The 116,505-nt window shown below is 43.0% G+C and overlaps 2 protein-coding genes across 5 annotated transcripts; both read left to right on the forward strand.

The window, feature by feature from the left end:
- The first annotated feature begins 14,187 nt into the window (after window positions 1-14,187).
- RIOK1 (RIO kinase 1) lies at window positions 14,188-33,048 on the forward strand. Its single transcript, XM_064443566.1, has 17 exons — window positions 14,188-14,364; window positions 15,606-15,810; window positions 16,978-17,068; window positions 18,208-18,277; window positions 18,997-19,039; window positions 19,755-19,847; window positions 20,825-20,937; window positions 21,064-21,144; window positions 21,703-21,789; window positions 22,323-22,460; window positions 23,037-23,140; window positions 24,816-24,922; window positions 27,879-27,944; window positions 29,661-29,780; window positions 30,083-30,136; window positions 31,181-31,330; window positions 32,834-33,048. Exons 1-17 carry the CDS (start codon window positions 14,294-14,296, stop codon window positions 32,942-32,944), a joined length of 1,704 nt encoding a protein of 567 aa, XP_064299636.1. The 5' UTR covers window positions 14,188-14,293; the 3' UTR covers window positions 32,945-33,048.
- A 22,864-nt stretch (window positions 33,049-55,912) lies between these two features.
- DSP (desmoplakin) lies at window positions 55,913-110,793 on the forward strand. 4 transcript variants are annotated; one of them, XM_064443567.1, is made up of 24 exons: window positions 55,913-56,002; window positions 80,663-80,765; window positions 82,467-82,615; window positions 82,954-83,128; window positions 85,785-85,913; window positions 87,086-87,136; window positions 88,155-88,316; window positions 89,262-89,366; window positions 90,628-90,723; window positions 90,972-91,097; window positions 91,904-92,056; window positions 93,615-93,769; window positions 94,175-94,301; window positions 94,835-95,039; window positions 95,547-95,764; window positions 96,557-96,723; window positions 97,041-97,179; window positions 98,568-98,761; window positions 99,642-99,804; window positions 100,400-100,483; window positions 101,357-101,464; window positions 102,092-102,190; window positions 103,025-105,316; window positions 106,866-110,793. In XM_064443567.1, the coding sequence occupies exons 1-24, from the start codon at window positions 55,929-55,931 to the stop codon at window positions 110,058-110,060; spliced, it is 8,469 nt and encodes a 2,822-aa protein (XP_064299637.1). In that variant the 5' UTR covers window positions 55,913-55,928; the 3' UTR covers window positions 110,061-110,793. The 4 variants fall into 4 exon arrangements, with proteins under 4 accessions (XP_064299637.1, XP_064299638.1, XP_064299639.1 ...); XM_064443568.1 differs by lacking the exon at window positions 55,913-56,002 and adding an exon at window positions 70,800-71,385; XM_064443569.1 differs by lacking the exon at window positions 55,913-56,002 and adding an exon at window positions 71,097-71,385 and having other exon boundaries at window positions 103,025-103,990.
- The last annotated feature ends 5,712 nt before the right edge of the window (window positions 110,794-116,505 follow it).

Consider the following 116,505-nt stretch of genomic DNA (forward strand, 5'->3'; position numbering starts at 1 on the left):
ATTAGGCTGCAGTTCTTTTGGGCTAAGTACTTTACTCATATTAAACAATTTATAATCTGAAATAAAAGACTGTATGAATAACTGAAGCAAGTTGCAGAGATATTTTTTTTTTTGCACAGACTGCTCTGTATGTGTATCCACAGACATAACAAAATAAGTGTTGGCAATAATTGCCATTATTGTAACTTTCGGATTTGACATACCTTACATCAGATGCGGATTCTGAGAAGACTGGTGTTCACACTGTCCATGGGAATTCTGCATGTGGTCACAGTTATGTACAAGCATTGTATCCTTGCATTTAAGAAAAGCTTTTCAGTTAGACATTACAGGTAAAACTCTTTCTAGGAAAAATGCCTTCAGTTTCATAAGCATTAAAATTTGTGGACTAAAATAAAGTTCACCTCTTGTTTCCAGTTTCCGTTTTGAACTTCTTAAATGATTCTCCCAGATGTGTGTTTCATTTTCTAAGATACCAGCCAAAGGCAAATAGTTTAGGTACATATAGAGAGACTTATTATTTCTGCATTGATACTTGCTTTTGACATGGCAAAGTGTTTAAGAATCGATTGGACTGCCTCTTCAGCATTTACTCAGCAGCTTCTGTGAGAGATAGATTCAGCAAAGCACTTCTGGGAGCACTGTCACACATACGGCCCTAACCTCTTGTCTGCTTCCTGTTTCTCAGTTGTGGAAGGTGTGTTGGGACGTCTCAGAAAAAAGCCAGCTGAAACATAATCTGGCTAGGACAGGGATCTTGTTTGTAATGTAGAGGGAAATTTTGTTGGTAAAATCAGGAGGTTCACTTTTTCACATGGTCCCTGAGTTTTCTTGGAATTTTACGTACTAGCAAGAAGTATTTTTTTTTCTCAGTTATTTTTCTCAGGACTTTGCTACAGCTGTCCGTACCTTGCAGTGCCACCGTATGCTAAGACCTGCGCTACTTCCCCATTCTCTTCAGGTTCAGGTCATTACAATAGTTTTGATGAGTAACCGCCCTAATCCAGTGTGCACCGAAGAGGTAGCTCATTGTTTTTGCTGAGACTTTTCACGGGCTCACAGATAAGACCAATTTTTCTGCTTTTCAGAAAGTGTCAGAAGCTGTAAAATTTTGTTATAATAGTTAGTAATTTCATAAACTTCTATATTTTGTAGTGACTGCTGAAATCAGAAGAGATAATACTATACTTCCAAGATAATTGTATCAAGGATTATCTCTTCATTACTCTTTGTAGTTTAGAGAAGTAATTCTATGGATATGGAATTCTAAGAATTTTTCCTATTAATTTCTGTAGTACTTTTCAAAATGCCAAACAGTTACTATATTTGGCAGTTATTAATGATTCCAGTGAGAATCTCCCGCTTGGACCTATCAAGGTATTGTTATTCTCTCTTATCACTCATTATAACTCTGAGGGATCAACTTGAAATTGATGCAGGCAGACAGTACTCACATCGCAGGCTTCAGCCCTGCGAGTCCTTTCGGCTGCTTCTGATTGTGTGGTGCTACAGGAGACAAACCAGTGTTCACAAGAGCTCTTAATGAGATCTGCTAGATTTTTGCATGAATTGTGGGGCTTCTTTGAAGGTCATTGCTTTCCCAGTTTGTGGGGGTTTTTTTTGTATTTTTGTTGTTGTTTTTGTTTTTGTTTTTTTCCAGGAAGGAGTTTTAATTACACTATTGCAGCAAAATTCTCTCAAAAGGCACACAGATTCCTTATTTTATCTGAAAAAAATGTACCTGATACAAATATATGGAGAAACTCTGTGTTCCACGAGCTTGACTAATTAGATGTGTTTCTGAGAAACAGAAAGAATCAGCTGAAAAATCCAGTAATGTAGCTAAATTTGTTGTCACCAACCATGATTGCATAATCGGATTTATGAATTCCATATGCTTCCTATGATGGCAACAGGAAAGGAACTTCAGAGCTCCCTTTGGCCTAGTTCAAGGTTGCCCAGCTTAAGACTCTTTGTAACGCTTCAGTTGGGGTGATGGTTTTGCAGTATATGCAGATTATTTTAGCCAGGGGATTTTTGTTCCTCACTCTGCAAGAAGAGCAGAACCAAAGTTGGTGACACCAAAAGATAAAAGGCTATTTTTATTCTATAGTTAAGTTAATTTTTGCTACTAATTCCCTATAGTCTGGCTACTTGGCAGATTTCTATGTCATTGTGGACATGGAAATCACAAGTCTAGTCTGTTACAACAAAGAGAAGGGTTCTACACTTTAAAATTAGGAAAGCACAAAGTTGGAGAGTCCTGACTTCTGTTTGCTTTAGTTGTGAGACACTAGTAAAGACAGAACCATAAGAGATATCCTAAGTCTATCTTACAATCTTTACATAAAAGGTAAAATATTTTGTTAAGCATTTAAATTACTGTATATAAAGAATAAAGAGTATCTACAACATTTTTAAATTCTGCAAGAAAGTTCAGACTGAATGTCAAATGCCTGAGCGCTTGTGGTTTTGGTGGTACTAGACTAAAGATTTGTCATGTGCATTTATGTTTATCTACTAATCCTTGTATGTTGGTTGAAACCTAGCTGGAAATGCCAGAGAGGTCAACTTCAAGATTACAAATTAAATTCACATTTCTGAACACAAATAAAACAAATAGGTAGGTGTGAGAGTTTGCTTGCATTAGAGCCTAGGTGGCATAGCGGCTGAAGGTACCAGCATTCCCTTTTACGTAGTTTGGACTCGTACTGTGGATGAGTTCAGGAGTGGCAATGAATCTGATGGCATGGTTCCGCATAGCTAACTGGTTCAGAACTGCTGACAGTTTGATCTGGAGGGGCTCAGGGCTTGCACAGGCATGGATGTTGTTCACTAGTGGCAAGCGCCGAGGTGAAAGGCTGCAAACCACCTTCCCACAGTTCACCAAGAGATCCCATAAGTTTTTCACATATCAGAAGTAAAATGGGACAAATGTCCACTGGTTGGGGTTTTTTTTTTGGGCTAGTCTTCCAATTTCCTTGATGCACACTTTCTTTGGCTGTATTACACTACAGACCTGAAAGACAGCAGTATGTCTGGTTGCTGCGAAGAAAACTGGTCCAGTTCTGAACACTATCAGTCTATACAGTTTGTCTTCTCCAGAAGGTCTATATAATAATAGAAATAGGTGTGGTATTGGTGAGGCATAATCCTCTGAAGTGGATGAGGAAGAGGGGATGAGGACATCTCTGAACTAGAGAAGTTACCAGGCTAATGAGATTTTAAGTGCTGCTAGCAGTGTTCAGCCATCCTGTAGCGCTTCAGTGCAACCCTGTCATTCTGCTGTGTTTGTATAATAAGGTGTAGGGCAACAAGCACACATTTTACTGATCATGTGTACTCATGCATCCCTCCCAAAGGAGCTCAAGTAGCTGTCTAGCCAGGAGCTAGTAGCAAGTGCTCAAAAAGCAAGCTGAGGAGGCGTGCACTTCTTGTATTCCACATTTATTGCCAGGACGTTAATGCACTGCAGGGCCCCAATCAGCTTCCAGACTCCATTGTATAAACTCTATATGAACACAGTAGCACAGAGCAAGATGGGAAAGGGGCACAGTACACAGTAATATTTGTTATCAGTGCTCAGTATATGCAAACCACCTCTGATTTTTATCATTGTGAATAGCAAACTCGCCTCAGTAATTTGGTCTTGGAAAGTTTTCATTTCATTCATTGACTCTCTTGTGATTGCTACATTTTTCATGTACTTTGTAACTAAACATTCATGGTAATAAAGTTTGGGACTCTATGTACATATACCTTGTCTTATAAAAAATATTAACTGCAATAGCAGTTTTTAAAAACAGGCTGTCAGTGATAAACCCCAAGCTGGAAATAATGCTTTATACATTCTATGTGGAGCCTCTTTCTAGTATGTGTTTTTAAACATTCTTTTAGCTATAGAATCACAGCTATCAAATGTAACCAGCTGTTCAGATCTTTGTATCATGCCCTTCAGTCTGTACATTCAGTTATCTTCAACTAGCTTGGGCTTGTCTCCATTAAATTTTACCTAGTTGGCCTGAGAGATAAGCCTATAGAATAAGTTACAAAGCAACTAAACCTTTTTATTAGATGCTCTCTCTCTTTGTGAGAGGTAAGGAACATCAGCTCCCGGGCTTGCCTGGGGAAGTTAAGGCCTGCAGAGTAAAGGAGCTGTAGGTTCAGTTCACATAATTACTCTCTGTCCCCTCTTTGGGTGGAAGTATCTCCTAAAGGATTGGTATACACTCTGTGACATTGCACATGGAGAACTCAGGCATGTGGTTCTATTCATTAGAATCACTGAAAGCATTTCTTGACTCCATTCTTGATGATCTTCCCAATTAATTGTATGTTACTGAGTAAACAGTGCAAATCATTTGACTGGTTTTGGCTTATGCTGTAATGGAAACCTTTAGTGTTTTTTTAGAAATGACTTATTTAACAGAAGGACATAACACCTAGTGTTATAGGTGAAAGGTCCTTATTTCTGGGTCATTTCCAAAGTCACCTAGAAATCTGATCATTAAATCTCAATATGCATTATAATGAAAGAAAACTAATATAGTGTAATTATGTATATATATAATTTATAATTATGTGTGTGTGTATATATATGTGGCCATAATTATGTGCTTACTGAACATAACCAAAATCAAATGAGCAATAATTTGAAGAGTAAACTTCCTTTACTGGGAGGCACATGGAAAGTGCGATAAAAACACCGTGAATCAAACAGCTTCCATACTCAGTCCAGCAAAAAAGGATTACTAAGGTTTCTGTGTTCTTGTACTACAGAACCTTTCTTAATCAGCTGAACAGACCCATTTGTACATTCCTCATGCATTCAGGAAAGATCTACCTTTTTCTTCAAGGTTTTCTTTTCAAGGGTAAGGTTCTTTTTCTTGCAGTTCAATAATAGTTTCTTTCTTCATGTTATGTTCAGCGGTAGAAGGATGATCTGTCTCCTAGTGAGCGTAACAGTGGAGGAAGTCTGACAGTGTTTGAACAGACAGAGAACCAAAATTTAGCACAGGGTTCATCACTGGCTTTCCTTAGAGGTAAGTGAAGGGTAACTGTGCTATCTTGACCAAGACCAGCTATAACAAATGGCAAAGAGAATTACTAGGAAAATACTCAGCACATAAGCTACTGAGAGGTAATTAAGATTGTATTTATTTCATAGTTTTGCTTTTTTGAGTATTAAAACACAGAATATATTACAAAACCTAACATAGTGTGTGTGTTTGAGGCCTTCTGAGCCTCTATTAACATGTGTTTAGTAACGTTACTACTGGAAAAGAATCTAAGAGCAGGCCAGTGTCATTTGTTATACATGGTGAAAGAAAAATTATATTCTAAGCCTGAAGTCTATAGAACAGGGAAATAAAATATAACCAGTATGAGAACATGTACATGTAATTGCATATGGAGTAATCAATAAATAAAAAAGCCACCTATGGCTATGGTAGGGTTGTCAATGTTCAAGAAAAAAAAGGAAACTGAAGATTCAGTTAATTTCTAGACATGCTTTATGCTATAGGAATTGAACAAAGTAGATCTGTTTTCTTTGTTGGATGGTTTTGTGTATTGTTATTGGTACCTTCAAATTTGAACAACACATTCTGGGTTTGATCACCATCTTTCTCTGCTCAGTTGAAAAGGAGCAAAGCTCTTCCAACAAGAAAAAAAAATTTCTTTTACTGGTAAGAATCAAGCACTTTTAAAATTACCTATCCAGTTTTGCAACTGAACCCAACCATGTTGCATTTCATTCTGGTCTTTATTTTGTCATGGGTCTATTTTTCACACAATTTATATAAAAATTTAGCATATCAAATCAACAAAGGATCTAGTAAATGAAGTGGTAAAATAACACATCTAACCCTTGTCAGAGGCACCAGGAGTGTTATAAAACATTATGAAACAATGATACAAGGATCATCAGCTGGAGGAGATACTGACTTTTCAGAGGTCGAGATCTTTCAGAGTCCTGGCAGAACCTGTTGCTGTCACCACCTCACCCAGGTACTGCGGTTCTCTGCCATGGCTGGTGGGAAGCTGCCTGTGCTGGGTCACCCTCAGCTTCTGGCCCATTTTTAATTGTGGATTGGTCCTGTTCCTGCTGCAGGCTTCCTGACAGTTAGCTTGGGCTTTCTTGAGCCCTGAACTGAGAGTACCATGAGACCTTGCCCCCAGGGTGCCCTGATAGTTCCTGGTAAATCTCCAGATCCTTGCTGACGACTGCAGCCAGGCTGCAAAAGCAGATCACAGCCCTACAGGCTTCTACGTGCTAAGTGACCCCTGCCACCAGGCCCCTGAGTGTATTAATGGGGAATAGGAGATGGTATGGGGGTTTATTAATCAGATGTGGCTAACCTTTTTTGTCTAGCCAACAGTCATTATGAGCACAGCAGTAATCTGGCTCTCGAGAGCCTTATATTCTACCTGGATGCCCGTAACAAGGGGAATACTGCAGAGGACTGTCACAGGACCTGCCCAATTTAATTTTTTTATCAATGATTTTGAGGGAGCAAAGCGCATAAAAGGTTTGCAGATGGTGCCAAACCAGGTGGTGGTGTGGTGGTAGGGGCCTAGCAGATATGCTTGAGTGCAGGGCTGCCACCCAGAGGGACCTAGGGATGCTGCAGGAATGAGCCAACGGGAACCCTATGACATTCAACAGGGACAAAGAGCCCTGCCCCAGGAAAGGAACAGTCTGTCAACAGAACAGGCTGGGGATGACTGGCTGGGGAGAAGCTTCTGCTGAGAAGGCTCTTGGGGCGTCCTTGTAGATGCTAAGCTGCCATGAGCCAGGGGTGTACCCTGGCAGCAAGAAAGGCCAAGAGCATCCTGGGCTACATCAGGAGAAGCACAGCCAGCAGATCAAGGTGAGTGACTGTCACCTCTCTCATCAGTGTTAGAGTTTAGAATATTGTGTCCAGTCTTGACCTTCCCCAACTTGGGGAAGATAGAGACAAAACTAGATCATCTTTAAAGGTCCCTTTCAACCCAAACTATTCCGTGATTTTTGTGAAAACTATTTAGAGGCTTCTGCAAAGTTGAAGGCAGACATATGGTGTTAAACTTTGGAACATTTACATTCCAATCCTTTCATTCCTTTTTCCCTTGAATAAGTGAAAAAAAGACTATTATCATAACTTTTTATTTCCTCAATTTTTTCAATAATAAATTGCAAAGCACTCAATCACTACCTGAAATTAGGTGATTGCAAAAATATTTGGATAAGACAAAATTCCACACTGGGACTTGAGTCCATAAAAGGATTTAAGAGAAGGAGTGCTATCTGAACTTTAATGTTCTTAAAGAGAAACATAAGTTTACTGGTTCTCAACTTCTTGGTCAGAACCATCAGCTTGAGTCAGTGGAAGTTTGTCCTGAGAAGGGAAGGGGAACTGCTGCACATGGGAACTAGGAACTCTATCTGTTACGGGTACTTATGATGCTTACAGTGTTGTATCGGTCTGAATTATACGTTAGCTGCCTGTGATTCTCTGACTTTATCATATCTCTTTTTCCATCTGGCAGTTTCAAGCAGCAGGATGCGGTTTTGTTCTTGAGGTCTTTCATCCTCTTTTCATCCTCTTTTCATCCTCTGTTGCTGCAGCTTTTGCTTCTGTCTTCTGGACTCAAATCTGCTGTTGCGTTTTCATCATCTCAGCTTGTTCGTTTTCAAATTCTGCTTGCAGGATTCAAATCTGAGCAGTCGGCTTGTTATATTTGGATTACAGCTGTTGACTTTCTGCCAACCTGCCATCCTTTTCTCCCTGGAATTTTGTTTGCAAGGGTGGGAGCCATTTCTGTGTATTCTCCTTTTCCTCCTCTAGCACATGCAGGGCTGAAGTTACTGTCTTGGCCACATGTTTCTGCTTTTTTCGGAGATGCTGCAGTTCCCGTGTCTGTCTTTCTTGTGTATGGTATGATCTGCCTCTAAGCACTGTCTCCCTAAACCTGGTCTTCACTTCTGCCTCATGCTTTATTTGAAGGAGATAATATGCAGATTTAGGTTCTTCCACATGCTTCAGAAGGTTGTTTTTTTTCAGTCTCAGCATACTCAAGACATTTGATAGCACTGAATAAAGTTTCCTGCATGACTATCAGCCAACTCCTAGCCTTACTTTTCTCCTTTGTGAATTTGCCTTTTGTTTCACTTCAATCTTCAGTGCCCTTCTTTAACTTGTTTGCAGTTTTTTCCCAAATGCTGTTGCTGGATGATTTTTTCTTTTGACTCTAAAATTGGTCTTCAGAGAAATGGCTTCGTAGTAAGAATCAATAATCTGCATTGGCTGTTTCTTCTGATTCCACTTTATACTTCTAATCACATAATCTAGGTGTAAATTCCCTTCATTAACCAGTAGTTTCCCCCTTCTCCAAAACCTTCTCCAAACCTTCTCCAAAACCATATCATCACGCTGAAGATCCATGATTTGGGTTTGTTCTTGCTGCGCCTGCTCCAGCTCCTTGATGACTCCTCTAAAGTTCGTAACTATCTCCCAAATGACAATTTTTCCAAACGGCAGTTGGAATATTTTGTTCCACACATGTCTGAGGATGGTTCATAAGGACTTGGACAAGGGGCTCCCTGTTCTACAAGTGAAGAGAATCCCTTTATTGCTTCTATTTCATTGCTTGTATTCTTCCTTGGGAGCAAGTGATATCTCAGAATGCTGAAGTAAAAAGTCCTCATCAGCTTTAGGTGTTTCCTAGGAGAACAACCACATTCTGTCATCAACTAATTAGAAAAATGAGAGGTCACATGGCTTGGCAGTAATCTATTCAGAGAAGGCAGAAAGGCAACTGAGGATAAATTTGAGTAAGCTTCACCCACAGCGTTGCAGTACTAGTAGAGTTGTGTCATTCTTCTATTGCAAAACAAGAGGCGACACCCTCTGCTCACCTTATGGAAACTATTTTTTCACAAACTTCAGTGGAAATTTTCCATCTGTGAAGATAAGTCAATGTGGGCCAGCATAATGAAATGACAAAACTGAAGGAGCCCACCCTTCTACAATGCCTACAGTCCTTGCACCTGCATCTAGCTCTGGTGGAGTGAAAAGTCTAGAGCGTCATCAGATTTTGGCCTAACTTACAATAATCTTTGACCTTAAAGCAAGAAATTAAACAACCAAGAAAACTAAATTAAACTTGGCCAAGCAACTTGGTTGTAAAAAATGGAGACAAAGTAATGTTTACATTAAAGCAGTCTGCCAATGCTCTATGCATTTCTCTATTTACTGAATTTTGGGAAGACTGATAAAAGGGAGATTTTATTCACTGAAGACAGAGGTAGAAGGCAAAAAATATGCTTGAAATGCTATAGAATTAGTCTGTTGAAGGAAGTGGGACAGTCTGAATATCCTGAAGTACCTTACATAATTGGCCATGCAATTTTTTACTGTATTTCCTAGATACTATAAAAAACCCTAATAATAAACAGGAGTAGAGTTTGAGCAGCCTTTTTAAAATGTTTGTTTTAAATTTTCTTCTTACATTGTCTTTAACTGAAAAAAATAGAAAACTATAAATAGGAAAAAGCATCTCTCAGATTCTGCTGGAAACTCTCAGTACTTCCTCTTTTATGTACAGTATTACGCTGTTCGTTATACCTCTTTTCACTTCTCTGTTTGACTGTATCAGACCTGGTATAGATGCTATGTTCTCATGCAGAGAATCAGATGATATACTGTTGTCGAGTGTAATTTGTAACCTTTTATAATTTGTAATTTGTAATAATTATAATTAATCATAATGTAATTTAAAAATTAATAAAAATTAAAAATTTTAGTAATCTGTAACCTGAATGGGAACTTCAGTGAAAGTGCGCTGCCCCCTCCATTCAGAACTCTGTTAATTCAAGGCACAATTCCAGCACCTGCATTTGGTATTCTTGCCACTTCTCTTTTATATTATACATCTGGGAGGCCCAGCAGTCACATATAAAATACTGCAATATATATGTTTTTTAAAGCACTACTACTAGCTTTGTCAGAGAAAGGTATTTTTATCATTCAAGCCTTCGTTCAAGCATAATGAAATCTTACCATGACTTCTTCTGGACTGGGAGTTTTGCTAGTGAAGTTCAGATTATCCTCTCCAGAAAACTGTTTCTCAGTACCAAAACCTGGATATATCTTGAATAGAGTGATATGGGGTTTAGTGAGAAAATCAGACACATTTTTATGGGAGATTCTTTGATAATGCAATCCAGTAGTGACTCCCCCATTTCTACAAATGGCTCTTCATGAGGAACAAGTGGCTTAACTGATAATTGATCTGGCAGTGAAACATCTTCTCTCCTAGGTTCCTGCAATTCTTTTATGATAGTGTCTTTTCCATCTATGTTTTCTTTTCACCAGCCCAGCATTCTCCTTTGATGTGCTGGTTCTTCTTTGACTATGGATTCCTCCTCCGAGAGTGTTGTGTCCACACTCAAAGACTCCTTCCAGTTGGCTATGCAGAAGGGTGTGCTGCCTCTACAGCAATAGTTTCTATGACTTAGTGACTCTGTTGTTTTCTGAGAGGTGTCTTGATAATTTATGTAGAATAAAAAAAATAATTAAGTTTCTTTCTTACAACGGTTTCAAAGAATTCTCATGGAAGTAATATAGCTATGGAGAAGAGGTGCTTTGCTTGGAACTTAACATGAATCATTTGCCCCTCAGCATATATAATTTTTGATCCGGAGCCACCTAGCCAAAATGCGATGCAACTACATGAATTTTCACAGCAGCACTGAAGTACCATTGTTACCTAATTTCTCTTTCCTGTATATGTGTGCCTCTGCCATTTAAGCCATTGCACGTATAAAGTCAGCATATAACCTGCAATATTGGAATATCAAGTATACTGCATGAGACGGAGGATATCTTGGCCTGCTGCTGTACAAAGAGAGTCAAAGTAAAGGGACTGCAAAAAGCAGAGCAGGATTTCTCTTAATGTCGGAGACAGATTGAACAGGTTTTTCTGACAGTCACATGAACTTTCTTGCTATCAGTCTTTGATGCAAGTCATTGCAGTTGCAGTGAAGAGCCTGAGCTCAGCTGAAGCAGCTGAGGCCATATCTCAAGAAAAGGCCATCTGCCCTGATGGGTGCGTGTAGCTCCTCACAACTATTCGTGCTGTGTATTGTGACAGCTTACTGCGATCGTGGGTGAGAAAGTGGGACTCACAGCTTGGAAGAAGGTGGAAGGACTCAGGTGCTAGGGAAGTGCTTCAGTCTTCATCACTCTGGCAGAGTAAAAGGGGAATGTATCATCAGAAGCTTACTTCTAAAGCTACTTGTACAGGAACTGAATGCTGACCTTACGTTTCTTCTCTGTATGATCACTGTCAGGATGTAGATGCTGTTTTCTATTTTCAGATAGCTTTTTATGTGAATCATCTAATTTTAACAGTTCCTTGATCATATGATTTCTTCTTCCCCCTCCCATGTCTCTCCATGCCCTGTACAGTCCCTATTGTTTCTGTCCATTACTCATGCCACACCAGTAAGGTACAAGCAGCTGACCTCAAAATCTAATGAAGTCTCTTGATTTCAGCAGGCTTTGTACCAGCGCAAGATCTGTGAGACAGCACTGCCTGTGAGCTACAAAGTACTGCCCTGGCGTATTTTGAAGGGGAGGGGCATGTGATCGATAAAATATCATTATAACTCATCCTAGCACATGGCAGTTGGGGTCCCTCTCATGTTTAACGTCACCAACAAGAACATACCGCATGTCAAATTTTCCAAGACAGGCTCAGAAACACAGGTTCCTTCACAAAGCTGGCAGTCAGTGTCTTTTCTTCCCTTTGGGTTCTACATTTCGTCCTGCAAATGTAAAGGGAATTGTTAGTGGTCCTCTCCAGTTGCTTTTCCCAGGAAGCAGCAAGACTCCCAGAGATTCTGAGTGCACTCTCCGTACCCAGTTTCCCAGCTTCAACGTGAACCAGAATATTCCCTGCCTTATATCACACACAGTGTTAGGTACAGGCTTGGTGCATCTCCAAGTGTGAGCAAACATTGTGACTCTTGATTTTAAGGAAAGATAACAATGTAGTCATAGGCAGAGTAAGGGAATCAATAGTTTTCCAAGGACAGTCTTATGTGAGGAAGAGCATGGAGCTGTGGTTGTCCAAGCTGAGTACACAGGCTGACAGAGGTCTGTACTCCCAGGGATTAGGGATGCTGACTGGTAAATCTCTGTCATCCCTTTTCACATGCCCTATCACATGGTGGCTGGCACATGGAACTGTAATGCTGCTTCTCCCCTCCCCTCCTGCTAACTTGTGCAGTGGTCAGTGAGGAGTAGAGAGCCCAAAGCCCCTATTTTCCTTCAGTGTGAACCTGCAGGAGAGCGCTAAAAATAAGTTACCTCTTCAGAGAGACTGAAGGTGGAGGGCAGTATCCTCCTACTTTGTGTCCCATTGAGGAGGAATAACTGCAGGCTGTGATTGCCTGGCTCCATACTTCCAATCGGCTCATTATATTTGCCTGATGCAGCCTACCTACATAATTATATAAGCCTCCTCTCCTCTCTAAATGCCTTCTAAATGCTAAAGCATTTATCTTCATGTCCGGTTGTGTGAAGACAGGAAACATTGCTATTTCCATTTCAGAAATTAGAAACTACAACCCTGAGAGTTGCATGAAGGGAGTCACCAAAGGCCACACTGCAGTTCAGCCGGCGATCGATCTGGACCAAGAGTCAAAGCGAGCCTAGCCCTTCGTAACACAGGAGATCCTCCTTCTGAAGGTACCGCTATCACCTAGTGGCCTGTTTTGCCTAACCCTGTTGCAGGTGAATCATTGGTAGAACAGTTTGTGCCCATTTCCGAATGAGTGCTTAAAGCCTGGGGAAAAAAACAAAGCATGCTGCAGTCTATGGCTGTAGAGGAAGTTATGTGGAAGCCTGGGGCAAAGAAGGAATAAAAATGAATGTGGGAATCCTCTGGCAGAGTTAAGTTTCAAACGATTGCTTGTCATTGCAATAAATGGGTATTTTAACTTAAGAGCACTGAACAGTTTATTAGACAGAGGAGTAAACCTGTAGGATAGTGCATTTTCTGCAGCTTCACCCACATGAATTAAGGATCCTCCAACAACTGGTTCTAGGAAAAAGATCAGTAAACAGGTGACCTTAATCCAGTTTCTGTTGCATTGTGTTGACTGGGGGAATGCGTGGCATTCTGTTGCATTACAAATGGCTGTGCATTGGGAAAAAGAGCTCAGAGCGTGCCTGCGCAAAGACAGGTCTCACCCCCCGAAACTGGAGGCTACCCAGATCAGGTGATGGCAAGGCGTGCTGGCAGGGCAGCAGCTGGAGCTAAGCTAGATGACTGGGCGTCTTGGTGCGTGGTGGGGCTGCTCGCTCAAGTCCTGCCAGTCCCCAGACCATAGGTGAACCCTGCGCTGCTTCTCCTGCATTCAGTTTGCAGCTAAATAAAGGATGCCATACGTAGCGCTGCATCCGCTTTCAGAGAGGACACTTGGCAGTGGGTTCCTTAGTGCCCAGGCTCCCATTTTTCTTCCGCGTTTGTAGAATGCCTGGCATGAAGAAGCATGATGGAAATTTCCAGGTAATAGAATATAGTAAGAAATAACAGGGCAGTTTGTTTTCATGTGGAATCTACCTTTCCCCTTTCCAGACCTCCCTAGTGACACGTCAGGGGATTGACTCGGGTTTCGTAGCAACCGAGTAGCGCGAGGGCCCTCGGTAACGCTCCCTCCCGCCTCTGGCCGGTGTCCAAGCAGAGCAGCGTCACCGTCTCGCGCAGCCAGGCCCTGCAGGTTAGAGAGCTCCTTGGAAAGCAGGTGTTGCACTGCTTCCTCAGACCGGCACTGTGTTCTTCTCCGTCTCAGCAGCTGACACTTCATTACGGAGAGAGAGTATGTGACGTGATATTCCCTCTGTTATACAAAAGGAGGAGAAAGGGGGGGGTTCCCGTTCCAGGGGCTCTATGTCAGATGCTTAAGCGGCAGAACTTGAGGACAGCCTGAAGTAAAGCTGTAGCTTTAGAGACGTCAAGCACCCGCGTCCTGCCTTCGCCATTTCCACGCCCCTCCGTCACACCAGCTGCTCGTGGCTGGGCCAACCCCGACGGTAAGATTGACGTCAGGGTGTTCGCAGCCAATCCCCGCGCCAGGACCTGCGAAGCGGGCGGGGGCGGGGGCGGGGGCAGTGCCTGAGCCGTGGGACCGCGCTCGCCCGCGACGCTTTTGGTCCCTCTGCAGGCGCCGTAGGGGCCGGCCTGGTGCCCGCAGCCCCGCGTGCCCGCAGCCCCGCGTGCCGGCCGGTTGCCCGCCGCCGCCATGGATTACCGGGCGGTGGCGATGAGCCAGGCCGTGCCCGGGCAGTTTGACGATGCGGAGTGCTCCGACGGGTGGGTGGCCAGGGGGGCCGGGCCGGGCCGCTCGCGGTAGTGCCCTGGGCCGGCGTGAGGCGAGGCCAGGGGGCGCGGGGGAGGGCTGGCCGAGGTTCCCGAGGGGATCCCGCGGGGATCCCGCGGGAGCCGCCCGTGGGGGGTGGTTCCCCTCTGTCCCGAGCGGGGAGGGGAGCAGTCCTGGAAGGGGCCCAGCGGGGGGCTGCCCGCCTGAAGACTGCCGAGGGAGGGGGGGGTGTGCTGCCCGAGCTAGGGCAGGGCATGCGAGGAAGGGCCCTGTGCGATCCCTCAGCTTTTGTTTTCTTTTGTTTGTGATTTCTGCGTCACCACGTAAATGGGCTGATCCACCTGCACACTCGGGGCGTTGGAGGCGATTTGGTTTAGGAGGTGTGGTAGTGTTGGGTTGGCGGTTGGACTTGATCGTCCTAGAGGTCTTTCCAACCTTAATGATTCTATGATGTCACCTTGCTGTTATTTGAGTGTAACTGAAGAGGTGAAACTATATAAGAGAATGGTGGGTTGCCCAGGACAGCAGATAAGTTTGATTCGTTTTGGAATTAAAGCATGTTTTCTGTTGGACTGAAAGCCTAGAGGTTTTTAGATTTAGTGGGGCGTGAGTAAGGAATGGTCTTGTGTATTCAAGCTGTTTTCTTTCTAGTTTAACGTTTATTTAGTTAAATGTCAAATTCCGGCAGAGAATCTGCTTTGGGACGTATTTGTTCAGGCAGAAAAATGTGATGTACTACAGACATTAAGACAAGAGTAAGTCAGAAGGGTTAATTTCTCCCACAGATTCTTTTTCAGGTCTAACTTTTTCCACATAGGTTGTGCTGGTGCCCTGAGTTACCAGCAGGTTGGCTCTCTGTCTCCAGTGAGGTTTTGTGTGGTACCTTGTCAGGTGGAAATCTGCTGTGGCAGCAAGCAGAGTGGTTCATCTCTGGTGAAGTAGACAGCTGGCCTGATCTGATATGTTCGTCTGATTGGAGTCAGAGGGATTCAAATACATGTGACTGCAGAACACATTAGAAGGCAGCACTGATGTGGTGAAAAAGATAGTTTAAGAGTAGTCCATCCTTTAAAGGCAGTGACATCCTCATATATGCTTGCTTAAAGACGGGTGAAGTGAGAAACGTCTGATGGAGAGCTGACATTGTGAAATCATTTGTTAGGATAGATGTATTGAATTTTTGATGACTGTAACAATCATTTGTAGTTATGTAAATGTCTTTGTGTGTTTGAAGTGAATTTACGCAAGATACAGAAACAGTTAAGGAAGGTGAGGTCAATGAGAACTGCCAGCCATGCGTGTGTGAAGCAGTTAATGCTGAGGAAGAAGATGGTGATGATGACAACGATGATGATGATGATGGTGAAGACTGGGACTGGGATGATGAGGTGGGAAGACTCATGAAGCACCACAGTGCTGCTGGTGGATGCAATCCACAGGTATGTTGAAGACTATTTTGTGAATATCAAGGGTGCCCAGGAGCAAAGGCAACTAACCTGCAGGCTTTGTTCTCTGTTAGTGTTATGTTAAGCATAAATGCAACAGAAATTTTTCCTTGAGAGAATACTGTTCCTTGAGTCAGTTCCTCTGCCGTGCCACGTGTGTGTGTACGTTGTAGCCAGAGTTCCTCTTGATTTCCTTGTCTCTATTGCTGGGTTGTCTTTGTCACTGCAATTTTCCTTCTGTTTCTTAGCTTTCTCAACCTTTCTTTGCCCACTTGGATCTCTACTGATGTTGCTTACTTTTTGGTATTTTTCCTCTGTGTTTTTGAGCATCTTCCCCATCTTTTCTATTTAATTTTGAGACCGTACCTGCTTGTCACACCCAGAGTGAAACAGGTTGTATTTTGGACTAGTAGTGAAGGAGGCAAAAGAAAGCATAGGGAATTGAGGGAGGTATTAGAAGTGGATTAATTCACCTTGTCTGCTGTTGGTGTAGAAACTCTGGTGTTGTGCAGAATGAAAAGCACGCATGATGTGAGAACTAGCATCCTTCTTTCCCTCAGCTTGGACACTGGAGGTTCAAAACGTCTTTTTTCCTATTGATACCAACATAACATAGTTAAGATAAATCAGAGTAGTGCTGATCATGACATGTCATGTCTGACTCACATCACTTGTTCTGGGTGATTTATTCTTGCATTTAGTTAGAGGTTTATGCTGTTCAGTGTTGGTGAAATTGTGTTCAGATATTAGTTGTGTTTGGAGAAGACTACCTATAAGAAAAGAAGGCAGCTTGGAAAGTTTTCTCTTTTTGTTATCTTCTCATTTTCCCTCTCATTTTCTCCTTGCTTCTGTCTGCTATTACCCCTCCTTTTACAGGTAGAAAAACTGTTAATATGAGAGACTTGCAGCTCGATTCCCAGTCTAAAAATATCCCTGAGTTGGGGCACTTTTTGGAATTTTAGCTGATGCGTCACTTGTATTTTCTTTTCTTGAATTAAGTAAAATTTGTTGTTAATCCATATCCATTTCCTTACCCTTTCTGGTTTTCTATTTATAAAGCTCTAGGCATAGGCATTTGAGCTGACTTTTCCAACGATATTGTCTGTATTTCAAAGGGCTGTCTAGAGAAGGCAACTTATATTAACAAATCCTTTGTTTCAGGCAAATAGACAGAACCCTAGTTGCTATTCAGCAAAAATGTCTACCCCTACAGACAAGGCTTTAAGGAAGTTTGAACATAAAATTAATTTAGGTGAGTATAATTGCATTGTTGTCTTTTATGAAAACAGATACCACTCTGTGGTGTTCTCAGAGTAATTCTGCTTACTTTAAGCCAGAACTCACTGGAATGGCAGTTAACCATTGCCAGACAGATTAAAAAGTGGCTTTTGCGTACTTGACGTTGACTTTAGTCTCCCGTTAACCAGCTGTCATACCCCTTTCTCTCCTCCTTCAGAGCCACAGGGCGGTTTTGGTTTGTTTTGGGTTTTTTGGTACTTTTTTTCTTCCCCTTGACTTCTCCAGACCACATAAAGTACTTGTTCTCTAGCCTTGCTGTAGGAGCAAGCTGTTTGGCTGGAGGGAGGGTATCAGCTCTTTGTTGTGGTGATGTGGTCATTCTCAAAGCTGCTACCACAGCTAAATTTTCTAGACTATTGCAGTCCCCTGTAGTATTACAGTGGTGCATTATGCAACAGTTATCTCACAGGGGAAGCGTTCCTGTGATAAGCAAAGAGGCTGCTCTCCTAGCCAGTGTAGTTTGATGTTTACCATGGAAGCGGCTGTTCAGCTTAGCCTGTTAAGGTTAGATGTAGCTGTGGTTGAGGCCTTTTGACAGGGTAGTAAACAGAGGTTGTGTTTTCCTTCATAACAGAATGGTTCTAAAATGAAGGTTTAAAAGAGTAATGCTGGTATGTGTAGCCAAATATACGTATGTACAACAGCTTTTATACATTTAGCAATTAATCAAACACCATTTTAAATACATAATGAGAAGAGAATCCTGGAGTCTGTTGCTTATTCTGTTCAGAAAAATGGCATTCAATTGTGCTAAGAGAACGGTGGGCATTTAATGGTGAGATGTTATCCAAAAGGCATTACTTCTGGGTGGCGTTACATCTCCAAGTCTGGGACTGCCTCACTCATCCATGTTGTTACTTTATAGTCCTTGAAATGTAGACAAGCGTGGAGCACTAGGTTAACTCTGGTATGTAGCTAAGCTTCTGGGTGTGTTATAAAGAGCTTCACCTGTCTTTGAACATTGTGGTGTATTGGCTGGCAGCAGAATTCTAGGGGAAATTCCGAACACAGGAAACATCTTTGATTTTGGAGGTTTGATTTTGTTTGTTTGTTTGTTTGTTTTTGGGTTTTTTTAACTTATGTGTTTTCCAGATAAGCTGAATTTTGATGACTCTGTTATAAACCGAGTCACAGAAAAGTCTAGACAGAAGGAAGCAGACATGTGAGTATTAGTCCTGGTTCTGTTTTCATTTAAATAATTTGAACCCAGAAGAATAGTTCTTATTTCCTAGTGTGATCCTGAGTTTTGAATAAATTTATTGAGAAAACCAACATTTGTAAATGGTCTGCATGCAGTTTGCTTTCTGGTCTTAAACTTTTTGTTTTCCAGATCAGTTGTTTAAATCATTCCAAAGTGTTGATGTTTCTTTCACTGCTCCTGGTAGCACATCTCATTTTATTGGTGTAGTAAGACAGAAGTGACGGGTGACATTCCACTAGCAAAAGACTACTTTGTCTCTGATACTCTTTTTCTAAACAGAGGAGCATTTGGGCTAGAAAAAAATACTGGAAGCCTTTTGAAGGTTCCATGTGATGGTTTGACGTGGAAAGATACCTTTTAAAAAAAATGGGGGTTTTTGAGCCTGTGGCTTATAACTCTTAAGTTGTTAAGACAGATATTTTTATGTCCTGAGTGACCATAAGTCAGTGGAGGCAAGAAGATGTCTGTAAAGGTGGAGGGCACTGATGTTTATGGGTTTGGGATTTTTTTGCCTTTTTTTTTCCCTCCTCTGCGTGCAGGAGAAACCTTTGCTTTTGTACAAACTGAAAGCCTTACTTCCTGAGGCTGTCATCTTCTTTGATACAGAATGTCATGTTTTACTCTGTCAAAGTGCTGAGTCCGTGTGTGGGATTGTATAATTTTATTTTCACTTCTGCTAGGTACCGTGTCAAAGATAAGTCAGATAGAGCAACAGTAGAACAGGTAAGTCCTTAATGCATCAAATTTGTCTTTTGATCAGAACAAATAATGTTGAATTTTGGAATCAATGACAAAATGGATATTGTAGGAACAGAGTTTTGCCTTGAATTCGGTTTCCTGTATTATCCTGAAGAGACCTATTGTTTCTTTATGTTTCTTTCTTGTATGAAGGTTGTACTTTCTTCCATGAACATTCTGGAGCTCATTTTTGTGCTTAGCATTGTTATTTGATTGTATATGCAATGCAGAATTCACAGAATCACAGAATGGTAGGGGTTCCATCTTAAGCTTTTATTAAATTCCAAAGAACAATTAAAAAATGCTGGGTTTGATTTTTTTCTTATTCTTTAGAAAGACTGAACCATTACTGGCCCAAAGCCACATAGCTGCTTTGTTTCAATTATAATAGCTATATCTTAAGAGAAACCTTATTCTAACGCATTTAATGTAACTGGGCAAGAAATCATTCTCTTAGGTCTTTTCTAGAGCTAGCTCAAGGACATATGCTTAGCTTAAAATAATCTTGAAAGAAGTAGTGAAGTGTCATTCTAGAATCATGGCAAAATTCTCAGTGGCTGCTGTTCGGATTATCATTTGATCCTTAAGAACAGTCTGATGTACTGGGTCCTTTGAAGATGACAAAACCTAATAATACACTCCGTTCTCAGGATCATATTAAAGAGAGCAATTCTGCTGACTTTTCTGTGTTAAATTTGAGGTGTTGGATCCAAGGACACGAATGATTCTGTTCAAGATGCTAACTAGAGGTGTCATATCAGAAATCAATGGCTGCATCAGCACAGGGAAGGAAGTAAGTTTTATTACAAGTATAGTCTTTTGCTCAGCAAGCTGAGTGAAAACTTGTGCTCAGATGATGTATTGAAATACTTGGGTTTAGTACTACTTTTTTGTGTTGCTTGATTGGTACAAAGTTATCTTAAGCTAAAATGCAATTTATGTTAAAGGAAACAAGTTTCCCCAAGTATGAAAGATTTCTTTGAATTATTAAATGTTTTCTTAAATTTGTAGATCTTGTTAATTGTATGTTACAACTGAAATCTTTAGAAAGGGTATGTCTACACACTATATTAAACAGTGTCTGAAAAACTTACAAACCCAGGTAATTCTTTCTTCATGCAAGACTCTTGCATGCAGATAAGACCAGCTCTACATGTCAGCAGATATGGGAGTATCTAAATGGTGTAACAAAATTCTGTTTAAAGTACTATTAAGCCTTCCCTGGTTTTAGAAAACTAGCATGTTTATGTTATGTTATTATCAAGTAATATTGCAGGTAATTAAAACCAGAACACAAATTTCCAAGTAAATTAATAAATCAGTTTTAGAGTGCCTAATACCTAGGCTGCTCTGGTTTTCTTCTAAGTCCTTGGATGCTGATTAAAGGTGTGCTTCCACTCTGTGTAGAGGTGTCAATGTGAACTATTTGGGCCATGCTTTAGGGCCTAAACAGTGCACAGCCTCAAATTAACCCTTCACACAAGGTCTTGTTTCAGTCTCAGAAATGTGGATGAGGTGGAGTTTTTTTGTGAATTGTTGTTTTTGTCCTATATGCGTTGTCATACCCCTACTCAGTCTTAGGTACTTCCTGTAAGCTGCCCCTGGCAGAAGAAGAAACTGCCGTTGTGTGCAGTCTCACTCAGCTGGGTGCCACTAGGGGCTGGGGTGAGATCAGATCTTTTGCAGGTGTCAGAAAGGGAAGAAGAGAGAAGGTTATGTTGGTTTAAAGACTTTTTTTAAATATTATTTCTTCCCTTCATAATCTGATAGGCTAATGTATATCATGCCAGTACTGCAAATGGAGAGAACAGAGCAATAAAGATTTACAAAACCTCTATTCTGATGTTTAAAGATCGGGATAAGTATGTGAGTGGTGAATTCAGGTGAGTTTGACTTCTGCCTGGTTTTACTGGGGAGGAGGTATTGTTTCAGTGGTGATAAAATCACCGGTGCTAATACTGCATTGATTGGCTAAGAGCCCCTGTTGGTTTTTGTTTTCTTATTTAAAGATTTCGTCATGGATATTGCAAAGGCAACCCAAGAAAAATGGTGAAGACATGGGCTGAAAAAGAAATGAGGAATTTAATAAGGTGATTCTTCCCATTTTTATTTCAGCATGCAAAGGTAACTGCAACTTTAAGTGTATAGGAAGTACTCTCCTATTGCTAGACTGTGGTTATCACTATCTTTTAGGGTTCCTGGAGTATTCAGGAAAGTGTCCTAAGCTTCCCTGTGGGAGGGAGAAGAAAGAGGAGGGAGGAATAAAGATCTTCTTTTGTCTTGCTGCTCATGCTCTAAGCTCTTGAATGTCTGAACACTCTGTCTGACATGACTGAGAAGTGAGGAAAAGCTAGAAGTAGCTGCTGCTGAGTAACAGCACACTGTGTGATATAGGTTAATCTAGGATTAACCTGAACTGTGTAAAGATTCGGTGTCCAACACAGGAATGCTTAGAGAAGGGTCAGAGCCAGAATGGTTGTGGCTTTCTGTATTCATTTCCTAGTTGCTCTTCACAAGTGAGAGTTTCCTGAGTAGAGGAGCTCATATTGTGTATTATGTTTAAAGCAACAGAGTTCCTGTAGGCACTAGTACAATGCAAATAGCAGAGTTTGGTTTTATTTTTATGTGGCTTTGTTCCTTTGTTACAGGTTGAATACAGCCCAGATACCTTGCCCAGAGCCAATTATGCTAAGAAGTCATGTGCTTGTCATGGGCTTTATTGGTAAAGGTGATAGGTAAGTATCCTTAGAAATTTTTTTTTAATTAGTAGCTTTCCAAAATATTTTATTAAAAACAAACCAACCCTCTGATTTTACCTACTATTACTTTAGGCCTGCAAAATTAACATGTTTCACTTATATGTACATGTGATCTGTAGAATACTTAGACATTTTCCAGCTACTGCTGCAGACAGCCTGCATGATTCTGAAGCCTCAGTTGTGTGCAAAATGAATCCGTAAAGTGGCTTAACCAGAGATTAAGGCTGGAAAGGCTTGCTAATCATACATGAAGATGGCTCATTGTAGTACAAACATTAATGCAGCATGGTCCAAATTAGCTCGTGTTGGAAACAGAGCCCCAGTATCTTTGGCAAGCACATACCAAGCTTTGCTGCCCGTCATGCTGGCTCTGTGCACTTAGCTGCTTATGCTGACTTGCTTGCCACACATGGTAAGCGGAAGAATCATGTACGACAGTTAAAGCATTTGCAGCTGGTGTGAAGAAGGAAAAAGTGTTCATTTTTAATTATTTGTGTTGTAATTTCAAGGCCTGCTCCTCTGTTGAAGAATGCTCAGTTATCTGACTCCAAAGTCCGGGAGCTGTATCTGCAAATCATCCAGTACATGAGGAGAATGTACCAAGATGCCAGACTTGTTCATGCAGATCTCAGTGAATTTAATATGCTGTAAGTTTTTAAACTTTGCTCTGAATTGTGACATCTAAAATGCATGCATTGGCAACCTGTATGTGAGAGTACTAATATACCTTTAAGGGAGGGTGGAGTCCTTCTTGTGACTGGGTTTTGTAACTTATGTAATTAATTATGTAGCTTTTAACCCAGATCTGAGCTTTCTCTGTTAAAAAAAAAAAAAAATCAAAAGAAAAAAACACAAAGGAAAAAACCGCACACACACACCCCCCAACAAAACCCCCACCCAAACAAAAAAAACCACCCCTCAACTAGAGAGAAAATTAGTAAGCTTATAATTTTTTTTCTTTTTCTCTCACCACCCATAACACTGCTTCTTGTGTTCACAAAAAGGCTATTTCTTTAAAATTTAGTAATAGAGCTTGTGTAGAGGAGGAAAAGGATTGACCCAAAAAAGCCACTCTGGCCCTAATATGTAGGGTGTATGGTAGAGAAATATGTTAAGATTGTTTGCTGGTTCTTAAATTTGAAGCACACTTTGTTCCTCGCCCCTCAGTAATCCCCCATATAACAGCGGTTGAGTTAGTGCATCTTTCTGTGCTGTGTTTGCAGGTACCACAGTGGGGACGTGTACATCATTGATGTGTCTCAGGCAGTGGAGCATGACCACCCGCATGCACTGGAGTTCCTGCGAAAAGATTGTGCCAACATTAATGGTGAGTGGGCTGCATTTCAACTCTTGTTCTGATAACTGGTTTATTTAGGAAGGTGAACTGTGTTCATGTATGTCCTTTCAGGTATAACTGACTGTAGAAGCTCTCAAACTTCTGTTAAAATGCTCCCTCTCCTAGGTTCTCACAGCTTCCTCAGGGAGCAGTGTACTGTGCCAACTTCAGAAGAGTGTAGCCTATTTTGCTAGAAATCATCTGGCCAAAATGATTTATGATAGATCTGAGATCAGTCCCAGACTGATTAGAGATCAGTCCCAGTCTGCAGCAATGCCCACCCCGGTCTTAACTTCCCTTACTTAAAGGACTGCACAGCCATAATGATGTGTCTCCTTCTGTGAATGGAATCTACATCTGGAATTCCGCAGCTGGCAAGACGTTACCATGTGTTATGAAGTTCCCTGCACTTATTGTCCAGGTCAGCTGAGAGGATCAAGGCATAGAGTAATTTATTAGAGGTAGTATCACTTTTCATAGTATTTTGATGAGCAAGGTACCTTTATGGTTTTTTTCTGCTTGAAAATTTGGTCTTCATGACATGTTGCGTAACAGGCGTCCACCTCCTGGTAGGGTGTGTTTCTCCCTGAGGACAGGAAATCTGTCACTGCGGGCTGCATTTGTTCCCCCTTTCTTTTCAGATTGACTATTTTTTTCTAATTTTACAGACTCTTGAAAGTCTGTGGGGGGAAAAAAACTGTATGCATTTTGATGCTAATTTTTCCTGATTCCTTTTCTGTTCATGGATTTCTAATGACTCCTTTATGGCTCAGATATTTGTACCCTTGCTCTTTTTTAATGTATTTTTGGCGTGCTCTCCCTAGATATTCTAGTGCCTTGGTGAGTTGCAGTGGTTTTGATGTGGTTTGTTTGTTTGTTTTGTGTGACTGCAGCTTTCTCTATGTAGTCCTTCTACAGAGACTCTGAGAAACACCTTGCTTTATGCTCTGCCCTAGCTGTTATCATTGTGAAGACTTGTGGTTCCATGGGCACAGAGAGCTGCCTCCAAATTAAATTTTTTTTGTTCTCTCTATGATTAGTGTCTCATGGTGAGAGATTTTTTTTGAGACCTTTAGTAGGAAATGCTTATTAAGCAGTCCTCAGTGTCTTTCACTGCTGTTTTTCCATACAGAAGTGCAACCTCCAAATTTGGTTACACTTGCCTCAAGAAACCAATTCTCAGTTTAGTACTGAGGAAAATTCTAATATGCTACTGTGTCTTCCCTTTTAAGGTGGATCATAATGAGGGTGTACTCTGTTTCATTCGATACTTCTGTTTCGCTTTGGCAAAAGTTTGAGGTCTCCATTCCTTACTCTTTGAAATACATTTATCATCTTAGTCATTGCAAATACCACACCTATCTTAAATTGTTTACTTCTTAGCCCCTACTCCATTAAGTCTGGCTCCTGCTGAAATTGATCTGGCTTTTATATTTATCCAGTTATTCTCTTTTCAGTATTTGTTGCATCTGGAAGATGAACAGTTTTATTTCAGATGTCCAAGAGTCATCTGATAACTAAACCCAGCATGATGCTGTACATGCTGCTGAGACTTTCCAAAGTCATCAGGGTCCTTGGCTCGCTGTAACTGTCACTTCAACATCACAGCGGCATCTGTTACACATAATTACTTATGGGTTTTGTCTCTGCCCTTGTTTCCTGGTAGACTTTTTCAAGAAGCACAATGTTGCAGTGATGACTGTGAGGGAGTTGTTTGAGTTCATTACTGATCCTTCTATCACAAGTGAGAACATTGATGACTATCTGTCTAAGGTAAGACCTCATCGCCTTGTTGCTTATGTTAGAAGACTTGAATAATAAAATCAGATCTAGGTCAAGCTCCTTCATCTCATTTACTCTACATCGTGCTGTTGAAGAAAGCTGGTACATGACATTGTTATGCTAGTGCTCCAAAAATGCATAGAGCTGTTTTCCAATTATAACATTACAGGATGACAACAGTTTCGTTCTGTGGTTTCTTAGAAAATCTAATTGTGGAAACTGCAATGTCTGTTTCAGGTGCTACTAAAACCAGGATGCTTTAAATTAGTTCTTTCTTTTTGGCAAGGAGAACTTTGCAGAAATATAACCATACTTATATAGCGAATGGAGTTAAGAATGCAGATTTGAGCAGGGTGGGCTGAGGGAGGAAGGGAATGACTCCAGGTGGTGTTACTCCAAGGTACATTGTCTTGCTAGCCAAATACAGCGGCTGTCAGAACACGTTGATTCTAGGAGGAGGTAAACTTACTCTGCTGCTCGCAGCACCCATGTATTTCATCTCTAGCTGCCAGTCCTCTGCTTCTGGTTAGATGTTTCCTTGAAAAGGGAGTGGGGAAAAAACCCAACTTTTTAAGTTAACACTTGAGAAATGGGGTCCGCATATGCCATGCTTACAATGGAGATTCAATGTGTCATTCCTGGCCAAGGTCATGTGAACGTGGCCCAAATACCAGTACAGCATGGGGGTTTCCAAATGTTGTGTACTTGTCATATTGGAGGTTGAATGAGACAGAGTTGTGCTATATGGTTCCCCTTACTTGTGCTCCTCTGGCTTGCTCAGTGTGTGTGAGAAGAGCCAAGTTCCAGGACTGAGCACTGCTCACTATGTTCTCCTTGCACTGTTGTGTCCAGTAGTCATGCTGGGCCTGCCATAATTTGGTCGGGGAGGAGCAGCAAGCATGTTTTCCATCTATTAATAAAGCAGAACTGCAGTTGTAAGTGTGCTCTGCAAAAAGGAAGGCTAACTGTCCTCTTCAGAGACCTGCATGGAGGAATCCCATGGGCGAGGGCTCTAGAAGGTAGGGAGTGTCCATGAGAGCTGGTCAATATTCAAGTACCACTTCCTCCAAGCTCAAGATCGGTACATCCCTGTGAGGAGGAAGTCAAGCAAAGGAGCCAGGAGACCCACATGGATGAGCAAAGAGCTTCTAGAAAAACTCAAATGGAAGAAGGAGGTTTACAGTATGTGGAAAAAGGGACTGGCCACTTGGGAGAAATATAGGAATGTTGTCAGGGTATGCAGAGATGCAATGAGGAAGGCCAAGGCCCACTTGGAACGAAATCTGGCAAGGGATGTCAAGGATAACTTGAAGGGCTTCTTCAAATATATCTGTAGTAAAAGAAAGACTGGGGAAACTGTGGGCCTGCTGCTGAATGAGGTGGGTGCCCTGGTGATGCAGGATGCAGAGGAGGCAGAGTTACTGAATGCCTTCTTTGCTTCAGTCTTCAGGCCCTCAGGCCTCCCAGCCCCCCAGAGGTGAGAGAGAAAATTTGGAGAAAGGAAGACTTCCCCTTGGTTGAGGAGGATTGAGTTAGAGATCATTTAGGCAAACTGGATCCTCATACATCCATAGGCCCCGATGGGATGCACCCACAAGTGCTGAGGGAGCTGGTGGACGCTGTCAGTAAGCCACTCTCCATCATCTTTGAAAGGTCATGGAGGACAGGAGAGGTGCTCGAGGACTGGAGGGTAGCCAATGTCACTCTAGTCTTCAGAAAGGGCAGAATGGAGGACCTGGGAAACTATAGGCCAGAACAGCAGAGCTCAGAAGGTTGTGATCAATGGGGCAGAGTCTGGATGGAGGCCCGTAACTAGTGGTGTTCCCAGGGGTCTGTGCTGGGTCCAGTCCTGTTCAATGTATCAATGACCTGGACGAAGGGACAGAGTGTACCCTCAGCAAGTTCGCTGATGATACAAAACTGAGAGGAGTGGCTGATACACCAGAAGGCTGTGCTGCCGTTCAGTGAGACCTGGACAGGCTGGCGAGCTGGGCCAAGGGGAACCTCATGAAATTCAACAAGAGCAAGTGCAAGGTCCTGCACCTGGGAGGAACAACCCCCATGCACCAGTACAGGTTGGGGGCTGAACTACTGGAAGGCAGCTCTGCTGAGAAGGACCTGGGAGTGCTGATGGACAGCAAGCTGACCCTGAGCCAGCACTGAGCCCTTGTGGCCAAGAAGGCCAATGCTATCCTGGGGTGCATTAAAAGGACTGTGGCCAGCAGGTCGAGGGAGGTTATCTTCCCCCTCTACCCTGCCCTAATGAGGCCACATCTGGAGTACTGTGTCTAGTTCTGGGCTCCCAGTTCAAGACAGACAGGGAGCTACTGGCGAGAGTCTAGCAGAGAGCTACGAAGATGATCAGGGGACTGGAGCATCTCTCTTATGAGGAAAGGCTGAGAGACCTGGGTTAGTTTAGCCTGGAGAAGACTGAGGGGGGATCTTATCAATCCTTATAAATATCTAAAGGGTGGATGTCAAAAGGATGGGTCCAGACTCTTTTCAGTGGTGCGCAGCAACAGGACAAGGGGCAATGGGCACAAACTGGAACACAAGAAGTTCTGCCTGAATATGAGGGAAAAAATATTTACTGTGCGGGTGACAGAGCAGTGGAACAGGCTGCCCAGAGAGGGTGTGGAGTCTCCTTTTCTGGAGACATTCAACACCCACCTGGATGCAGTCCTGTGCCCCCTGCTCTGGGTGTGCCTGCTCAGTCAGGGCAGTTGGATGAGATGATCTCCAGAGGTCCCTTCCAACCCCTACCAGTCTGTGATTCTGTGAAATGTTGGTTACCATTAGGTGTCGCTCAAGGCATTACCATAGAGAAAGGCACAGAATTTGTGAGTGACTGGAGCACAGGGAGAGAGACACAGATGGGAATGGTTAGTTGGATTAAGTGATGTGATTCTAGAGAGTGATAACTTTGTATTGTTTAATGTTTCTTTAGGCAATGGAAATAGCATCGAAAAGAACAGAGGAGGAAAGATCCAGTCAAGATAAAGTGGATGAGGAAGTAAGTAAGGATTTTTGTTCCTACTATGAAATTAGTATTAACCTTGCCTCTTCTAAATAATGAAAAATGTTCTGGTTTATTTGCCAAAATGTACAGTTGATAAGAAAAACATTGTTTGTGATACTGAGATGTCTTGAACTAGTTGAGATGTGAAGTATTAATGGATGCCATGTGTAAATGCTGACAGTGGTAAGGTATTAGAAGGCAAACACTCCATTTCCTAAACCAATATATTTGCTTGTAGCTAGGTTCTTTGATGTATCTTCCAGTTCAGGTTCAGTTAACAAAAAAACTGAGTGGAGAGATCTGATTATGCCAGTATTTTTTGGACCAGTGGTACAGAAGCAGAATATTTAGATATGTACATTGACCAAATTGCCTGTCTACCTCCAGCCCCAGTCTATTTCAGTTCCATGTCCTGTTTCTCTCCCTTGCTTTGACATTAAGTGAAGCCATTTCAAGACCATTACAGAAAACTGCTAATGTTCTGGAAAGGCTTGATGTAAAGATAAAACAATTTCTATATCAGTCTTATCTATCTGTTCTAGAAGAGTTAAAAAAAAAACAAAAACAAAACCCCAAACCCCCAAACAACAATTAAAAACAAACAAACCAACAAAAAAACAACTCTGTGTTGAGCTGAATTTGTATCAGTGAGAACCTATTTGTACTGGTACACATGGTGTTTATCTCTGGAGTCAATACTACTCGATTTATCAAAGACTTTTTTTGGCTACGAAAGGATTTTTTGTTTGGTTTTTTTGTTTGTTTGTTTTTTCTTAATCCTCAGGATACAACTTCTGAACTATAGGGTCAGATGCAAGTGTTTTGTTGCAAGCCCATCTTTCGCAAACCAATTTTTCCTTTGCTTATACAAAGTTGCTGACCTGTAAGAAAGGCCACCTGTAAGAGAGATGGTTTAGTAGCATCTAAGTTCAGTTTCTTTCTCTTAGACTTTTCATGTGGTCATGGCTAGCTTGTCTCACTTCCTTCACAAACAAGCAGAGCGGATTAAGGGCAAGCTGTGTGGAGCTGAGGGCATCTGCTCTTTGCACAGCCTTTAGTCTAGCAGTTATGATCGTAGTGTACTGAATTTGTGCTGGGATTGAATGATACCATGAAAAAGAGAAGGAAAATACTTCTCTCTGATCTGGTAGTCACTTAAATTTGCTGGAGGACTGTTTCAAAAAGACTGCATGACAGATTTTAAGCATGTTGTTGTTGCTACTGTGGTTAGGTTTTACTGTACTATATTGCTGCAGGAACCGTGAGTTGGGCTGTAGGTTGAAGCAGGTATTTTATGTAAAGATATTAAGTTCTAACTGCATTTTAATAGAGTTGCCTCCTGAAGGCATTGTAAACATCACGATAACACCAGAAAAAATTATTAGAATACAAAACCTTAGAACTCAAATAGGTTAAGAGGAAGTTGGAAGGACTAGAGAAGTTTCTAAGTGGCCTGGTGGTAGTCATGCTAAGGAAGGAGCCTTATCAGTCATGATCTGTCATGTGCAGGCTGCATGTTAAGTCTACTTCTGCAAAAAAAAAGATACGCTGCAGTTCAAATGGTAGTGGTTGCCTCCTGTGTTTGTTTTTAGTTTCTCTGAACCATGAAATCCTTCATGATTATTCTCTTAAGGATGCATGATTAGGAAGGAAGAACACCATGAAACTATACGTAAATTAGTAAATCTGTGTTTCCTTTCACTCTACTAGGTGTTTAAGAAGGCTTACATACCTCGAACTTTGACTGACGTTAAAAACTATGAGAGAGATGTGGATATAATGATGAAATTGAAAGAAGAGGATATGGCATTGAACGTACAGCAAGATAATGTGAGTAGACATGCTGAGGCACTGCAAAAAAGAGGGAGGGAATATGAATTCTTCTTACTGGAAACGGATAGCAACAAACAAAACCAGAAGCCTTGTTACTAAGGCATGGAGTACTGAATCTAGTGTCATACTTTAAAATTGTCTGGTTGCTACTAAGGCTAATGTTATACGTTTTTTTCCTTTTCTTTTTTTTTTTGTGGGGGCTTTTTGTTTGTTTTTTGAGATGATATTTTTCTCTGGGCACAAAGATTTAAGACTCATAGTTTGACAATGTAATTTTCTTTCTCTCTCGATGGGTGTAGATTCTCTACCAAACTGTGACAGGACTGAAGAAGGATTTGTCTGGTGTTCAGAAGGTGAGAGGGTCTTTTTGAAATCCTTCATTTTAGCTGTTTTCAGACGAGTGCTTATAAGGAGTGCAGAGAATGCCTTGCCTTGCAGCTGATACCGTGAAAGAAGCCTCTTGTCTGCAGAGTCACTATTTATGTCCAGAATGGGTCTGGCTTGACAGTGTGTATGCACACCACACGAGTTGCTTCCCTGCACTGTGGCTGATGCTGGGTTGCTTGAGAATGAAATTATAATCCTTGCTATGGCCGTGATCTCTAAAGTTAAGGTGGAGAGGAGGGAAGATGTTTTCCCATTATTGAAAATGTAATTGGTGTAATTTGTAGCATGGCTACAAGTTTTGATATGTTCAGGGTAGCTTTGCTGTAATTATTGGTAAAGAACAACCCTGCAGTATAAGGCATAAGATATTACGTCTTACTATATTTGAAGTACTTGACAGTGACACTTTTGTAAAGTACACCAGGTAAGAAGTTGGGTACAAATCAGCCTGCACCCATATAATTCAAGGCAGAAGCCCACGTGGATTCCCCTTCCCTCCTTTGTAAATGTTATCTAGCAGTGGTGTAGACTCTGTTTTATAATGGAAATATAAATATGGATGGGATCAGGCTGTGGCACCGTCTCCAGGCTTATTTAAGAATAAGTGAGTTTTCCAGGGTAGATATTTGTGTTTGCAATAAAGCCTACATACAGTGGCCCCTTGGTAGATTTGGGTGTGATCCAAGTATAATTAAAAATTGGCTTCCGCTTATGTTAGCAAATCGCTGTTTTATTTATGGAAATTAGTTTGGGAGTGCCAATACAGCTGTGTTGTGAGCCCTGCCCTAAAAGATTCTGTGTGGTACATTCTACATTCCTTGTTCTTGGTTTGGATTTACCTACTTTTCATTCTTTTTCTTGAGACTCAGTGATGGCTGTAGTAAAGGAGATGGCACAAGCTCACTCAAGGGTTTCTTTGCAGCAGACTGTTTTGTTTTATATTATATGTATGTGTGTGTGTGTATATATTATCATTAGGCTTCTTCGTTTTGGTTTGATATATCTTGCAGATTCCTGCACTTCTTGAAAAGAAGGCAGATGAGTCAGAAACAGACTCTGAGGATGATGATGATGATGGCAGCTCAGAGGACTCTGATTCAGGCTGTAAAGAATCTGTACATCCCAAAGATAAACCTGCCGAAGTTAGCATGGACAAAAAGGTCAGCTGGCCAGGAATTGTTTATTTTTCCCACCTCTGCCTATGCGACAGGACAAAATCCAAACTTAGTTATGAGTGGTTCTTGCTGCTTCTTGTCAGAAACAAGCTATGGACTTTTCCTGTTGTGGAGAATGAGAGCAGAGAAAGCGAATTTCATTATGGATGCTTTATTAATGGCATTTTTCTGTAAAGAAACATGTAACATAGCTCTCTGTAGACTGACAAAGCTAAAAGACAGATCTGCAGGGAATTCTGAGGCTACGCAAAGCAGAATTTAGTGAAGCCTGGGCAGCTCTCCAATCCCTCTGGCTACTTTTCCAGGCTTTGGTGGTCAGGTTTGTGGCTGTGGTCCCTGATTAACCTCCGTTTGCCCAGGGAACTGAGACCACTTGATCTATAGAACTCTGGAGGCTTGGTGGCAGTGTTTGTATCGCAGTGGCTCTTGCAGTACCAGTAGTACAGACTGGCTAGCTTTGCTGTGGGCAAGAGGCGTAACACAGTCATGCAAAGGGATTATGGTTTGGGGTGGCTTTTTTTAAGGTTTCATTTTCCAAACTGCAGAACAAGTATGCTCTGTTTTGGTGAGTCTGTTCTGCAGACTGTCACCCACTGGTGAGAGCCTTTTGGCAGCCTTTTAGGTGCTGTGCAGAAGAAGGATGAAATTTGCTGGGCTTAAGGGGTTCAACATTTGGGGGTTTGCTTGTTAGACCTCTCTTCCTCGAAAAGGTAAGATAATACGTTCGATATCTGTCACATAAAAATGCAGTGCTCTACTAGACACTTCCTACGAACCTAGAGCTGCTGCCTTTCAGATGTGAAGCAGGGAAGTTTTGGTCACTTCTCATCCTTACAGATAGGTTTTCATTTGGACTTTTTTTTGTGTGAGTAAGATGAGGTTTCTGGTAACCTACATGTTCAGCTGTAGGTTGAACAACTGATTAGCAGCAATTACTTCCACCCACCACCCCATTATGCTGACTTTGCGTTTTCTAGTTGAGTGTAGTCTCTTCACGGTCTGGCACAAATTATAGTGTATTGCAGTAGTATAGCACCCTTCTTGCCAATCCTTACGATGATCAGCTTGCTCTGAGTTACCAGCAGTTACAGGATCAGTAGTTTTGCATGACATATAGAAACACCTACCACAGTAGCCCTGTGGGTAGCAGAAAACCTAGGTTGAGCATCCTGTTGTAACCTTAGGTGTAAATAGCATGAGTTAAGGCTGCTTCTTTTTCCCTTTCTTCAAAAGTTTGCATGTTTTAACTAGTTTGAATTTTGCCTTGTCATTACCAGTGTGCAGCTCTGAGCTCCACCCGCGACGTATACTTCCTTTTTCCTTTCCCCACATCATTCCTATTGATTTTTTTCTTTTTTTATTTCTTCCTCTTGATAACCTCGTTTTTATGTGGTGAGTTAATTAACTTGTTAATGTAACATTTGATTGACCTGCGCAAGATCTCTCGCTCCTTCCGGCTTTAAACAAATGGTGTTTGGTTCTTTATAGGAAAGGAAAAAGATGGTTAAAGAAGCCCAAAGAGAGAAGAGAAAAACCAAAATCCCAAAGCATGTGAAGAAGCGGAAAGAAAAGACTGCAAAAATGAAGAAGGGCAAATAAAATCAGCTTTGGCTTGGGGAAAGGGATGGGTTGTTGTGGGTTATTTAGTAATCTTTTGTTTCTTTTTCTAAAATTAAAAATCCTTTATTTATATACATACAGTATTAACTGTGAGAGTGATTTTGTTAATAACATGGTGTTATTGTTTGAACAGAGTATGTGCCATGGGTTTCCCAATAGGAAAGAATGAATTTAACACTTTTGCATGTTGAAATCCTTTACCTGTGCAGATTTAACCTATCGTTTAACTCACATTGATTTGTTCCTGGGGACTTACTCCCCTGCCTCACGCTGCATACAAGCCAGTTCAGTTTGTTCCAGAGCAGTGATTTCATCCAAACAGATTCTTGCAGGAGGGGGAATGGTGACTGAAAGGCCCATGCCTTCTTCACAGCATGGAAGCCAACTGAGCTAGCTGTCCTCTGCAGGCTGTCATGGTCATGTGTGGATTCACCCAGCTTCGGAGCTCCCTGTGCCAGCACAGAGAAAGGTTGTGATTCCAGTAAATGTCTTTATGTTCTTCCACATTAGGGGTGGAGTTGTTGCCCTGGGGATTTATGCTTACAAGACGTACATCCTCTGACAGGAGGACAGCTTTTATCCGTCAGTGGATATCCAACAATAACGGGTTGGCCAGGAGCAGGATGAAGCTTCCTTCTCTCTGCTCTTCACCTTCCACACCCAGAAGAGAGATGATGTTGGCCAATTGCACGCGTGGTTGCACTCCCCAGTTTGACACTCACAACTTCTTTGGTGCCTTTGGCAAGAAATCTGGTAAGAGAGGAACTGATCAATGCTTTCAGATCTCTCTCTCATTCTGTGCTCCCTTTCTCCCTGTCTGTACAGGGATTGGCAGCACTCTCCTGTACAGTATGCATGTAAGTGTAGACAGTATTGCTGGAGCATGTTGGGAAGCAAGACTGGTATTTCCTCAGCAAGTGGGGATGTTTGTTGGGAGACTGAGGTGAAATACCTGCATTTTGGAAAGTGGCATTACATCAGGTGCAAGAAAGGGGGCAGCCTCTTAACTTGGTAGTGAAGGGAAGAGGAGGTGCAAGACACATCCAGAGGTGAGGGAGTAGTGTTGATGGCCATTTGACTTAAGGCTAAGGGCTGAGATGCTGCTAAATGTATGGAGACATTATTTCCTTCTTTTTCTTGCCATCATGGAAGCTTGTGTAGTGATGTAATCGGGCAGAGGTGGCCTTGGCGATGGCTGCCCTGAACCTGACTGGTTGTGTTCGTAGGTGCAGTGCTGAAGGTGACCAAAACAAAAACAGCTTTCTGGCACTTTGCCCTTGAAATCCCATTGTTTTGGGGATTCTTCCTGCTGACTGACAAGGCTGTGGTGTGTGCATCTGCGATAGCGGTTGTGGTTAATGAAGTGTGTGTAGGGACTAGGGGTTGGGGTGTGTGTGGGTTGTGTCTGAGCTGTTGCATTCCTCCAGCGACAGGTTGTTCACTGGGCAGACCTCAGCGTTCTCGATGAAGTGGGCTAAGTGTAAGTGAATCTCTAAGAAGCTGGGTGTGCTTTAACTTTGTGTGGCTCAGCAGTGGAGGACTCCACCAGGAAACTGGTCCGTGGCTGATCAGCGTGAGTCAGGGGTTGTCAGACACTAGAGGCAGCCTTCTCTTCATTGAGGCTGGGTGCTCTGAAGATGAGGAGAGATGCTAGCCCTTGGCAAAAAGCCTGGAAGTCCCAGAGCCAGAGCGTGCGTCCCACTGCGCGGTGTTTGCCTCCCTTACCTGAGGAGACACCAGAGAAGAAAGGAGGCTGCAGTCATCTGTGCTTGAGGGAGGAGGAAACATCCCACCCCACATAACCCTGACTTTCCTCCAGGCTTTGTACCACAGCCTGATCAAGTTTGCCTAGCTCTAGCCATCCTGTAGCACGAAGGTGGTCCTGAATCAGTCATTTAGGATTGGAGTCTTGCTCGCAGTGATGTGCAGCAGGACTGCCTGTGCAGGCTGTGCAAAGCATGAGCTACCTGCCTCAGGTGTTTTCGCTAGGGCATGTTTATGTAATCAGGGTGTTTGCAGAGCACCTGAGGTGGACCATTCCAGAAAAGCCCACGCTGTGCAAGTACAGACGGCCTGGAGATAGCTGTTGCAGCTGGGTATGTGCTTGCTGAGGTGGGCTGTGAGTGCAGGTCATGTGTCCTGGCCATCGCAGGGTTGAGATGTACAGCAGTGAGGCAGTCCACAGGAATGGGGTGGACTGGGAGCTCTTTGGGCCAGGACCATGAGATAAGCTATCTTTCTGGTGATCCCTGAAGCAAGAGGATGGCCGTTAAGAAAAGTTAAACATAACTACCGAAAGGCACCAGCCTGATAGGGGATGGGGATGATGGGGATGGGATGGCATGATTTTATCCTGTGCTAAAGAAAAAGCTTCAGAATTCAAAGTAGCACAGATGCTCGGTTATGCTCTATTGGTATCGATGTATGATGAGGTAGGGTTTTTCTCCCCGGAGACTGGGATCTGACAAGGCCCGCTCGCTTTGTTTGCCATAGCAGCATGTTTATGGTGTGCCCTGCTGCTGGCACCTGTGCAGGCAGAGTAGTATTGCCAGGACAGGAATGCCAGTACCTTGTATAAGAACTGGGACACAAACAGCTCAAGGTAGTGCTTCCCCTCTATCTTCTGTACTCTTCCCCCCGTTCCCTCCTCTCCTCAGGATTGCACTTAGTGGTAGGGCGCTGGGGGTTCTTGTGGGCTATTGCAAGTGACTCCCCCATGCGGCTCACCTGATGGCTCACAGCACAAGCAAACGGACCCTGGAGAGGTGGGCTGTGGGGTAACTGGTGGGCTGTGGCTCCTGGAGATGACCCCGAGAGGTTACTGCAGCGGTGGGGCTGAATTGTGGGGGTGTGACGCCTACCCCTAAGACTGAGAATTCCCTTCTGTTGACTGCAAACCTGTTCCTCCTCTGCTCCACTGCTCACTGGGTGTTCTAGTGTCAAAGTGGAGCATCCAGATTATTACTATTTTTCCCCCATTTTGAATGAGAACATCTGTACTGAGGTCATGGCATAAACTTGATCGCTTTTTCACTGTGGCTTTGGGAATGTTTCTGTGAGCAAGACTTTTTATATTGTCTTGACATGTTTTTCAAAGCACAAATGTTTTATCTGCCTTCTCTGAAAGTAGATTGGGGTTCAGTTCTGTCAGGCAATCATATGAATTGTTACAGCTGTAAAAGCATAGTTAACTGTCAACTGCTTTAATACTCCTTTCTGGCTGAAGTAGAAACACTAAACACCTAAAATACCAGTTGTGAAATCAAAACCCTTATAGGTAAAATTTTCAATTGGAAAATTATGTTATATTTTAATTTAAGGACCATATAGGCTTCAAGCTGAAGACAAAATGTGTTTGACCAAATCTTAAAGTTTAACGTGCTGCTTGCAGCTCCGGTCTCTGTATCACTGAGTTGGCACAGGGAAGGGCACGGCCAGGGGGATGGAGCAGCTGCCTTGTGAGGAGAGGCTGAAAAGCCTGAGTGAGGTTCCTCCATTTGGAGAGGAGAAAGCAGAGCAGTGAGACGAGAGAGGCTTAAGAAATCATGAGAACAGTGGACAAAGTGAATGCAGAAGTGTTCTTTGCCAAACCCTGAGAATAGTGGAGCTAAAGGGAACTAAAACTCCTGGAGGACTGGTTTAAAACAGGCAGGAGAAGGCGCTTTACACAGAGGGCGGGCTGTTGGGGGGTTGCAGCAGAGAGCCAGCCGCTTGTGGTGTTTGCACCAGTGCAGGTAAGCATGGGCTGAAAATTAGCAATCTAATCTGAGATGCTGTTAATTTTATTGTTATCATTTTTAGGTTTTTTGGTGTTGGTAGGGTTTTGTTTTGTTTTTTTAAGAACAGGCTGAGCATATGAAAGACATCAAATTCTCAGGCACAGATCAGATGCTTGGAAAAAATGCACTTCTGGGAATTTGTGGCCAAAAGATTTAGTGATATTTGAAAGCTTAAGTATGTAGAGTGGTAATACTTACAACTCTGCTATCAAAGATAAAAATGTACAAAAGCAATTAATCCTCTCTTCCAGGGCATTCCCAAGTAGCCCCATCTTCCCAGTCATTCACGGGGACTCAGTGGGAGATGTGCAGCAGGGAGGACTGGAAGGGAGATACTCCTAGCTAAGATATGCTAAGTTCCAGAAAAGTTCCTCCAAAAACATTGAGGTGTTAGAGGTTCTGGGAGGGTTCACATCTGCCCGTCCCCACCCCCCCAATCTCCCCGAAGTCCTGCAAGACCCCTCATGGCTGGTTTGCACTCTGAGCAGTTGGCATCAGGCTTCACCTCAGTTCTGAGGTCTCTGACAGGCTGGTATTATTCTTGCTTCTCCCACACTATAGATTTCATTCTATGTAGCAAGCAAGGCATTGGATGGTGGAGTTCTGTGGGTTTGGTTTGATTTCCCCATGATGAAGCCAGTAAAACCAGCTTTGCATGTAAAGATATGTCTCCTTAGAGGGTTTTCATTTCCATGCTGAAATATTTTGATTAAACAATGCAAAACTAGCTGTGGCAGGCTGCACGCTTGCTTTTGGCATGTGTGCTCAGGCAAGAGTCGCGCCTGTGGTCCTTCGAGGGATAAAAGAAGTGAGGCCAATGTTTCCTGAGACTGATGTGTCCTGCAGTTTTTGACTACGGCTGGTGGAGAAGCTAATGGTGAAGGGGTGCAAAGGCAGAATACCGCATCCCTTACCTGGTTCTCCAGCTGAATCTTTACGTGCTATTTTCACCTGCGAAACTGTATGGCCAGTTTGATGCTGGAAAGGTGATGCACAGATGCAGAACACGGCAGGTGCTCTGTCTCTGTGTGCCCTTCACCCTGGGCTTCTCCCCTGGGGTGCGCTTGCAGAATGATGGGGGGGACCACTGGGGTGGGTAAGTGAGTAGGGCTCTCTTGCCTGTTTTCAGGGACCTGCCTGTGTTCACCTCTCCCCACTAAGGAAACGAAAGGACACTCAGTGAGTGAAGGAGGAGTGTCACTCGCAATGAACGTTAAAACTGTTGTGTGTTAAACAGCTTCACGGATTGTTTAAATGCAAAAACCTAAGAATTTAGTTTGAACTTTCTAAGGCATTGCTATAAAAATAAATACATAACTTCATAACTCATTGTTTTTACAGTGGTAATTTTGGTCCTTCTAAAATGCTACTAGGCTTTCAAAGCAAAAACGCGGACCCTCTGCCTTAGCATGTCATTACTTTCCTGGTCTTGACATAATCTTATATTCTTTGTGCTAATTTTCATATCCTCTAGAGGGAGAAGTAAGTTCTTGCTCAGACTATGTTGAAAAGTGTTAAGGCTCTATATGAAAAGTGCTAATGATGTTTCAATTCTCTACATCGCTTTCTATAAATTTTGGTGGATCTCTACATGGCACCTAGGTTTCTTTTTTTTTTCCTCGTGAATTTCTCATTCTTGGACAGTTTTCTACTTTGAGAGGTGACAGGGACATAATTTGTTCTGGGCCAGGCAGGGGCTGCAGCAATGGTATTAATGCTGGGTTTAGGATGAGCTTCTAGATGGCACATGATGGCCACTTAGGAGACTTTTCTTTCCCCCTGGACGTGTGAAGACTCATGGTAAGAATCTAAAAAGTGGTAAGGATGCTGTTCTGCAACTGTCCAAAATTCATGGGCATAAACACCAACCTTTTGTGTAATGCAATAGTTAGCAATTGTTTTGCCACAATCACTTGCCCTAAATACAGTTTGAGCTGTTGACAGCTGCTTTTTTTTTTTTTCTCCACCACCACACCCCACACCCCCCCTTGTTTATTTTCAAAGGATTGACATAAGAACAAACTTGGCCCTTCTTCCAGGCATGCAACAACCTGCCTCCGACCTCTGCAGCCTGCGTGGAACTGTAAGCTCTCCCAGGCAACAACGTGAATGCTAGACCTAGCCTACAGCACTAGATTTAGGACTATCTAATCTAGCCCAGAGATCTGTGTCTGCTTTGGAGTTTGCAAAGGCCACAAGGCTGGAATTGTTCGGCAGGACTTGCAGTTGGCAGGTATTCCTTGGGGTTTTTTGGGTGTGTTGCGCTTTTTTTGTTTGTTTCTGTTTTTGTTTTCTTCCCCTCAAGACAGCAGGCTATACTGGGCTGCTGCAAAGCAGGATGAAAGATGGGCAGTGACCTTCTCCTGGCATTAGTACTGGGCTAAAGGCTGGTGTGAAGGCCGGTGACGGGGATATGAGGATGGAAATCCTCATTCATATCTGTCCTCTTGGAGAGGCTTCTGGATCCAGAGTGTTTACTTGGCATTCCTGCTCTTAAGCTTTGTTTTTTCATCCATTTACCTAAGCTGAGCCCCAACCCTTGAAGCCTAGGATGACCCCAATGCTCCAGGCTGTCGCCCCCCTTCCAGACTCAGCCAGGGCTGGTTCTCTGTAGCTGGCTGCAGCCCCCCACTACTCATCAGGGTCTGGGGGCAGCTTTTCTGTGCCTCCAGCCCTGAGTGCTAAACACAGTTCCAACTCTAGCCTTACCCTGAAACAGGAAAGTCCTGTATTCCTCAGGCATCATCCTGGGATGTATGATCAGCACCAGCTGTCATCTTAGTCCTCTGGCACCTAAATGAACAAGAAACGGAGCTGGTTCTTCAGCCCCTTCACTCCCTAATCTAAACCTATGAAGAGATGCAGCCAGCAGCTTGCCAAACCAGTATCGTCCAGAATCAGCCTAGTTTGGTGGTACTTACAGGATCCAGAAATGAAGTTACCTGTTCAGCCCTCTCTCTCCTTAGGCCTGGCTTGTGGGTTGCCTGAAAGGTGGATGGGACTTAGGAGGGGCGGCACTGCAAAGTCTGAGTGAATGTTTGTAACATCAGAAATGATGCTGAATTCAGAGCAGGGAGACGTTGTGAGTCTGTGACCAACACTTTGGTTAGGGATCTGGATAGGGGGTCTGAAAAGGTTTCATTTCTTTCTGGATCTTCACCATGCAGATTGGTGTTCATAAGGTATATGAGTTAAAGTCATTATATTGGTAAGGTTGCTGTTAGCCTACAAATAGTCAAAGCAGGTTGGAGTCAAGGTTTGGAGAGGTGGGGCTGGGTAAGCAGGCTCCTCACTAGATCTAGTAAAGATTGAGTGTTGAGGTGGGGTCAGGTGTGTAGAGTTGTTTGGGGTAAGGTTTGCACTAAGGTAAGGTGGTAAGAGGACCAGTTTTGGTCTACATACTAGGGTTTGCGTTTGGGATGTGCAGAGCCTGGAGAGCTGTGAGTTGGCAGGACTAGATGAAGGCTGATGCTGACTAGAAATGGGAAGCAGAGGCTTTGCTGGTTGTTGCTGTTTTAAAAGAAAAATTCTGTTTAATTTGTGTGCTTGAGATAAGGTCTTGCTTGTGATGCTTTCATACCTCTTGTTAGAAGGAAACTTGAGGAATTGTTTCTCCTCTGTCCTCATCAGGTTTCTCATTCTGTGGTCCTTGGACAGGCACGAGCTTGCGGACCATAAGTCTGCATGTGTTTGGAGCATTGTGTGTCTTTTGGGGCTACAAACAGGCCTTTATGTATGGGCTTGAGAGCTACCGCTATGCATGGTGGACCTCAGGTCTGACAAATATTTGGGCCCTGGAGGAAATGTAAGGAGGTAATACCATACTGCATGAAACACACTGTTTATGCAACTTGGTGAATATGGGAAACAGTTGTTCTTTGGAGAAGGTGATAGCTCAAGTGATGGTGCAACAGTCTGGATGGGGAAAGCAAGAGGGGAAAGAGCAGTTGAGGAGGAGAAGGGGGTTGCCACTTTGTGGTTCTCCAGCCCCTTTTGCACCATTGCTCACCCTGGATGCTGTCACCGATCTCTCTGCTGTGCTCTGGGTCCTTGCCGGTTCTGCCCCCTTGTTGGTCCAACCTGACCTCAGCTCCTTACCTTCACCATAGACTACACACCAGCTACACATGGGGCAAAAGAAAGGAACAGCAGGGAGAGCTGGAGACTCTTTTCAGGGCGGTTTTGACTTGTTTGAAAAGCCACTCCCTGCAGGGGTATGCAACTGAAGGTGTCAGATCTGCAGTGACTTGCCTCCCTGACATCAGGAGCATCAGTGCAGCACAGGGTGCAGTTCATTGTTGGGGATGGATAGGGACCAGACCAAGGGCTTAATCCTGCTAAAGGCCCAACTCCTGGTGCAACCGATGGGAGTTGAGCTTTAAGGCTGGCTTAAATTGGGGCTGAAGAATTCACAGCTGTGTCAGGGAGCCAGGCACGCGGTTTCATGAATGGGTTGCATTTTTGGTGTTCTGGCACATTAGCGTTGGTGCAGCACAGAAAGTGAGTGGTTCCTTCAAAGTTGTTTGTAACGAATGTGAAAGAGCAGTTCAGAAGAGTCAGTTACATGTGTTTTTTCTTTTTCCTGAGCTGCTAATAATTACTGCCTATAGTACCGAAGAAGAAGAAAATACCATGTTTGTTATGAGCTGTTTCAGCCATCTGAAGTGCTTGTATTAAGATGTACTTCAACATTACACATGATACATGGTGGAGAAAAAAGCCAGTCTGATCTTTCCTCAAAGTTGAACGGGGTCCAGCAGGCAATGGAGGAATTTATTTAAAAAAAAAAAAAGGCAAAATTTGTTATTGTGTAAAGGAGTCACAAAACAATTTGAACTTGCCTTCAGTGTTGGCTTTCCAAGTACTTAAACACATATAAAGCTTTCCCAATATACCAGCAAGTGCCTGTCAAACATGTTTTATGGACTATTTCCCCTCCCACAGGTGAACCAGGAGCGCGCTCTCGTCTTTTTCATTTGGGGAAACCAGTAGCAATGCCCACAGATGCTACTGCTAAGTGATTTCCACTTAAGTAGAAATGAGATGTCAGCCTTCTGCTACCAGCCAGGCCCTTTTCTGGGGAGTCCATCAATTACACTAAGTACCCTGTGGCTGCCTATGGGTTGTGCTGTGCAGAATTAAAGGATTACCATTTGTATGGGATTAATAATATCTGGGCTGTTTGCATTGTTCTGTGTATAGCTTTGAACGAGGTTTAATGAATACTTTTCCTTGACAATTGGTGAGGCTGGACGGTGCGATGTTCTCTTGCTTTGTACTGATTGGGATGCAGAAAGTGTTAGAAATGGGAGCTGAGAGTAATGAAATTAGGTTGGTGGCAAGGCTTAAATGAAAATGAAGTGCATTTTAATCAAGTCTTGAAAGCACCTGTTGTTGGTAGTGCAGCCAGGAGAAACTATGAGTTTTGTACTGAAAGGAAAGGGGACAGGTGGGGGAGAAAAATAAGGTGACACAACTGAAATCCTTCAACATAAAGGCGTAGATTGCAAAGAGCTGTCAGTGTGTGCTATGCTGTTAGCCATGCGTGCCTTTAGGGTGTGAGTGTGCAATAAGAGCACCTGCAGACTTCAGCCAGATCTTTGCTGGTGCTTTTTGCTACCTCATAGTTACGTTAGCCAGGGCCGTGAAGAGATGTAAGCTCTCAGACCATCACAGCGGCTCTTGCAAAAGCCTCCAGTGGGTGATCTCTTCTAGGAGGTTGCTTTGTACGCAAGGGGCAGTACAGGCCAAAGATGGAAAAGACTTGTGTGGGAAGGAAGCTAACAGCAGGCACATCAAAACTGTAGCATCTTAGGAGCATTTTTAAGGCCAGCGTTGCTGTAGCCTTGCATGACTGAGTGGCTCCCAGGCTACTGGATCTGGCAGTGTTTGTCAGGCTGTGCAAGACAAGGTGATGGAACTGCTTGTGTTTTGGATGAGGCTGTGATGCCCAGCCCCCTCATGTTCATACAATTTTTGGCAGTTGGGCAGTTCGGTCAGGGACTGTGATGCTGTATAAATGTGTCTAAAAGAAAAAGCTGCAGAGCACTTCCAGTCTTTGTCAATGGCAAGACCCAAAAGCTGAATGAAGCAAATGGCTCGATGGGCATGGGCATAGGAGCGGCCACAAGGTTGAGGCCTACGAGGGAGTTTTGGTACGGACTTCTTGTAGGCCCAGTTTGGTAGCTGTCAGTGTTTGTGGGAGGGGTGAATTTAAAGGAGAGGTTTAAAGGAGGATGGGTGTATTGAGTGACACCTGGTATTGCTCTCATTCATAAGAGGAGGATGGGTGGATTTTCTGGGCAGGAGATGGACAGCAGGGGAGGTAGTGCTTCCTCTGCTGTTTCAGAATGAGGATTCTTCCACATCCCTCTCACAAGTCACAGTGAAACCCTTCCAAATGCTACAGGCCAAATTTTGTTCTCAGTTACACCCATCCAACCTTACTGAAGTCAGCAACTGTCTGTTTTGCAACCATTGCCTGATGCAATAACTTGAGGGCTACATATCTTAAAGGTTTAAAATGTGCTTGCATTCCCAGCATTGTGACAGTGAATAATGCTGGACATGAGATTGCTGTTGCCTGAGTAACTGCTGAAGAAAAAACTGAGGTCAGTGGTGTTGCACAGTTGTAACTAACTGCACGGGGCCGGGAACACTCATGCGGTATCTGTGGGTTCATTGGGACCCAGGAGAGACGGGCCCATCTCTCCCTCCAGCTGGAATGCCACTTTCCCACATCAGACACTCCCTGCAGTAATTATACCCTTTTTAGACTCACCCTTTAGCAATTACTCGCCTAAGACCTGCCCCAAACTGACATCACTGGAAAGTCCAATAAAAATATGGCAAGCTTTCAAACCATCCCAGGAAAGCAGAATGCTGTATTATTAGTAGTAGTATTTCAATGCAGTTGTTTGCTGATGATTTTCTTAACCTTATCTTGTAACAGGAGGAGTTTGAGTTCCCTCCCAGCAAATGGCCTCCAGCATCAGCAAAGTCCTTGTTTCCTCTTCAGTGATGTCCTGGCCGCAAAGGGCTTCATGTCGCTTCCTTTATTCTTCTTGTTTTTAACTCTTCTTTGCAGTACTGAATGCTTTCTTCTGGAAGGTCTGATCCTAAGCTTCTCAGGCCTCAAAATATCAGGCACCTCTAAGTTAGCAGTTGTCTTAGTTGTTGTTTTTCAAAGTACTTCTGTGTTCCTCTTTCTTTATTTTAAATTTCATTTTCAAGTTGATGACCTCTTCAAGAGCAGAAGGGTGTATTCAGAACTTGCATTTGCTCAGGAAGAGAGGAAAGCAATGGCAGCTTGCTTTACTTTTTAACTGCCTTGGGGTTGTTTTTTTTTTTTGTAATAAAACTTCAAATGACTCCATGAATTGGATGCTCCATAAGGACACAGAAAGTTATCACTATTTTTGTTATAGGTACAGCTGAACAGTTGAACCTGAATCAGGGCAAATAGTTGAGGGGTTTTTTTTTTTTTTTCCATTGTGATTCTGTCTGAACTGGCATATAGCTCATCCTATGACATCAGAGGTTTTGGGGTTTTGTTTTTTTAATTCTTGGTTTGCATGGGAACAGTGCTCCAGAAAAGAACTTTCTAAACAAATAATAAGAAAGGAAACTACATGCAGAAAAAGTCAAGGAAGGTAATTGGAAAATTTTGCAGGGAATAATTCCTGTTCTGTAACACCTGATGATGGAAGCATGAGGCTTTGCAATTGTAAACAGAATTTCTTTCCACCCTGCTTGGCAATCGTGTTCATTTTTTGGGTGTAACCCTTTCATGTACGCAGCTGCACTCCCCATTCCCATAGCTAGGCATGCTGGGTAAACCTTTTGATCTCGCCTTCTAGCCTTTTTATTACAACTTTTTCAACTCCTCCGGACCAGGGTGTGATGGATGATCCTGGAGGAGCTGCCCTCTAGATCTCTGCGATTATACTGAGTTGATGGTTTCTCCCTGACAGGTGCAGGCAAGTTGATTTAAAAACAAAACAAAACAAAAAATCTTTTTAGTAAAGCGAAACCTACTTGGTGTCAACTCCTTCCTCTGCTGTCGTCGTGCTCAGGTCGGGAGAGCGGAGGCTTTACTTGCCTTCTACTTCTGCCTCTGGCACATCCATCTCTTTGAATCGCAAATGCCTTGCCTCATACTGGCTCTTGTCATCTGGTACCAGCAATGGCTGTTCCTCCAGAAACCAAACGCTCCAACCCCTGGGAGAGCACTCCAGCTCTTAGCAACCTGTTTTTACCTTTTCCTTTCTTTTCCCTGTGTGGTTTTGTTTTCCTTTTCTGTGGTACTGACCCACCAGCCATGGAAGTCAAGGGCTTCTCCCACAGTTTGCAGCGGGCTCTGTGGGAGGTGTTAGGCTGAATCCCGCACTGGTTGCACACTGAAAGCCCCTGTTAACATAAATCTCCATGTTGTGCCCTGGTAGACGCCACACACTGTTCAGAAAGGTACTGCCAGTCTTTTCAGCAGCTCCCCTGCCCCTGAACTATGGTGCAATTTGCAAGTGTTTGGCATGTTTGCAAAACACTGTAAGTAAAAACAACTGTCTGATTTCCACCCCCTTCCTCTGATTTAAATAGTTTAAAAACTGGTTACAGACCTCAGGCTCCTTGCAAATCATTACTGTGTCTTCGTGCTGGTTTGGAGGTTGTAGCATGACTGTGATCAGCCAGAGCAGACACTCTTGCAAGATATGAAATGCCATTCTCCATTCCCTACAGTTTGATATTAAAGAAAACTTTTAATTTTTGAAGTGCTGCATATGTGCTCTTATCAGGTTCGAGGAAATACAAGAGTAGCGGCGCACGGGATACTTTGATATTGGGGAGAGCCAAGCACCTTTCCCATTAGCTTTGTGCAGGTGTATTGGAAAAAATTTCGTTGTCTGTTGTAAGATAACATGAAGCCACAGTGCAGACTTCATGTGTGATTTGTGAAGCAGTATCAAACCCCACATTTCTTTACAAAAATTAATTATCTTGAATGTTTATGCAATCTGGACCATGGTGCTTTATGTATTTTTGTGTGTGCATGTATCACTTCAAGCTGATCCTTCCAAAAATATATATATTGTGGATTTTTCTTTTTTGTTATAATGGAGGAAAAACCAAATCACATCCCCCCAGTCCACCACGTGATGCCTGAGGAATTTGGATCAAATCGTACATTGAAAGAAGATGATATACAAAGCACATGCGTCAGCTCAGTTACTTTTTAATCTGTTCCGTGATTTGTCCACACTCAGCAGCTTTTTTTTTGGCTGCAACAGAAGCCAGCACAGTGCTCCAGGCAAAGGCGTCACCCAAGCTACCTTAGTTGATGAAACTAAAGTTGCTTCCTGAGCGTTACTGTCCTGTACATTGTTGGATGAGCTGGCTCTGCATCTGTGGCCAATTTGGATGTCTGCAAGTGATTTACTGTGCTCTGAAATTTAGCTGCTTCATGTACAGCATCTGATCCGGGACCACCGCTGGGAGCCGTCCTCGCTGAAAGTGAGGGAGAGATTAAAGCCAGTTGAAGAAAGAAGAGATTATTTTTTATGGTCCCTCTTGGTAGTTTTTTCCATTAAAGCTTTTATTAAAAGATGTAAAACTCTAACTCTCCAGAACATCTGAGCCTTCTCTCTTTCCTGGTTGTTTCCTTTTGGTAGTAAGTTATTGGGAGATGACATGAAGACTTGCAGAGGGCTGCCTCTTCTAAAGCCTGTGCAATGGATTTCAAAATACGAATACAAAAAATAACCCCCAAACCATTCTTGTGAGCATTCAGGCCTGGATTAACAGGGGAAATTCATGAGGATGCTTTTGATCTTGATGATTTGAAGGCAGCAGTCCTTCACTGTCTTGCATATGGGTGAAACCCCCCAGGACAAGCTGAGAAACAGTGATACTACAGCAGGAATAACATCTTTTTCCCTTACTTTCTCATAATTACCCGGAACACACTGGCTACCTATCAGAAAGGTTTAATGCATTGTCATATTTGTTGGCAGTGGAGCATGTGTCATGTAGGTACATGTGAACACAGCGTTTGGCATGAATATTACTAAGATGCCCAAAAGTGTTACTTAACTAGTACTTGGATAGCAATGTTTACTCGATACAGTAAGTATCACAGTGCCACAGAAAGTTATGGGCTGTCATATATGAGTGTAGGCATTAATGCAGGGATTAATACATATTTTCTTTACAGAGAGATGCACTGCCCTTGTCTGCACTGATTTGCAATGAAGTATAAAAACAATTATCAAAGAGGTTCATCAGGAAAAAAAAGGCAGTACAGAACGAGGTCAGAAAATACCATATTTCTTAATTTTAATGAAAACAGATGGTGTTTTTCCAACTCTTGAGTCATTGTAAGAAAAAAAGCAACTATTTTTCATCTCTTGCAGTGAAAATTGTTCTGTGTAAAAATGTGCCATAAAAGTCCTTCTCCTTCCAACCACAATTTATTAATGGAAACCTCATGAGCCTAGTATGTAGGGCATATCCAGTTATGAATATTCAGCCAATTAAAAAAAAAAAGTACCTTTTAATATTTTCTCTAGCTGAAACATGAAGATAATACAAATAATGTTAACATATTTACAAAATTTAAGTCTTGGCACAAATACAGAAGTATCCTAAAAGACGAAAATGCACGCAAATGTGTAGCACTTAGCGTGACACCATCTTTGAAAGAAAGTAATAGATGTATTTCTTAGTTATTTCTGTTCTAAATTAATGCACGAAGAGCTATCCCACCGTAATATTTCTGACCTCATAATGACTCTGTGTGGACATGCGCTTAATGCTGAGATGTGTCTTTGCAAACTCTGAGTAATGGGGAGGGGGCTGCGCGGAATCGGCATGTCTCTTGCATGTTTCTTGGTGTGTATGTGTGACCTGCCATAAATCTGATGAACTTTCTATGCCAGAAGAGCCTGTCTCCTACACACGGACACTGTGTAGCCGATGAGTGCTCTAATCTGTAGAGAAGAAGGGCATTCCTCGAGCAAGCATGGAAACATATTTCATGCACGGTTCTGTGTCTGGTACCCCTTGGCAGCTGCTGTTAGGGGTTGAACAGCAAGCCGGCCTGAATGTTGAATGCCTTCAGGACTGAGAAAGGCCAGGTCTCTCCTGGGAGAGGCCCTGCTGCAGCATGCCTGCTAGCCATCTGCTCGGCTGGTTGGTTGTTTGCTCTCTGGGGAAGGGATGGCATCTGGCGCTGTAATTACAGAAATCAGTTCATAACGACAATGAATGGTTGGACCAGCCTTCACTTCAGCCACAGGGAAGCAGGGCTCACCAGTGGCAAATGCAGTACCAGCAAACACGGTGGGCACTCAAACCACTGGTCTGGTGGGAGAATGCACCCTCCAGGAGCAGCACGTGGACTTCTGTGGAAAGCCTCACTGAAGTGGGAGATGATGTGCACACATGGATGCAGGTTTGCAGTCTATCGCTGAAGTCAGCATTTGGGTGGAGCATAAATCCTAATTTTTACAGGTACTCTGTGGATCTGTTGTCCTATGTGTCCATTACACCCATAAATACCCACACAGTGTAATTACTGAAAGAACAAAGTCAGTTAAAGGGAAGATTAGTGCCATGGTAATGGAAGAATTATTGAAAAACAAGAAGCCTTCACTAATGGCTATGAGAGATGTCATCCCTTGGGGAAGGAAATGTGAATGCAGAAGCATGGCCATGGAGGGGAGTGGTCAGCGGTGTCTCACCTGAGTCTGTGCCTTTCAGCATATCTGTAAATGATCGGGGAGAGGGTGAGCAGTGAGGTGAGAAAATCTGTGGGTGACTCTGAGCTATCAGGGTGAGGAGGTTTGAGGGTTGATTGTGAAGGGCTGCAGAAGGACTTTGTGACACTGACTGGATGAGGAAATAGCAGATAAAGTACAGTACAGGTAAGTGTGAGGTGATGCACCTGATGAGAGGGGAGGAAACAATTCTAACCTTATGTATGCTGCAATGGGGACCAGACTGGTGTTATAACTGAGCTCTGAAAATCTGCATGATCCTCATTTAAAAAAAAAAAAAAAAAAGTCAAGTGATTTTTAGGAAAGAGATGGTGAATGGAAGTGAAGGCATCAACATGTCACAGTGCATGTCTATGGCTTTGATGTCTCTAACTCAAAAACAAAGTTGTAGAACTGGAAAAAGTACAAAAAAATATGTCTATTGTACAGAGAAGAGAACAGCCACTCTGTGAGGATTTCTTCAGTGGCCTTGGGTGCATCAGAATCTTAAGGTTTACATGAAAAAGGATTGAATAAATTCATGAAAGGGAATCTACTCCATCTGAGTCAAAGCAGTGGGTCCTCTGATGCAGTGTCTAACTCAAGGCTCAGGGGATGCCTGAGAAAGACCCGGGGAAGTATTGCTCTACACTTGCCTTGCACATACGCAGCTCTGTAAGTATGTGCCCTTGACTACTCAGTGGAGCCTGGATGCTGAGGTTGATGGAGCAGCCTTGTGTTTCTCATCAGATAAGTTTGTTCCTGTTCACAGCATCTGCCACTCAGCTTCTCTGTTCATAGCACTGCATCTGCCTTGGGTGTAAGGTGAGAAGTGGATTAAGTATATAAAATTAATCTCTTAAAGCATCCCCTTCCATATCAGTTAGTAGTGGTGCCCACAGCTCAGACTGGACCATGCTGTGTATATGCATGGCCTTTGGAGCCTCAGGAGATCTGAACAAAATGCACTGTACCTTTTTTTGTGATGGGTCCTGGTTTACCAATATGGTATTGAATGGTTCTGGTGCTAATGAGCATTTTGACAGCATTGTTAGTGCTTTGTAATTGCCCAGGTGGAGCACCATTCCTTCTGCTTTGCCATGGGCAATTTGGTCATTGCCTGCAGTAATTCTCCTTGACCAGTTCACATGGTTTAAGTTGCAAACTCTGTAATGTAACTTGTCTGCAGACACGGACATGGGAAAAACACCATAGGCACCTTTCACTTACATGGTAGAGGACTTGCTTGTCTAAAGCTCAATGGGATTGTTCCTCATTTTTGGAGGGTGCCAAGCTTAGTAAGGTCATGTGCTGCTGCCCACACAGGTCATCCATTTGACGCTGTCACACCAGTATGTGGCAGAAGCCGACAGTGTGGGGAACATGATTTGAAAAAAGAAGTTGTTAAAAAAGCATTTATAACTTCTCGCTTTATTAATACTCTTCTTTCTCTGAAGGTTGCATCAGTGTGGTGGGGAGCACACAACTGCAGAGGTTCCTCTGCCAGCTCTGGGCAGCACACAGACAGATGGCTGCTGGAGGCTGTTGTCGACGCCTGTGACAGTAAGGAGAGAGGGGAGTGCATTCCTGTAGCTGACTCCTGCCTTTGCCCTTTCATGAGGCTCTGTGTAACCACAGCAGCCCATTTGGCTCCATATTGGATAAGAACATAGCAGATAGGAAGAACAAGACATTGCAGGACTTGCTCCTTCATTCATAAATTGTATAGTAGTACTATTACTTGCATTGTAGTGAGGTTTAAGGCCTTTGAACAAGTTTGGGGTCCCTTTTGGCTGTAAAGCAGGTTGATGAGAGGCAGCTTTTTCCCAGAAGAGCATAGCAGGTGAGTAGCAAAAGGTGGGGACAAGGAAGAAATATTATCACTACCCCATGCTGCTATGCAAGGTCACGCTGTGGTTCATATGGGGCTGGGCGGGAGCTGCGCGCACAGAGTGCCTCATGGAGGAATTACTCAGCATCTTCCCCAGCCAGATAAGGAGGCTTTCAAATAGAAAATGGGTGAAACAAGTAATGAAATCCAGCAGGCGCAAACATCTGCTGGGAACTGCTCCTTGCCTTTTTGCTCCAGTGGGAAAAAGGAGGCAAGAGGTGAGAGCTGGACCAGGCTCATGGAAGCGGTGTCCTGAAGGATTGGTTTTACACACAACTATAGGGGTGGGTCACAGTCCTGGGCCTCGTAGCAGAAAGGGTTGGACTCTCCTGACGTCACCTGGAGATGCTGTCCTTCCCTGTCCGTTCCCAAGATGGAAGATAGTGCTGCTTTTATTGGGGCCAGCCAAGAGTGTAACAGGTTGGGACTAGTTATAAAGGATACCTTCACCCATACAGACATTTAACATACCAGTGAAAAAAATCTTGTAATAGAGACTTAACTGGGCAGCTTAACAAGCAAAATCTTATTGGGCATTGCAGTGATGGTATGGGTTTTGCCTCCTTCCCCTTTCAGCTGCTGTAGTCTCTACAGGCAACGGACAATATCTAGCTTGGTTTTGATCTTTCTGCAATATAAAAGTTGATATTCAGTGCTTATTATCTATATTGTTTGCTTGGATTATATTGTCTTTTTAGGTTGAATACATAGTGCATTAAAAAGCACACACTAATAAAAAGTAATAAATAGTGGAACTATAAACATATTTTTGCCTGCTACTCAGCTACTATAAATTATTCTGTATGCACAGAAACCTCCTGATAATGTACTGCCTTCTTACATGGCATACTGAAAGATACATTTAAGCAGGCTTAGGAAGAGGCATTAATAAAGTTAAGACCAAGTGACAGGTTGTTTGATAAAGTGTTTTGAAATAAAAAGCTTTTGACAGAGGTATTCAGCAGGATGGGTTTATGAGCTCTGCGCTACAAAACACAGCAAGAACACGATGACCCTTGCAGGCTTCCTCCCCAAAGGTCTCCGGGGCAGCCTACAGAGCGGGTCGGGCTGCAGCTCCCATTCAGCCTGTTTGGAGCTGAGCCATTGTTGAGAGCTGCGTTTGCAAGCTTGGGCTGCTCCAACAAGGCACTGGAGAGCACCAGGAAAGGGCATTACAGTAAAAGATGTGCTTTTTTTATAAAGTCAGGGCTTGAAATAGGCAGCAGGGAGCTTCACACTCTTCCTATGCTGATCATGCACCTTTTGATCATGGTCAGAAGTAAGGCAGGATTAAAACCAGAGCATGGCTGAGAACAACACTCAAGGGTGACATTTGGTATTGGCAGGAGGCATCAACACTTAATGTCATTAAATGCTACTCACCAATCGTGTTGGTTCACATCGCACACCTTGGCATTGGTTAGGGGGTACAAACTGGGCAGTGAGTCCTTCCCTGAGCATGTTACCTCTTTTTCCTTGGCATGGTATGTTAATGAAAGCCCTAGCTCAGCTCTTTCATCTTGTCCCATGTTTTTCTTTGTTGATGTGGAAAAGGAGCGAGGGAGGGGGCCCAGGCTGGAGAATGAGAGATAAAGCAAGTTTGTTTATGGCTGAGTCAGAGGACAGTCAGATGGAGAGTTTTCCTTGTAACTTAATAGCCACATTAATCACTGTGACTGCAGCTACTCCCACTGACAGGCAGAAAAGGGCCTTGTTGTCTCACAACTTTGCTGATACTGAATGAGTTCTCTGGAAAGGTGCTCTCCTAGCAGGTACAATTAGAGTGCTTTAACAGACACAGAGGATGCAGAAAGATTTTTAATTATATTGCATTGAACACAGCCTAACCTCAGCAGAAACAATCCTTTTATGCAATTTCAGGTTAAGTGAAATTATTTTGTATAGTAGTGACATAGTCGGAGCATCCCTGGGCAACTGACTAAGAGTGGCTGTTTCTGTAAAGCAAATAAGGTCTGATAACGCCAATACCTTACTGTGTTGCATATACTAACACGGGTCTTAGTGAGAAGCAATCAGTTTGGTATGGCCTGGATGAAATAATGAGTCAAACTTACAGGAGCCTTTGATGGTCTATGCTCAAACACGCATGTGTCAGGGTCATGTAAATGAGGGGGTTTTTCTCCCTCAGTGTACTTAAAAGAAGGGAAAGGTAAGATTTCCTTGATGAACAGTTTATCCCAGTGGGAAGTTCAGCACTTTACCTACTGGGCTTTGTCAGGTGCCTTTCAACAAAGCTTGTTGGGGTCCCAGCTTTCAGCTGGATCCATATCCCTCAGTGCCATGCAGAAGTTTTCCTAAAGTAGCTGCCTGAGTAACTACAAATCCCAGTGAAAAAAAATGAGACTCGCTAAGGCGTCTTGGAGAAGTCTCCTCTTAAATTGTTAACAAGATGGAGGAACTAAACTGACAGATTATTCATTTATCTGATTGAGAATAGTACAAGAATGGGGGAAAGTGAGAGAAAAGATTGCAACCCCCCAAATTACTTGTTTCAGTCCTCTCTTCAGAGGTACCATCTGCATTGGACCCCCAGATGCTGCGTCATCCCAGTTTCTGACTCTCTGGGCATGCTCAGCCTCTGCTGTGGGCAGGGCATGTTCAGTGCCTCTAAAATCAGAGCTCCTTTACCTTGCTCCCTGCTGGGTCTGCTGCAAGTGCCCACACAGGCACAGGTTGCAGCAGCAAGTGCTGTGGCTCTGCAGTCTGACCCTCCCTCGTCTCTTTGGCCAGAGCTTACTCTCTCCTCCCTGGTACTGCTGATGCTTACCACCCATCCTACTTTTCCTCTTCATCTGCCCTGTGTCCGCTGGAGTCGAAGTAATGTCTACAATATGCACAGTCCACAGGGTTCAGAGATTCTGTTTATCTGCTTGCCTAATATGTGTGCATTTTTTATATTCCCCATATAAAAGTTTCGTCTCCTCAATCTCCACAAATCCCACAGATGACTGCGTGCAATCCCACCTGTTCCCAGCACCACACTGGCTGGCAGCGCAGGCGTTGCTCCGACCCAGCCCCATCACTGCAGGGGTCTGTTTTATACCGCCACAGCCATTTTTTTTCTTCTTTTTGCCTTCTGCTTTTATTTTTACCCCCTCTCTGCTTTTTGTTGTTGGCAATGTCATTGCTAAGCTGGGCAGTCGTTTTCAGTCTGGAAGGCAAATGAATGGTGGGGAGGATCTGGAGGGGGTGCAAATAGACAGCAGGAAGCATTTTTGGCTTTCTGGTGCAATGCCGTGGTGGGGCGGACCTGTAGCTGCTGAGGGAAGCAGGCATTTCCTCAAGTTTATGAAGGGGAAAGCTGGCTCGATCCACGCTGCAGAGCACTCCCTCTCCATTGGCGGTTGGCCCTGTGGGTTATTTTCAGCCTTTATTGTGGTCCCTATATAATCGCAGCTTGCTAGACCCATAAAAATAGTACCTCGTGCTCTCTGCAGGACTAACTGCTAATTACTTGCAGCCACCGGTGGCAGAACAAACCCAGGCAGCCACCCAGACAGCATGTTCCTACCTGTGACTGATCGTGAATGATTTATGTTCTATTGATAGCAAGGAGATGGGAAGGTGGAAGCCGCCTCCCTTCCACACCCATTGCTCTGTGCTAGGACAGCCTCGTGGGAGCTGGGAGCTGCGTCAGGGATGCGAGAGGCAGACTTTCCCCTCCTGGCTCTGGACAAGGGCATGCCCTTCAGAAAGCTCAGATCCAGTGTGGCTTTGGAAAGAGTAAATGAAATAGCTTGTCCTGGAGGTGTTTGGCTTGCATGTTGATGCGGCTTCCTGAGAAGGTGACTATACTCTCAGACCAAAAACTGCTGGCTAGGCAGCTTGAAAGTCCTTCACACCTAAATGTATGAAGGAAATACCCGTGGACAGCCTCTGCTTCAAGGTAAAGGCTTGGAATACACGGGAAGTTGTACGTGCCACCTGCTTTTCATTTCTCCTTTGTAAGTTTACTCTGTGTCCTCAAACATCACCTACCAGAGGCTCTGGAAGATTCCCATCAAAAGGCTGTTGACTGTTTCAGATCACTTCTCATCAGTATAGAGGAGAAAAAGAAAATTATTCCTTCTCTTCTCTTGAAACACAAACAATTCTTAGCACTGTCACAATCATATTCAACAGGGAATTACCCAAACTTCTTTCCTTTTTGTGAGGAACACTTCTATCTGAAGACCACTGCTGGAGGCAGAGTGCTGGGGCTAGACGAACAGCAAGTCTAGGCCAAATCTGGAGCCTCTATGCTCCTTTCCAGATGAATTTGCTCACCTCAGCTTTCTACTTTCCACCGTCGTGTACCCTCCTAGCCTCACTGTTTCACATGGGCTTGATGTCAGTGTTGCTCCAGGAATCACATAAATAAGGGAGGTGGACTGAGGCCAGCGTAGCCAGGACATATACACATAAAGCAGATAAAACCACACAATACTTGCGAACAGCGATCTCTGATATCCAGTGGGTAGCTGCAATGCAGAAAATCCATCCCTCATGCACGGCCACTGATATCAACAGATTTAAATGTGAGAAGTGTTTGGCTCAGCCGGTGGAGTTGAACGTTTATCTGATCTGCTCTTGTGGCTTTTAGCATCCAAGATCACAGGCTGCAGACAGACACCATCCTCCTTGAACCTCCCAAGCAGGCTGCAGGAGCTTGGGGAGAAGGGCAGGGGCCTCAGCTCCCCCAGGTGATGCAGGAGGCAGAGGGCCAGATCCTTACACCCTTCTCACACCTTTTAGTTAGCTAGAACTCAAACGAGCTTATTAAGGACTGGGGTCATTTTCATTTCATATGTTGTGGGGTGGGGGCCTGCCTGTATTTCCCAGTTCTCCAGGACATGTGTGAAGATGGCAGATACAACGCAAGGGACCACAAATGGATCATGCTGTAAAAAGAAGGTAAGTTGTCTTGAGCAGACTGCAGCTTAGAAACACAGCAACCTTATAATCCAAAAAGGGATTTCTGTGCCAAATTCTTCTGTGTAAGTAACAAACCTATTTCACCATAAATCAAATATTTCTCCAGGACGCGTATTTGTACAAACTGAGCTTATGTGCCAGTCACTGAAATTAGTCTCCAGTCCTTTTGCACCTCAGGAGCCCTTGGTGCAACTGTGCAAAAGTGGAAGCACTAAAAATTATGCCTGCAATGTGGATGTACATTTACATTTGTTAGTCTAAGTGGAGATTTAGATATAAAAATACCTAGCTGGTGCCAGACAGTACCTAATCTTCTGATAAGACTTCCAAGGTACCATAAGCATGGAGTGCCGCTTCACAGGCTATGGAAGATGAAATTAATTTCCTTTTCTTGTATTAATCAGAGGAGACCAGGTCAAATAGTTCATTCTCCACACCACCCTTGACTCACAAGATGCTGACTGTGCACCAACAATGAGCTATTTCCAGCTCATTTCGGAGCTCAGGAGAGACTGGCGTTTGCTTCCCACTGATGGGAGGATGAATGCAATGGAAAATCCTGCTTGCTTTGGTCAGAGCTCTTTTATCCTGGAGGCAGAGGGACCATGCTGCCGGAAGAGCACCATGAGGATTTCTGGTTTGTGGCCGTGCCCCATCTTACCCCTCCTCTTTTCAGAAGGTAAGTTTGGCAAGAGAACAGTTTTTCCGGTATGCTGGGCCTCCCCCAGGATACGCCAGCTGGCCAGGGCTGTGAGGGGAGGAGAAAGGCACAGCAGCTCTGTGTTGAGGCTGTACCACTTGAATGGAGCATGCCTGAAAAATTCTTAACCACTGATCTATTATTAGCTGCGGCAAGATAAAAGGCACATTTTGTGAAAGTAACACATTCCAGCGCGACATGTACGAGTCAAGAGATGGACAGCATGTATGTGAATGCGTTGTCTGTTTGTTTGAATGCACTATTTTATGTCTATAGGATCAAATGTTTGTTTAGTCAATGCTTAGCAACAGATCTTGAGACCATCCTATCTGTCTGCAAGCCACACAGTGGGGGTGTAATATGCTTTGGTATTTTGCTGTGGTTTCCTCTTTTGTTGAAAGACATTTTTTTTGTGTATACTGTTTTCCTAGGTGAGATGCAAGGGGCAAGGGTAGGACTGTGGAAGCTGGGATGATTTAAGGATAAAAGAGAAACCAGGTTTCTCAAGAGACTAAAAATCTTCTGTCAGATCAAGTAATATGGCTGGAAACATAGACAAGATTTCCACCTCCGTATCCCTTTATCACGTCTCTTTTTTTTCCCACCTAAGCTTTCCCAGCTGGTCCCATAGAAGGTACCACTTCTCCCATAGCTGGGCAGGACTGAGGTGCTCTCACACGGCTTGCTGATCCAGGGATAGGTGGAGGTTAACCTGTCAGCTTCATACATCCGTGATCCAAAATGGTCCTTTGAAGCTGACCCTTTCCTCTTGAAGCTCTTATCCACCGCTGCCATACAGTTGTCTGAAGTAAAATCAGGATTGCCTATCTTTCCAAAAGTTGCACTTTCACTCAGCCACAAAATAAAGGTTTGATTCAAGATTAGATTTACAAGGTGAGATTACATAGTCTGTCCTGTGCCAGGGACCAATTATATTATCAAAACTGTTCCTTCTGGCTTTAAAGCGTTCACCTCTGTGAAAAGTAGCCAGCTGGTTTTCAGTTATGGCTGTATGCAGGATAGGGCATGACTTAGAAAATGGTCTCTGCTACGCATCTTACAGCCATCTTGTGCTGTCATATCCAGCTGTTCATTGTGCTTGCAGTTTTTCTGCAAGGCAGTGATCTTGACCTCCTGACAGTGTCTGAGAGCTTTCATGGATGAGAGGAAGGTGTGGGAAAAATATCCTTTATATGGTGCAAACTGGGATTCCTGCAGTGGCACGGTTGGCAGACCCCAGCTGGATGAGTCTCCCTCCTCCCTTGTGCTGGGGGCACAAATGGCATGTTTGCAGGGTGTGGGAGCTCACCCTAGGATCCTGGCTCACTGTAAAACTGCGGTGTTCATGTGCAGTCGAGTCTGCTTTCCTTCCTGTGCCTACCTGAACCGCTCATGAATTTCTGAATTGCCTTCCAAGGCTCTGGTTTTGCTGTTAAGGCTCACGCTGTACCTCAGCTCCACTGAAGCTTAAATCCTTTGTACAAGGGTCAAATTGCCCTCTGCTAAATGAATATTGCATTCATAGAAAAGCATGAACATTGCATACAGAAATATGTTGTGTTGCTCCTTTCTGTGAGCCGTGTTCAGCCCTCTTCTTGCAAGTATCAGAGAAATAACGTCAGTAGGTCAGGGGAGGCAAGTTCTGTGTTTCATAAATGGTAATTTTTTTCTTGAATCCTGTAAAAAAGGCCAAAATGTATTCTCTTAACAGAAATCAGCTATGTTTAAAACTTGTAGCAGAAATCATTCAATTCATTTAATGAGTCCTTGCTTTCCATCATGGATTATCCTAAGTGCATCTATTGCTGAAGTCAGCCTCCCTTCCCACCACACTGCTCCCCTCACACTCCCTCCCTCCAGGTTTTCCTCTCTCTCTGCACTGAGTTTGCAGCCTCTTGCCTTCAGAAGCGATGCCCTTCATGACCCCCTCTCTCTGTATCTGCTCACACATTCCTTCCTTATCTTGCTCTCACCCTGCTCCAGATTCCCTCCTGACCGTAGAGCATGTGTGTTTACAGATCCCAGCTTGGTGCCTTCTAATAAAACTGGCTTTCATCCTGACAGTGAGTCATATGACCTTCCTCTCTTTTTTCCAAAATCCTTCTGTGTACACATGAGCCCTTTAAACAGTGGCATCTGAAATGTTTCTCCATCTGTCTCCATATTTGTATCTGTCTGCTTATATGATCAATGTTTATATTAGGTAGTTATGCTCTTCTGAATCTGTTCTAGCTGTATTTTGACTAGACTGTGGAGACCTTCGGGCAAAGACTCTTCTATGCATGTTTATACATTGCTAAATACACCAGTGATGCTCAATAAATAATAACACTATTCATCTTTGAAATTACTTTGAAATTATTTTTACATGAGGAACCAGCTTAAGAAAAATCTGTGGGCTGAGACTTTAGTCCCCCTAAAGTCAACGGGAATTTTGCCATAGGGTGTTTTAGGGTACGGTCTTACAATTATTGTTGTCCCTTTGTAGGTTTAGTTTATTAGTTTCCTTCATCTTCATGTTTTGTATAGATCAAATATTGTCTATATAGAAGTTCCCCAGCTTTCTTAAGTGTTGCATATCTGAATGACTTCTGGGCTTATAAATTTGTAAATATTACTACATTTTGCCTGTTAAAATAATGTGACCTCATTGAAGCTTAATTTTTTCTCCAAAAGGGTCACATGGGGCAACACCTCCTCTTGTCAGGGTGACATTCAGCATCGGGGACAACAGACTCCGAAGTACACTGAATGCATGTTGCCATAGTGCCTGTGCCTACATATGGGGTGCTGTTGCAAACTTCAGCCCTGTAGAAACCCTATTGTTTATCAGTGTGAGAGGCCCCACCCCAAAGGGTAATTAGAGGGAAGCTCATGTCATAAATCTGCTGGCATCCCAAGTGAAGCCCGCGTTCCCTGGGAACGGAGGTTATCTCCTCCTTTTGCTGCTGGTCCTTTGAACTTCCTGTGGTCAGGGAAGCCTCCTGTTTGCAGCTAGAATAACAATTATGAAACTACCCCTGCTCTCCTGGCCGGAGTTCACGTCTAATTAACTTTAACAGGAGTCATAATTTTAAAAGTGATTTCTCAAAAGCATTATAACTCAAGACAATTAAGGCTTGAGAGAGAGAGCGCGAGACAGGGAGGGGAGGAAAACAGAGGCACTCCTTGGGGCAGGGCACTACATGAGTATTAAACAGATGTGACTCATTCCTGCCTCTAGTCCCAGCAGAAGTAATACCTTTTGAATAAGTTCTGTGTGCTAGATAAAAACTTGTTTGCTGGTGCAAAAATCATACCACGCGTGTTAGAACAAGAACCCTGATGGGCTATTCCCATTAAAAGCAAGGACACGCAGCAGTGGATTTGTCAGTCTGTTGGTGTAAATTTGACACAGGTCTTTTAGCTGTGGAAACTTGTCGAAGTCTGCAGAAAGAAGGGATATAGGGGAAGGAAATGCAGACCAAAGAATGAATTAATTAATTCAGTTGCCCTTCTGGAGCAGGATGTTTTTATTCTTATTATGCATGAAATGTGTATTAGTGTATATAGAATACATTCATCAGCCAATTTGACCAGCAAAACCTGATCTTCTTGAGGATCTGTGAAGCTAGAAAGGAGATTATAGCAACACAGAACACGAAAATGCTGGGGACCCCTAGGTCCAGCTTTTTGTGTCTTTATTTAAAGGTAGTTTTGCATGCAGTACTGAAGCCTTTGTATATATGCCAGCACATTCCACAGCGGACATCAGCGCTATGTGTGCAGGACCCAGCCTTCTGTGACGTGTAGAAAAGCAGGTTTTTATAACAGAGGGTTTTAGGGAAATCTCCTGCAACTATTACAGAGTTGATCCATATCTTTACTAGTGGCGTGAAGATTCTAGAGGAAACAGGTTTTTTTTCACCACAAAAATGGCTCAGAGCAAGGTTAGTCGGAGTAGTGGCTACAACAGAGCCAGCCCTCCTACACAAAATCCCTAAGTGTTCCTGGGGATTGGCTGCTGCTAAAACAATGATGGACTATTTCCCTTAAGGGCTGTATCCACAGAGGGGATGCAAGATCCTTACAGAGGGGCAAGGAGGTGGTGGCGGGAGGGACATCTGACGTAATGCGTCATTATGCTGATTATCATCTGCCATGCAGAGCATGTCCACGCCACAGCTGAAGGTGCAACTGCAGCATGGGTGGACTCCGCTGGGCTTCGTTTAGTGGCACCAGCTCAGGTGGTAATGGCAGTATAACGACAGCAATGCAATATCAGCACGTAGCTGTCCGTGACCTTGGGCACGTATTCTGGTCATTGGCCATGCTAAGAAGCTAACCCCCAGGCTTCTTGCTCTGCTGTGGTTGTGGGCAACCCTACAGCTGGTTAGTCAGCCCCAATGGTGGGTTGCAGGCCGCTTCTGGTACAGCGCAAGCACACGTGGGCCCTGTTGGCAGCACTCATCTAGCCAGGAAACAGACATATATTTTCCCTTAAAAATACTGAACAGTCACAGTACAACTGCAGGTTTCTTCAATCAGCTCCTCACAGTAACGCTTTCCCCCTTCCTGAGGGATTTCAGCCATTCAGTGCTGCACTTTCTCCAGCTGTTCCCACAGCTTCCCCTGCTGCAGCCTTCCAGCAGCCCTGTAGAAAACTGCTCATCTGCTCCAGACAAAGCAACACAGCAAAATTAATATCTTAGTATGACAAGAGACTACAAGCGAGCCTACACAATCCATGGTCTGCTTGGGGAGTAAATCCTGACCACCTCAGGAAGAAAAGTCTGACCTAGGAAGCAGTGGAGCGTCTTGTGTCCTTAGAGCTGGGACTTGGGAATTTTGTGCCCTCTGGGAGCGAGCAAATTGATTTTCTTAATGTAGGAGCCTGGGGGCAAACCAGCGTGTAAGTGGTATGGACAATCAGGGCCCAGGAGTGAAACAGGGAGGGAACCGCAATGATAGCATAGATGTGTCCTAAGGACGATGCTTGGTAGTTTTACAACATATTGTTGTAAGCAATGAAAATGAATCTTACACTGTAAATCAACTTGTTTTCCATTTGTTCATAAGATTTTTGCATTGTTTTCTGCTTGCTAAATTTCTAATGTTAGCATAGCCATCATGTTGTCTCCTCTCATTAGGCTGGCTCATGTGGCATCTCTAAGAGATGCCAAAATACAGGGGAGGTTTTTAGAAAGTATTTAATCAGTATTGTTACTGGGAAAATGATGACTGGCTCTAGTGTTTTAACATGCTTGAGTGTGGATATCACTAACACTTGGACACATCTGTAAACCTTATTCTTCCATTATAAAAACAATGCTAATGGCTCCCCCTTACCTTAACTCTTAAAAGATATCACCCACAACAAGAATTAAAAAAAAACCAAAATCCCCTAGGGGAAGTATTGTCTTCATCCACCCAGAAGACAGAACTATCAGGGTCTCTACTGAATTGACAAGAACTTGTGCGTATGCTACTGAATAATGTGAATGCCCTTTGGAATACGGATGTTCCAGGGCAGATCTGGTGTGTTCATGCTGCCATCCAACCTTTCTGAGGGACAGCGGGGAATGTGAAAGCTTTGTTACATGAAAGAAAAGAATGTGACTGGGAGTAGCCGACATGGATCCTCCACGGTTAGATCATCAGATCATGTTGGCTTTGCGGGACCTCTAGAGGTCTTTTGTCCCACCCCTGCTGAAAGCAGGTCCAGCCTTGCCCAGTTGTGTTTTGAGTATCTACAGGTTGGAGACTCCACAGCCCCTCTGGGCACCTGCTCCAGTGTTTACCCTCATGGTAAACTTATTTTCCCTAATACTGAGTGGGAATTTCCCCAGCTTGACCAACCTGAATCCTTTGCGTGATAAGGGAAGAGCAGTGGTTGTTATCTACCTTGACTTTAACTTAATGCTAGACATAACCTCCTACAGCACCTTTGTATTGAAGTGGGAACATTCTGGTCTGGACAGATGGATTAGTAGATGGGTGAGGAACTGGCTTGTTTGTTGAGCTTAAAGAGTTCATATTCTACCTGGAGGCCTTTACAAGCAGAGATCTTTAGGGATCTATTCTGGCAATTTATCTTTGTCAGTGATGCAAAAGTGGAGACAGTATTGACCCTCATCAAGTTTGCTGGGGAGACCAATTGATGCACTCCAGGGCAGGGCTGCCACTCAGAGGGACCTGGGCAGCTGGAGTAAGGGGCTGACAGCAACCAAGAAAATTTGAGAAGGACAAATACAAAGTCCTGCAACTGGTGTGAAGTAGCTCCTTGCCACAGTACAGGCTGCTCATGAGCTCTGCAGGAAAGGACGTAGGGGTGCTGCAGAGCAATAGGCTAAACATGAGCCAGCAGTGTGCTCCGTCAGCAAGGAAGGCCAAGAGCCTGATGCAGCCTGGGCTGTATCAACAGGAGCACAGCCACTTGATGGAGGGGAGTGATTATCCCCCTCTGTGCAGGAATCATCAGATCCATCTAGAGTACTGCATCCAGAATCCAGCACTGGTTGATAAACTTGTTACTAAGCCACCTAGACAGTTGGGGTTTGGAGACCAGCCCTGTGAGGAGAGGCTCAGGGACCATGCCTTGTCCAGCCCAGGGATGGGAGATCTTCAGGGGAACCTAAAAGCAGCCTATCAGTGTCTATGAGCCACCAAAGCTCTTCACAGTGGTGCCAGGTGAGAGGACAACAGGCAGTGGGCATACATTAGAACAAGAGAAGGTCCAACCGGGTATGAAGATGAACTTTTCCCCTTGAGGACAACAAGCGGTGGAACAGGCAGTGAGGGTGTGCAGGCACCATCCTTGGAGGTTTTCAAGACCTTGCTGGACAAAGCCCCAAGCAACTTTGTTCTCATAGCTAAAGGGCTTGAGCGGAGATTGAACTACAGACCTCCTGACATGCCTTCCAACCTGAACCATTCTGTGATTTCTTTTTAAAACCAGGAAGGGAGACTTTATTACTTAACTCATTCAGTACCTAGAAGCCCTAGTCTTGTCCTAGTTTTATCAGGAACTTCCCAGCCCTAGTCAGTGCTCACACACAAAAGTCCAGAAAAACTTATGGCCTGATGAGATCAGGCAGGCAAAACTTTATAGCAAAATACATCCGACATACATGACAGCCCCTTCCTCCTCCTGCGCAGCGCCGCTGCATAGGAGCTCCCCTTGGGTGCAGTGTCTCATGCCACTTCCCATGTGCCCTTTGCCCGGCTCAGAGGCAGGTGGAGCGAGCCCTGAGTGCTCCTGCCTCTCCCAGAAGAGCCAGGTTGTGGTTCCCCTTGTTCTTGTCTGCGTCAACAGAGTGCATTAGCTACAAAAGCACAAGAAAACACACTGCTGTAAACAGTAGCCCTGATCATAATTATTATTTTATTGCTTTCTTGCAGACAAAACTGGCATTTTTTCAAGGATGTGGCTGGAGTCTGTCCTGGAGGCAAGGCCATACCTGTCATGCAACTGGCAGAACTGGCCTTATTCTTAATTTAAACTCATATAATATTTAACAGAGTAGCATGAACAAGTGAAAATTCTGCTTACATTGAAGGAAAACACATATACAGTGTGTTACATTGTGTTCCATACAGCATGGTCTTCCAGTATCTGTTCACACATGTTTTAAGAACTACTGGGGCCATTTGGTTCACTAAGACATGCACAGGAGGCATTTTTACAGTAAGTCGATCTTGTTTCCTACCGTGTCATTTGGAGGTGATTTCCCAGGAATCCACACAAAAAATAAAACTAAGGAGAGCTGTCGATCTCTCAGTGCTGGCATAAGAGCTCAGAGCTATGCCCACAAGGTTAACATGAAGCGATCCTTTTTCTTCCCTGTTTCCCGTCAAAGTCTTTCTTACTGATGTTAGCCTCGCTGGTTCTTATGCTGCTAATCATGCCAAAGATGAGCATTTTTCTGGAAACAGCTGACTCTATCCTAAAGGGAGCTAAATCGTCCCAACAGAAAAGTGGATCTGGACAGAAAAAGAGGAAATAAAGTGATAATTTTATTTCCTGCATGTCTGACTTAGACCTACTTACCTAGGGAAGACCTCGTAGATACCCACAGACACATACAAATCACATGGAGAGCTGCGAAGAAAACATTAATGCAAAGTAGCCTCTTTAGCATCTTATATCATATTAGGGCTCTAATCCTCTAGTCTCTTTATCAGACGTTTATAATTACATGGAGCAGAGAATGAGAAGGCGGAAAACTAAATGCAATTGATTCTGCTATTTGAACTACAAGGTTCATGTAGGTGTTTGGAGGGAAGGAAGTGAAGTGCACCAGCTCTTGAATGCTGAGCAGCAAAACCATAGCAATGACTGAGGAGGAGGAGAATATTCCATTGCAAGGCTGAATGAAACTTAGGCAGCGCTGGAATTTGGTCTAGACAGGAGAACACTTCCACAATTACATCGTCACATCTTGAAAGCTGCGGTAATGAAAGATGTTTCACGATCCCCAGTGGCCACCTTCTAGTATTCTGGTCTCACTGATGACAATTGCTCATGATTTAAATGCATTACAGTGATGGTTGTGCTTTTGTAATCGAGGAGAATATGGTTGTAATAAAAAAGCTCCCATTTCTGTTCAACATGGCTCAGCTGGAGGGAGGAGGAAGGCTACCTTCAACTTCTCGCTTCTGAATTTGTCTTTAGAGAGTTGAGGGGTGTGTGTGTGAGAGAGATAGAGGAGGCAGCCTCTTTTTTTCCCTCACTTGTAGTGCAAACTTTAGAGTAACAAAATTCCCTGTTAAATGATTGGAATAAGAAAGACTCTTAGGAAACTTTCTTAAGTGAAGTTTTACACATTTGAAAAGGCTTTTTCAGCACAAAGCAATTCTTAATGCTGTCTTTACCAAGTAGCCCAAGTCCCTTTGGTGTGGGGAGCTCTTGCTGGCTGGGTGTACAAGCAAGCACAGCTGGAACAAACGACGCTGTGATAACATCTGGAGTTTGTAGAGAGGGTATCTTGGTAAGGAGCTTTCCAGTTCTACCAGGAGATAAATTGCCCTCCATAGCTTTGTGGTTCTGGAGAACAAAATATTCCCGTAAGGGTGATACCTCCACTCCTCAGCTGTGAGAAGCACAGCTTCTGGCACAGTCAAGAACCGAATCTTTATCTTCCCTGGTTGTTATCAAAATAGTTGTGGTATGACCCACAAATTGAACATGAAACAACAGGTGTGCTTGCAAAAACTAACGCAAAGTGAGTTAACTGCCATTCTTTTATATATATTAGATCCAGTTCTCCGTTGTCCTGCACAGCCTGCAGCCATTATACACCATAGAAGTTCAGCATAGGGAAGGTGTGCATGAAAATCTGTTTAAAAGTCTTCCTCTTCTCCATTAAGCTGGTAAAGACACTTTGGACCTTTATAACTGCTCTGGTCTGGTATTCCCTCTTACAAGTTACAAAGTATTTTTAATTGTGGTGGTAACATTTTAATAAGGCTATCAGTGCCCAGGGCCAATGCCGTAACCCAGTTATTTGACATGTTGAGATGACAAACACCTGTTACAATGTGTGAACTTGTTAATGGGAGATTCACACTAATGAGGGGAAACCCTGGGTGTCTACAGGGCTACTGTAGCAGCTCCCATTTGACCCTTCACTCCCATTTCCAAGAACGAAGGCACAAGCAGGAGAAAAGGATGGGTGTCAATAAAATCATTGTCCTCCTTATCCCCTTGGGCTTGCAGATACCTGGGTGTAAATTAGAGCAGCCCCAGTGTGAAGCAAGTGTAAAGGTCCCTTGAGAGCTTCCACTGTCCCACTTCTTGTCTTGTACTGCACGTGGCTCAGCTGCACTGTGGTATCTAACACGAATTATCAAACTCTTGGAATAATGAGGGGGAGATGCACCTTGCCAAAAGTTCATGTTTTATTAAAGTGATTCATCCTCACAAACGAATGCATTTTGCATGCATGTCATGCGGCTGAAAAGATTTTTGTCCTGCTGCTAAAGAATAGCTAGTCGGAAATAGCCTTGTATTGCTCTCAGCACTATTAAGTATCTTTCTATATGCTAACTTCTCAAGCTCCAGCAAATGTCACCAGGTGTTGATGAAACAGAACTGTGACATGAGCTTTTAAAGGAACAGAAATAATGTAACATTAAATAATTGGCCTTGTGCTGTCACCGTTGGGCTGCTCTGCTTGCAGGAACATGAAATCATGGGCCGTGTAGAACTACTGTGTGCATGCTCTATCAGTCATGGTGGGACCATGGTGGGAAAAGGATGTCATGTGTGGGTCTCCTCCAACTGAAGCAAAACAGCTAGGCATCCTGGAACTTTTTGTCTGAGCAGTCAGTCAGGTTTGACAAGGCTGACACATCCTCCACCACACCCTCTACTTTTGCATGGTCTAGAAGGAATTGTGCAGTCCTAAAATGCATTACCTCCTGCTGAGTTTAAAGACATTTTATTTTAACCCTACCAGAAACTCGTAGCATAATATTCCAGGGACTGCCTAAAAGGAGCACAGCGAGTGTTCAGGGACCTGAGAATGACAGCTCTTGGCAGGCAGTCCCAGGCTTGACTAGTCACAGGCTCGCACTGAGTGCCTTGTGTCAGTCATTCCTGCTCTCCCCAAGTCCTCCAAACACTCACTGGGGCATACCTACATTTTAAAATGGATTGTGCTGCAGGGCACTGTAAATCTGCCCATAACTAGGCACCAGTTGAGTGCAGTTAAGATATATCTTCCCCATGACAGGGATACCTTTGAGTAAATTCAAATTTGTCTGAGCCCTCTCAGTTTGTTATTAATGACATTTCAGACCATCTCTGCAGTCACTATAGAGGTGTTGCTACTGACACCAGACAGTGACGTCTCGTCCCATGCAGAGGAGAGCTCGGACTGCTGACTCGGGAGTGTTTACTGTGCATTTTCTGGGTAGAGTTCAGCCCGAGTGAAGTGAGGAAGTGAAAACTCCCAGGACTGACCTTCATTTTGTAATGAACACAGACTTTGTGAATGCTGCTGCTCAGCCCAAGCGATTGCTTCCCAGGCAGCCCTTGCACAGGAGTGGTGGTGCATAGCAATCACCTTACAAAGACACGTAGCCGTATTAGTGGCTTGCACGTGCAAACTTGTCCTTACTGCCCAAAACTGTAGGAGTTAGGAACGCAGGAGTCACATACTGTTTTACCTGGATGATTCGATCTCTGTTTGGAATGCCAGACCTGATTTTTCACAAGCTACAATAATGGAAATCAGTTATCAAGTCATATTCAGATTTGTGCTTTGAATGTCAGGTGTCACTGATTATCAGTGTGTTAAAACATATTTGGTTCTTCTCCATGCAAGGAGGACATTAAAGAGAGGATGGCATTAAATAAGCTCAGAAGATGGCATGTGAAATAGGAGGGGCTGACAGCTCCTGTAAAAAGTTGTTAATTAACAACCCATTGAGGGGAATTTCAGTGTGGCCTTGGGAATTCATTTATTAAGATAAAATACAGACGTCTTCCTGGTATAGACAGGGACAAGTGCAGCTTGTTACACTCACCTCAGGTAGTGTCCTGAATAATTAAAGACCCACTATCCAGCAGCCTAAGTCTAAAATAGGACTTTCTGGTACACCCTTTGCGGTTGGGAAGGAGCCTTTTATGAAACCTAAAGAGATAGCTTATGCCCACCCTTAGTATTATGTATAAAGGAGCTTCGTTCTGCTTATTAAAGCAGTATTCAGGCACAGCTGTATCCCCTTTGCCTCCTTGGAATTGCTTTCTCCTAATATCCTCACAGTGTCTGCAGTTCCAGAGGAGGTGTGTTGGATATAGAGCTGCAGCACAGACCTTGGCTCTGGCTTGGTTTAAGGAGCCTGGAGGGAATATTACATCTTCTTTAGACTGACTTGCTTGAAGAGGGTCTCCTAAGACCCAGGCACCTTTCATGTACCCGTGTCTTAAGAAGCAGAATGCCACCTTCTGATAAGGGAGATGAGCAAGAAGCTCCAAACCACTGCATGTTATTCTCTCCTGCATGAAATATTCCTTAGGAGGAAAATGAGACTTTGCGTCTTTCAGTTGACTGGACATTTGCTCTCAAAAACTCTTTGAAGTCAAAGAAAGTCAAGGAACTTAGGATGTGGCTTTAGGTAGATCAGGACCAGGCCTTTTCAGAAGTAGTAGAATGAGGTTTAAGCAAGACCTTTCAGTTATGACACTATTTCCCTATAGTTAGTAGAATTTTAAGCAATATCCATGTGACCTGATCCTCCTTCAAGATAACTGAGTCCACCTAGGGTAGCACCTAAGTAAAATTGACTGTTTCAGCAAATAGAAATATTTGTATTTACTTACTTTGTTTGCCCACTTATTAAAACAGTTCAGATAGGAGCACTGAGCGGTTTTCAGTATCAGGTAGGTCTTATCCTCTCCTTTTCATCTCAGTGGGGCTAATTGTGCAAGCAGGACCAGCAGAATCCACTTGCTATTTAAGTACATTTTTCTACATGTCCAGGTAACAGTGACTCATCCAGGCCTCTGGGTGTATCACACACATGCTGTCTCCATCACAGATAATGGGGTGTCTCACTGAGCTGGCACAACAGTCCAAGCTGAAAGGTGGAGCTGATTGGAGGTGGTGCTAAAACTCAGCAAGAACCCCAAAACAGTGCAATACTTCAGGATTTCTAAATATGCATACATATAAATGGAGAGCTCTCAAAGGGAATTGCTGAAAAAAAATGCTTTGTGTTCATATGCCTAAATACAAGTGCCTGGCTAGAGGCATCACCACTCAAAAAATCTAACTTTTAGGTATGGTGGTGGCACTAACACAGTGATCTGTGTTTATGTTTCAAAAAGTTTGGATGGAGTACCAAGGCATAAAGTTCAATTTTCCCTCATTCTGCATCTCCCTCCTATTCTATACCTGTTTTCTACCTTTTTACTTCCTTCTTTATAGCACTAAGCCTACGTATTTGTTTTTCTTACTCCTGACTGCTTTTGTATTCTGCTCCCTAATGACTTTGGAATGTAATGTCAAATCTTCAAATTGTGCAAATGTAATCTGTATTCAAAAAAGCACCCCAAATCCATGTATATATACACATACACATGTATGTATATATGTATGTATACATATATATATATGCACTGATATATAATGACTCACATTATATATAATACAGCATATATATTACAATACAGAAGTCACTGTATGACTTCAGAGATAATAGCTAACTTGCATTCTGTCTCCTTGTAGCACTCCATACAGCTCCAGGCGGTCCCGTCAGGATGCCTTTTGGGACCAAGCAACCCCACATTTGCTTGGAGGAGCTCTTATGCCCCCGCTATGCTGTGCCCACCACCACCGCCAGCAGCAGGACAGGTTCTCACATAACTTGTACCAGAGTGCTCCTGCAAAGCCCCAGCAGTTTCAGTGGCATTGAGGAGAATTGCTCTCATTCGGTTTTCTCTTGAATAGTTCAGAAAATCTCGTCCTTCCGGTGTGTTTGTGTGGTTGTTATTTACTGCGTTTATATCACTTACTTTATATACTTACTGCGTATATCACTTGCGTTTAAAACACCAGGAAAATGACCAGTGCGGGGAAGACAGAAATGGGCCCAAGAATTTATGGATGGTGGTCCCCTACAAGTTTGAAAAACTTATGGCACGTGTGTTGTTGCAGAGCATCAAATGATTGATTTGGCTGGCTCCCAGACTGCAGTTTGGGATGAAAACCTCAGGATTATTACAGAAAAGCCTGGCAAGGTTATTCACCAGTGACTGCTGCTTCTTAAAATCTGGCCATCTTCTCTTTGTCTTCTAACACCATAGGCAAGTGGCCAGACCAGCCGAGGCAGTGCCGCTGAATGTAGCCAAGAAATTGTTCTCAGTTGACCCTTGAGGCTGACCCAATGGTCAGCTGGTGATAATGAAGGCACCACAGGGCATCATACAGCAAACTGCCTTTGCTGACAGCCTGCATGCATACAAGGGTATTAAGACAGTTTTGTCTCTAGGATCTGGCTTATTTTTCATATTTTACAAGTAAAGCTTAACTTTCTGAGCTCCAGAAGGCAGGAATCCAGAAGAAGTAAGGAAAAAATTCAGTTTAAACACCGGTTTCTGGATATCCTCTTTCTCATGCACAAATGAGATGCAATTCAAACATTTCACGCACTTGGTGTACAAGTTTCAGGGCTGTTTCAGAAATGAACTGGACTTGGAGTACTGACAGCCTTCCCAAAGATGTGACCCAATATATCTCCCAATGTATGAAACAAACATTTATGCCGCTTTCCTAACCAGCACGCCAGCCCTGTGATGTGCCACATCTTGCTGCAGGAGGAGAGGGCTGCCACCAGTAGAACGGACCCATCCTCGACTTAGCGGTGCCGATTTAACCGGTGATGCCTTGTTGGGGTGCTGGTTGCTTTCTGGAGGGTGTTTGGCATTGTGGGCTCCCCTGACCCGGCCACCCTCACCGCAGCGCTCCCAGCCCTCAGGCGAGAACCCCGCGTCCCCGGGGCTCTGCGACGGCTTGGGGGAGAGCGCCGGCTGGTAGATACGATACAGGCCACGAGGAAGTTTTTAATGGGCTCCAGTGGCAACTTACGAGGGCAGTTCACGCACCGACGAAGGTGGCAACACCGGTGCGAGGCTGAGAGAGGCCTTACCGTGCCCGGGCGGCCACCGGGGAGCGACACCACCGCCACCACCACGGCCGCGGGGACGCCGGGCTGGGCCGGGCCGGGCCGGGCCGGGCCGGGCCGGGCGCGGCGGGAGGAACCTGAGGCGGCCGCCGAGGAGGCGCGGAGGGCGCAGGCGAGGCGAGGCGGCGGCTCCACGCCCAGGAGCGCCGCTTAAAACCGCTGCCGAAAGGTGTGGCTTCGCCTTCCCTCTGCCGCCGGGGAGGGGACGGGACGGGACGGGACCGGACCTCCGCTCTTGCCGCCGCCAGCAGCCTCCGCCAGCGCACACCGCTCCGCGGCGCCGCCGCCCTCCCCTCACCTGCGGGCCGCGCCGATCCCCGGCGCCCGTCCCTTCCCCGGCCCTCGGCCGGCCGCGAGGGAGAGGCGGCATCGCGGCGGGCCCTCCCGGGGGTGAATGCCTTTTCCCCCGTCGGGTCTGGGTCAGCCTCCCCGTCGCTTTCCGCACCGTCCCCTCTCCCCGCGGGCGGCGGCTCCCCCGCGCCGCGCTCCCCCGCCGCCATGAGCATCAACGGCGGCTCCCACCCGCGGATCAACACCTTGGGCCGCATGGCGCGGGCCGACTCGGGCACCGACCTGCGCTACGAGATGAGCTCCCATGTGGTGGGCGGCGGCGGCGGCGGCGGCACCCACACGCACAAGACCTACTACTACCAGAAGACCTACGGGGGGGACTACGCCTCCGACGGATACGGGTAGGTGCGGGCCGGGGGGAGCCGGGGGCAGCCGGGGGGAGCGGGACCCCCGGGCCCGCCTGAGGGGCGCAGCCGTCGGACCGCTCGCCGTTTCATTTCCGAGGTGTGCAACCTCGCAAGCCTTCTTTTTTTATTTATTCCCCCCCCTCCCCCCCCCAGGGAGGCTAACTTCTAAAAGGCTTCTCAATGCAAGCAAAGAACTTTGAATTTTTCAAAATTTTTTTTTTTTTAAAAAAAACCAAACCCAAACTGGTGGGGACTCTCCATGAATAGAGTAACGGGATAAAAGGCAGAATGGTGAACTAGCTGCCTCCCCTTTGCAGACTGGGGTGTAAATGCGCCTGTGCTGGCTACACCAGCCCAACAGTTCTCTTCTGATAAAACCCTGCTTTGCTCCGTGACGTGAAACAAGCTGTACTGAGGTAATAAAGCAATTTACACGCCCGGGCTCAGCTCTTGCTCTCCTCACCAGCAGCTGCATAACTAGGGTTATAAAACAGTTTTTAACTAGTGGGAATCTTGCTCTTCCTCATTTTTTTAGTTTGTTTTTACCTTGTGCAAGGCCTAGAGTTTTAAGGCCGTGATCTTTTATGCAGCGATCCCTGATATTTGGTGGCCAGGGAGCAAAGATACACCCTGCTTCCCCGCCCCTCTACCTTCTTAACTTTCTGCTTGCCATGTTGCTGTGAGCACCGTGAAGATCTTGCGGGTAGGGTGCTGCCTGAGGATCCGGGTTTGGAGAACACCTGCTTTTGTCGATGTGGCTATACCAGCGATGCCCAGAGATTGATCCTAGTGAAAAAAGTGCAGTGGTCATGAAGACTTCTCCATTAATCTCCTCATCTGGGAGGTCATGGGACTGAAAAGGTGGCAGCAGTTACAGTCACTGAAGGAGGCAGCGCTGCTGTATGATAGGGTGCCTGTAGAAAATGCTGCTGGCGATCACTCTTTTTTACATGTGGAATGGCTCCATTAAACCTGTTGGTCTAACTATGGATGCCACTGACATAGGAATTGATTTAGAAGTGCTGTCCTGTAATGTGTGTTAGAATTTATCCCCTAATTTTACAGATAGTACATCGTCATTGGATTGCAGAAGGATGAGGATGAAACATATATAGTAAATAAGAGGCAGATGAGAACAGGCAGGCTTTATTAAATCAAGCAGATCTATAAATGGCTGTGGAGAATTAGGATTACCCCAGAGACCACGGAGACCTCTGTTTAGGTGCATCAGACCTGTTGCTAGAGGACCACTGAATGAAAGACAAAACTTGCATTCTACCTATTTTTTGTTTATTACTTTGCCCAGTTCTTAGCTTTAGTTCTTCATTTAACTTTTGGTTTGGTATGTGCACAGGTAAGTTAGTTAACGATGAATTACAGCTATATCACGTCTACTTACCATTGCAGTAGTGTGAGAATACCTATTTATTGCTATGTAATTAGAACAATTCAATACTTTACCATGGGAGAGTGCACATACTAGGACTCCACAATGCCATCCTTGTATTGCATTTGTGAGGATCTGTTTTGCTAGTGTGCTCCGCTGTGAATACCTTTATTGTTTACAAGAGACAGACTTGAAAAATTAATGGCAGAACACGCTACTTCCAGGCTGTTCCCTTTTTTTGCAGGCTTACTCTGGTGCAACTATATTGGATTCATTAGAGCGACTTCCCTATTACTCCTGACTTCCACTGGAGGAGAAATACTTTTAATTTAGCATTCTTTGGTTCTTGTTACATATTTTAAACCAGCCCATAGTTTGTTAGGCTCTTCTGTCTTTAGTATTCAGTAGTGGCAAAGCAAGAATGGAAAGGACAGACACGATCAAGATGTTAACAACCTTACATCAACATCCTTTCATTTACTCTCCATAACATAATATTTGTATCTCCTTTTTTGGAAGGCATATCTGGTAAGGAGATTGCAGTGAAACTCTGGTCACTTTATTGCAAGGCTTCTCCATGGAACTAAAGACCCCTGTTAATGAGATCAAAATACATACATATATATTTTACATACATTTTTTTTGTATGTGAAAATATCTGACGATACAAAAGACTTTATTTGCAAAACAATATACGTGTTTGCACCTTACTGAGTTGCATAGGTTTATTTTTAGATACATTAATAAATACATTAATTAAATTTAAAATTTCATTTTAGATTTGAATTAAAATGTTCCCCACAATATAAAGTGAAGGTTTTGTTGACAGTTAATGAAAAAAAGTAATCATGCCTGATTTTGCATATGCACTGCCTGCAGAAAATCCACTATATCTTGTGCATGTTGTGCTTTTGCAGGATCAGGGCCATCGTCTGTGGAACTAGTTTTAATAATTGCGGTCAGCCTGATACCTTCCGTGCCAAGGTTTGGTGGCAGCTATAGAACTTGCAAAACTGAGGCTTCTTTTTCCAATGGGGAAGATGACTGTACCTTAATTTTAAATGCAGCAGGATTCAACTTAGGGTCTAGTCTTGTAAGTTTTGGGGCGTATTCTGCCAAACAAGTCTGTGCTGAGTATTGCATTACTCACAGAGCAATACAAGACGCTCCCTACCCGTAGGGCTCAGCAAGGTGCTTTTACAACATTCCCGGTTTCTTCTGGCTTGGGAATTCAGGATGAGCTTGGCCCAGAGTACAGATACTCAGCTTGACAGTGACTCACACAGCTCCCAAACTGCCAATTCATCAGTCAAATATTTATCAATGTCTTTGCTATGGAGAGATAAAATCTGATGCGCTGTGAGAGCAGGGGGAAAAAAGTGGCAAGTTGTGCAGTCTTCATTTGTTGTTGCTGAGATTAAGGAAAAAAAATAGCCTAGGATTGATGGTCCCCGTGTGATATGAAAATAAATTGATTTACACAACTCTGCTTAAGAGTTAATGTAACTTCTGTGCTTTAAGGTAGAAAAGGAGTCAGAAATTCACATCCTGTGCCCTGACATTACTTTCATGGACTGACAGACCAAGTAAATCTGGAGAAAACAGATTTACAGCCACGTTTCTGCCCTTCCCATCCGTCTTACAGGGTTCTGCAGGGTCCTGGCTAAGCTGAGTGGTGGTAGGGCTGGCGTGGTCCCCTTTGAGCTCCTCTGTCACAGCACTGCACAGGGTGTATGCGGGGGAAACTGCCCTGCTGACAAACAAAAACACGGGCAGACGGAGAGGGAGGAGGAACGTGTCTGAATTGCTGCCGAATACCTGCCCCGCCGGCAGAGCCTGTGCTGTGCTCGAGCTGGCCAAGGAACGGGTTTCAGCAGCAGTTGGTGACGCTGCCACGCCATGAGAAGAAAACCAGGTTGTACCTCTCCCAGCTCACTTTTTCATAGGTACGTGCATGAGAATTCAAGCTGGATATCTTTGCAGGCGTGAAAGCCTCTGTCAGGCGAGGGATTTGCTGGCATTTCGAGCGGTTGATTCCCGGCAGAGGTGTATTTCCATGGTCTATGCCGGACCCTGTATTTGGCACCTCCCTCTCCCAGAGCTGGAGGTGGGAGAGGCAGCATGTCTGCAGCCTGCTGCACTGGGCAGGTACAGCCTTTAGAAACGGTGCTGTTGCTCCCGGTGATTAAGAACAGTGCAGGAAAAAGTGCAAACATTTTCTGCTGATAGGTGTGGCAGGATCCCTTGTGAAACTGTGCTTGCTCTGAAGGCGCTTGGCCTCAGGGGTCTCAAGATTTCACCAGTGACTCCTCTATTTTTGCACATTTCTAATGGTATTTAGAGCCTGATCGTGCAAGATGCAGGCAACTTTTGAGGTTTCTTGTCATCGTGCCTTAGTCTATGTGCATACTCAGCAGACGAGACTAGTTTGGCAAGGCCGTGGTGTGCCAAAACCGATCCTAGTAAGAGCAGAGATGTATGTATGGGGAGAGCCCAGTTATGAAATTCTTGATAACTTCTGACACTTGCATTCACCTTCTTTGAGCGGGGGGGTGGGGGGAAGGCTGGTTTGTAGTACTTTAATTTCTGCTTATACTCTTATGGATATTGTGATTCGCCACCTTTTGCCAGCGTATGCCTGTGCCTTTTCAGGGGCACACACACCCGACTGGCAGGTGGTGGCAGATGGGCGGTGTTTTAGTCCCATGGTGCGTACAGGCTCTGTGCTGGGAATGGAGATTCCAGGTCAGGTTTTTCTTGTGTCTTGTGCACCCTGGGCATACCAGGTAATCCCTTCATGAATCTGTTGCTTGTTCAAACAAGTTGGGGGGGGCAGAAGAGAAAAAGAAGTGTGAAAAAGAAGAATTGCTATTGTTTTGCTCTTGTTGACTTATGGGAGTCACTGGATAATTTGGATCTTTAAAAAAAGACCTTTTTAAAAGCTTACTTTACTTTTTGAATTATAAAATACTTTGAATTTTTAAAAGGCTAAAGGTTTTGTGGATCAATCAGAAAATTAACAAGGATTATTCTAACTTGGTTTAAGTCAGATCTTTGGGCTGAGAGAGTCCCATTTGTGCTTCCAAAGCTTTAAGGAGCTGTGAAGCTGCTGGAAGGCTCCACAGAGCTGCTGGATGTGCTTCTGCCTGTCTCCTTCACCCTGCTTCTCTAGACACTAATCACGCCCCCATAACACAGCAGCCTCTTGATGCGTACTAACAAAGTCGAAACCAGAGCAGCCTGCACATTGCAAGCATTTATGCTGGGGGTGTGCGGGTCTTCAGCAGCAGGAAGGAAATAAGAAAGCAGAAGGTAGCTGGCTTTCCTCCCCACCCCTCGGCTTCTGCAGTAATGATGACTCAGTTGGGCCTGTAAGGGTGCAAGCCAGGTGTTTACAGAGGATATATACTTTATTTGAAAAGTATCACTTAGGAAGTCTTTCAACTGCTTGAATAAGTCAGTGGCAGGAGTAGTCAGCCCTGCTCCGTTCCAGGGATGTGGCCATAGCTGGGTTTTCCATGTCTGTCTCGACTCTTGTAACTCATCGCATGTCCTTGAGAGCATTTCTCAGTCTCATTTATGAAAAGCAAGAATAGTTATTTCTGGTTTCTGTAGAGCTAGGGGTCTTGTGAGCATCTCTGGTACGACTTAAGAGATAAACACAATCCTAGTTCAGAAACTGAGGATTCACCGCTAAGGTAACAGCTTAGTTTAGCTCAGGTGGGGTATATTGCAGCAGGGGGATGTTGTCTGAGCTACCATCCCACCCAGAGCCCAGTGGCAACAGGGGTTGGGCTGTCCTCTTATTTCTCTGGGGAAGCAAGAGTACGGTACAGCAAGGGAAAAATGTATTCTGCCTTGACATGCAGCAAGCAGGGTGGCTTCTGTACAGAATGGTGACAACGTGAAGGTGCTGTGCCTTTCTTAGGGCTCTTCTGGCAGTAGAGAGATACAGGAATACATTTTAAGATCCCAAATAAAAGTGATTCTTCTGTGTTTTGAAGTATTCTCATAATTTTAAAACAAAGATGCGACCCCACTTTGTCTTCCTTTGTTCCTTGGATAGTTAATGACTACTAAAACTAAGTCATTTTAATAAAGAACTCAGTTTAATAGTATCTTTTTGAAATTCATGAGTTGCCTTCAAAATAAGTGTCACAGTCTAAAATTTTGAGTTGTATGGACAAATAGGTAGTTAAGGTCTGAAGCAGTCCAGGCTGTTTCACTCAATGCTGTTCTTCAGGGTTTACAAAACCAAAGCAGTACAGCAAATAGTCAGATTCTTGCAAACACATGTATTTATTAGTGGGAGCCCCTGCGCTCTTGTGTTACAAATCCTGGTAAAAGACCGAGCTCCAGTTCTTTCTCTGTCTGCTGGAGTGGTTGAAAATGCTGTTTTTACTGGGTGCAGTAAAACAAGTGAAAAACCTGTCCATATTTTTACTGGGTGGTGTGCCTACAGTGTTTGGTGCAGCAGAATCCTGTTCACAGGTTCGAGCCTGAGGTGCTGCCAGAGTTAAAATCAAATCAAATTGTCATCATAGCAGCAGCAGTTGTAACAATGACCAAACATTACTTTAAATTCATTCAGTTTCATGTAAACAAAATCTGATGAAGCAAGAGAGACATTGACAAAATGTCATCTGTAGTAATCCACTTGATCTGTGTCCTGTGAGGATTGTTGGGGTCCTACATCTTTCTGAGGGACTTAAATGTATTTATATATAGGATATAGGTTACATGGTTGTACTTAGAAAGTCCAGCTTCGTTCTTGCCTCTACATTGTGTTGCCATGTAGCATGTTCAGGGGTTAGGGTTTGCCTCAGTTTCTTTAGTCTGGTATTTATTTTTCCCTTATGCCATTGCATTGGGTATGGTTTTCCTTTGGCTGGCTGTTTCCTTCTGCCTCAAGGTTAGATGTCTGCTTACTCTGCATTGGGGTTTCTGCTTTGATCTACTCATTCCCATTAAAGGGCTGTTGGCTTCAATAAGGGGAATATTACACTGAAGGCCTTTGGAACTGCTTATGAAATACTCTACTGTCACATGAGTGAAAAGTATTGAAGATGTGTCCACATGAGATTGTGCTAGTGCCATCTGATGTTGAGGTATTGTCTTGCTAAGTATTTTTGGTTTTTACGATCAGAGATTAATTTATGCCCTTCCTGAGTGTATTTGTACAGCTAAATCCTCTTCAGATCCTGAAGTCTTTGCATCCTCTTGACTCGGTGGAGCAAACATCAGCTCCTGTACTGGCATCTGCTTGCTGTCTATGGGGATGCTCCTTAACCCACCTTAGCTCCCAGACTAGGTCTTTTTGACCTGCCAACAGATTTGAAAGCCATTAGCTCTCCTAGTGTCATCAGCTACCTCTAATGGGCCACTGCCTTTTCACCCCTTATCCTAGTATTGATCTCAGTATTTTGACTAGCAAAACAGTTAGTTGTTTAACAACAAAACTGACGTCCAAGGTGTTAAAAGCAGTGCTGATGAAGTATTGTGCTCTTTTCTCATTCCAGTTTGTAATCCTCCAAGCTTCTGCCATTATTTTAGTTATGTCTTTGTCTAGTAGATTGGAGAGCCTTAAACTGCTTGCTGCTTTCTTCCTGTGAAGGTCCCTATGAACTGTAAACAAGTAACTTGTAGGTCTTTATTTGGAGATCAAAATAGGGTGCACTTAAGTCTCCTACTTCAAGACATCTGCTCCTGCCTTTGAAACAGTTTTCTGCATCTATATTAAACCGTCTTCAGTTTTCCAACTTCTTTATTATTTGGACAATAATTCTGGATGTGGTATTCTACTATCATTGGGCTGAACACAAAACACTTGTAATTCTACTTTTTCTGTCTTTTAAATTGGTTTATTAGTTTGATTTACTTGAAAATAGCTTTTCTTCATTATTTCTTAGCATGTTAACGATGACATTCATTTTTTAGACCTCCTCTCAGTGTGAAGTAATGCCTTTGAGGTCAGTGAAGTTACACTGAAACCAGTGGAGATAAGCTGATTTATTACAGTAGAGTTCTGCTCTCTTTCGGCTTTAATGGATATCTGGCATTTATAGCTGTCAGGAGATGATTGAAAAAGCAATTGAAGAAAAAATACTCTTTTGATGTTCTAAAAAGAGAAAATTGCTTGGAAGGTTCCTCTCTTGTTCTTTATGTTTCATTCATAAGAATAATTGTTGGTATAATTAAATGTAAATTTTAGATGCAGTCAGATACTTCTGGATCTGAACGCAACAGTGATGCCTAAGGAGAAGGAATGATTTAGAAAAGGAAGCCGACAGGAAGCCTGGCACAAAATCAGACCCATATGTTATCTTTCACAATTGTTTTCTTTAAGCTGTTTCCAAGGTATACAGGGGTGCATAGCACAGTGGGGCGCAGTGGGTGTGCAGCCAAAGGGTCACAGTGCAAGCCAGGAGTTGCACGTGTACACCTTGTTTTAAGTCACCCAGTGGCTCTCCAGTCCCATCTCTGTGTCTTTGAGGGTCTACTCCCTGGTATTGGGGGAAGCTGGTGGAAAGTTGCTCAAGCTTTTTGCACTTTTTCAGGAAGAGCTGATAGGAGAATGGCAGGCTGCTGAAGCACCAACTGCACACATTGAGGAAGAGCTCTTAATATACCGTTGAACATTTGTCACTACTGCAGTGATTTTCCCAAGGACAGCTCTGCCAGGTTTCTTACATTGTCATGGTTCCTTTTGTGAAGGGTGATCAGAGTCTGTTGAAGTCAGTGGAAAGATTTCCGTTGAATCCAGATGACTTGCTGGCTCTGAGCTGGACAGGTTTGCACTGATTGCCTTTCTGATGTTAGCATTGCATGGAAATTTGGGCCTTCAGTGATTTGTAATGGAAAAGGTTACCTGCTGTGAACACAGGAGGTAGAAAACTAGACAAGGCTTGGAAGTGTCTTAGTTTCTTACTGTCTCTTAGTAGTGGTTTATTTTAGTTGCACTGGCAATGCTTTGGTTTGGGAGCTGCCTGGGCTTGCTTGGGAGCTCTGATTCCATCAGCAAGGAATGGTTCCTCACTTGAAGCAGCTCACCCACGTTCAACTAGCAGTGGCTTGCTTTGGTGGCTGAATCCCAAATGCTGGAAAAGCAACCTTCTGCTGGTAGGGATGCAGTACATTATGTGTAAGGCAACAGTAATGACCCTATTAGTTATCTTGGCTTCCCCCCCCCCCCACTAGTGTTTTCAGTTCTGGAGTTTTACTTGGAAGCACCAAACGCCCACTTTATTTATTTGTAAGAAAGCATGTCCTCTAACTCCAGCCCCTACATAGTTTTGTAGTAGTGTGTGCAAATTGCAATGCCTTCTAAAACACTGCACCAGCTTCATCCATTTTCACTGATAAAAGGGCCCTTCATATGCTTGTATGGACTTGTATGCTCAAGCGCTTGCGTAGCAGAGGGTACTGCTTTCATTTTATGCGCTGACATTCAATGGCTGCTGTGATAACATGTCTGATAACATCAAGCAAAGGCTATGTTCTGATGTATTGACTCTAACAAAGATTGTGAATAATTTATTCTCACTGTAATACTGTCAGTTTTGCCTATCAAAGCTACAAATACCTGCACTGGAAGAAAACTTTTCTCCTTTATGGCATGCCAGTTCCCATCATCTGTTCAATCCTGTGGTAAAGTCAGTCCATTCCTGCTGTTACAGAAATACAAAGTGGCTCTGCCATCATGGAATCAGCATTAAAATGCCATGGTGCAATTATGCAGGAGGACCAGATAAAGCATATATGTCTCTGAAGCTTCATGAGATTGATCATACCATGTAACTTCCCTTAGCTGTTCGGGATTTGTATTTCTCTTGTCTTTTCAAAATGTGTGGTTTCTCTGTACTTACTTCTTCTCCCCCCCAACAGTCAGAATGGGACCTGTACAGTGTCCAGACGCCAGAACACCATCCAGGAGCTTCTGCAAAACTGTTCAGACTGCCTGATGCGAGCTGAGCTCATAGTACAACCCGTGAGTGCTTCTTGTTTTTCTTATCAAAAGTGATTATCAATATTTCAGAGAACGAATGCCATGTTGTTATCTGGACTTGCACGCTCTGCTTCTTCATCTTCTTTATCCCCTTTCAGATCTTTGTGTGAGGCAAGTGGGAGTGGAATAGCACACTGCCTTCCTAGGTCTCCCTCCTTGGTCCGTACTTAGTGTTCAGTAAAACTGAATAAAATGCATCCAGTTAAGAAAAGGGGGACTTCTTGATCTTTTTAAAAAACCCCACCCTTCAAACAGATTGTGCTGCACCTTATTTTTTAGTTTTACATCAAAGCCATTGTCAGTGTAAACAGCTATTAATAATGTTATGACCATTTACGGTCTCTTGGTGTGTTCTGTAGAATATCATCGTTGTTTTCTGGGCCATAATGAACCTGAACCACCATAGGAAAAACTTTAATTACCTTTATTTTATTTTTCCAGATGGTGCCTGAAGACGTATACAAAACTAGATTAAAATCTTCTTGACTGTTTCATCCCAAATGAATAAAGATGATATTTACTGTACACTACACTGATATAAACACATAGTGCCTGGGGGTGGGTTACTCATTGATTCAGTCCTAGCGGACATGGGATGTCCTCTGTTCCAGCTGAAGTCAGAGGAGGTGCAGGGTGGTGAATGTGTCCTCTGTTGAGGCTACTAAGATCCAAAATCCATTTGCGGTTCTGGCAGTAGATGTGATTTAATACACACTTTTGACCCTCTGTGGACAGAAAATTAGTTCAGGAATGAACCCTGTGGGTAGTAGTTAATTTCCTTTTCAGAGATACAGCATGTGTGAGCATGTTTATATAAAAATCAATGCCAGAGTAAATACTGCCTCTTGTTAAGGATTAATATTATTCCAGTGGAGTTAAAAGAAAGTGATGTTTAGTTCCAGCTTGGTGCCACAACATGCATTGCTTACTTTTTTTTTTTTCTTTTCTTTCTGAGGGACAAAGTAATGAGGTCCATCAATGTTTTATTTCAAAATCAAGTCACAGCTGGGTTATGTTTTGTTCAGCATGGCTGTGTCAGTGTGGGACGAAATCAAAAAGTTGCATCTTCCTGCTCAAGGCACCGTGACCATACTGTGGTCCACCGCACTGGGAGGGCCTGTGGTGAATTTGCCTAGACTGGGTGATAAGATGGGATGCAAATGTGGCTGGGCATGGAGCTGGTTGCAGGCAGACAGGGCGCAGTCTGTATTTTTGCAGGGGAGGAGCAATGTCTGTAAGTCTTACAAGCTCAGGGAAATTTCTGAAAAATCAGAAGCAGTATCCACCAACTCTTACTAGGACAGAGCGTTTGCTTCTTGCCCTCTAAACACCAAAGCATAAGGTCTTAAAAACTTCGCACACTGTGTGAAGCCTTGATTCTGCTGAAATAAACATCAGTCAGGATATGATGTTCTTTGTGGAAAGGTTTGGTTGGTATTATGTTGTAATAATTTTATTTTATATTTTATATTTGATTTGTAATAAGGACTTTCCAATGACTCTGGATCCTTTGTTGATTGGCCTTCTGCCAGTTAAAACTGGCAATCAGAGACCCAGCAGTTGAAATCTATCATGCTTCTTAAAAATAATTGGTCCTCATAACATCTCTTTTAAAACAACCAAGCTGAAGCTTAGGTGGTGAATAAATAATTTAATCTCCCATCTCTCTCTCTCCCCACCCAGGAACTGAAATATGGAGATGGTGTCCAGATTAGAGGGAACAGAGATCTGGAAGAGTGTTTTGCGCAGGCAAATGACCAAATGGATATCCTGGATGGGCTGATCAGAGAGATGAGGCAGATGGGCCAACCCTGTGAAATGTATCAGAAAAGGTATGGCCAGGGAAGGGCTGGGGGAGGGAATGTGGCTGATACGAGTTTGTGGTGTCTCAAGTGCTCACCCTCCCCTGGTGTTGCAGGATGTGACAGAAATCATCAGTTTTGTTCGGGGCACGCTAACATGGAGAGGGTCTTGCAGTAATACATTTCTTATAGGATGTCACACCTTGGTTGTCCCCATGAAATTTTAGTCAATATGTTTTTTTCCACAGTCTGTGCTTTCAGCACTTTGTTTTGAATACTTGACAGTCCAGTGGGAGAGATTAATTGCATTGTTTCCATGTTTTCTGGTTGTTTTCCTCATACTCAGTAACTAGTTCCTTCCCTTTCAGGCTGCTTCAACTTCAAGAGCAAATGCGTGCCCTGTACAAAGCCATCAGTGTTCCCCGTGCCAGGAGGGCCAGCTCCAAAGGCGGTGGTTGCTACTCCTCTCAGAGTGGCTCAGGCTGGGATGAGTACACGAAACGTGTCACAAGTGAATGTTTAAACTGGATGAGACAGCAGAAGGTAAGTCTGTGCAAAACCCAGAGACAATGCTAAGACCTGGTATTTATGAACATCACCTTGCATGCAGTAATGTTTTGGGTGCCAGCAGAAAATTAAAGGTACGCATGGATGCTCATATACTATTCCAAGTTCCTTTTTAAATTTTTTTTTAATTGCAGTATTGTACATGTAGTGAGTTTCCACTGAAATATGAACATGAATTTAGGGTCTTCTTTTGCAGAGGAAAAAGTGTGGAAGTTAGATTTGAAAGCTAAATGAGACACAGCTGTTACCGTAACAAAAGGCATCGGCATGTTTGCGCTAGATTATTATGCTCAATATTTCCTTCCTTCCTTCCACAGGTTTCCTTTATGGTTCATATTTATCTTAACCCTTTACACAGATAGGACCAGCTTCACAGACTTAACCATTGACCAGTATTTTACAGTTGTTCTCCCCCTCTAATCTCTCCTTATCACAGTGGGAGCCAGAAGGTAGAGCTGATTGCCACAGGACTTGACTTCCAGAAGTTGCTGCTGAAATAGCAGCTTCAGCATTTTTGTGTGTATCTGTTGCATGTGCAGAATAAATTTGCCTATGCACAGCTGTTGATGATGTAACCTGGAGCAGAAAACACAAAAACAGCCTGTTTTTCTACTGCTGAAGTACAAGTTGTGTGTTTGTGGCTGGAGAGCCCTTTCTGAGAGACCAGTAGGGAGGATGGAACAAGTTGGCTGAAGTTATACTTTGCACACTCCTTGTAGATTGAAATTGCATTATTTTTCTCTCTATTAGGCTGTTGCTTAGTGGTCCTGCCATTGTTATCTGCATGTGGTGTTTGCCAGGTGGCTGCTATGCAAACCAGATTAGAGCTCTGTACAGTTCCCATACTTTTATGTGAGTGCTATTCATAGTCAAGTCTTTCAGAGCCCTCCCATAGCACAGCATGTTCTACAGGAAGAAGGGGAAGTGGAGATGCACCCCTTGAGTGGTAGCGTCTATAAGCATCGTGCCAGGAGAGCAACAGCAGATATGATTGCTCTACAGACACTGTGGGAGAGTAGGCTAATTGTCAGACCTGCCATGATTTGAGGAGTGATGTGGGACAGACACTGGGCATGTTTCCAGTGATGAAAGACCGTGAACATGCTGCACCTCCCAAAGATGCCACGTGACACCCAGCCCAGACACCCCTTGCTAAGCACAGGATGTATAAGCAAGTGCTTTATAACTGTGTTCCCATACAAAAGCTCCTGTGAAAGTAAAAGGTTTGCTTGCTCTACCTTCTTCAATCCCTAATGCAAAGCTTGGGGTGGGGCCAGTAAGAACTTAGTTCCCTGTTCAGCTTTTGAGATTTTTTAGGGAAAAATTAATTTGAACTTTCCACCATGCCTCTTCTTCCCACCATGCCTTGCTGTGTCTCATCACCTGCTCACATTGGGACCAGGATAATGTTTCCCTTAGTAACATGGTGAGATGTGGGAAAAAGCAGCTGTGGTTCTCTGCTGGTGTTTCTGTGTTTTCTGTGTGGATGGTTTGCTGACAGGAGAATCAGGTGGTAGGAAGGTTGTTCAAATTTCCACTGCAGAATTAGGGGGAAAGTGCAGTGAAATCCAGACAGCCTTTGTTCGTGTTATGGCAGCCAGCCAGGACTGCCACTATTGCTACAGATTCTTTAGACTGTTTAAATATAACAAGAAGGGTCAAAGTCCTGTAACTTTTAGATGGCTGAATGCAAATGGTTTTGTTTCTTGGATCATTTTCAACACTGCCTCTGAATCCCTATGCTAGAGCATGGTTTGGGCTTTATTGTCATCTGTTGAGTCATAGAGATTTGGCTCCAGGCTAGTAACTACCAAATTCAGTCCCAAACCAAGATTAAGATACCTATTTCTTTACTGTGCACATGCGCAGACAGGCATTCAGACAGGCACGGAGTCTGTCTTAGCATAAAAGATGATTTGGAGTTTGAGGAGCTGAATTGTGAATTCAGTGGCTTTTAGTATTTGAAAATGATGAAATAAAGAACTGCAGTCAGATAGTTTTCAAGTTAGTAATTATCCAGGTGTATTACTGTTTTTAAAAGGCTCTTGCTAGAGATTTTCACTCGGCATCGTCCAATGAATGTTTCAAAATGCAAGACAAGCAACACATTCTATAATAATTTCAGTTTATCATCTGTTTTTTTTTTTTCATTTAGTTTGACTGCATTTAACTGAAGTTATTGGAGTTTACATGAGCATAATTAAAATGGAAATGTAGTGTACTGGACTAAAGAACTTGACTCTGGGTCGATGCAATTCATTGCATGAATAGCATTGTTTGATAAAGTCATAATTTGTTTTCAGAGTGATAAGAATATAACTCTACTCTAGACATAAAAGAACACTGTGGGCCAAAGAAAACATGAAAATACACCACTGAGCGTGCTTCATCTAGCCTAATTTTAAGCAACTTAAATATTTTCCCTACTTTGTTCTTCTACTTTGGGAGCCTGTCACACAGTTTAAGTGACAACAGTTTTAAGAAATTGTACCCCCTATTCTGAACTCCCATTAGTTCAGTGTTACTCTGTACTATACTACACAGTTATGTTTCCTTCAGTTCGATTCCTTTATGCTCCGATTTAGATAATAAGGTTGGAAATGAAAGTACAAATATTGTATCTTTCTTCTAGGCTGAAATGGAGCTGGTGAAATGGGGGTTTGATGCAGCATCCATCGAGCAACAAATTGGTGACCATAGGAGGACTCACAATGCCATTGGAGACTATCGCTGGCACCTGGACAAAGTCAAAACAGATCTGGTAGTTACCGTCTTCCCTTACATGCTGCTTAGTCTAGATTTACATTATTGGCTCGCTAGTGTTCCACTACAAAAAAGAATGCTGAATAGTTCAGCTTCTCTTCAGAAAGCACTGGTGTCATGATAGCAACCACGTTCAACCCTAATATTTATTATTTTATTATTGTGTTCCACTGCCTTCCCCAGCATTTTAAAATGAAAAATTAGTAGCTATTTAACATCTTGTTGTTGTGTACGAAGACTGGCAAATAAACATTGCAACATTTTTCATGAGAAGAATGGCTAAGAACGATTATTCTCACTTTCTGTCTAGCTATATTAGACCAATAAGATGGGTAAGAGTGCTTAGATACAGCCTTGAGTAATGAGGGAATTTCTGTGAAAAATGCCCAAATTCTGGGCTGAGCTTAGGGCTTTTCTTAGGTGTGGGCTTCTTTGTGGAAACTACTTTTCTTTTTTTTTGCCCCTCTGAGGTTTCTGTTCCTCTCTGGATTTGTGATTGGAACAAAGAGGACACTGAAAATGCAGTGGTTAAGCTCCTCTCCTGTCAGGCCAGCAGCTAGGTATAGGGGAGAGGAGGCATATTTAATTCCCATTCTACTTTTCTGTTAATTGCTCACATAGACAGGAAGAGAGAGAGATGGATCTAAAGAAAACGCACTCCATTCTGGAGCTCTGATCTCTCAGTTACGCTGAAGAGTAGAGGGGGTGTTACTCCCTTTTCCCTTCTGCTTCAAATAGGAAAGGTGATAGTCTGGCCCTGTGGAATGCCAGTTCCAAGGTTGTGCAGGTTCCCAGTCGGAGAAATGGGAATAAAAATTGGAACCACCTGGTCACATCGTAGTTTATGCTACTTCATAATCTCCAAAGCTAGCTCTAGGACTAGCTGTTTCCCCACAGCTCTCTAGGAGTTTAGTACAGAAAGAGATCAAGTTTCAGGAGCTGTTTAGGTATTACAGGGGTTATGTGCAACCTTGCTAATGTACTAATCATCCCTGAGGGAAGTAAGTTTGTCCAAGCCTTAGTTTTATACTTCTTGTGGTCCTCCAGTTGTTCTTGCAGCCATTTCCAAGTTACCACCTGGAGTCATAACATGATACTGACACTTTAAAGGAAATATCAGCAAATAGGCAACTTGTAAAAGGCTCACTAAATATTTGCTGTCTGTTTCAGCGGGAGAAGGCTGCGGTTCATCAGCTGGAGGAAGAATACGAAGGATTGCTGGTGAGCATGAGATGTGTTCATGTCTGATAAGCTCTGTGATTAATGCTCTTCTTGTGTTATTAATACCGGTGTGATGATAGTCAAGGGACACTTCAGGTTTCAACAGAGCAACAGATACATATTTAAATAATTCTGTTCAGCAGTAAACTGACGGTACTTTGTAGTTTCTGTAAGGTTCAGCTGAAGTCACGAACCTGAGGTTGATTCATTCCCTGGTGTATACCTGACTTACCCTCACAAGGAGGTCTCTTGTTTGCACCTGTGGAAGGGAGTTGGGCATTAAGCAGGTGAAGAGTAGAGCTCTACCTCCTTAATGGGAGTAAATGTAGCGATGAAGTTAGTCTATATATGAAGCTTAAAAAGTTACTCAAAGGTGGGAATAGAACCAAATTCTGTGTAGGGCTGCGCATCTTCTCTGGTTTGGATCTTCATGTTAAATAAAGTGAGAATCTTGTGCAAAGGGTAGATTTAACCCTTGGGATTGGAAGCTGACTCCTGTACACGTTTCAAGCAACAGGTTGTGTATTATGATGTGAGGACAGTGAAGGAATCTTTTCATGAAGTGTCACCTGTGCAAAAGGTGCTACTGCAACATCAAAGATGTACTATGAGCAGCAAACGCAAGTAAAAGTAATGTTAAATGTTCTGGCACTTCTTGTATTTTCCTATGCCTTTTTGCTTACCTGCTTACATGTCTACTACGCTTGTGTTTGAAATTACTTTTGGAAGCTGCTGACTTCAAGTTCCCATTGTTCTATAAATCCAGCCATGTTGTCCACTGTCCACTGCCAGCAAGTTTCATAGTTCCGTAAACCCAGGCGCATTATCTTCAGTCCATTGCCAACAGGTTTTATAAATATGTGATGTTTACTGTTATTTTAGTTTTGGTTGTTTTGGGTTTTTTTTTGGTTTTTTTTTTTTTTTAAAAAAAGGACATACTGTGGTCTTGGCTTCCCCCTCTCCACCCAGCACAGGCATTTCTGTTATTATGGCTTCTCAATTCTGGAATTCCTTGCAGAAATACTCCTTTGAGAGAATGGATCAGCTCCGTCAATTCCAGAACCTCATCCAAGCCACCAGCAGGGAGATCATGTGGATCAATGACTGTGAGGAAGAGGAGCTTCTCTATGACTGGAGTGACAGGAACACTGACATTGCCAGGAAGCAGGAGGCCTTCTCTGTAAGACAGCTCAACCTCCCTATGCTTTCCACGGGCTCTCTTTCGGGATAGTGAGGGAGGAACAGCCTCGCTCAGGGGGACTGATCACAGAGCGGACATTTCTTCACTCTTTAGAATTTCCTGGGGATTTTTATCAACACTTTTGGATTAAGCACTGTGTGTCAACCTTTGCAGTGAAGATTGGACATCTGTTGGAATATTGTGCTCCCATTTAACCAGTTGTCATGGTTTCTTTTAACCTTGGAAGTTGGCTTTATCAGTACAGTCCACTGTGGACTAGTAATCGCATGTAGCTTGTGCACACAGTCATTACCTTGGCATGCTAAACTAAGGGACTTGAATCAAGCATTTTAATTCTCCCTGTTAGGACTGCTTGGGAGTTATGGTGTCCCTATATTTGGCCGTGATGTCTGTCACCAGGAAGTAGAGCTATACCAGAGAGAACTGCTCTCTCTTCCTCTGATGGTTTTGCCAGCAGCACGTTGAGCACGCTAGAGGTAGTTTGCACTGCTCCTTGTCTTTTGTGGGTATGTAGGGAAATTGAGCATGTGCATTTCTATAACCAATATTGGAGCTGATTAGAAATTTGAAATTAGAAAAGGCATGAAAGTTCACACTCTTAAGAAGGTACTTTTTTTTTAGTTCCATTGCTCTGGGTGTTGCAGGATGCAGTCATTTTTGCTTCCATCATTCCTAGGAAAGGCAGGACAATGGGTGCTTTGCTCTGTGAAGCAGCAAGTCTAGAGACTAGAACTGAGATGAGATGATTGTACCTTCTTGATTCTACTGTCTTCGTAATTAATGTCAGTACTCTGAATAGAATTATTAGGTAGCGTTAGCAGGGATAATTGTACATTATCACAACTATGTGAAAAATTTTCAAGTAAAGCATCATGTGCAGCATACATTTGGGGGCTTGTTTAAGGCTGTGTTTTGGTTGTTTAGAAACGCATGAGTGAACTGGAGCTTAAAGAAAAAGAGCTCAACAAGCTAAAGCAAGAAAGTGACCAGCTAGTGCTCAACCAGCACCCTGCTTCAGACAAAATTGAGGTGAGTTAGACTTTTTGTGATTTCACTTGCTCCTTTAGTTGTTACATGGGAAAAGGTGCCAGTGAAAGTCAGCAAATGAAATGCTGCCTTTGGACCTGAGAAGGGTTTGCCTGCCAAAAATCATGTCCATTTTTATTCAGCTGTATGAGCTGCACTAATAAATGTTACTGCCTTCCTCTACAAACCTGGCCACAGCAATGGCAGGTTTCTAAGAGCTATGGGGAGAGCTCTCATTGCTATCAAATTTGATGATAGAAGCACGTAAAAATTAATACGAGGCTTAAGGAGTTGCCTGAGTGTATGGAAATTGCTGTGTCTTGTTTGAGTTGACTACAGTGCAGCAGAATTTATGGTAGGAAGGCATGTCATTGTTCTTCTGCTATCTTAGTAGGCATGTTTTAAAAAAAGCCACACCCTTTGTTGAGGGTTTATATTTAATCCAGGTGCAAATACTTTCTGCAACTGAAATTCATAGTGCATTTCTACAGCTTAGCCAAGACATTTTTGCTTTCACAGCTTGGGGTACATTTACCTTTCAATTACAAAAGCTGCAACAGTTTGCAAAATCTGAATTTATTAGGAAAAGGGTGTAGTTGTTACAGTTTTAAGAGTGCGTAAGAACCCTGAAATGGAAAGAAACTAATAGGAAAAAAAATAGTCCTTTCTGCTTTTCAGGGTATTTACTTGTTAACTGCTATCATGTTTTGTAAAATCACCATTCCTATTTCTTCTGTGGTCAGTTTGTGCCTTGAAGGAAAGATCCTTGTAAGCTCCAGCAGTGAAGTAAAAGTTGTGTGCAATTTTCTAAAGAATATACATGAGGACTACTTGAGAATTTTGGATTTAAAAATAGCCATCATAAAAAAATATGTTTGACAGTGTTCCTTGGAAGAAGGAGAACATGACAATTTGCAGTTGAAATATTGTATTTGCACTACTGTTTGTGCATTTCACCCCTGAAAGGGGCATACACAAGATGAAGATCATGCACATCAGGCTTTATGCCAATCAAACAAAATTCAAGTCATGAAGAAATTTGTCTCTGCATCGCACAAGCAGGTATTTAACTCTTTTCAGTTAGGTAGGTGCTTAGAAGTCGGGGAACTATTTGCATGAACTACGTTATTCTGGTGTGCATGGATTTGTTTTAGCAGATTTTTAATTTGCATTTATGTGGAGTGTAAATAATTTTTCTTGAGTCTTGGTATGGGAGAGAGATCAGTGTGGTGTTTTGGGTTCTGTACATTACTATTTTTGTTAGGCCTACATGGATACATTACAAACTCAGTGGAGCTGGATTCTTCAGATCACCAAATGCATTGATGTTCATCTGAAAGAGAATGCGGCTTACTTTCAGGTGAGTAGTGATGTGGAGAATTCACACTACTTTTGTTAGAAGAGTGAATCCTATCACACATACATTCTTTTCTGTACCAGAATCTTTCTAAATCCGTGCACAGTTACGCATAACACAGTGTTGCCATATTGTAAATTCTACCATTCTGCCAGATGTGAACTGGGATTTCTCATGAAAGGAATCCACTGACTTTTAGCAGACATTTTTAAGAGCTGTGTAAAACTGAAGTCACAACTTTTCTCCTGTAGTTCTTTGAAGAGGCCCAAGCCACAGAGTGCTACCTGAAGAACTTACAAGACTCCATCAGAAAGAAGTTCATCTGTGATAAGAGCATGTCCCTGCAATCTTTACTGGAGCAGATCAAAGAGCTGGAGGTACTGTCAAACACATCTCACAGGTTATGTTCTGCTTTCCTTGGAAATCAGTTGCCCTCTTCAGATATCAAATGTAAACCCAGGTGTACTGCAATGTTTATATACAGTGCTGTCTGAACGTGCAAAGATGTTGGTATATTCCTGCCCATTTTTTAGAAATACACACAGATTAGCCTACAAACAGATCAGTGTTATTTTAATTTGTGTAATACTGTTTGGGAGCTGATTTCTTTTTAAATCTGGATTGAGCCCAAAAAATTCACAAGTTTCTGATGTGCTAACAAATTAAGAAAAGGAAAGATTTTCATTCAGAGGTGATAGAATAAATTTTGCCTCAAAGGATTAGTACATTTAATAAATGATTCGTCATGCCACTTTATAATACTGCAGTTTCTCTGAAAGGTATTAACTTATAGCTGTCTTAGCTATTTGCTCATCATGAGTTAGGTCCTACAAATCCAAATTGAATGTACTGGAGCAAAAATAGTCAGTGATATAAAAGGGCCGTTGATGAAGTCAGGCTTGAGAGTGGAGTTAATATTTTTTTTTCCTTTGGTTAGCATTCATGTTATAATAGATTCTTTCCATTTATTCCTATGTTTTTTACATCTCACTTTAACTGCATGGCAGATCTGTATGCAAACCTGATCTGCAAGTTTTGCAAACTTTGCAGCTTGCCAGAGCTGGAGCTAAAGGAAGTTTTTCCTACAGTGAGCTCCAGATGTATCCCTCTCTTAATACAACAGTAGGAACTAAATGTAATTTCTTTTTAGAATTAATTTTTAACATACATTTAATCTTTGCAGAATGAACGGGAGAGAATTCTTGAATACAAGAGGCAAGTGCAGAGTTTGGTGAATAAATCCAAGAAGATTGTGCAGCTGAAGCCACGTAACCCAGACTACCGGAGTAACAAGCCCATTATCCTCAAGGCTCTGTGTGACTACAAACAAGATCTGGTACTGTGTTCCTTTTTGTCTGATAATGAACATCATGTAAACTAGAACATAGCAAATGATTTACTGTTGAGCTGATAACCCTTTTGTAACCCCTTTGTCTGCTTTTGGTCAGCATTTAAATTTCTTTTACAAAAAAAGCTCTGACTTTCATGGAACTATGAATGAACAAGCTAGGTTCTGGTGGATTAATAAGTTTAGTCAAAATTGTTATTATTAGTCCATTAAATAGCGTAAATATTAATAATACAAATTAGCACAGAAAAGTCTCATCAATAATGGGGTAAAGATTGTAACACAGATGCTTGCCAGCATCTGTCCCTTTCTTCTGGTGATTGCTTACCCTTCCAGTGTCCTTCTGGGTCTTCAGGTCAACACTTCATTTAAGAAAAGGTGAGGGAATGTACAATGAGTCATTGGTATACCAAGTTTTTTGCTGGATGGAGTATGAAATTGATGGTGCTGGTTTCTTCCTCCTCAGTATTGGGGCTGCCTGGGTTTCTGTATTTTTTGTTCGTAACAGTCTGCTTAGCTGCATTTTCTGATTATTTGCTCTTTCTCTTCACCAGTTCCCAATGACACAGTTTTCCTATTCTGTTATCTGTAAAACTCTACCTGTTCCACCTGTTATACCTGATTCACTAGGTTGCAATCCTGCAGTGACCAGTAATTGGACTGTGATTTGTGTTTACAGTCTGGGGTTTCTGCTATCCACTCTGTGTCTGTGATCTTCCATACCACATTTTATTCCAGAGTCACAGAAGTTCAGCCCACACAGAGTAACTACTTATTGTTCCTATAAGCAAAGCTAAACAAATTCAGGCAACGGTTACCTGACTGCTTGGCAATTGCTCTTGGAGTTAAGCATGCTAAAGTCTTCTCAGGTGATGGTAAGCCCAGACAAGCCTGGAGCCCCTGCATGCTCAGGTCAATGCAAAGCCTGTGGCCTTTTACTAGTTCTGTGAAAAATCTATTTGCTGGCTGTAGAGGTGTAATTGAAGGAAAGAGTCCCTTTAGGATAAATGACAGGAAGACCTTCCCCCTCTTGGATGTGAGTGGGTTGTAACCTCCACTGTGGCCACACCCATGGCCACAGGGTGCCAGGATTTCTGGTGTTTGGAGCTAGTGGATCTAGCTCTGCCACCCTTGTTCCCAGTCCCTTCGCAAATACAGATGCAGCGCTAAGCATCCTTATGCCTCCAGCTCACTGGCTTACAGCCATACATGGTTGCGTAGCTTACTGCAGCCATGTGTCTGCACTCAGCCTTTCATGTTTGTCATGGCAAGCCCCAGGTCTGATGATTGACTGGACTGGCAACTGCTCAGAGTGTTCTGTGGCTCCCACTTGGTTTTCTTGGGTTTTCTTCACATGGAAACCAGATTCAGGGACAAGGGGTTGATTTGTACTGATCTCTTGCTCCAGAATGAAGCCAAGATGCACACCCAGACCTGGCAGCTGGGAAACACTCCCACTTCTGTGATCTAGATGGATCTTTCTTGTCTGTCTCTCCTAGAAACCCCATCTTACTTAACTAAAGAAAAAACATTGTGTTCCTTACAGAAAACAGTGCGCAAAGGAGATGAATGTATCCTGAAGGACAATAACGAGCGCAGCAAATGGCTGGTAACCGGCCCCGGAGGAGTGGATATGCTGGTGCCATCTGTTAGTCTTATCATCCCACCTCCCAATCCATTAGCAGTGGATCTTGCTACCAAGTGAGTTGCTGCCTGGGATTGGACACCTACACCTGGGAGTAGATAGAATAGTTCACTCAAAATAGCAACCACCCACAAAATCTGGTCTGTGCCATGATCATAGTGCCTTCCCCCCGCTCCCCCCCACCCCCATAAGGGCAGGGGATTAAAGACTAGACCCTTGACTTGAGGAAATTCACTTCAGTGAAACTTACTGGGGATCTAAAAATATTTAAATCTTAACTTTTACAAGGTTTTTATCATCTCTAATAATGAAAGTCATGGATAAATTAATTTCCAAGGTTTTTTCTAGTAGAGAACAAGCCTTAATGCACTCCACATCCAGTGGATGTTTCTTGGGATGTTTTGTAGCTATGCTACAAGGACACACATGTTTTGATCATGAAATTTTTTCTCTCATCTCAGAATTGAGCAGTACTATGAAGCTATTTTAGCTTTGTGGAACCAGCTGTATATCAACATGAAGAGCCTGGTATCTTGGCATTATTGCATGATTGACATTGAGAAGATCAGAGCGATGACTATTGCCAAGGTAAGACTCCAGCTGGCCCTACCCATAGACCAGGGACATTCATAACCTGACCTCTGCTGTCCCAAACAGTGCTTGCTGTGTCCTGTGCAGATGTATGTTCTGCAAACCCATGGGCCTTCCTTTTTCTGGGTTGCACAGTTACACGTGAAAGTTCTTGTTTTATCAAAGGAGAAGGAAAATACTTTCACATTCAAACATAACATGGATAAACAGGAAGATTAGCTAAGGGGATTTATTACATACTTGTACTTGTTCCCACTATGCAAGGGGATGGATAGGCAGAGTAAGATGTAGAATTTTGAACTATTCTTAAGTTATGAAATAGTTATAACAAGAACTGATTAGCTCAAAGGGCACTTCTAACACCATACTTTCAGAGGCAGCCTGGGTAGATTTTATTCTAAAATGCGATTCCTTTGTTTTTGTTTTTTTTGTTTTTCTATACGTGTATTAGTTTATTCCTTAATGATTAACTAGTTATAAAGGTTTCCCAATCGCTTCTTTTTTCAAAATTCTCTTCTTCCTCATTTCAGCTGAAAACAATGCGCAAGGAAGATTACCAAAAAATAATAACTGACCTGGAGATCCATTATCAAGAATTCCTAAGGAACAGCCAAGGCTCAGAGATGTTTGGCGATGAAGACAAACGAAAGATCCAGACTCAGTTCACTGATGCTCAGAAGCACTACCAGACCTTGATTATACAACTACCCAATCAACCACGACAGCCACAAATAGGTTTGTTGTCCTCCTGTTTTTTGTAGAGATTGTACTGCTTGGATTTCTTTGTTTGGGGGGTGGTGGTACATCATTCTTTTTGTGTGGAAATGTGCTCATAAACATATGAATGGAAACATGTTCAAGAATTGTACTGCTGTCTCCCAACATAACAAAACTGGCCATACGCAGAGGAGTATGTTTTCTTCCTTCCTTTGATGTGAATCTGGGAATAGTCCTCTGAAGTTCATGGGACTTGCTGGGAAAAATGAGAGTAATTTATTCCATCTGATATGTTTTCAGTTATTAGGAAGCAAAATATCACTGCTGCATTCAAGGAAACAAGTTTCGCTTTTTGTAAAGGGGAGATTGCATTACTTGAAATGGCTGTGTAAGGGCCCAGATCTTCTGCCTGTTCACAGGTCTACAGATCAAATCAGTGCTTAGGTCACTTTGGCACTGCATTGGCTTTCTATATGTAGGTGCTCAGTTCTCTGGCAGTTGACATTTATCCAATTCATTCTACAGTGGTCCCGACTGAGACCTGTCCTGTGGGTTCCTCAAACACCATTATTGTTAATGAGAGAAACCGAGAACATGAGAAGCAGGAGGCCTGGCTGCTGATGGAGCTTCAGAAACTTCGGCGTCAGATTGAAGCTTCTGAGATTCAGATGGTTCAAAGAGCTCCTCTTGGAGTGGATCAAGGGGCTGTACATGACTTTTCAGTCAGAATAAAGGATTTAGAGGTAACTGGATGTTTTTCTTCGAGAATCTCAAGCTCAGTATGACTCTGTGCTGCAAAGCATGCTGCAGTTGTGTTTCTGATCATCTGGGAAAGACACACATCCTGTGCAGAAAATTTTCAACTGGTGATTTGGACTGGAGTTTAGCTCCTAAGTAGAAAAAGTTGACTGGTGGATTTTAGAAGTCAAATTCTGTTCAAGCAAAGAAAACGGAAAACCTGATGTCACATGGACATGAGCTCATGTTAAGCCTCATCCAGGTTAAAGCACTATTAATATCCTTTTGCATAAACTCCACTTTACCACCTACCTCTGAAGTGCTGTCCATAGGGATGCAGAGTGGATAGATGAGGCTTACAAATTCTCTCCCTCTCCCAGTTCTTAAGATTTGAAGGAGACTAGAGAGAGAAGATTAGTTAGAAAATAGAGCAGGTTCAGTATATGATAAATTCCCCTGAGGCAATGAGGTTGCAAAGGTTTTAAGAGCAGAAGGACCTTGGCATGTCTACTGAGTGCAGTAGGCAGCTGGCAGTAAAGCACTCCGCTTTCAACGGAGCGGAGTTTCAGAGTGGCCAAGGTGCTCAAAAAAAGGTATTACCTGTTGTGGACTGTGCAAAAAAGAAACTGCCCAATGTTACTTACCTTGAAGAAAGCAAGCTCAGGCACTGCTTCGGTCCTCAGTCAAGCTGGTTACATAACAGCAGACTATTTGGATGAGGAGACCAACTGCATATCTGCTGTAGAGTGATCATTCAGCCACCAAAAATGTGTAAATCAGGCATTCTCTTTCCTTAGGGTGTGCAGAATGACTCCCAAATAATGGCTGAAACCCTCAATAAGCATAAGGACTTGCTGCCTAACTTCAGAGGCTGTGAAAAGTATGTGTACTTGCAGTCAGAGATAAATGCCCTATTTCAAAAACTGGAAAATATTAATGGTGTTTCTGCCGGCTACTTAGACAGGTAAGAAAACTGAGGTTATAGCAATAAATTGTTCACTTTCTTCCATAATTCTTAGTCCAGAAACCTGCCTTTTGTTACCAGTAGTGTAAAATTACACTTTCTTTCTTACGAGTGTTGTACATTTGGGTAGAAACAGACACTTGTGTGAATTTCTTCTCTTTTCTGGAAGAATTAGAAAAAAACAAAAAGAATCATGGATATCACTGAAATGTTTTCTGTATTGTTTATTCTCTTTAACTAATGATCCTCAATTAATTAGAAATATCGCCTTTCCTGCCCCAGTCCATAACTGATTTGTCTTGCATTATTTATTTTAGCTTGAATGCACTGAGGTGTCTGCTCCAGCTTATTCTACAAACAGAAGATGTGATCAGAGTTTTTGAAGTCAGGCTGTCCGAAGAGGAGACTGTTCCTCTGGATCTTGATAAAGTGGAGGCTTATCGGGCTTGTCTGAAGGTGAGAGGCCAAGACCCAAGGACACAGGAAGGCAAAATTCATAGCTGCCAGCACTGGTCTGTAGAGCTGGGTGAAACCCCCCCTGAAACCACAGGAGATGGAAATGCTGATCCTGTCATATTTTTTGGCATAGACATACAATGCTTTTGCAAATTATTGGAAGGAATGTATGGGTTACTACTTCTTCCATCCCCTGGTTGTTGCTGCCCCCAAAGCAAAGCCAGTGGCATGGAAGGTCTCCATAATTCATTTCTGTACAAAATTATCTGTGTTTATTTGTATCACTTATGAAGCTAGATTTGAAGGCAATAGCTCCTTTCCTGCAAAAAGGCTTGTTAATTGCCCTTGTCATCTAGTTGTAACAAATATATTTGAGTATCATGTGTGTCCTGGTTTTGCCATGAAGTCCATTTCAAATCTTACAGTGAGAACTATCTATCCTGTACAAGGGGTGAAGGCAAAGAATAACTGCTTTGCTGAGCACAAAGTTGGCTTGCAGAACCAGTCTTTATCTGGCATTGAGTTGGTACTATCATGCACTGAATGCCTTTGGGAGAACAGGGACCCTTTCATTCTTTCATTCAGGTGTAGTAGGGAAAAAGTGTGCAGGTGGCACAAATGGAGCACAACCAGGTTACCTTTTATCTTGATAAATGAGAGCTGCAGTTCAGTTGCTGGGAGTTGTTCTTAGCTGGTGTAAATTTGAGCTACACAAAAAAAAAAAAAAAGCTATTATCAAAGGATGAAGTCATCCATGTGACTGGGGGATGCAAGGCAGACCACCGCCTGCACAGTGTATGCATTTGGTGATACCCCACAGTATGTAAATATGTGCACACAAACAAGTGTGTGTGTGTAAACAAACATCTCTGTGGAAGATGTTTAGAAAAATGTAAACAGGAAAAAAAATCTATGCATATTTTTAGATAACATTTAAAAACTAGATATGCCAATCCTGAGGCTTGATTCCACAGCATTGCAAGTTCAGGAATCTTTTATACATCAATGAAAATTTCTAGTCAATTTTTTCTAAGAACAAGCAAGACAGGCTCTTCCTTTTTTTTTTTTCCTTTTTTTTTTTTTGGTTACTGCTCTACATAGTTCTGAGAAACTGAAACATCAGCTACAGCATATAAGAGCAGAGGGCTTTGTTTAGAAAATTATTTAAGAGTGAGTCTAACCTTAAACACATTCCTAGGCCAAACTCTGTTTACCAAAGTAGGTGTTTCACTTTCGATATATTAAGTCCAGCTGTCATCAGTGTACATACCTTACTGAGTTAGAAGGAAAATCTTCAGATCCCAATATATTGTGCATTCTGTTGATCGCTAAATTTGAGTACCCTCTCAAGAATAAAATGTATGACAGCATTTTGGTTTTTTCTCCAGAAAATGAAAGCAGACCTAAACATGAAAAAGTCACTACTGAACACCCTGGAGAACGAGCTGCAGAAAACACTTCAGATTCACTCACAGTCTTGCCAGTCATATACCCTGTATGACCTGGACATTGGAAAGTTCTGTGACAAAGTTACCCAGCTAATAGACCGCTGGCAGAGAGCTGATAAGCAGATAGATAACAGGTTTGATCATATTTCCTAATAGCTTGTTCCTTACATTGCTATTGCTACTAAGATCATCTTAACAGTGAATCTAAAAGAATTGGTGTGCACTAATCATCACTTCCAGAGAACAAATGATGACTTCAGGGCAGTAACACTAGAGCAACTGTGAATAGCTTGAACATACTTTAAAAGGGATTGTGTAAGACGAAGCAGGAAAATTTAGTTATTAATGTAAATGTATCATCTAGGTGCTAAGGAGTTACTCTAATGAATTTTTTTAAATTCTTGCTAATGTTCTTTGGATTAAATGCTTCCAGTCAGCATTTTCCCCTTCAAACGCAGCAACCCTGCTTATTCCTGAATACCCAATACCTGAGGGTTAAAAAATTAACACTAAAAATTAAGTAAAAAAAATCTCAACAATTTTTTTCCAATGCGTTATTGAACTGAAGGAGTATTCTGATTGTTTGTGGGGGGTTTTTTTTGGGGTGTGGTTTGTTATGTTTTGTTTTGTTTTTACTTCAGGACAAAATCTAGTCCTATTAATAAAAATTGATCAGTTGCTAGTTGTTTTGCTGAAAGTCGAGAACAAGAGTACTGGAGTCGGTGAACTTGATTCTTACCACTGCAAGGTTTTATCCATCCCTTGCTTAGTTGACAGGAAGTGCCAATGTCTGGGTATTGCAGAGTTAATAAAAAATGAGGCACTAAAAACCCATGTTGGGTGACTATTAACTAGTACAAGTCTCATTTATTTGAAAATTTTGTTCAGACTCTCCTTTTAGAGCTTCCTATAGCATGACCTAGTTTATTACTGTATCTTATTTCTGAAAAACGTTTAAAGAGAGAGAAAGAGAATGTACTTTCCATTTTGACAGTCTTCCCTGTTGTTTTCTAGATCGTGGGATTTAGAAAGGCAGATCAAACAGCTGAAAACTTACCGAGATCTCTACCAGGCTCTGTGCAAATGGATCTGCGATGCCAAGCGCAGGCAGGATTCTATCGAGTCCACGAAGTTGTGCGACTGCAACACTATCATGAGATATCTACATGATCAGAAGGTACGCAGCACCTGAATGAGTCGTCTTCAACTATCTGGACTTGTATTTGTTTTGCTATTCAGAAAATACCAGTATCAACGCAGCCTGCAATACAGTGGCCTGTTTTGAATTATGAAGTATGCAAGTTACAAAAAAACTCCACATGTGTAGAAGGCAGGAGAGAGGAAATATTATTATCCTCATTACTTTCTGTCAGCGCTGCTACAGATTATGAACAAGACCGTTTTTTGCTCCTACACGATCACTGACACTTTTACACATCAGCTTTGAATTAAGGGACTGTATAATGGTGCAACTTATGGGAGAAATTATAGCACAATAATAAAAAGTGAGGAAATACATCTAAGCTGAAGTCAAGGAACTCTCTCCCGAGCTCTAGGGGTTGTTCAGTTGCTAGGTGTTCTTTCTGAGAACCACCTTGTCATGCACAGAGAGCTTACCATTGTAAAACTGCACAGCAGGTCATGTCAGGTCTCAGTTTCTGGGGTTGCAGTGGTCTCATACTGCAGGTGCCTTCTGAGGGAGGCAACATGTACAGGAGGAAATACTGGCAAATCTTGAGGGAGTACTTCACAGCTCACTTTTTTCTTGACAGAACTTGCACAGTGAAATCTGTGGGAAGAGAGACAAAGTTGAGGAGCTCCTCAAGCATGCAGATCAGTGCTCAGCTGCAATTAAGGTACTTGGGTTTCAGCGTTTTTGTGGGGTATGGTTTTTCATGGTCAGGCGCATCCTGTTGTCTCTGATCTGCTGGCAGGCTCCCTGATGTGTGTGTGCAGAAATTGCTGGGGTGAAGCACCTGTGTGTACAAAATATAGTGAAAGCAGTTTGTCTACTTGCAACCTGAAGACCACAGGGTGATGTAGGAGATACCAGTGAGAGCTTCTCTTCAGGAGAATCAAAGCCTCCTAGCTAAGCTTTCCAGCTCACATGTTAAAAAAAGAAAAAAAGGGAGTAGAGAACAGATTGGTAGCTTAGCAATTAGGTCTGGCCTAGGAGGCAAGACAAATGCAGATTAGCAGGAGGAATGGTGTGCAAGAGCCATGAAAACCAAGAAGATATACAGCGATTGTGGTCTTTTCATTTTTGTCACCTTTAATCCATGCTTTCTCCAGCTCAATCTTACTTTCTGTGACAAAGATCTTGCTATATATGTGGTGTGGCGTATGTGATATGAAAGGGATGCAGAGACAGTTATTTCTGGCAAAGTACCTAGACCACTTGCTCCCGTGAATCTTTTTCACCTCTGGGAAGTCCTCAATTAACGGAAACACATATCTTCCCTTTTTTGTAAAATGTTTTTTCACTTTTTCCCTTTGTCATTCTCCTCCATGACCCTTCGCAGTGGTACTTGAACCGATAAGCTTATGTTAATGATAGAGGATCATCTGTACGTGGCCAGAGATATAAACAAGGGAAAAACGTAGCTTTTTATTAAAAAACCCAAAACCATAACAACCCCAAAACTTTACTTGCATTTTGGGATATCCAGATTCCCAGATAGTTCCTTGGCAGTTGCTAAATGGGCTTACCTTTCCCTGTTGTTTTTCAGGATTATGAGCTACAGGTTGCTTCCTACAGTTCCGGATTAGAAACATTGCTCAACATACCTATCAAGAAGAGCGTGGTTCAGTCTCCTGCAGTGCTGATTCTGCAAGAGGTATCTTTCTTTCCTCCCCATCAATCCTTTTAATATATTTGTTCCATTGAGCCATTTTGAGTCATATACAGTTGTATTCTAATAAATAGCACTGACATTGGCAGTGTGTACTAAGCCTGTAAGCACAAGGAATTAGTGCAGAGTAGTTGCTGTGCTGTAAAATCGTACTTGGGCTCATTTAGGCGGATTAGCCCTCAGGAATTTACCACATTCCTATTCAATGTCCGTTGTGTACATATTGTGAGAAAGTAAGATTCATGCCCCAAGTGGTTTAGTCACTTTCAACCTGGGAATTAACCACTATTAAAAGTTTAACTTAGGTTACTTGTGACTGGCAGACAGGAAGAGCATGATGAACCAGAGGGTGAAACCTTGGATTTAATATTACAGCAGCCGTGGGGGAAAATAATGTTGAAAAAGAAGGTGTGGGTTTATCAGAAGGGAGAAATTATATATTTGGTGTCCCCAGAAAGTCATGTGAGTTTGTGAGGAGGAGAATTTCGTTTTTACTTTGTCAAGTGATATGTTTTCTGAAGTGGATTAGAGTCCTTTAAATGATCTGAGACATAGGTATGTTCATATCTAACTCTGTAATACAAGCTGCTAACAATTCTCTTTCCTTTCAAGGCTAGTGAGGCTCAGTCTCGCTACATAGAGCTTCTTACAAGATCAGGAGATTATTACAGATTCTTAAGTGAAATGTTAAAGAGCATGGAGGACTTGAAGGTAATCTGACTCTTCTTTTCTTTACCTTCTATTTTTATCACAGGTTAGCAAGCTATCACTGATCAAAGATTTTCTCCTTAAGTACAGTGCAAAACAGTCCACAAAACTAAATCCTGAGCTCAGTGGTGTCCCATGAAGGAGGCATATAAGCAGTTTCATGCATCTTTTGTGAGAGAGTACAGTATCTTGCAAAGTTACCTCCACGGTCATGTGTGAGGTGGAGAACATTAGCCTTCGTAATTAGGAGGTGCTCATCAAAGCACGCAAGGGGTCCTTCTCTGCCCATCAGAGCCTTGGCCTCAGTGAGAGTACAGTGTTCTCAGTGCTGAAAACTTGCTCCTTATGGTTCAGGGGCCACACCTCATTTCAGGCCATACCAGCAGTGTTTCAAATGGACTAACTCCTGATTTGATTCAGCTCAGTGGGAAGAGAGAGGCCACTTTAAGAGGTCACATATATGGAATGTGAATCACCTGTTTGAAAATTGTGGAGGCTCTAAATGAGGCTATTTAATACTTTGCTGGTGAACTTCTGGTATATCAGATTTTACTACCTCTATTGCATGTCCCTCCCCCATCAAGCACCATTTCCCCTCTGAAAGTCATTATGCTGATTTCTGAATAAGGTTTGACTCTGAATAAATAAGGATTCTGGAATTTGTCTTAATGACATAAAATGAAAAAGGATTTTAAGCTGTCATTGAAGCAGAGAAAAAATGCTTTTTAAGTTGTCAGTGTTAAAAATGTATATTATATTGCATGTGATGATTTTGAAACAGTTGTTACAAGTATTTATGTGGGGTTTTTTATTTGTTTTTCTGCTATCATTTTGCAGATGAAAAATACCAAAATTGAACTTCTGGAAGAAGAACTCAGGCTTGCCAGGGATTCAAATTCAGAGACAAGCAACAAGCATAAATTCCTGGAGCAAAATCTGCAGAAGTACCAGATGGACATTTCTCAGCTCAAGGCAAAGCTGATGAGTTTGGAGGAGATGAAAAGACAAGCTGAAATGGATGGAAATTCTGCTAAGCAAAACCTGGACAAATGCTATGCCCAAATAAAGGATCTAAATGACAGAATAACCAGGCTGACTTATGAGATTGAAGATGAGAAAAGGAAGCGGAAGTTGCTGGAGGATAGATATGAGCAGCAGAAGAATGACTATGACCAGCTGCAGAAAACAAGGCAAAACGAGAAAGACAGCCTTGGTTGGCAAAAGTTAGAGTCTGAGAAGGTCATCAAGGAGAAGGAGTACGAGATAGAAAGATTAAGGGTTCTTCTTCAGGACGAAGGCACACGGAAGAGGGAATATGAAAATGAGCTGGCTAAGGTAAGAAACCAGTTTAGCGAGGAGATGAGTAATTTAAAGAACAAGTATGAAACAGAAATTAATATTAAGAAGACCACAATCCAGCAGATAGCTGCACAGAAGGATGATGATGCAAAAGGCCTCAGAGCCCAGGTTGACAGACTGACAAGAGAAAACAGAGACCTTAAGGATGAGATTGTGAGGCTGAATGATGCCATTCTGCAAACCACAGATCAACGGAGGAGGGCAGAAGAAGATGCTCTTCAGCACAAGGCTTGCAGTTCTGAGGTGTCACAGCAAAAGCATCAGTTAGAGCTGGAACTGAAGCAGATCATTCAGCTTCGTGGCGAAGACAACTCAAGATACAAGCAGGCTCTTGAGGAGGCTGCCTCAACTATTCAGGATAAAACTAAGGAGCTGGAAAGGCTAAAGGTTCAGCTTCAGGAAGAGGCTAAAAGCCGATGGGAACTTGAAAATGAATTGGCTAAGGTAAGGAACAGTTATGATGAGGAAATTATTAGTTTAAAGAACAAGTATGAAACTGAGATTAATATCACAAAGACCACAATTCACCAGGTCACCCTGCAAAAGGAAGAGGACACAAATAATTATAGAACACAGCTTGATAATGCCATGAGAGAAAATAGGAATTTGTGTGAGGAAATTAGGAGACTGAAAAATACAATAAGTCAGACAACAGATAATCTACGGAAAATAGAAGAGAATGCTCAGCAGCAGAAGGCAGCTGGCTCAGAGCTATCTCAGAAAAAACAGCAGCTGGAGATTGAGCTAAAACAAGTTATTCAGAGGCACTCTGATGAAAGCATGCGGTACAAACAGTCGCTTGATGATGCTTCTAAGACCATTAAGGAAAGAAACAAAGAGATCGAAAGGTTGAGAAAGTTGTTGGATGTAGAAACAAGTCAGAGGAAAGAACTAGAGGATGAGAACAGTCAGTTAAAGAGAGTCCAGTTTGACCTGCAGAAAGCAAACACGAGTGCTACTGAGACAATTAACAAGCTGAGGATCCAAGAGCAGGAACTGGCCAGACTGAAAATTGACTATGAAAGAGTTTCACAAGAGAAAAAAGGCAGGGATCAAGAAAGTGCAAAGTTCCAGAGCACTGTAAAAGACTTGCAGATCCAGAAACATAAGCTGGAGGAGGAACTTTGCAGGCAGAATAAAAATATAATGGAGGAGACGTCCAGGAGGAAGAAACTGGAGGAGGAAATAGAAGGCATGAGGAGATCTCTCAGAGAGCAGTCAGTTAAAATAACTAATCTCACACAGCAGATAGAAGAAGTGTCTATTGTAAAGAAGAGGAACGAAGATGACCTTAGACACCAAAGAGAAGTATTAGATGGTCACGTGAGAGAGAAGCAGAGATACATGGAGGAGATCAGAAAATACACATCTGATATTGAGACTTTACGCCGTCAGCTGGTCCAAGAACAGGAGCAATTAAAACAGGCTCACCTACGATACGAGCACTTACAGAAAACCTCTGAGGAGAAAAGCAAAAACTTGAATGAGTGCAAAATAGAAATCGAAAGGCTTCAGTCTCTCACCGAGAACCTAACCAAGGAACACTTGCTACTGGAGGAAGAGCTGCGAAATGTTAGATTGGAGTATGATGACCTGAGAATGGTCAGAAGTGAAGTTGATGAGAAAAATACTGCCATTGCTGAACTAAAGAATCAGCTTCAGACAAGCAGCAAGCAAACCCTGGAACTTCAGGGGTTGATTAATGATTTACAGAAAGAAAGGGAAAAATTGAGACAGGAAATTGAAAAATTCCAAAAGCAAGCACTAGAGGTATTCACACATATTTTGATCCCAGCTTTACTGTCTCTCAGATATATAATTTATTGCAGTGTCCACTTGAATCAACTTAATTCACACTTTGCTGTTTTAAGTTCACTGTACTTGTGACTAATATCCCCTTTGTGGCCCTTCTCCTGGTTCATTTTTAAACAAAAATGGCAAGATTTGGCCACTTGTGTAGATTCTTTACTCCCTGGGAGCTGTGCTAGGGAGCCATAAGCTATCTTATCATCTGGCTGAGCCATGCCCTCAGCCCTTGCCCCAGGAGGAAACCTGGGTCTGTGCCAGGCTCCACCAAAGCATCCTAGGGGAAGATGAGAGTACATGGAATACCACTGTACCCTGCTGGCTCTGTGCTTCCCCAGGCTATTTCAGCCAGGATGAGTTAAAGCAGTCCTTTGAGGCTGACCCAAGTGATATCACAGACTAAACCAGCTAAAAATCCCAGAACCAACAAACTGTCAAAGTGCTGCTTAGCTGGGTAAGGTGTTGACTGCAGGTGAGGATTAAAGATTATATTGTCAGGTGTATCTAAGGTACTTTAAGCCTACATTTCATTGACTGTTCTGGGGATTTATGTTCCTAAGTTAGTAAGGGCATTTTCAAATTCTACTATTGGCCTTTATTTCTTAAACTTGAGGAAACAGCATAAACAAGTTAAAGAAAACATTTTTTCCTATTTCATTCTTCTGCCTAATTTCTTGTCCAAAGAGCTACTGTTTAAATATATACAAGTGAGCACTTGTGAAAATGTTTCTTTGCTTTTTCCTATACTTGCCCTTGATATTTCTTTCCTCATTCCCATTCTCAAGTATTCTTTCCTTTATTCAGTTTTTCTTCCCTTTATTTTAAAAATCTTAATACTGACTTTTTAAAAATACTAACATTTAGGGTTACCTGACATCTGTACATATATATATGCACGTGTTACAAATATATAAACTTGTATTCCATTTAATAGGGACTGCATAGAAATGTACATGCTTGTAAGCGTTTGTGTATGTGTATACATATATGAAGACATTAAGTGAATTAAAATGTAAAGTAACACAGGTAAAATTGTTTGGAGTAACATGTGAAACTAATAGGAAAGTGAAAAATTAGTCCCATATTTCCTTTTTGTCCATGTATGATGAGACCTTAGCTGATACAAATTCTCCCAGGTTAGTAGGACTATGCTAGGGTACATCTGCTGGGTGTCAGACTCTTTATGAGTCTTGAATGCTCTGTGTATGTGTAAGTGTACCATGAGAAGTATTAAAAAGAGCTAACTATATCACCAGAAAATCAAGGCTATGGGTAACAGAATGGAGTCCCTGGCCGTTCTAGAGACACTGTCAGTGAAGGGACAGTGTACCTTCACTGGTTTATTTGTATCCATGGTCTTGGGTAAGGCACTGCTGCGACTAGAATGTTTTCCAGTGGCAGCTTGCTGCAGGTTAAATGACAGGCTGAAGAGCACTGTAAGTGGAGAGCATAACTCTAACAAGCATAAACTCTAACCATCCTTTCTTCATTTATTTCTTCTTTAAAATTTTAGGCATCCAACAGGATTCAAGAATCCAAAAATCAGTATAGTCACATTATGCAAGAAAGGGAAACCTTGCTGATAAAAATGAGTGCTTTGGAGCAAGACAAAGCCAGGCTGCAGAGATTAGAAGAGGAGCTGAACCGTTTGAAAGTTACCCTGGAATCAGAGTCTCGTTTGAAGCAACGCCTGGAAAGTGAGAAGCAACAAATCCTGAATGACCTCAATCAGTGGAAGAGCCAGCACTCCCGGACAGAGGAATCCATAAGGAAGATCCAGTGTGAGAGAGAAAAGAGCGAGAGGGAAAAGAACACCCTGAGGAGTGAGATTGAAAGGCTGCAGATGGAGATCAAACGGATTGAGGAGAGATACCGGTGCCGACTGGAAGAGACCGCTGTCAAAAACCAGTCGGAGTTGGAGTCTGAGCGTCTCAGGCTGCAAAGAGAGATCGAGAAACTCAAGCAACGCCCATATGGGTCCCACAGATCTACACAAACTGAGGAAGACTTTTGCATTGACGCCTCCAAGTTGCTGTTCAATGGGCTGCGGAAGAAGATTACAGCAATGCAACTGTATGAGTGTCAACTGATAGACAAACTCACACTGGATAAACTGCTGAAGGGGCAGAGGTCAGTTGAAGAAGTCACAGCTGACATTGAACCCTACCTCAAAGGGGCAGGTGCTATTGCTGGGGTGTCTCTTTCACCCAGACAGAAGTACTCTTTTGTTGAGGCCAAACGGAATCAGCTGCTTACAGGAGAAAACGCAGTCCTGCTTTTAGAAGCCCAGGCAGCAACAGGAGGCGTGATAGACCCACACCGAAATGAGGTATTAACGGTGGACAGTGCTATCGCCAGAGATCTGATTGACTTCGATGACAGAGAACAAATCTATACAGCAGAAAAGGCTATTACCGGATTTAAAGATCCTTTCTCAGGCAAAACCGTGCCAGTATCTGAAGCCATCAAGAAAAACTTGGTTGACAGAGAAACTGGAATTCGTCTGCTTGAAGCCCAGCTGGCTGTAGGAGGGATTGTTGATCCTGTCAACAGCGTTTTCCTACCCAAAGATATAGCTTTATCCCGTGGATTGATTGACAAAGACCTGTACAGGATCCTGAACAACTGCCAAGGCACTGCAAAGAACTTCATTGATCCCACAACCAAAAAAGCAGTCACTTACATGCAGCTGAAGGAAAAATGTAGGATTGAACCACACACTGGTCTGCTTCTCCTTCCTGTGCAGAAGAGGAGTATGTCATTCCAAGGGATCAGGCAGCCTGTCTCAGCAGATGCACTGCTCGAGGCTGGAATTATTAAGGAATCAACAAGGAATGACTTGGAAAGAGGTGCAATTACAGTGGAAGAAGTGAGCGAGAGAATTATTGATTTCCTTCAGGGCTCTAGCTGCATTGCAGGTATCTACAATGAGGCTACTAAAGAGAAACTTGGCATTTACCAGGCTATGAAAATAGGTTTGGTTAGACCAGGGACAGCCCTTGAACTCCTAGAAGCCCAGGCAGCCACAGGGTTCATAGTGGATCCTGTCAGCAATGTGAGGCTGCCCGTTGAGGAAGCTTACAAAAGAGGCCTTGTTGGAATTGAATTTAAAGAGAAACTTCTCTCTGCTGAAAGAGCTGTCACTGGGTACAAAGACCCAGAAACTGGAAACATCATTTCTCTCTTTCAAGCAATGAACAAAGAGCTCATAGAGAGGGGCCATGGGATTCGTTTGCTGGAGGCCCAGATTGCTACTGGAGGAATCATTGACCCCAAAGAGAGCTACCGCTTGCCAGTAGAGACGGCGTACAAGCGTGGCTACTTCAATGAGGAGCTCAACCAGATCCTTAGTGATCCAAGTGATGACACCAAGGGGTTCTTTGATCCAAACACGGAGGAAAACTTGACCTACTTGCAGCTGAAAGAAAGATGCATAAAGGATGAAGCAACAGGACTCTGCCTTCTACCCCTGAGAGAGAAAAAGAAGGTGGTTCACACTTCGCAGAAGAACACCCTTAGGAAGCGCCGAGTTGTCATTGTAGATCCAGAAACAAACAGGGAAATGTCCGTGCAGGAGGCGTACAGCAAAGGCCTTATAGATTATGACACCTATACAGAACTAGCTGAACAGGAGTGTGAGTGGGAGGAAATAACTATTACAGGATCAGATGGTAGCAGTAGAGTAGTCCTTGTCGACAGAAAAACAGGTAGCCAGTATGACATCCAAGATGCTATTGATAAAGGTCTGGTTGAGAGGAAGTTTTTTGACCAGTACCGTTCTGGCAGTTTAAGCCTGACGCAGTTTGCAGACATGATTTCCTGCCGTAACGGCACTGATGAGGTGTTTCGGCATGAGTCGGTGACTCGGTCTCCCACCGTGCTGAGCGTCAGGAGTTCTTCCTCACTGATCAGGAGTGGTTCTTTCTCAGAGACCCCAGAAGAGTGCAGTCCCATTGCAGCCATATTTGACACAGAAAACTTGGAGAAAATCTCAATTTCAGAGGCTATACAACGGGGCATCGTGGATAGCATCACCGGGCAACGGTTACTTGAAGCCCAAGCCTGCACAGGGGGCATAATATGCCCTACCACAGGCCAGAGGCTTTCACTTCAGGAAGCTGCCAGTCAAGGCATCATTGATCAGGATATGGCCACACGGCTCAAACCAGCCCAGAAGGCCTTCATAGGGTTTGAAGGCATAAAGGGCGGGCGCAAGAGGATGTCAGCAGCTGAAGCAGTGAAGGAAAAATGGTTGCCTTATGAGGCTGGGCAGCGGTTCCTTGAATTCCAGTACCTCACTGGAGGTCTTGTGGACCCAGAAGTGCGTGGAAGAATAAGTACCGAAGAAGCCATTAGGAATGGATTGATTGATGGTCGCGCTGCCCAGAAATTGCAAGACACTAACAGCTATCCCAAAATTCTGACCTGTCCCAAGACCAAGCTGAAAATATCCTACAAAGATGCAATGAATCGGTCAATGGTGGAAGACATCACCGGGCTTAAACTCTTGGAAGCAGCCTCCATTTCATCTAAAGGCATATCCAGTCCCTACAATGTCTCCTCAGCACCTGGATCTCGCTCTGGCTCTCGCTCTGGCTCACGTTCAGGCTCACGCAGTGGGTCTAGGAGGGGAAGTTTTGATGCAACAGCAAGCTCTTCATATTCTTACTCATACTCAACCTTCAGCAGTGGGTCTATTGGGCGCTAATAACAAGCGAGGGAATGTGTCTGCATTTTAATATAATTTAGATTATTCCATATCCCCTTTCCTAAAAAACAAAACAAAACCAAAAAACCAAACCAAAACTCCAAAACAACAACAAAGCAACCCAAAGCAAAACGCTTAAGTCTTTTCTAGGTGTGTTCAGCTTCTCCTCTGAAAAATCTGTAAAATGCTTGAATGCATATTTATGGAATACAGATGAGGGGATGCAAAAAGTCATCTTTGTGAATTTTGCGTTTCAGTTCCCATTTCCTTTTAGTGTTCAGATATTAATCAGTCTCTGTGTATTTTAAACACTCTGTCATGTGCCTTGTCCTGCTATCTGTAACTGTCAACCTATAAGCTGATAACTGAGTTTTGAAAGTCTTGCAGTAGTTACTTTTTTTCCACACAGACCTTTTTTCAATTTGTTACTACGAAGAAAAAAATATTAACAATATGGACAGAAAATGCCTTTCATATTTGTTTAGAATCTATACTGTAACATGAAAAGCTCTGTCTTCCAGATGCTCTACTTCTCTATGTTTGGCTAACCATTTTCTTAAGTATAACTTGGTGGATATAAAGGGCTATTATTAGGCTGGGCTTTAATTTTACTGTTACCCATATATATTTTCTACTGTTTTGCTTGATTTCCATGTACCGGGGAAAAAATCCCAACCCTCTAACTGCACCAAGTGAGCTATTCTGGGCAATAAACTTCTGAAGTTTTAAAGTATTTGTTGTGTGATTATTAAATTTAGCTATAGACATTCTTGGAGGTACAGGTTAGAGAAAGAACCATATTAAAAAGTAGCAAATACTATCTTTGTCATAAAAAGGGTGTACAGGCACATTATTTTTCATTATGCTGATCCATCTTTTTTGTGAATGTGGGCTTCTGATTCTGCATTTTCTGTAGGAGATTGAAGACAGCACCAATAATGGAAACTGTGCCCCTAGAAGCGCAAAGTCTGTTTCCGCAGTTGGTTATAGACTTGATGACCAGAAGCATATTTCTTCTGCTTGTGATCCAGCCCATTTTCTCTGCAGCTACAAGAGATTGAGTCAGGTTCTCCCTTACACATCAGTGTAACTTTGGACAAAGAGCAGAACAAAGACCTAGTGATGGGGCTTAGCCAACCAGTGTGGTGGCACAGGGGCATCTTTCAAAACCTTCCAATCATCTCCTGTAACGTCTTTCCACCTTTTTCACTGGCTCCTGAAAGCCTAGGTTGAGAAGATGGCAAGAGTGTATCAGCATTTGTGTGATACCTTGCTGTTGTCAGTTCTACATAGACTGTTGGCAGCCCTCTGACTCCTTTTATCTGAGCTGAGAAACCAGAGCAGGACTAAGTGACCATAGGATTAGAGCACACAACATGGTCTGAAACCACTTCAGCTGCCATGAATATTATTCAGCCAGAACAGAAAACCCTTTGTATACATCGAGACTGTCCAGTCCTCTCCCATTTGCCACCAGTGCAGATATCTCTGGGTAAGCACTATGTTCTTAGCCAGGCAATGACTTACAAGAATTTAGTATGGTTTTAGACAACTGCTAGTACAGAGCTTTAATGACAAAACTATTAGTATAATTTGCTGGTACCTGAAATAAATTCTTCCTCTAAGTATTTGAAAGTTGCCTGAAGCACATACCTGCTTTTAGCCATGTCCCATGTAGGAACTCCACCTGTCTATGAAGTTTATCAGTTGCTACAGATAGAAAGAAGAAGCTGATAGGCACAAATGCTAATCACTGTTAATCAAATGCTGCCTAATTTTTGTTGCATGTTCCCTTTCTGCACTAAGGAAAAGCGTGAGTTTTGATACTGCTGTCTCTGGTAAAGTGTACCTTCTAGTCTGAAAAGCATTTCCAGTGTTCCCTGAAGACAAGAGCTGTGTATAAAATCTCTGCCATATATAAAGTGTCCTCAGTTACTGGACGGAGAAATTAAATGGGCTGGTACAAGTCAGTACTAGAGACCTCAACAGAACATAGGTGAGGAAGTGCATCCCACCTCTTAGGAAACTCCACAGCTTCAGAGGTTTCTTGACAACTGAAGTTCATTAACTGTGCTGTAGAGGAAGATCCAGTGTCTGAATGGCTTTCTGACTCCATCTTTACATATAACCTTTTCTACTCTTGCACCTACCTTCTGTCCTATTGTGGTGGCCTAAATATAACATCGTCTCCCAGAAGTGATGATAATGCTTCTTTCTCCTTGCATACCCTCCAGCAGCAGATGCTAGCATAGCATTAGTCATCTGTGGTTTTACACAGCCAGAAGCATTTGGTACAGGAGACCCAGGTGACCAAGGCCTGAGTAGCAGAGCAGGCAGCAGGTGAGGCAGGTTACTGGTAACGTGGAGTGCTAAAGAGATAAGTGGGGAGTTTTACTCCAGCATAAAAAAAGTGCTGAGGAAGGAGTTTAAGGAGCAACCCCAAGAGCTGAAGTTTGGTAGTAGTTGTGTGGTGGTCAGCTAGCAGAGAGGGATGTGGCAGGTGAGTGCATCCAGAGGGATGGGTTGTTGTGGTGCTGAGGAGAGTGGTTTTTGTGGCAGTGCTTGATGTTTGAGATAGGGGAGCTATGTCTGGGGTTCAAAGAGCAGGTAGGCTCTGGTTTGTTGTGGTGGGGATGCAGAGATGGGTGTAGGGCTGCTGCTTTGTATTTGGGGCAGGATGTTCATAGGCTCTGTAGCTCTTTTGCACCAAATGTGAAACAAACCTTTTTCATACATTTTGAAAGACTGGCAGCTTTGGATGATCTCTGCTACTGAGGCAGTAATTCTGTAATATTGAAAAGCCAAAACAAACTTGTTGGTCCAGCCTGTGCCCCTGAGGACCTGCCAACACAGGAGAAGCGCTTGGCTGGGTGTACCCATCAACAAACTTGTGGTTTGTAGTCAGTCCTCTGAACTTGCTGCTTCTTCCTTCTTCCCTGAGCCTTGGAGTAGGTGGAGCTCACCCTGTTTGATGGCAAATGGTTGCCTAGTCTGCTGTCTTGGCTGCTACGGCTGGGTAGGGTTCCATCATTAACAGGGTTAATTCCCCTAGAGAATTGGGCTTTGCTTTGAACAGGATTGGAGTTTATTTCTGAGAGTTTTCTTGACTGAGTTAGTTGTATTGATGATGTGAACTTGCTGTCTTTCAGCTTGAGGCTGGGAAATGACTGCTGCTTAGGGCCCAAAGTATGTAAGGAACCACGTGCTTTACACAACACAGCAGCACTTAAGCCAAAGCTTTGTCTGTGTTATGTTATTTGGAAATGTGCATATGCCATTGTTAATTAATAGTCTGGCTTTATGAATATGAAAGAGGGGTGGGGAGATGTACAGAATAGCAACTATGTGAATTAGTGTAAAATTGAATTATTCAGTTGTAAGTGCTTACACAGAAGGTGGGTTTTGGTTGGGGTTTTTTGTAGGATTTGTTCTAATTTCTATACACTTTTATAATATAGATCTGGAAGAGTCGTTTACTTTGAAGTTTCTGTGAACCTGGGCTGTTCTGAGATGAACAGAATTTACTTGTCATGTGTAACACTCTTGGAATAATGCTGTACTTGAAAATACTTTTTTTTACATGCTCAAACAATTTGAGACCAATTCCTAGGCTGCTCAGGGCAGGCTGTGCATAGGCTCTCTGCTTCATTCTGACCTGTGTTTCCTAGCCTGGTGTTTAGTGATTATGCATCTGTGATTTGAGGTTAACTTTATTTTTTTGTCATCACAGTTTCATCAAATCCACAGTTGATACATACAAAATTGTATCATATAATAAAAAAAAAGCAATAGTTGGGGCTTCACTTGTTATCCCTCAGAGCTAGTTTCTGCTTTAGTAGTTTACCAGCACAATATTTTATAGTAGAGTTAATCCCCTGGAAGGCCCCATTAGGAGAGCTGAACATCCATCTGTTAATGCATCAGATACTAGAGCTGCTGATCCCTCTGTAGATTCCTGTTCTGTTAGCAGGCTGGGGATGTACATAACGTAGTCTTTGGCTTCACATAGTCCAGGTGCACCTGGTGAACCGGGGGGTGCCAGATGTCCAGGGTGACCACTTTGTCTGGGGGGATGTGTTTTGCTTGGCTGCCTATCTTGGGCAGCTATAGTTGTCCAGGAGACCCTGAAAAGGGAAATTAAGGCTATATAAGGGAAATAAGCTGAACGAGCTGACTCCTCATCGTCCAACACAAAGTCATCTGCTCATGCTGCTCTGACCTGGAGTGACTCCATGAGAAGTGGTGAAAATATATAGTGTAAATCTTGGAGGATCTGTATCCAGTGTGTGCTCCAGAGAAAATCAGTATCATGAGCAAATGGTGAGGGTTAGGTGGTCAATGGGAATGCTGCACCCTTCTCATGCAAATGGACTAGAGGGTCCTCATTGCTTACTCGGTATATGGCAAATACTTAAATGAGGGTGACGGAGTTACCCAGTGCTGAAAAGGCTGCTGGAAGACAAAGCTGCTTTGTCTCCCTTTCCTTCAACATGCAAACAGACATGCTCATGCAGTTTCCTTCACTGAGGCCTTAGGGGCACATCCCGTTATCTGTCTATGTGGTGGCAACTGTTGGACAAATGCAGTTTCTCACAGAGGTTAAATGAATACTGTGATTTTTAACACAGGTAAAACAGTAAATATAGAGGAGCTGCTGCTGAGTGTCTGACTACAAATAAACCCTTTAGTGCATAAAAAGCCTTCCTGCTCCTATGAAGTGGAGTTTAATGGCTGAATCAATGGTAAAGAGAAGATAAAACTATTCAATAAGAGGTGGCTGATATTCAGCATGTATGTTACTTCTGAGACCTTGGCATCCATTTAAGCCAGGGAGACCTCTGCTCGAATTGCCCTTCTACCCTTTACAGCCTTTGTCTCCACATGACACAAAATAAGAGGAGAAACACCTCTGGTCGTGGTACAGTTCTGCTTTGTGAACTGACCCTGGGCACTCTTGAGTTCTTACCTGGTTTCCCAGCTGCTCCTTTCACTCCAGGAAAACCCATAGATCTCTGAGACAAGGCTCATCAGAAAGTCCAGGCAGACTGGGTTTTCCCTTTTTTTTAAATTGGGCCAAACACAATGTGTTTGCATTTTTTTCCTCCTATAAAAACACAGTACTGCAAATTTGTGTGTGACTTGATGGGGATTTTGTTTGTGTGTGTTTTTTTTTTTTTACAAGCAACCAAGGGTAGAACTGGGATAGTACTTGGTTCTTGGCTGAGCTAAGGAGTATAAAAACACAATCCAATGTTTCATTTTCATATAGTTTTATTTTTAAAACTTTGATTAAATTTAGTTCAATTTTTTAATGTTACCACTTAGGAAATATTAAAAGAGTCTTTAAACCTCTCTAGCTTTTTTGTAAACCTGCTCATGGCATTTGGCCCAAGTTTCACAATAGTTGCAATTCATCTGGTGTTTGGTTTTCTGGCAAATAATTGAGGATGAGGAGGAATAGGAGGAATGCACTTATCTATAGCCTGAGAACTTTAGACCCTCCAACTCTTTCAGGTTGCTATTAGAGCTTCTGATCCAATGTCTCCAATTTTATTCAAAGGTGTGGGTTCCAACACCATTTGATAAATGTAACAACCTTGGCCTTTGCAGATGACTTGGTTGTATTAAATGAATCCTGGGACAGAATGCAGAAAAACATTGAAATCTTAGAGGTCTTTTGCTACCTGACAGGCCTCAAAGCACAAAAGAAGTGCTGTGCCTTTTACATGCAGCCTACAAATGACTCCTATATGGACTGTCTGGTATGGATGATAAATGACACACCCCTCAACAGGATTGATCTGTGTAGTCCAGAAAAATACTTGGGTATATCTACGTATAGACACATGGGTTGGAATATCTAAGCCAGAACTACTAGAAAAAATGTATGAATGCTTAAACTGGATTGGTCAGGCTCCATTGAAGCCATTTCAGAAAGTGGACATCTTGAAGTGATATACTGTCTCACGATTGCTGTACTTAGCAGACCAAAGTGATGTGAAAGCCACATACCTACAAAACCTTGATTTGGCAATTTGAGCAGCCGCCAAGGATTGGTTACACCTGTATACCTGCATGTACCTGTGAGGCTATCCTGCATGCCAGCACTTGGGATGGAGGGATGGGTATGACCAGATTCTCTTGACTAATTTCTAGTGTGCAGGTCCATTAGCTGCACTGAATTGCTCAGTCATTGGATGACACAATAAGGTCAGTCATCTGGACTGAAAGTATATAGAGAGAGTTTGAAAAACTGGCTTGTGGCAGGTGGTGATAAAGAGAAAATTCCATTTATTTGGGACCCCGGGCAGTCATAGTGATCTCAGAAGTTGTGGGCAGTGAGGAATCAATCTCAGGATGGGAGATACCACTCTGAAGGTCACCCTTCTGAGGTGCTGTGACAGGCAAAGCAGGAATTTCTGAATTGGACCAAGGTGCCATCCCA

This window comes from Phalacrocorax carbo, chromosome 2 (genome assembly GCF_963921805.1).
Source record: "Phalacrocorax carbo chromosome 2, bPhaCar2.1, whole genome shotgun sequence".
NCBI lineage: Eukaryota > Metazoa > Chordata > Aves > Suliformes > Phalacrocoracidae > Phalacrocorax > Phalacrocorax carbo.

Coding starts and splice junctions, on each gene's coding strand:
- RIOK1 (XM_064443566.1), top strand. CDS start 14,294: ATGGATTACCGGGCGGTGGCGATGAGCCAGGCCGTGCCCGGGCAGTTT. Junction 22,461..23,036: donor CTCAGTGAATTTAATATGCT/GTAAGTTTTTAA, acceptor CTGTGTTTGCAG/GTACCACAGTGGGGACGTGT. Junction 31,331..32,833: donor AAGTTAGCATGGACAAAAAG/GTCAGCTGGCCA, acceptor GGTTCTTTATAG/GAAAGGAAAAAGATGGTTAA.
- DSP (XM_064443568.1), top strand. CDS start 71,192: ATGAGCATCAACGGCGGCTCCCACCCGCGGATCAACACCTTGGGCCGC. Junction 80,766..82,466: donor CTGAGCTCATAGTACAACCC/GTGAGTGCTTCT, acceptor CTCCCCACCCAG/GAACTGAAATATGGAGATGG. Junction 87,137..88,154: donor AAGAATACGAAGGATTGCTG/GTGAGCATGAGA, acceptor AATTCCTTGCAG/AAATACTCCTTTGAGAGAAT.